Consider the following 144,179-nt stretch of genomic DNA (forward strand, 5'->3'; position numbering starts at 1 on the left):
TCCTGTGGCCACTGCTGAGTTTTCCAAGTTTGCTAGCATATTGAGTGCAGCACTTTTACAGCATCATCTTTTAGGATTTGACATAGCTCAACTGGAATTCCATCACCTCCACTAGCTTTGTTCATAGTGATGCTTCCTAAGGTCTGCCTGACTTCACATTCCAAGATGTCTGGCTCTAGGTTGGTGATCACACCATTGTGACCTGTACCTCTGCAGGAGGCCCTCAAATACAGTTCTGGCTCAAACTACCACACAGTTTCACTCATCTCACATGCTAGCAAAGTAATGCTCAAAATTCTCCAAGCCAGGCTTCAGCAGTACATGAACCATGAAATTCTACGTTCAAGCTGGATTTAGAAAAGGCAGAGGAATGAGAGATCAAATTGCCAACATCTTTTGGATCATTGAAAAAGCAAGAAAATACCAGAAAACCATTACATCTGCTTTACTGATTACGCCAAAGTCTTTGACTATGTATATCACAACAAACTGTGGAAAATTCAAGAGATGGGAATACCAGACCACCTCACCTGCCTCCTAAGAAATCTGTATGCAGGTCAAGAAGCAACACTTCAAACCAGACATGGGACAGACTTGTTCCAAATCAGGAAAGGAGTACATCAAAGCTGTATATTGTCACTCTGCTTATTTAACTTCTATGCAGAGCACATCATGCAAAATGCCAGGCTGGATGAAGTACAAGCTGGAATCAAGATTGCCTGGAGAAATATCAATAACCTCAGATATGCAGATGACACCACCCTTATGGCAAAAAGCGAAGAATAACTAAAGAGGCTGTTGATGAAAGTGAAAAAGGAGAGTAAAAAAGTTGGCTTAAAACTCAACATTCAATAAACAAAGATTATGGCATCCAGTCCCATCACTTCATGGCAAATAGATGGGGAAACAATGGAAATAGTGACAGACTTTATTTTGGGGGGACTCCAAAATCACTGCAGATGGTGACTGCAGCCATAAAATTAAAAGACGCTTGCTCCTTGGAAGGAAAGCTATGACCAACTTGGACAGCACATTAAAAAGCAGACATTAATTTGCCAACAAAGATCTGTCTAGTCAATGCTATGTGTTTTCCAGTAGTCATGTATGATGTGAGAGTTGGACTATAAAGAAAGCTGAGCACCAAAGAATTGATGCTTTGAACTGTATTGTTGGAGAAAACTTGAGAGTCCCTTGGACTGCAAGGAGATCAAACTAATCAATCCTAAATAAAATCAGTCCTGAATATTCATTGGAAGGACTGAAACTGAGGCCGAAACTCCAATACTTTGGCCACCTGATGCAAAGCGCTGACTCCTTGGAAAAGTCCCTGATGGTGGCAAAGATTGAAGGCAGGAGGAGAAGGGAATGACAGAGGATGAGATGGTTGGATGGCATCGCTGACTCGATGGACATAAGTTTGAGCAAGCTCTGGGAGTTGGTGATGGACAGGGAAGCCTAGCATGCTGCAATCCATGGGGTTGCAAAGAATCAGACACAACTGAGCAACTGAACTGAAGTGATAGTTGTCTTAATATGGTTTGGATGGGAATTTAATCTATTTTATTACTAAAATACTGAAGAACTGAAATGAATCTCTATTAGTCTCAAGGTATGACAATGAATCTAACATTGAGATGCAGAAGAAAGAAACCTTGTCTTTGGCTGGGCCAGCCAGCCTCTTTCTTATACTCTTCTTCTTCAACTCCCCCCTGTACTGAACTGGTTCTTCTATCAGATAAAGCAGGAACTTCTCCAACCCTTGTTCTTCTCATATGTAAACCACTTGTACATACCTGTAGAACTCTGTACCCCACTTTTACACCCCTTCAAAATATACAGGGAGCACCCACTTTGTACTAGGCTATTTCCTAAGCACCAGAGAGACAGCAATAAAGAGGCAGGCAAGGTTACTTTACTCACAGAATTTCCATTTTAGTGGTTTAGCTCTCTAAATTATCATTACTACGGCTTTCACCTGGAGTACTGGCCCTTGGCTTCCCACATTGATTCTCAAATGTCAGTTGATACATTTCCTCTCCATCACGGCTTCCCATTTTGATAGCAGGAATTACATGTTTGAATTCCCAATCCAAATCCCACAGTTACAAAATAATCCCCTAGCTTTCTTTTCTACTTAAGGCTCTACTCTAATAAATATGTTTTCCGGTTCTTTCTTATGGCTTGAATCACATCCAATTCTTGCCAGTTTCCTAAGTTAAAACCCAGAGACATTTCATTAACTGCAAATAGTCCGAATATTGAAGGTGAGTATCCAGCAACTTTGGCTCATCTAGTCTTTGAATATCCCATATCTAGGTCCTTGTGTGTGTGTGCTAAGTTGCTTCAATCGTGTCTGACTCTTTGTGACCCCATGGACTGTAGCCCGACTGGCTCCTCTGTCCATGGGATTCCCCAGGCAAGAATACTGGAGTGGATTGCCATGCCCTTCTCCAGGTGATCTTCCCGACCCAGGGATTGAACCCACATCTCTTATGTCTCCAGCACTGGCAGGTGGGTTCTTTACCACTAGTGCCACCTGAGAAGCCCTATCTAGGACCTATGTTTATACATAAATCACCATTTAGGACCCACTGGTACCTAGACTTGTGAATGCAAAATCCTCATGGTCTCCATGCCTTGCTTACTCGGCTAAACATTCTCTTTCATTTCCTATAGTTGAGAAAAACATCCCTCTCCTCACCTTACTGTCTCTTGTCAAACCATTCCTCAAAAATAAAACTGTGGACAAAACTATAGCCAAAGAAACTCCTGCATCTTTCCCCTCAACCCCTTCAAGGACGTAGACTACACTCTATTTGTAAATTATCATCCCAAGTTTGTCACTGTGCAATGGGATGTAAATTTATTCAATTATGACTGATGAACATCATAGGTTTCTCTGGATCTTGGTTTTGTTGTGACATCAATCCTTCTCAAAAAGCCATACTCAAAATAAATGTGCTGCTACTACATTGATTCATAAACCATTAAAAGGAACAGTTGGTCATGAGTTAATATTTTATTCAAACCCACCATGTTGGGAAAAGACAACATAGCCAAAAAATTAACCTTACAGTGAAATATCTTAATTTAAATTATATTATCCCTTGCTCTCTATTTTTCTCTGTAATGACACTGCTAACTGATGCTATAACTTATTTCAACTCCATCCTTTCTAAAGTGTAACATATCCATCTTGCTGAGACACTTAAGTTACAGGCAGTTTACTCACATTAGATCTCATTAGCAATTACACTAGTGTTCAAAATACATGACTTCATTTGTCTCATAGCCCATATACTTTTTTACATAATGAATTAGACCAATTAGTCTCACATGACAGAAGGAAATCTTAAATAACACTGTCCTTACTTTAAGACAAGCTTGACTGAAGCACAATGAAAGAAACTGTAAAATTAATTTGTTTTATAAAATGGATAGCAAAAGGAAGTAGATAACCAAACTCCAGGCTATAGGTTTGTGGTTGGGGTTAGGCATCAGAGAGAAGTAGCAAAAGAAAGGAGGAAGCCTCACTCAGTTTGTTTTCTGCAAGACATGAGTTCATTATTTGCATAGCTAAGGGCCATGTTTAAATGTCCAAACTAACTTGCTTATAGACTTTTCAATTGAGACCATAATTGTCCTTTGGGAAAAACCTTGCTGATTGTAATCAGCCAAGAAATTTACAGCTATCGCAATGATCAATAGCTAGAGATTTTTGGAAGTACAAAACCAGCTCTCTAACCATATGTCTATTTCAGCTAAACAAGTCCTTTAGTTTCTTAGTGTTCCTCATACTTCCTTCAAATAATTCTTTGCAACACTGAATCCAATTTCCTATCTGCTATTAGAATCTGTTTCTTCAAACTTCAGATAGAATCATAAAATATAGGGTTGATAGGTGTTACCCAGTGAAGGTAACCTGAAGGGGCAAGTCCTAAAGACCCTCCCAGCACTTTCTCCATGCAACTCAGTGACCCTACAAGGAGACTGTGCCCTCTTACTACTAGTATAGTAATTATCTGTCTTCTTTGCAGATCATAATTACTTTCCTCATTGTTCAATCAAGGACTGTCATGCAATAAAATGACCATGGGCTGGCTAGCTAGTTGAAAGTGCCCCCCAGTCCTCCATTTATGGACATAATAAATTGTGTCACCTAAGGAGTCAACAGAAGATACAAATCTGGTAGCAAATCGGTTCCTGAAAATATGCACAGAAACCTAGAGGCAAAATTTGACCCAATCATTCCTCTTTAATCAGGGTGACTCTTAATGTGTCTTTTTTAATGTCATAGTAGTTAAAGATAATTTAGCACTGAAAGGGGAAGAAAAATTAGGATTCTGGGTCAATAGGGAAGGAGATTTTCAAAGAACTCTCATACTATGAGAATGAATTTTCCTTTTCCTTCTAAAACAAGCATCTTTTTCAAAGGAAGTGTACTTTAGAGAAAAGAAATCACCAAGACAATAGAATTAGTCTTTTGAACGTGTCTGATTGGAAAGCTCATTTTCTTCTGCTTTTACAAAAATATTTCACATACAAAAAGTTATCTACCAGGCTTCACTAATGCATGTGACTTATGTTCAAATTACATCTTTTAAAGTGGCATAGTTTAAAAAAAAATAGGCCTTTGAAAATGCTTATCGCTGGCAGTTTGGAAAATATTGACTCCGTATTTATCATTCAGAGCTGAAATCAGAGTGTCAAGAACTTGCCAAGTTAACTTTTCTTTTCCTCACTCCCAGAGTTCCACAAAAGTTCTCATTATACCTGGTGGGCAACTCAGGGAATCGTGTACCGCTGAGTTAGGACAAAATAGAAATGTTAATTCAGAATTTGCATCCTTAAGAGACCTTCAATATTGCCTTAAAAGCTCAAAAATGACCCAATTTTACCAAATGAAAAATGCAGTATGTCCTCTACACAGGTGGTTGAAAACTCATTTCAATTAGTCTTTATTAATGAATTCCTGATATTTAGCCCTCTGCTAGTCACATTTGAAGATCTCTAGAATTACAAAAAACAGCCCCTCTCTCGAAGACTGTACAGTCTACTTAGGGAAGCATTTATATATGTAAAACAAATCAAAGTTATATCAAAAATTATAACGGAAGGTGACAACTGACACCACAAAGAGGAAAGAGATCAAATTGAAACAAAGATGATGAAAAGATGGCACTGAGTCTCCTTAACGCTAGGAAGGATTTGGCTATTTGGATATGGTTCAGGGATCCCATATGTTCTCTCAAGAGAATTTTTCACTTTGCCTAATTGATCTCCAAGCAAAACTCAGTCCTTCTCATGTTTAAGAACCTCCCTGGTACAAAGGGGCCTGTGGCTCCCATCTGCCCTCAATAAGCAACTTACACTATGTGGCCCCGTGTCACACAATGAGGCTCTTCTAAAGAAACAGTCAGGGGCTGCTTTCTGCTAGCCAGGATTCAGTGGTCATTACTAATAGTAGATCTGCAGTATCCTGAATATCTTTTTTCTAATATTTATACCAGTATTATTGTTTTTAATTGTAAAGTCCCATCAGCTTCCTTCCTTTCTTGGATAATGATGCTCGAAAGCACATCAAGGCAGACAAGTCCCTAATGATTGTTGCAGTTCACGGCCTCCCTGTGCAGTGTCTCAGCATCACTTTGTATGCTTGGACAGCAGAGGCCAGAAAATTCATTTAAAGTTCTCTGATGGACTAAGGTGCTGACTCTACAATACCCTCTCCTGTCATTTCCAAGCCCAGTGGATTTGCAGTGATAGATCTATGTCATTTGGGTTTCGTCATCATGAGTGTGGCCTCCACAAAGACCACTTCTTCAATCTTTCCTGGGATTTAATCATTCAGTTCTGCAGTCCCATGTGTAACCCATACCCAGGGAGAGCCTGTACCTCTATCTTAATCTAGGCAAAAAATAACTGCAGTAATATATATTGGACACTTATTGCATGATTATTATGTGCCAGTCACAGCACCATGAAATTTATGTGTACTAGTTCATTTAATCCATAAAATCATGCTGCAAAGTCACACTCATATCTCTGTTTTATGGATAGGAACCAAGGCTCAAAGAGTTTAAATGACTTATCCAAGGCCACTTAAAGTAGCTGCATCATATTTCTAGTTCATTTCTGATGCTGGAGCTAACATAACTGTAGGGCATTGTTTAGTGATGAAAACCAAATCTCCCTTGTTCTTTCTCTTGCAGAAGAGTGCTTGCCAATTTTCTGTCTATCAGAGAGCACCATAAGACACTTAAGGGAGAAAGTTGTTTCTGCTCCATATACTCTGAAAACTATGGAAAGCCCTTCAAAATCATAAAATCTTAAACTGAAAGAGACCTGAAGCATTAACTAGCCCCAAATCCACTGTTTTTAAAAAAATATCCTTAGCATCAAGCAGTTCCTTATCGGCAGGGCAAGGTTAGAAGGTATAATTTCAAATCTAAGTAGCTATTCTTTTCCTATTACCTCACATAGATGTCACATTACTTTAAACACTTTCTCCCTGAAATACTTAGAATAGTGAAGATGTTACAAGCTATTGTAACAAGTAAATTTCAAAATTTCATGGGCCCAACATAGTCATCGTTCATCTACCAGTCCAGTGTGGGTGTTTCTGGATAGCAAGTGGCTTTTCAGCCTTCAGATGACTACTGCCCTGGCCAACAGCTTGGCTGCAACTTTGTGAGAGATCCTGAGCCAAAACCATCCAACTAAGCCACTCCTGGACCATTAATCCTAAAAAAGCAGTGTGAAATAATACACACTTGCTTACACACTTGCTCACAGTTGCTAAACTTGGGAGTAATTTGTTTGGCAGTGTGTGCTAAGTTTCTTTAGTTGTATCCGACTCTTTGCAGCCCCAGTGGACTATAGCGCTCCAGGCTCCTGCATTGGTGGGTGGATTCTTTACCACTAACACCACCTGGGAAGCAAAGTAGATAACCAATGCACACATGTCAAAGTATTTTTGCAGTGTATGTGACACAGAGCTCAAAAAATGTTAGCTTTTTACTACTAGAATCTACTAACATTCTACTAATGGTCAATAATGACTGCGACTTCTCTCCCAATCAGGATGCTTTTTCTCCTGCACCCTCTCCCTCCTCCATCTCACATACCACACCTCAGAAATTCCTTAAAGAAGGGAAGAGTTTATCAGAGGCAACATTTGAAAAGACAATGACTCAGAATATTCTAAACTATTAAGAACAAAAGAGATCACATCATGGATCTCCAAGCATGATAAATAAAAATAGTATTCATATCTATATGGGCTTCCCTGGTGGCTCAGACAGTAGAGAATCTACCTGCAAAGCAGGAGACCCAGGTTAGATCCCTGGGTTGGAAGATCCCCTGGAGAAAGGAATGGTGACCCACTACAATATTCTTGCCTGGAGAATTCCATGGACAGAGGAGCCTGGTGGGCTGCAGTCCATGAGGTCACAAAGAGTTGGCCACAACTGAATGACTAACACACTACAAAACAATGTCTATATATATCACATGTCTATATATCTCATGTCTATATATATCACAATGAAACTACAGAGTCTATAGCCAAACAGAAATCCTTAGAAGTATTCAAAGAAGAAAATCATCTTCCAATATGTGATTACTTAATTGCTGACTTGTCCTGTAGCAACAATGGAAGCCATAAGAGAATGGATTGGTATCAGTCTTCTGTCTACCCAGAATCTATACCAATTGAAATTATCTTTTAAGAATAAAAGCAAAATAAATATGTTCAAACAAACAAAATCCTGAGAGAGCAAACTATCAATACATTCCAATAAAGGAAATTCCAATGGATGTACTTCAGGTTCAAGGAAGTTGAGCTCTGCTGCTGCTGCTAAGTTGCTTTAGTTGTGTCCGACTCTGTGCAGCCCCATAGACGGCAGCCCACCAGGCTCCCCCGTCCCTGGGATTCTCCAGGCAAGAACACTGGAGTGGGTTGCCATTTCCTTCTCTAATGCATGAAGTGAAAAGTGAAAGTGAAGACGCTCAGTCGTGTCTGACTCCTCGCAACCCCATGGACCGCAGCCCACCAAGCTCCTCCGTCCATGGGATTTTCCAGGCAAGAGCACTGGAGTGAGGTGCCATCGCCTTCTCCGTAAGAAACAAGAGAGAATGAAAAGCAAAATCAGTTGTAATATTTAGGAAACTTTTAAAAACATGAGCATCAAAAAATGTTCACTGTGTTCAAAACAGATAGAATTTAAATACACAGCAGTTATCCTTAAGTAAGGAGGAGATAATCAAAATTCAGGTAGCTAAAGTTGTTTTGTTTTATCTACAATTAAATTTAAACAATGGGAAATTAAGGAGGCATATGATAATTTCCAGAGTCATCACTAAGAGAGAAAAGGTGCATACATTTTGAAATATTATGGGAAGAAATGGAGAGATAAATCAACTTGAAAGAAAACAAAACAGAGCACTCAACAAGTATGATAAATGAAGAGTAGAAAATAAAATATTGGATTTAAATCCCTCTATATAAGCAGTTATACAAACTACAAAGGCACTAAGTGCTCTATTTGAAGGACTGATTTTCAGACTGGGAAAAGAAAAAAACTGCAATCCAACCATATGCTCTTTAAAGTAGACAAATCTAAGATGTAAAATCCAGAAACTTAGAAACGCAAAACATCATTCAAAAATAAAACTGGTATAGCTATACTAATTTCCAAAATAGACATTAATGCAAAATACATTAGAGATAGAAAGGACCAATTCATATAAATAAAAAAGTTTTATTCACCAAGAACTTTTAACAAATTTTACTTTGTGTGCACCAAATATATATTTTTTAAAACATATAAAGTAAAAGAAAGAATTTCAAAGAATTTGAAAGAAATTTCAAAGAAAAACAAATCCATATCATAATGGCAGATTTTAATATTTTTCTTTCAGTAAATAATAAAATAGAAAAAAATCTTAACCTAATGGATATATTTGGAACATTGTACTTCACAAGTGCATTGTACACATCTTTTTTAAGTGCACATGGAGCATTTACAATAGGTAAGCATAACCTGGATCTTATAGTTAAGCCCCAATAGCTTTCAAAGGATTGCAATAATACATAGTATGTTCTCTAAACAAAGTGGAATTACTCTAAAAATACAAAAACCTATATATGTGAAAATATGCTAAAAATAAACCAACCTTTGAGTGCTCTAAAGAAATAATGAAGAAACATATGATTTAAATCCAAAGTATTTTAAACTGAAAAATAATGTTACTAATATTACGGATCAAACTTGCAGTGATACAGTTAAAGCAGCACTTAGGGAAAAAACTGTTGATTACATGTGTTTATTAGTTTTGGGCAGATCACAAAAAGTCAGATGACTGAACAGTGACAACAAATTTTTAAAGTTTCAAAATTAATGAAGTAAATATACAAAGAGTTAAGAGAAACTCAACAGAAGTCAAAGATAAAGAAATAAACATAAACAATTAAAAAAATAAACAAACATATAATAAAAGTTCTAAAAGTTTGTTCTTTGAAACAATAAAGAAAGCACAAATAATCACCATGAAAAAGAAGATACCACTTTACTGCAAATTTCCCCCTGAAAGAACTACTATGAACAACTTAATGCCAATAGATCAATGACTATTTAGGAAAAATAATTTTGCAAGATGGACTTTAAAAATAGAAAATATCAGTAATTATATAAATATTAAAACATTGACTCAATACTCAAAAATCTTTCCACAAAGAAAACTCCAGGCCAAGATTACCTCTCTGGAAATCTCTACCAAATATACAAAAGCAATAATTCTAATACTACCAGAACTCATCCAGAAAGAAAAGTGGGAAGATGGGATAAAATAGTCTCCCAACTCATTTAATGAGGTCAGCATTAAAAAAATCTGCACAGACAGTACAAGAAAGAAATGTACAGGCCAAAGTCAGTTATGAACCTAAACCTTTTAAATACAACAGTAGCAAGTAAAGTCCAGCCTATATAATATACACAATGCATTGGGACTAAACCATATTTATTCAAGGAATTTGTTTGATTTAACATTCGAAAACCAAAGTAATCACAACATTAATAGATAAAGGGGGAAAAATCATAGTAAGACCATTTGAATAGAGATAGAAAAAAATTTTTGATAAAATAAAAATTTTAAATACTTACAATTAGATTTTTAAAAATTAAGTGACTAAGAATCAATCTAACACAGATAAGAGAGTCTGTCTTAAAAAAAATAGATACAACTTTATTGAAAGATATTAAAGAAGACCTAAATATTTCAGGAAATGAATCATTTTTAGGGATTAGGAAAACCAATATTATAAAAATGAACAGTGTCTCTAAATTGATCCTCAGATTGAATGCAACCCCAATTAAAAACTCAGTCCTTTTTAAAGATTTTTGCAGAAAAGGAGAAATGGTTATTAGAATTAATATTCAAAAAGGGGAAGAAGAGCCAAGACAGCAATTGAATAAGAAAAAAATAATTTTAAACTTATCCAACTAGATATCAAAATTCATTAAAAATGTAATATTGGTACAAATAGAAAAAAACAGGCAAGTGAAACAAGATAAAAAGCCCATAAAGAAACCACACATGTATGGATACTTGTTTTATAAGAGACATACTAGTGGTGAGCAATGTGGATAGAACAACTTTTAAACAAATGGCACTGGGACAATTTGATGTGCAAATGGGAAAAACTTAAATTAGACCTTGAAGTTAGACCATATACAAAAATTAATTCCAGGTGGCTTAAAGATTTAAACATTAAATAAAAGAATATTAAGCTTTTATATAATAATATAAGACAATAGCTGCATGACTTCAGGGTAAGGAAAAATTGCCTAAGCAAGTCACAAAAGCCACTAAGAAAAAGGACAAAACTGGCAAATTTACTACATTAAACTAAAACTTCTCATCAGAAGACATCACAAAGAGAATGAATTAGCTAATACAGAGAGAAGGAAGAAAACACATGAAATGGAAGACAACACAGAACACAGGAAAGAAGAATACACAAAGACAATTTTAAAATGGGCAAAGAATGAAAAAGCCATTTTTTTAAAGAGATCCAAATGGCTAATAGACATACAAAAAGGAGCTTGAGGTCACTGGTAGCTAGAAGCACATATTGAAACTCTGGTTCCTGTTCAAACATGTTCATAGTAGCATTTTCCTTAGGGACACCAAACTGAAAAAAATCTAAAATAGCAACAGAGTGGATAAATAATGATGACACATTGAAATGCAATGTTAGGAAATACTCTAAAACAGTAAAAATGAATAGACCATGGTTATATAAAACATGGATGGATCTCATAAATATAAAACTGAGTAAACAAGGAAGATACAGTAAGATTCAGATTCAATTATTTAATTCAATAAAGATATTTTGGGGGGAATACAATAAATATTTATTGAATAAGTGAATGAATAATAACAAAAATATCACAGAATGACTAGGAAGAATCGTAATATAAAATTTGTAGGGCCATTAGAAAAAAATACACCAGCAAATCTGGAAAACTCAGCAGTGGCCACAGGACTGGAAAAGGTCAGTTTTCATTCCAATCCCAAAGAAAGGCAATGCCAAACAATGCTCAAACTACCACACAATTGCACTCATCTCACACGCTAGTAAAGAAATGCTCAAAATTCTCCAAGCCAGGCTTCAGCAATATGTGAACCGTGAACTTCCTGATGTTCAAGCTGGTTTTAGAAAAGACAGAGGAACCAGAGATCAAATTGCCAACATCCGCTAGATCATCAAAAAAGCAAGACAGTTCCAGAAAAACATCTATTTCTGCTTTATTGACTATGCCAAAGCCTTTGACTGTGTGGATCACAATAAACTGTGGAAAATTCTTCAAGAGATGGGAATACCAGACCACCTGACCTGCCTCTTGAGAAACCTATATGCAGGTCAGGAAGCAACAGTTAGAACTGGACATGGAACAACAGACTGGTTCCAAATAGGGAAAGGAGTACGCCAAGGCTGTATACTGTCACCCTGCTTATTTAACTTATATGCAGAGTACATCATGAGAAACGCTGGACTGGAGGAAGCACAAGCTGGAATTAAGGTTGCTGGGAGAAATATCAGTAACCTCAGATATGCAGATGACACCACCCTTGTGGCAGAAAATGAAGAAGAACTAAAGAGCCTCTTGATGAAAGTGAAAGAGGACAGTGAAAAAGTTGGCATAAAGCTCAACATTCAGAAAACTAAGATCGTGGCATCTGGTCCCATCACTTCAAGGCAAATAGATGGGGAAACAGTGGAAACAGTGTCAGACTTTATTTTCTTGGGCTTCAAAATCACTGCAGATGGTGATTGCAGCCATGAAATTAAAAGACGCTTCCTCCTTGGAAGGAAAGTTATGACCAACCTAGACAGCATATTAAAAAACAAAGGCATTACTTTGCCAACAAAGGTCTGTCTAGTCAAGGCTATGGTTTTTCCAGTAGTTATGTATGGATGGGAGAGTTGGACTATAAAGAAAGCTGAGTGCTGAAGAACTGATGCTTTTGAACTGTGGTGTTGGAGAAGACTCTTGAGAGTCCCTTGGACTGCAAGGAGATCCAACCAGTCCATCCTAAAGCAGATCAACCTGAGTCTTCATTGGAAGGACTGATGTTGAAGGTGAAACTCCAATACTTTGGCCACATGATGCAAAGAGTGGACTCATTTGAAAAGACCCTGATGCTGGGAAATATTGAAGACAGGAGGAGAAGGGGACGACAGATGATGAGATGGTTGGATGGCATCACCGATTCAATGGACATGAGTTTGGGTAAACTCCAGGAGTTGGTGATGGACAGGGAGGCCTGGTAGGCTGAAGTCCTTGGGGTCTCCAAGAGTTGGACACGACTGAGTGACTGAACTGATCTGAACTTAGAAAAAAATATCATTAAACTACACTGAGGTACATAAAAGATGATTGTAATTCAGTAAAGTTTGAAAAATACATAAAAGTAAATTGCATTTACTTGTATGCTTGTATACATGCTTACTTAACTTATATGCAGAGTACATCATGTGAAATTCTGGGCTGGATGAAGCATGAGAGCTGGAATCAAGATTGCAGGGAAAAATATCAATAACCTCACATATGCAGATGACACCACTCTAATGGCAGAAAGTAAAGAGGAACTTCATCTTGATGAAGATGAAAAAGGAGAGTGAAAAAGCTGGCTTAAATCTCAACTAACTAACATCATGGCATCCAGTCTCATCATTTCATGACAAATGGATGGGGAAACAATAGAAACAGTGAGAGACTTTACTTTGGGGGCTCCAAAATCACTGTAGATGGTGACTGCAGCCATGAAATTAAAAGACGCTTTCTCCTTGAAAGAAATGCTATGATAAGCCTGCTGCTGCTGCTAAGTCACTTCAGTCATGTTCGACTCTGTGCGACCCCATAGACAGTAGCCCACCAGGCTCCCCTGTCCCTGGGATTCTCCAGGCAAGAACACTGGAGTGGGTTGCCATTTCCTTCTCCAATGCATGAAAGTGAAAAGGGAAAGTGAAGTCGGTCAGTCGTGTCCAACTCTTAGCGACCCCATGGACTGCAGCCTACCAGGCTCCTCCGTCCATGGGATTTTCCAGGCAAGAGTACTGGAGTGGGGTGCCATTGCTTTGTCCGATGATAAGCTTAGACAGCATATTAAAAAGCAGAGACATTACTTTGCCAACAAAGATCTGTCTAGTCAAAGCTTTGGTTTTTCCAGTAGTCATGTATGGATGTGAGAGTTAGACATAAAGAAAGCTGAGAGCCAAAGAATTTATGTTTTTGAACTGTGGTGTTGGAGAAGACTCTTGAGAGTCACTTGGACTTCAAGGAGATCAAAGGAGTCAATCCTAGAGGAAATCAACCCTGTCTATTCATTGAAAGGACTGATGCTGAAACTGAAGCTCCAATATTTTGGCCACTTGAAATGAAGAGTCAACTCATTTGAAAAGACCCTGATGCTGGGAAAGATTGAAGGCGGGGGGAAAAGGGGGTGACAACGAATGAGATGGTTTGATGGCATCACTGACTCAATAGGCATGAGTTTGAGCAAACTCCAGGAGATACTGAAGGACAAGGACGCATGGCATACTGCAGTCCATGGGTTCACAAAGAGTCAGATGGGACTGAGCAACTGAAAAACAACAACAGATATATACAAACTTTTATCTGCTTTCATGCATATGTACACACATGACCAAATATAAGAAAAGATTCAGAAGTGATTTATCACACAATTCAGAGTGAGTAGTCATTATCTTATGGGAGGGAAAGAAAGTTCTAATAATAAAGGAATGCACAGAGGATATATTTGGTCTTGGCAATGTTCTGTTCTTGACCTTGGCCATGATAATGTCCATGTTCCTTTTCTATTATTTATTAAACTATCCACAAGAAAATATTTTTAAAACTTAGATGAAAAAGACTATCCTCTGCTTATTTGTTTTTCCTTGGTGGGTCAATCCTAAAAACTATGCTATTATTCTTCAGACTGTCTACACAAGATGGCCATATATATAATATATACCATGCCAGTGGATTTCTTACAGAGACAAGAAAGGAGATTAAAGTAATGATTGTATCAACAGATTCATCCAGGCACTAAAATGTATTTGTAAAAACCCATATGCTCTTTGGATAAGTAATCATGATTCTGCAGCATTTTAAGTTTCCTCCGAGGTAGTTCGGTGATGTGGAACTGAATCATTAGCCAGCCCCTCAACATGTAACTTCCCTTACCTGTGAAGAAAGGCGGAAAATGAAGTGTTTGGAGTAGAACAGAAAATTCTAGTTAGCTGAATGCTGAGAGAATGATACAAATGGCTATTTCTGAGATTTAAATATCTCTTAAAGAAGTCCCGAGGGATGTGGCAGTCCCTACATCTCACAAGGTTGATGACTATTACCTGGAGACCTTTAATAAGCGCAGTTGGTAAGCAACAGGACATGGAAGTGCAAAGAGCCTCACATAGATCATTGTGAGAACAGATATGCTTAGGGAAGTCTCTCTCCTGTCCTTGTTTGAAACCATCTTTTCAGCACACTTCTCTCTACATTTTCCATTAATATATACTAATCTCTCACTAAATACTGACCTCTCTTTCATCTGGCTTTTGGGCACTCAAATGATGATGAGGGACTGAGGAAGAGAGGGATGCCAAATGGGCATCAAGCAAAGATTTCTGATTCTAGCAAAGATGGAGGAACAGGGACCACATATACCCACCAAATTAAATAACTACAAATGGGACAAAATGTGTGAAACAATGATTTCACATAGCAGTCAGTAGGGAATACGAGAGTGCTCCCTGGGGAAAGGAACCAAATTGAGCCCTGCCATAGTCCCAGCTTCTACCTAGAGAGCATCCAGACCATGGGGCAGAAAGGGGGACTACAAACAAAGTTCAGTTGTAAGGAGACACAGATTACAGCTTGGAAAGGCCATGGCAGCTAGAATGTGAAGGACACAGTAAGCAGGAGGAGGGAGCTGGACAGAAAGAAGGCTCTGGGAGTTTGCAGCACGGTGGCTCCAAGTCTTTGGCTGAGCCCCACTCTGCACATGCATGAGAAAACCCACCAGAGAAGAGTAGTTAAACAATAGGTAGAAATTGCACAGAGGTAGGAATTGTTTCTGTTCTCACCTGCCAGAGTGGTAAAACATGTGGAAATGGATAAAATGCTCAGAAAGTATTACCTTAGTAATGGGGCTAAATTAGTAACAGATCAAAGGCAGCTCCAGATCTGCTACATAAAAGCTTAAAAGGAAGTCAGAATGATCCTACTGAGTTCATGTAACTCACCTGCACGCCAGAACAAGCACCATAATTATTTAAAAGAATGTAATAAAATCCAATAGTGTAACATTCACAGTGTATGTTATCCGACCAATATTCACAGTATCTGGCATCCAAAGAAAAGTGATACTCTTTACATTTTCCATACATACAAAAAAGCAATATGATCCATAACCAGAAAGAAAAATCAATCACTAGAAAGAGACACAGAAATCACAGAGATGACAGAACCAACAGACATAGACGTCAAAACAACTGTTATAGATTCCAAAAGTTAAAGAACATAGAGAGAAATGTGAATATGATGAAGAGACAAACAGAAGATATTTAAGGACACAAATAAAATTCCTAAAGATGGAAAATACAGCATCTGACATTAAAAACACACTGAACAGAAATTAAAAGCAGATTAGATACTGCGGTAGAAAATATCAATGAAACTGAAAGCATAGCAATGGAAACATGTTCAAAATGATAACATGGAAAGAAAAAAATTTTAATGAACACAACATCAGAAATTTGTGAAATAAGTATCAAGCGGTCTAAAGCATAAAATTTCAGTCATCACAGGAGGCAGATAAATACTTGAAGAAATAATGGCTGGAAATTCCTGAAACGATGAAAACTCTAAAACACATTCATTTAAGAACCTTAAACCAGAAGTAGATGCAATCTAAGGTTTTAATTGGAAAAAAAATAAAGAAAGGTGAACATTTATATAATATGGGGGCTAAGAAATAAATGTTTAAAAAATATACCAAAAAATGAGTAAATGAAGGGGAAAAGTCAGATTTGCCTCTGCATTTAACCAAACAATATAGCAATGTCTCCATGATCAAATATTACAAAAAGAAAATGAGGCTAATAAACTGCAGAGCATAATTTTAGTCCTTGTGACAGAGAGAAAATATTAATAAATAAGGTGTTTGTCTTAAATTAGTTTTTAAAGAATCATATCATGAGACAAACTGTGTGTGAAAGTGATTTATTACTAAGTCTTTCCAGGAGTTAAAAATGGCAGAAGGACAGGATTGGAAAGGAAGCCAGGTGAAGTTACCTGAAGAGGGTAGCCTGGGCTCATTCACGCGGTGCACGCTGGCCACAGTGCTGGCCATACTGCAGAGCTGTCCCCCTCAGGGTTTGAAGAAGCTGCAGGATCTGAATCCCTGCCCTTGTCAGTCAGCCATGTGTTAAAGAGACTATCTTCCTCCCACTCACACACACCCATCCCTCTGAGCGAGCACATAAGCAAACTACCTCTGGAAGCCTGGATGCATCCATCTGCAAAGACATACACACTCTGGTTGTCAAGAGTAAAAGCCCAGTTAAAGCCAGTGTCCACAAAAATAGATACACACACCAAAAAGAGAAATCTAAGAGTATACTGGTACGATACCAAGGTCTTCTGCTGCAGCGCTCATTAAGATAAAGGAAAACAACAGGATGCTTTTAGATAAACAAGCAATTCACAAAAACAAATAGAAAAGTTTTGTTTTTTCTAACAAAATATGCTGACCCTCACAAGTAATCTAAGAAATACAATTAAAAAACTAAAGAAATAGCATGTTACATTGATCCAACTGGCAACATTTTTAGACTATTAATATTCTAGGGGAGAAGATATACTTTTCAAATAGGTTGAGGTAGACTTAGAACAGGTAATATAGAAACACACCTTAAATGATACATAACATCAAGCCAGGATTTCCATTTCTGTGATTCTGTCCTGAGGAAATAATTGCACATGTAGACAAAGATGCATGCAAAAGTATGCTGACAAAAATATTATTTATAATAAGAAAAAGTTGAGAAGAACCTGAATTTCTCAATTTAGAGATTTGTTTTTAAATTTTAAAATGCATCTATGTAATAGAAAATGAATGCAGCCATTAAAATGAACATAAGATTGGTATTTGTTTTAAAAAAAGAAAACCAGCATTAACCAACCTTCTCTTACGTGTGTTATGTGCTTAGTTGCTAAGTCATGTCCAACTCTTTGTGATCCCTTGGACTTGTAGCCTACCAGTTTCCTCTATCCATGGGATTTTCCAGGCAAGAATACTGGAGTGGGTTGCCATTTCCTTCTCCAGGAATCTTCCTGACCCAGGGATGGAACTGACATCTCTTGTGTCTCCTGCATTGGCAGGCAGATTGTTTACCACTGAGTCACCTGGGAAGCCCATCTTCTCTTATATAAACACACAGACACAAGCACACACACACAGAGACATTCACCCTGAATTGCTTCTAGACAGTCTAGTCTAGAACCATACTCTCAACAATTCCCAAAGTGACTCTCCACCTTTGAATCAGTTTATTCAGTTAGAAGAAAACCTGAAAACCATCTAGAATGATGTGATATTTTTAAATGTACTTATAATTAAATTAATTAAAATTATTATTTTGTTAAGAAGTTCAGAACATCCTTGAATAAATAGTGATTTGATAAAAAATATTTCTTGCTAATTCTAAGATTTCTACTGCTTCACTTGAGGTCAAGTTTCTCTAGCAATTGTTTCATTTATTTCATATTTTTATTGGTTCTTTGGACCCACAGCCACCAAGCTGAACAGACAGCACACAACAGCAGAAAGCAAACTGTTTCTGTTAGAAGACAAGTTCATTGCTTGCTCTGGGGCCTCCTTCCAGTCCCATGAACTGGGGCATTGTGAAGACAGACCAAAAGAAACACACACCACATTTGATCTTCCCTAAAATAACTATCCTTCAGATTCTCCAATAATGGCTCTTATTATGTCCTAGCAACCAGCAGATGAAATCCCTAGTTTACCAAATGCCCTTCTAAAGTAAGATTCGGGCATCCCTGGTGGTTCAGATGGTAGAGTCTGACTGCTAATGCAGGAGATGTGGGTTCAGTTCTTGGGTTGAGAAGATCCCTTGGAGAAAGGAATGGCTACCCACTTCAGTATTTTTTCCTAGAGAATCCCATGGACAGAGTGGCCTGGCAGGCTATGGTCCATAGGGTCACAAGAGTTGGACACAACTTAGCAACTAAACCCCCAAAGTGAAACCCAGGATGCACTGAGCATGGCTGGATCCAGTTTGTATCTTTCTTTGACCTACAGTCCAAAAGTTTATGAATTCTTAGATTAAGAGTATCTCTCTTGATGTTAGAATTTGTAATTATGAAAATCACTAAGTATTCTATATAAGCTACTATCAAGTCAGCCAGTCACACACTTCATGAAACCAGTTTAAGGTTTTACCCCCAATTACATTTATTTTCCCCTTAGTCAATCAATATCATTTTTACTCTTAACTCTATAGTCCAGCATATTCACTATGCAGCTATTTGTAATCATAAATTTCAGAAACAAGTACTTTTTCCTTTCCTCTTAGTATGTATCATATAGTACAGTATGGTATAGTGTAGTATAGTATAGTTTACTAAATATTAAGGTTGTAAAAAAAAAAAGGAAAGAAAAACAACCTGCAGCAAAAAATATTGATAAGAGGGAGACCAGGTTGTGAAAAAAAGGAAGACAGAAGTTTTGAAATGCTGATGGATAACATGGATTCCAAGTGTACACTTGGTCTTTGGAGTCCTTGTCATGGGCTTTTAAACGCATATACATTTTATAATGGAGCTTATTAGAGCCATGACTTTTTCTCCTCCAAAAAAAAGCAGAAATAGTTTACCTGAAATTATTCCATACCTACAACTAAAGCTAACTCTGCCTAAAGCTAAATTTTAACCAACATTTATTTTTGCAATTTCTAGTCCATTCATAAAATAATAATGGGTGGCACAACCTGCATGTTTACAGAATTAATGTATTTCAGTAAAGTATCTCCTGTGAGAAGGAATAATATGGTGCCTTATATAAGTATCAGTGGAGAGACTTCTGTTGTAGAGTCAGTTTTCCATAATTTATGTTCTAGCTCTTATATTTACTGTGTAACTTCATTATTTAACACCCTGTGCCTTAGTACATCAGAAATACATCTGTAAGCATGCTAAGCTATCTGTAAGATTATATCTTGAGAGCTATTTATTGTGTATTTATTATGTACCAGAAACTGTTCAGAGAGCTTTAAGATTTTGATTAATTTAGTGATTATAAGCCAGCTTAAAACTCAACATTTAAAAAACTAACATCATGGCATCCAGTCCCATCACTTCATGGCAAATTAGTTGGGAAAAATTGGAAATAGACTTTATTTTCTTGGGCTCCAAAATTACTGTGGATGGTAAACGCAGCCATGAAATTAAAAGGAAGAAAAGCTATGACAAGCCTAGACAGTATATTAAAAAGCAGAGACATCACTTTGCCAACAAAGTCCATATAGTCAAAGCTATGGTTTTTCCAGTAGTCATGTATGGATGTGAGAGTTGAACCATACAGAAGGCTGAGCGCTAAAGAATTGATGCTTTCAAACTGTGGTGCTGGGGAAGACTCCTGAGAGTCCCTTGGACAGCAAAGAGACCAAACCAGTCAATGCTAAAGGAAATCAACCCTGAATATTCATTGGAAGGATCAATGCTGAAGCTGAAGCTGAATCTCCAATACTTTGGCCACGTGATATGAAGCGTCAACTAATTGGAAAAGACACTGATGGTGGGAAAGATTGAATGCAGGAGGAGAAGGGGGTAACAGAGGATGAGATGGTTCAATAGTATCACCAACTCAATGGACATGAGTTTGAGCAAACTCCATGAGATTGTGAAGGACAAGGAAGCCTGGCCTGCTGCAGTCCTGGTTTCGCAAAGAGCTGTACATGACTGAGCGAATAAACAACACAAAGATAAGCACACATTTCTCAGCTAAGGAATATAAGACAGAGAAGTTAAATAATTTGCCCAAGATCACACATTTAGTAAGTAGATCCCAGATGGAGTAAGTAGATCCCAGTCTGGATCCAAGATACATACCTGCATTCATGACACCGCCTACTTCTCTCTAGAGTAAAAGTAGTGCATACCTTGAAGGGTTGTTGTAAAAACTACAAGAGACATTATAAGGGAAAAACTTGGAATAGTTAGAGTTCAAATATGTAACTATGGCTACTGTTTTAAAATGAGACATCTTTCTACTTCTAATAACACATTCCCCACACACCTTTCAAGGAGTTTTCAATGTATCTCAGAACAACTTATCATTTTAAAATACTACATTCATTTGAACTGTTTCAAAATGATAATTCATTTCAAATATGGCTTAAGCCTAGTGTCCCTTAAAACGTGTAATAGACACATGTACTAATCCATACAACACACATTAGTTGAGTATCTAAATAGAGTGTTCACAACTAGAATTAATTTGAAATGCATTTGGAGAGTTTAACATTTAAATAAATGCCCAGATAAATTCTGTCTCCTAAAAATAGCTCTTTTGAAACAAGAATGGTTTACCTTACCTACCCCCATCAATATATACTTCGTAGCCTTAGGGCAGAGCCAAACTAGGATGATGTCAAAAGACAAAGGCAGACACCTCCTAACCTATTGGCTACCAGAGGCCACGGGGACGTGATGGAAGAGTGACAATGTCACATATTCATGATCATCAAGCAAGCAGCCAGTCACCTATTCTGAGGAACTGCCTAAGAGAAAAAAAAAAAAAAAAAGTGACATCTAGCTAGCAAGACAAAGCTTTTGTTTCTTCAAAAAGTAAAACTGAAGAATGAGAGAGAAAACGTGGCAAGCCAAAGCAATGTGCTTCTGCAAAATGAACAAATGGAGAGAGTGAGAGAGGGTAGGGAGAGAAAATACAATCCCCTGGGTTTGTCATTATGTCGTCTGCTGGCAACTGTGAAGAATTCTTTGCTAAGGAGCTGTCTGAGCCTGTGAGACCCTCAAAGACACAGGAAGTATAACACTGTCTCCTTCTCAAAGGAGAGGATTGAAACACTGACCAGCATAACCAATAGGCTTAGTGAGTCCAAGTACAGCCTGGACAAGAAGCCAGAGAAAGGAAGCCAAGAAGCAGGTTTATGAGTCCCTGAACAAGACCAATAAATCCTTCAGCACGTGGGTGTCATGGCCTCAGTCTGCGCACCAGATGCAGCCTGATGGATGGGTTTATCTGTCCCAAAAGGCAAATAGAGATCATTCTGCCTTTGGCCCCACACAGAGGTGAGACAGAACTACAGTGTTCCCCCTCCCCAAGCTTTCTTCAAATGTATGGCATGGATCCCACTCAGTATTTCCATTTCTCTGCCTTCCAGTTTTAGCATTGAAAGAGCAACCTTAGATCTCCAGTATGCAAGGAGTGTATTTACTGTCCTTAGACAGCAGGACATCCTACTCTTGAACTAAATTTTAAAATATATAACATCTCCATGAATTCAATTCACTTGAAAGACAATGGTAGCCTCTTCTTGCTTCTCATAATCAGCATCAATGGAGCACACCTTGGATCTTCATCCGGTGCTCTTTGAAAACATATATAAGACAATATTCACCAGTGCAGATGCAAGCAGCATTAGAGCATGACTCAGGCTCGTCTCCTGTTCACTCATCACAGGCCCCAGGAGCAAAGTATTCACCTTTATCATGGAAGGTCAACCCACAGAAAGGTGTCATTTTGAAACACAGAGAAGACTGAGTTTAGCTCTGCCTCCAAACAGCTGAAAGAGGGTTAGAAGTATGACCTGCACAGATAGAATTAGGGTGGAAGATACAGGGATATATGGAAAGAACACACTGCCTTGAGAAGCACCAAGTTCCTAGCCTCGTGAAGTATAAGTAGAAGAGTCTAAACTTAAGGTTTTGATTGCCTAGGCATGCATTTCAAAGACATCCACCTCAAATAAGCACATTGCCAGATATAAGACATGTGCACGCAGGCGTGTGTTGCTTCAGTTGTGTCAGATTCTGTGCAACCCTATGGACTGTAGCCTTTCAGTTTCTTCCATCCATGGGATTCTCCAGGCAAGAATACAGGAATGGATTGCCATGCCCTCCTCCAGGGGATCTTCCTCACCAGGGATCTCCTGAATTGGCAGCCAGGTTCTTTACCTCTAGTGCCACCCGAGGAGCCCATATGACACAACTGCTAGAAAACCAATTACTTAAGGAACCAAGTCGCCCCCACCCATGAAGTTCTCCTTCTAGAAAGCTGTGGGTAACCCAGATAGCTGAACATTCTATGACCCTGCTTCAGCGATCCCTTCTGACTCCCTGTTTCTGCTCTTAACATTTGAAATTCACCAACAAAGAGCAGCCCTGAGAATTCCTAGATACCCCACCTTTGGACACTCCTGTATCCTTGCCTGGAGAATCCCATGGATGGAAGAAACTGAAAGGCTACAGTCCCTAGGGTTGCACAAAATCTGACAGGTTCTACCCTGCCTTTCTCTCTACCCGCACCTTACTGTGTGACTTGGACACACAGTGTGGCCTTCAGGACTTGTGAGTAATAACTTGATCTTCAAAGTCCCCCAGTGGTTGTTGCTGAAATCCGTCCTGCTATCAAGCTAAGAACCACAAGGGCTGGTCTAGCCACAACACTGGTTCCAGCACAGGAAATCTGTGTGAGGTTTGCCACAAGTATACAGGGCCAGGCAAGTGTGTAAGCATTCCTAGCCAATTGCATCATTAATGACAAGCTGGAACCAACACAACACCTGGATAATTTGTTGCCAGAGATGTCCTGATCTCCTTCATCATTCCATGCGACACAGTCACCTTTTAGAAAGACCAGACACCCTGCTAGCTTTGCCCTTGCTGGCCCCTCTTCTTGGAATGTTCTTCTTTGTTTATATGGGTTTCTCCCTCTCTTCATCCATAACCATGTCATTCTTATCCCAGGAATGCAAAGATAATGTATATAAAAAATAATCTATTAGTGAAATATGCTATGTGGACAATCTAAAGTAGAAAGAACTAAATGATTAGCTCAGCAGTTACAAAAAAAATTTTATAAAATTCAAGATTCGTTATTCAAGACAGAATTACTAGAAACATATAGTGCTGTTCTAGTAACAGAAGGAAAGTTTCCTTAACCTGATCAAAGGCATCATTCCAAAAGCTGCAGTAATCAGCAGTCTGTGACCAAATTAACACTGAGGTCAGACAAAAGACAAACAGCCATCTAATCTGGTTTCTATTCAACACTGAGCTATGTATCCTAGGTAATGCACTAAGACAAGGAAAAGAAATAAGAGTTTAAAGAAAGACCAAAAAATGTAGTTATATACATAGAAAATTCAGGCGGACCTACAAATAAACTATTAAGGCTTTTATATAGAGCATTCCCATATACCAGTATAAACAACAATAACAAAAAATTAAGTGAAAAAAAGCCCTTCCTTATTATAGCAATCAAAAATGTTAGCTATTTCATAATAAACCTAAGAAATGAGATTCAAGAACTCTATGGAAAAATTATAAAATGTCAGGAAAATATGAGTGAAGTACACAAAATATGACCTAAATAAGTAAAGCACAGTGACATGGCAATGGATTAGAAGACATCATATTATAAAGATATCAGTTTTTCACAAATTAATTTATACAATCAAAGTATTCAATTTAATAAGCCTATGGAGATTTTCATGGAATTTGATACACAAAAGTACAAAATTTTAAGAATAGTGAAAATCATTGTTTATAGGAACAAGTGGGAAAACTATTTCTAACAGATATATATCAAGATGTATTTTGAAGATATTGTGCAATATTGTATTGATGCAAAAATATAAACGTTGATGAATAAAACAAAGAAAACTTGCATATTTGGCTATTTTAATATGACAGAATTGGCATTGCAAATCTATGAAAAAGTAAAATATTATATTTTACAAAAATAAAATACTGCTCAAAAAATTTTGCTCAGACAATTGATTTTCTATATGGAAAAAAATAGAAAAAACTTTATATGATAAACAATAATGAACTCCAGCAGAACTAAAGATCCATATATAAACATCAACATTTTGACAATTTTTAAAAGAAAATGTAGACATATGATGTACCAACATGGTTCAGGTAATTTTAGGGCAGAATTTCCTAGACAAGGTGCCAATAAGCCTAAGTCATGAAAGAAACAACTGCTACATTGAAGAAATTTTAAATTGTAAAACTTGTTCAACAAAAACAGTATAATCAAAATTAAAGATAAGTCATGAGCTTGGAACAGATTTTTGCAACCCATGAAATCAACAGATAACTATTATCCAAAAATATAGATAAGGAAATAATTAAGGAAAAAAAAAGCCACAAAAACTTCAGTAGAAAACTGAGCAAAGAACAGGAACAGAAGAGGAATCAAAATGGGCAAAAAACACATGAAAAAGGCTCTCAGCCCAATTGGTAATAAAATGTAAACAATGAGATGCCATTCAGTCCCACTTCACACCCACCAGATTGGTAAAGATGTTCAAGTTGGCAAGGATGTGGAGTAGTAGAAATGCTCAGGCACTGACATTAGGAGCACAAATTGGTCCAACTGTTTGGAGAGCACTTTGGCAATATCAGGTAAATCTGCTGGCATTCATACCTTATAAACCAGAAATTCTTAATCTTGAGATATTTTTGCACATTGTACTCAAAGAAATTAGTGCAAAAGTGATCATTTTCTTATTGTTTGTGTTTCTCATTGGAAGAAGTAATTATCAGTGAACAGGAGAATGGATAAATATATGATAGCATATGTAGGCAATGGTGTATGATACAGCAATTAAAATGAGCAATGATATGGCATCTCCAATAACCTATGAAAATATATCAACTCCAAAAGCATGCTAACAATAATAAGAGCAAATACAGTGTTTACAATGTGCCTGGTGTTGGTCCAAGTGCCTTACATACATTATTTAATTTTCTTCATATTTATATTTAATACCTACCACAAGCAGAATAGATTGACACTATTACAACCCCATTTAATAGATTAGGAAACTGAGGCATAGAAGGAGGAAGTGACTCACTTTAGGTCATACAGCTTGTTAGTGTCAAAGGAGTTTTAGACCAGTCTAGATCTTAATTTCTTAATTTCATTACTATAACTCCTTCTGAACTTTTTTCAAAATTGCGTAGTATAATACCACTTCTATTTATTTAAGAATGGTAAAACCATATCATGTAATGTCCAAAAATATTCAGGTACATTATAGAATTATGGAAAACATAAATCATAAATATTTGTAATTTACCATAATACTTTATAAAAATTGAGTATATTTATTTTATATTTATTTAAAATTGAGTATCTATATCTGCTTAGTATATATACACAAATCCTATATTCTAAGTGTTTTACTGTATCCTTTACCCCTGATTCAAATCCCTCCCAGGTACAGAAACATGAGGTCATCGGCTGTGACTGAAGACCTCACAATGCACTCCCCGCTTCAGTTCAGTCCCCTCCGGCAGTGAACAGCTGTGGTCGGTACAGTCACTTTCAGCCTCAGTGTCACCGCAGCCATACTAGAGCGGGCTTTGATATGTCTGCGACTATAGCAGGAGTGTTTGAAGAGACTGAGAGTGGAGAGAGGTGGGGGTCAAGAAAGGGAAGCCAACACCACCCCTTCTCATATCCCGCTTCAATCCCCCCCTCTGCCCCGATCCCAGCTTTAAATGGGCTTGTGCAGTCGAAACCACCAGTTTGGGCTTCACCACAGGTTCAGCCTACAATGTGGACACTTCAAAGACTTCAAAGGTAGGGGACACAGTACCGTGTCTGGAGTGAAACCAAAAATGTGGGATTTAGCAAAGCTTCCAGAGGGTGGTTCAAGGGCTTGAAGTGATTTCCACTTAAATACAGTGTAAGTGAGTGAACAAAAAGAGAATCAAAAAATAATAGGCCTGAGGAAGAAAAGAAAATTTCATTTTTCTCTTTTGTTAATGCTATAGAAATATCAATCCAGAGGGCTTGGTGAGATTTTATAAAGCCTGATCCATGAATCTGAGCCTGACTTTCAGCAGCAAAATTCAGGAAGCTCTACCTTTATGCTTTTCTACTTGGTTCCATTTTTAAATAATTGATAGGTAAAAAAAGAAAAGAAAGGAAAATTTAATAGGAAACTAGTCTATGCCAAGTTGTATGCCAGGTGCTTTTATTTACGTTTCATCTCATACTCATAACAACCCTATGAAGTAGTATGATTATTTCCAATTTACAAATGGGTAAACTGAGATTTCCAGTGGCTCAGCCAACTGGTTCCATTGGCACAGAACTGAATTCAATGCAGTTTTTATGAAGCTGAAAAGCTCATGCCTTTCCACCATACCACACAGCTTTATGATAATTGAATATGAAAATGGCTAACCTAATAAGCCAAAATATTGTAATTACTCCTAATTTAAAATACTCATTTTTAAATTTATATACAAGCTAAAAATGCTTTTTGGATCTCCTGAAAAACTCACTGGGGGGTGGATATTGTTTGATTTTGGTTTCCTGCAATATGCTTAGTGGTTTCATAAGGTCTTAACTAGTGCCCATCAATAGTAATGGTGTGTATTGCAATGGGGGCCTGGGGGCCTCTGAGTCCATTCTCTGAAGGTTTTCTGACTTCTAGTGTTTGGGTTCTAAACAATTAGGAAAACTAGACATGGTTACAGTAAGAGCCTTTCTAATTGAAAAATATGGGGTTTTTAAAACCAATTTCTCTATGAACTGCCTTGGCAACATGAACATTGTTTAATTTTCATTCTGAATTAAAGACTCAGAAACCTGAGTAATACAGAGACTAATGATAAATTGAGCTGAGTGGAGGTTCCTCTGAGAGCCATAGTGATGTATTAAAACAAGAATTATTTTGTACACTGAGCTGTACTTCGACATTGGACCCTCAGCAGACTACAAAATCACTTTCTAGATAATGAAATTATAAAAGAATTTTAATTTCATGTTAGAACTTGTATTACAAATTATTAGGAAAAGAAACAGGGGAGAACATAATTTTCAAGCAAATTCCTCCCTTGGATTGCCAAGCTGGTTGGACTTTCTACTGAGAAGACTTGTGAAAAGCAGTATCAGAGGCAGCAGAAATACTTTAAACTTCAAAACATAAACTCTGTTTAAGGGCAATGAATATCTTTAAATGTCAAGGACATTTCAGGGCTGTGATTCAATAGCACTGAGAAGAATCGTTTCCAAAACTGTGCTAGATGAACGTCATACACTTTTTAATACCATGGATGCCATACTAAAAGGGCCCACTGGGCCAAGGACAAGGCATTCTTGCCTGGAATGAGCACACAGATCTAAGTAACACAAGGAGGATCACACCCATGCATCTGTGGAGACTGATACTGACAGCCACATTTCCATGGAGATAATAAATTATCCTAGTCCCCACAGAGCTGCATATCCCATGGGGTTACAAATTAGCTGGGTTAGATCATCCCTATAGATGTGGGACTTGGTCTATATGAAATAACATATATCAAAGCATCCCCAGTTTGATGAAGCAAAAGGAATATCCTCAAAAGCCTAAGGCAGTAGGAGTCATCGCTACAGTAGAAGAATGTTTAGGAGTTGCTTTTTAATGATTGGAATCTTCTCTATCCTTAGGGCTTGGAATTCTCTTTATCCCCACATCTCAATACCACTGAGGAAACTAGGCGTTCTCCTAATGAGTCACACCAAAATTAGGCATGAAAGCCCTTGCAAATAGGTAGTAGGATTTTCACTGGCCCACAGGAAGAAGTCCCTGCCAAAATCCCAAACTGATTCCAGCCTATCATAGATGTCCTTTCTTGTACTAAAACACAAGACTGCATTCAGATGTCAAGTATATTTCATCAAAATAATCTTAGCACTCATTATATTAAAACAATGTGGGTCACAAATAAGCTTAACTGCTAAATAAAATATTATTGAAACATTATAATAACCATTATGAATATATTGAAACACATCAGATGTTTCAACAGAGGAGAACATGCATATATATATAAATACATAAATATATATATATACACACCTACTGGTATATACGTATGTATATACACACATACATTCATGTCTACATATATTAAATTTGGCATAATTTGAAAGCTTTGGAAATTATTTGAGGCAGCAAAGCAGCAAGTTAATAAATGAGCTTTCATTGACATGGGTGTTTTTTCGTTCATTAGCCTAAAGAGAAACATTCTACAAAATGATACCTAGCTTATTTGTCTAGAAAACAAATTTACAGCTGGATCATCTCATTTTAAACCTGACTTTAAATGCCTTACATACATATCCTCAAAGGGCAAACCTGCTATAGACTGGGAAAACTAGAAACATGAAGACAAAAAAAAACTAAGGCAAAAGTAGATACATGTAGTTTAATGTTTGCAAATTTACCTACCTTGGAGCTCGTGTTTAATGCCAGCAATAAAATCATGCCTCTAAAATCCATTATTTTATTCTAAATTCAATTTCAGGTCCCAAGCACCTCTAACATACTGTTAATGTGATGTGAAATCCACTGGAAATTCACACCAAAGGAACTCTGGTGGTAAGGAAAAGAACCACCATGCTCTGCAAATTTCCTTCCTGTTGCTTTGTTGCTGACCAAGGGCAGTGTATCATAGGGAAAAACCTCATAACTCCCAAGTGTGAAGAGTAATTTCTATGAAAGAGGCAGAAGTTAAGCAGAGGGCTAATAGCTAGGGTCTATATCCAGAGCCATTTCAGCCCCATTACCTAGGACCTGAGGGTCCTCAGGCATGTTACTCAACCTTTCTAAGCTACAACTTTCTTACCTCTAAAATAAGGACAACACGGTGCCCATCTCATGGAGCTGTGAAGGAAAAAGACAATAGTACCTGTAAAGCTCCTATACTTTGGCCACCTGATATAAAGAACCAACTCATTGGGAAAAACATTGATTTGGGGAAAGATCAAAGGCAAAAGGAAAAGGGGGCAGCAGAGGATGATGTTTAGAAAGCATCACTGACTCAATCAACATGAATTTGAGCAAACTCTGGGAGATAGTGGAGGGTAAAGGAGCCTGGTAAGCTGCAGTCCATGGAGTCACAAAGAGTTGGACATAACTTAGTGACTGAACAACAACAACCTGTAAATCTCTCGCTTCACAGTGGCCTGGCATACAGTAACCGTGCAAATGCTGACTTCGTCTTGCTTTTGTCTTCATTATTATTATTATATTTTTAGTTAATATTAATATTAATTAATATTATCTATATTAGTATTATAAATGTGTCTTGCAACATGCATGAACTCATAGCACTCAACTGGTTGACTAGATTAAAAAAAAACAGGCACACATATGGGAGGGTAATCTTTGAGATCTTTTCTTTTATTCTCACTCTATTCTTCGTTTTCTTGGTCAGAGCAACCCTTAGGGTGTTAGCAAAAAAAAAAAACCCTTAATCACTCTCTGGCATTTGGTTTCAAAAACTTAAATTCATAAAGTGAGTGAGTGAGTGAGTGAAGTCGCTTAGTCACGTCCGACTCTTTGCGACCCCGTGGACTGTAGCCTACCAGCCTCCTTCGTCCATGGGATTCTCCAGGCAAGAATACTAGAGTGGGTTGCCATTGCCTTCTCCAGGGGATCTTCCCTACCCAGGGATCAAACCCGGGTCTCCCGCATTGGAGGCAGACACTTTAACCTCTGAGCCACCAGGGAAGCCCCAAACTCATAAAGGGCTTTCTCAAAGATTTTCCAAGATCATGCAGAAAACTGAAAACAGTAGAATCTGTATCCTCCTCCCAGGGCCCCAGGAAGGTCTCAAGACCTCAAAGAGGTATTGTTTCACAGCACCTGATGGAAGCTGGGTTGGGATTTCCGGGCTCAGCAAAGATTCCCAGAACCAAGAGTGGCCTAGAACCAAGAGAACCATTGAGAACCACGAGGATACCAGGTTGACCAAGGAGGGCTGAAAGCTAAAGGACTGTCCTTGAATATGTTGCTGTATATAAAATTCTGAGCTTTCCTAACCTACTCAGAAGAGGGGATCCAGTGATGAATGAGACTGAATTCCCCACCACCTTGGTGTGGTGGACTTTCAGGAGAAGACTTTCTCAATTGTTAAAAAATAATGTGACATTTCTCAACAATTGTGTGAATACATACACATATATACATATACATATGTGTGTGTGTGTGTGTGTGTGTGTGTGTGTAGTGTGCTCTTGCTCAGTTGCTCAGTCGTATCTGACTCTTTGCAACACCATGGACTGTAGCCCACCAGGCTCCTCTGTCCATGAGATTTCCCAGACAAGAATACTGGAGTTTCTTGCCATTTCCTCCTCCAGGGGATCTTTCCGACCCAGAGATAGAACCTGCATCTCCTGCATTGGCAGGCAGATTCTCCACTGCTGAGCCATCAGGGAAACCTTATATATGTGTATAGTGAGTGTTAGTTGCTCAGGCATGCCTTATTCTTTGTGGATCGATCCCAAGGACTATAACCTGCCAGGCTCCTCTGTCCATGGAATTCTCCAGACAAGAATACTGGAGTGGGTAGCCATTCCTTTCTCAAGGTGATCTTCCTGACCTAGGGATCAAATGCAGGTCTCCTGCATGTCAAGTAGATTCTTTACTGTCTGAGTCATAAGGGAAAATCTATATATGTGCATATACGTACACAAATACACATGTATATTTACGTGCACATTTATTAATTAATAAAAATTAATAAATTATTCTCATTTTGACAATTCTAGAAAATGGAATTCTTAGAGACTAAAGGGAAGAGATGACAGTGACAATGGCAAATCTATTCATCACAATATTCATACAAAACAGAATTAAACTGATCTAACTTCCAATAAAATTTTCCCCTTCACATTACTGCCTTTAAAAATATCATATCTCAGAGGGCTCAGCGAGTCGATTGCTTATTGACTTTCCAGTGGGTCCATATAGTGTAATGAGTGTTTATATCTGTATTTTTAAATTACTTATTGGATTTTTAAGATTAAACAAAGCATATGAGAAAAATTACAGTGTTGGAAATTGAGAGAGTTGGTCAAATGAGTACATTATTATTCTACCAAAACTATATTTAAGCTTTTTAGAATGAATATTAAAACACTACAAAGGATGCTTTTAAAAAGATTTTTACAACAAGCAGTTCTTAATAAATTGACTATCTTTTTTACAATTTTAGTTACTATAATATGAGCTCCTCTCCCCATATAAAAGTCTAATGGCCTTCTCTAGATTAGGTAATAAAGTCAGTTCCCAATTTGAATGAATTTGTGCTATTCTATAAGAGCTATAATAAGACTTTCCCAAAAAACTTAAAAATAGTAGGAAAAAATCAGAACTTTTGACTATGATATAGTGTAATCAGAATATTATTAGAGAGGCAAAACTGCGAATGGCACTCCTCTGTTTAAAGTTCTTCTAAAGTGTCCTGTTACTCTTAGGTTAGAGCAGAATATTTTGAATAGAACCTGTAAGTTCCAGCTTTGCCTGGTCCCTGCTTACCACACCAGCTTGAGCACGGGCCACTCTCCTATCCACTTGGTATTCACACACTTTGTTTCCTGAGCTGGAGCAATGATCTCTTGCCACCTGCCCCACTCACCCAGCCAACAATCTCCCATCTCTTCTTCTACCCTCTATATTCTTCTATAGGGCCCTGCAGACCTCTACAACACTCGTTCTTCATGTAATCCATTGTTGTATGTTTGACCCCCTAAGTGTTGTATTTATTCACCATTGCTTTGAGCCTTATCATTTAGCACCAGTAACTCAGAATCATATCTGCTGAAAAAGTGACTTTATCGTGAAACCTGAGCCCAGCTTCCCTGTGCCAACAGCGATGAAGTCCTCTCTTCCACCACCACACAGACATTGTAAAGAAAGCTCCCTTCTCACAGTGAGACAAAGGGAATCTCACTTCCCACCATGATGACAGTCTGTGAGTTCAAAAGGGATGTATTACCATTTTACCCATAAATATCAAATATTACATTTGTTTGGGGAAGAATTTTCCCCCACCTAACCAGCATAGATAAACAACAATTAGCAAATCTTACATCTTGTAATGGCACTCTAATGTTAGAAAGCAAAGAGGAACTAGAGCCTCTTGATGAGGGTAAAGGAGGAGAGTGAAAGACCGATTTAAAACTAAATATTAAAAAAACTAAGATCATGACATCCGGCCCCATTCAGTTCAATTCAGTTCAGCCACTCAGTCATGTCTGACTCTTTGAGACCCCATGCACTACAGCACGCCAGGCTTCCCTGTCCACCACCAACTCCCAGAGCTTCCTCAAACTCATGTCCATCAAGTCTGTGATGCCAACCATCTGGCCCCATTATGTCATGACAAATAGAGGGGGCAAAGGTGGAAGTGGTGACAGATTTCCTCTTCTTGGGCTCTAAAATCACTGGAGATGGTGACTGTAGCCATGAAATCAGAAGACAACTGCTTCTTGGCAGGAAAGCTGTGACAAACCCAAACAGTGTGTTGAAAAGCAGAGACATGACTCTGTATAGTCAAATCTATGGTCTTCCCAGTGTTCACATACTGTTGTGAGAGCTGGACCGTAAAGAAGGTGGAGCACCGAAGAATTGATGCCTTCAAACTGTGGTGCTGGAGAAGACTCCTGAGAGTTGCTTGGACAGCAAGGAGATTAAGCCAGTCACTCTTAAGGGAAATTAACTCTGAATACTCATTGGAAGGATTTGATGTTGAAGCTAAAACTCCAGTATTTTGGTCATCTGATGCAAACAGCTGACTTGTTAGAAAAGTCCCTGATGCTGGGAACAATTGAGGGCAGATGGAGAAGAGGGTGTCAAGGATGAGATGGCATCACTGATGCAATACACATGAACTTAGGCGAACTTCGGGAGATGGTGAGGCACAGGGTCCTGGTGTGCTGCAGTCCATGGTGTCGCAAAGAGCTGGACACAACTGGGCAACTGAACAACAATAATGACTTATAAAGGTCTAATATGCAGAATGCATCTAGAACACTTATAACACAACAATAAGACAAACAGCCCAATTTAAAAATAGGCAAAGGATTTGAATAGATATTTCCCCAAAGCGGATACGCAAATAATCAACAAGCATGTACATGAAAAGATTCTCAACATCATTCATTAGAAAGATGCAATTCAAAACCACAATGATATCCCATTTCTCACACCACTAGGATGGTTACAATCAAAAAACAATCCCAAGTGCTGCTGAGAATGTGGAGAAATTGGAACCCTCATATCAAAAGTGGGAATATGAAGTGGCACAGCCATTTCAGAAAACAGGTTCACAGTTTCTCAAAAAGTTAAGCATAGAATAGTGTTCGGATCAGAATTGTGTCACCTCACCTCCAAATTCCTATGCTAAAGTCCTAACCCTCTGCTGCTGCTGCTGCTAAGTCGCTTCAGTCGTGTTCGACTCTGTGCGACCCCATAGACGGAAGCCTCCTGGCTCCCCCGTCCCTGGGATTCTCCAGGCAAGAACACTGGAGTGGGTTGCCATTTCCTTCTCCAATGCATGAAAGTGAAAAGTGAAAGTGAAGTCGCTCAGTCGTGCCCGACTCTTAGCGACACCATGGACAGCAGCCCACCAGGCTCCTCTGTCCATGGGATTTTCCAGGCAAGAGTACTGGAGTAGGGTGCCATTGCCTTCTCCAAACCCTCAGTACCTGTGAATGTGATGGTATTGGAGATGGGACTTCAAAGAGGTAATTAAGGTAAGATGAGGGCCTGTGTCTGGGTCCTAAACCAACATAGCTGGTGTCCTTATAAGAAGAAGAGGTGATTAGGACACAGACATGTGCAGCCATAGAGAGACAACCAAGTGAAGACACAGCGAGAAGGTTGTCATCTGAAAGCCAAGGAAAGAGGCCTCAGAAGAAACCAAACCTGCCAATACAGTAAGTCCCCTATCTACGAATAAGTTCTGTTCTGGGAGCAAGTTCGTAAGTCCAATCTGTTTATGAGTTCAACAAAGTCAGCCTAGGAACCCAACTAACATAATCAGCTATATAGTACTATACTGTGATAGGTTTATAATACTTTTTACACAAATAATACATAAAAAACAAACACACAAAAAATGGAAAACATTTTTAATCTTATAGTAATATACCTTGAAAAGTAGAGTACCACAAGCTACATCACTACTGCTTTTATGCTTGTTTCTGGAATCCCTGGACTTGAAATAAAGACACTGTACCACTGTACTCTATACAGTAAAGTACACAAAAGCACAACCACTTCTAAAGGATGCACCCATGACAATGTACACCGGACATGTGAACTAACTTACATAATTGGACACACCGCATCTTTGAAAGTTTGCAACCTGAAGGTTTGTGTGGAAGATGCCTATTGTACCTCAACTTTGGACTTGGGGCCTCAACAATTGTGAAAAGTTAATTTCTACTGTTAACAAAAACAAAGCTAAGAAAAACCTCTATTGAGATTTAAGCATGTTCTGGGCTTCCCTGGTGGCTCAGTGGTAAAGAATCTGCCTCCCAGTTCAGGAAACACAGGTTCAATCCTGAACCCGGGAAGATCCCCCGGGTTGAGGGACAACTAAGCCTGTGCAGCACAACTACTGAGCCTACGGTCTAAAGCCACAAGTACTGAGCCCACGGGCTGCCACTACTGAAGCCCATGAGCCCTAGAGTCCGCACTCTGCAACAAGAGAAGGGACCACAGTGAGAATCCTGTGTGTCGCAACTAGAGAATAGCCCCCACTCACTCCAACTAGAGAAAGCTGGCGCACAGCAACAAAGACCCAGGACAGCCAAATAAATCAATAAAAATGTTTTAAAAAGATTAAAGAATGTTCTTCCATCCCCTACATAATTTTGATAAAAATTTCCCTTGGAAAACAATAGTACTGAAGTATGTAAAAGCCTCACATAGAAGACATAAAGCAGAACATAAAGAATACAACTAAAAGTATAAAGCTTTTTTGGGGTAAACAAATCACCTCTATAGAAATTTTGGAAACAAGGAATGCATATTCACCAGAACAAAAGGCCCAGAACTTAAATAAACTACATAAATCAGAATATAACATAATCAGTTTTCACTCTACCTATTTATTGCTTTTGATGAAATTCTCTTACCAGGTCCTACTGAATTTGCCATTATCTGCCAAACCTGAAATAAAATGATTTTTTAAATTCCCTAAATAACATTTGAAACGCATTTTAAATTTAGGGTCTATTTGGTTAGTGTTCTATATTCCTTTTTCGGCACAATGCTAGACTATCATGTATTTATTTTCATGGCTGGCTTTCTTTACTTATTTGGCACTGTTTAGTTCAAATTGTACTTGTAAAACCTAAAATAGACAAATGTTTAGGTCACATTTATTCTGGTCTTTTAAACTGCTCTGTTGTATCTATACAATAAAACTCAAAAAGACGTGGTTTGAGTAGTTGTGAGGATTTCTATTCATTTGTGCCAAGTTCCACATTATATTTATCTCCTTGCTATCACTCAAACACAGGCTTGATTCATTAAAAAGAGTGGTCTTTGTGTTACCCTGAGTCCATTCTTCCGGCTATATAAAATTAACTCAAGTTCTCTTTGCCTTTGTCTCAAAGTTTTTTTGTTTCTTTGTATTCTCTAGTTGTATTTCTTCTATTGCTCAATGAATGAGGGGAAAAAGTACGTAAGAATTCAATGTGTAAATTCTGAGTCTCAGGTCCTCAGAGAGCCTGTCTCTGCCTCAGGTTCCTTAGACCAAGCAATAAAAATGCTCCATGAGGTAGATGTTTCTAGACTGTGTGAAAAGGCCTCTTTTCTCTTAGTCTTAAATTACAGGATTATGAGTCAAGTTAATTTTCATTCAGCCTTATCTATCTGGAATGGAACATTTCAAATTTAAAACTATTTTTCTTTTCATAATCCTCAAATGAATTATTTCAATGTCTTCAAGTAAGTGGAAAAAGTAAAGTGACAATTGATTGTGTCACCTTAGCCAAGAAACAGCAGAGGTTGATGGGCTCTGGTGGAGATCCATGATTGGGTCCTGAAATAGGATGACCCAACCTGTCATGAGAACCACAAAAATTGCCAGTTTGGCAAATCAGGATAATCATGGGAACCAAGTCAGATGGAAGGACAAATATAATACCATTTATATGTGGAATCTTTAAAAAATGATACAAGCAAACTTATTCACAAAACAGAAGCAGACACACAGACTTGGAAAACAAACTTATGGTTACAGGCTGGAGGTGAGGGACTGAGGAGAGGTACAGATTGGGAGTTTAGGACTGATGTGTACACACTGCTGTATTTAAATAGATAACCAATAAGGGAACAGGGAGCTCTGCTCAATATTCTGTAATGATGTAAAGGGGGAAATCATTTGAGAAAGAATAGAAACAGGTAGATGTACAACTGAATCACTTTGCTGTACATCTGAAACTAACACAACATTGTTAATCATCTCTACTCCAATATAAAATAAATTAAAAAAAAAAAAAGCCTGATCACCCCTGAGGATAGCAGTAACCCATTCACATGGTATTCCTGAGACAGCACACAGGATCTTGAGTGAGGGGACCCCTCATTTCCAATCACTCTTGTAACCATGAGGAAGATGTATAGATGAATTTCTTAAGTAGGATGTAATTATGTTAAAAAGATATTTTAAATCATTGAAAATGAACATATTCTTTTCAAAAGTGCCTACTCAGTGTTGGGAGGACCCAGAGCCAGGGGTGGCAGGGGTTTAACCCAATGTCTCATTTCATGAAGAAGTTGGCCTTCTACAAGAGAGGAGCTTGGGCTGGTTGATCACCACCCCACCACTCAACATGAAGACATAGAGAAAGTCTGCAGACTTGAGATCTGGGAAGACCCCACAAAAAAAAAAGAGCTCAAGGAGCAGTTATTTCTTTCTCTGCTTTGAGCTCAAAAAAGCTCACACTCAAGAAGACTGAAAGAGGCCTCACCATTTTAGTAAATGCTTTCTCCTCCTCCTGTAGCTGCTTTTGTGAAAAAGCAGAACAGGTCCTCAAAGAAACTTCTGAGAGAGTTGTTCTCAGGCTTTTGACCTATATTGTTGTTGCTGTTGTTGTTTAGTAGCTCAGCCGTGTCCAAGACTTTGTGACGGACTATGGACTGTAACCCGACAGGCTCCTCTGCCCACGGGATTTCCCAGGCAAGAATACCAGGTTGCCGTTTCCTTCTCCAGGGGAACCTTCCCAACCCAGGAATCAAACCTACATCCCCTGCATTGCAGGCAGATTCTTTACAGCTGAGCCACCAGGGAAGTATCTATGTAAGCAAATGTATTCTTAAGGAGTTTGCTTTTGAACCAAACCCATGTTAATTTGTATACATTTGGCATTTCAAATGACAGCCTACAGTCTAACAAGTACTTCTGAGGAGAGTAGTTCCAGGAATCTGAGGGGCTGAACAGAAGAGATGAGTGAGAAATGGAAGTGGGCATCAAGAGGCAGACCTGCCCATGAAGCCTCAGTAGATCAAAAAGTTAATATAAAAAAGGAAGATGAGAAGGAGCTAAGGACTTTAGAGTCAGAGAATGATCAAATGAATAAAGATTTAATATATTTGGAGGTTAGGATGTCACAAACCATGCATAGGTTATTTTGGGTTTCTTCTTGATATCTGTATTATTTCCATGCTCAATGACGTTTGTTTCTTGGGTAGAGTCTGAGTCATATGCCATATTTGTTAAAACTTTAAAAATGAGAAACCAAATATAGACCTTGTCTACACTGGGGCCAGACCTCTTAAAAAGCAGCACAACATCACCATCTAGTGTCTAAAACCTAAAAGTTAAATCAGATGTCTTGTTTTCTCGCTAAGCTGTATCCACCTCTTTTGTGATCCCGTGGACTTTAGCCCACCAGGCTACTCTGTCCCTGGGATTTCCCAGACAAGAATACTGGAGTGGGTAGCCATTTCCTTCTCCAGGGGATCTTCTCAACCCAGAGATCAAACCCACATCCCCTGCATTGGCTGGTGGATTCTTTACCACTGAGCCAGTAGGGAAAACCCTATAAAATCACAAAGTCACTGACCTATAAAATCACACAGGATTCTCTAGAAGGAACCATTATTCAATAGGTAAGGAAACAAATACTGAAAACTTAAGTGATTTTTTTTTTCTTATTCTTATAGAGCTATGACAAAAGAGACTTCTTATCAACCAGCCCAATCCTGGTGATCCAAACTCAATTCAGTGATAAATGAACGAGCAGTCACTTAGTATTCATATGTTCTCAATAATTCTGGAATGTGTTGGAATAAAAAGGAACAAGAGGGGGAGATCTTCTTGTGTACCAGTCTTTACCACTAATCATCAGGATCTGTCCTCAAGTTAGACTATTTTGATGACAGCTGGAATGTTACCAAATGTAGACAGCCTGTTAAAAGAAACTCAAATAAATATAAATGTGATTAAATAAGCATCCAATCTCGTCCTGGCACATAGTAAAACAACAGAAGCATTAGGTAAGGGCAAAGTTATTTCCCTAAGGGTTTTTTAATAGTCTACAAGATGCAGTACATCAATATCAAAGGAAATGGATACCTGAACCACATTTAATATTTAGCTTAAAGTAAAAATAATTTTTACCGTTTTTTATTGGGATATAGTTGCTTTACAATGTTGTGTTAGTTTCTGTTGTACAAGGAAATGAATCAGCTATATGTATACATACATCCCTTCTCCTTTAAGCCTGCCTCCCACCCCAACATTCCACCCTCTAGATCACCAACAGAGCACCGAGCTGAGCTCCCTACACTATACAGCAGTATTTAACACATGGCACACATTCTATTTAACACATGGCAACGCACATGCATCAATCCCAATCTCCCAATTCATCCCACGCCAACTCCTTCCATTATTAAAACATTTTTTTTCTCTTCAACAGCTATTCCATTTCATCTAAACCTTCAAAATATAGATCATAACAGGAATTCCAAACAATGACTATGGTGGTTTCATCTATGAACTCACATTTAGCAGTGGATTTCTTTATGAGCCACTTCAGGACACTATAGCTGAGGCTGGAGAAAAGATGGGGAAGCATTTGGATGGGGTTCTCTTTTCCTTCTCATCATAGATCCAGCATCAAACAGCTTGACTGTAAGTCTCTGCCTCTGTTGCACCAAAGGTCTTCCTTTTGGCTTCTCCTGGGTTATCAACACCCCGTACTCAGTATAAATGGTGGTGATAGCTCACGGTGCTGGCAATGCTTTTGGCGCCTACTATAGTTTTGATTCTCCACACCTTAGCCGACCACTTATGACAAAATGCCCTGCCCTTAGAGCCCCAGCTTAGCTGGAGTCCTGGCAGGGCCTCCACTGCCCTTCCTGCCCCATTTCCACACTTGCCTGAGGGTTACAAGGTTTTAATCAAAGGCATAAAGCCAGAAATTCTTAAGAAGGGGCAGGGAGCTTATCAGAATCACCTAGGGAGATTATCCTAATTATAGCCCCCCACACACCTCATCTTTTCCTTACAGAGGGAGTGTTTCATAGCCCTCAGGTATGTTAGGGAGGGAAAAAAGAAGTTGAAACCCATTGGCTTCAAGCAAGGAGAGAGGTGAGGTTAATCTTCTTTTGATTTAGATTGAAAATACTTCAAAAGAGGGAAATGAAAACTTGTCTCCTAAGGATGAAACTATAATAAAACCTTAATTAATTTGGACCCCATTAATTCAAAACGTGTGATAATTAGAAAAATGGTTAGGTTAAAGTTTACCTTTCCTCTAGCTGGGGAAAAAGGTGGCTGAAGATTACTTTCCCACACCTAGGAAAAATGAATTTGCTAAGCAAATTAATACTTACAAAGAGAAAAACATTTAACTCCTTGAGCAAGCAGTTTTCAGAGAATTTAGCTATTTCTAATACATCAACAAGTACTATTGTAATTATATGTAATCTCTGGTCATTAGAGTAGATTCCCCCAGGGACCTTTCCTAGGCATCTCTTGAGTCATCAGAGTTATCTTTTGGAGTTAATGAAATTAAATTTCTTTTCAGAATTCCGTAAGTCTGACAGAGCTTTCCTCCAGTTCGGCTGGATTTTCTATGGTTTTACTGAATCCCACCTACAGGTAAACTCAGAAGGCAACCTTGGCATCTCTTACCGTTTGTGTCATCAAATGTATCTAAACATGTTCAGGTCTTTATTTCAGCAAAACACAAATAGACAACACATTTTAAAAACAGGAATTAAGGATGGGAGGAGCCCAGCTTGGCAATATATACCTACAACTGGTTCAGCAACAATCAACAATATTGTCTTAAAAATATAGACATATTTCCTCGAACGTTTTTGTAGTACCATAGTTTGTGAAAAGGTGTTATTTGGGATAAGGGTTAGGAGAAAGGAAGAGGGTGAAGAGCTCTATGGACAAAATATTTGGGGAAATGATAGTTTAAACAAGTTAAGCAGGTTGCTATACAGCAGGTCTTCAAGAGCCTTCCTGGAGAAGGAAATGGCAACTCACTCTAGTATTCTTGCCTAGAGAATCCCATGGACAGGGGAGGCTGGAAGGCTACAATCCCTGGGGTCGCAGAGTAGGACATGACTTAGCAACTACATAAGAGCCTTTTCTAAACAAATGGATAATGTCTACTTTCAAGCGAGTGGTGCAATACTTTCTAAAGTTACTTTAAAAGGAAGTCCTTTCTTCAAAAAGCAACCTGGGAACATATCCCAATGCTCCATGGATACTCTTTAGAAAACACTAAACCAGTTATGTGGCAATTAATGAATATCCTCAGAATACCAATAGTTAACCAAGATTTTCTGTTGCCTAATTATTTCAACATAGCAAATAGGAATAATAAAACATTATACCCTATATTATTATATTCATCTACCCTATTCCATTTGAGTTTCCTACAATTGCCGGCTGTACCCTGAGGCTTTATGAACTGAAGTTCCTGTGGTTTGATTTAAAATATTTTAATTAAGTGAAGCTTTCTGCCCCAAGGCTTTCTAAAGCAATTTTCAAAACCTCAGAAACAAACAAATGTGAGACCAATGGCATTACCATTGATAAACCATGGCCATTTTCAAGCCTTCATTTCTTGCTTTGTTTTACTATGCATAGAAATATTTTATTTGAAATGACAACAATAAATCACAGAGTTAGACAATGTAGGACCAAAGTTATGTGCCATGGGAACAACGAGAAATACAAAGTTCACCACAAAATACCTTCAGCCACTGGCGAACTCATCTAACAGGAGTGGTTTTACCTGTGTAACAGGGAAGAACAAAATCTGACTCCATGTTGGATCTGTTCTTTTACTTTAACCTTTGTTTTCCATTGCTTCAGTTACTATAATCACTAAAGAGACGCTGTATATAGATATAAACCTACAAAATGGCCGGCCTCAGGGAACCCTGACCATCTGCCTGAATGTTAAACTAAAGAGCCTTTTTTCAGCTCGCAGGGAAACACCCTGTCCCTCTCCACCTGTGAATGGCTGCAGGAAAGAAGAAATTAACAGATCCACTCCCCGAGGCTGGCCAAACCAGGAGATATTCTGCAAGACTTAGGACCTTTTTACTTTCTCACCTTCTCCCCCTCTCTGTTCTATTAAACAAACCAGCATCCAGACCCTGAGAAGATGGCACTCTAGGACTCTAGTCTGCCATCTTTCCAGATGCCCAGCTTTCTGAATAAAGTCGCTCTTTCTTGCCTCAACATCTCATCTCCCAATTATGGACCTGCGATGCATCAAGCAGGCCGAACTCAGTAACACCTGTATGTAACTGAAGACTGGGGTCATCAATGTTTTCCTGGTGAAGAGTTATTTGCAATTTCCTTTCAAAGTGTTATGTTTACATTTTAGAAGTGTGCATATGCACTTTTTGTGGGTTTTAGAGCAACTCAACTATGGTTTGAGGAGATATTACAGCAGAATTTCTCAAACTGTCCCAGGACCAGTAGTTTTAGCATCACAAAAAACAATAGAAATGCAAATTCTAAACTGTAAGCTTTGAAGTCATAAAGACCTACATTTGATGTTACTTAATCTTTCTAAGCTTTAGTGTCTTATCTATAAAATAACTTTTTAAATATTACCTTCTTCAAGGGGTTGCTTTCAAGAAAGGAAAAATAAGATGATAAATATGAAACACTTTCTTGGTGCTGGGCAGTGTTCAGCATGGAGACAGATGGCTCAGACAGTAAAGAATCTGCCTGCAACGCAGAAGACCTGGGTTTGATCCCTGGGTCAGGAAGGTCCCCTGGAGAAGGGAATGCAACACTCTACAGTATTCTTGCCTGGAGAATCTCATGGCAGAGTAGACTGATGGGCTACAGTCCATGGCTCGCAAAGAGCTGTACACGACTGAGCAACTAACTGTTCTTGTCCCACTATTTAGGGGAGAAAGGGGAGCCTTGATTTAGGAGGAAAACAAACCTTCTATCCCTTCCCTACAAAGTTCATTCTTGAGTGGCTATCTCAGGCACCCTAATATGCTATGACTGTTTCTCAGGTGTGCTCCCAAATTATGATCAGTGTATGAAACTGGTCTTTGCTAGGTTGGTACATATACTCTGACTACAAAGGCTAGTGGACAGGGAATTTTGGTGAGCAGGTCCTGTGGTTTGGTAAGAGCAGAACTACTACAACTCACTGTGAATGAGGTAAGAAACACCAGGCTTTTGCCCCGAAAAGAGTTCCTGTTGACTGAAGCAGATGAGAAGTTGGCCTCTGGAGCAGAAGAGAGTGCTGTCAGGACACGGGACTGTGCCAGGGCCTGAGGAGCAAGGGGACAGGATAGTAGTGAGCATTCATAAGAGCCAGGGGCTGTGACTTCTCCACTGCTGTTTTATTTAATCTTTCTAACACCCCATGTGGAGAAGGCAATGGCACCCCACTCCAGTACTCTTGCCTGGAAAATCCCATGGACGGAGGAGCCTGGTAGGCTGCAGTCCATGGGGTCGCTGAGAGTCGGACACGACTGAAGTGACTTCACTTTCACTTTTCACTTTTGTGCATTGGAGGAAGGAAATGGCAACCCACTCCAGTATTCTTGCCTGGAGAATCCCAGGGATGGGGGAGCCTGGTGGGCTGCTGTCTATGGGGTCACACAGAGTCGGACACAACTGAAGCAACTTAGCAGCAGCAGCAGCAACACCCCATGAGAAAGGTCCTACTCTTCTTCCCCATTTTATAGATGCAGTCCTTAAGGAATGGGCCCAAGATCATGGAGCCATGAATCCAGACCTACCTCTGGCTCATCACCTCATTACCACTCCCCAGCCTCAGCTTTCTGTCCCTGGGGAGCTATTATAGACACTGTGCCATTATCATTAAACTGCAGCAGTGATTGTGTTGAAATTATTGCTGAATTGCTTCTTTGTTTTGTTTTGAGCTTTTCAATTCCTTCATGCATACCACCAACATTTCTAATATCCCAACGTATGCCAAGAACACAGAAAGGATGATAAACACCAGCTAGGTTTTACTGATAGGTTTCTACTCAGGTATTCTGCCCCTGTGCCTTGCCTTTAGAAACCACACTGCAAAGCTTCAGCCTCCTTTGATCCTTCCTTCCACTAAAATGAGTTTCTCTCGAGCGGGTTTAAAGCTTATATTTGTATTCTACCTTGAATTCCTACAGTGACCCAAAGTCTCATTTCCCGCCTTCCCTTTTGGAATTCTCCCCATGGTTTCCGTTTCCAGCTTCCCCAGTCTGAATTCTTAATTGGCCTCATCTCCCCTTCATCACCTCTGGCCCTGCTGGTAACCAGTCCCTGGAGAAGAGCCTCAGTTGTAATAAAGCAGGGACGGTTCTCCTTCCATTTTCTGGAATAACCCAGGGACTGCAGCCTGCACACCAGGAATCAATTGAACCCGCACAGCTTAGCACTTGTGAGGCTTTTCGACCCCCCACCTGCTTTTCCAATATCATCTTATCAGTTCCCTTCTGATCCAACCCATTACATGAAACTGAAGTATACTTCATTTATTAGCTGCTCTTTTAAAATTCTGTTAAGACGCGGAGAACGGAAAAAGGCGGAATGATAAACGCTCAAAAATGGAAATTTCGGTCATTTTGGGAAAGGGGTGTTGAAGTCTGAGTACTTGAGGGGTTTCATTATATACTTCAAAGTAAAATTAACACTATTTCTGGGTTGTATTCATGCCTTTTGAAACACATATCCATGCTGGCAGCATCCGTCTCTTACTCTTAGTAAACTCGAATTTAAGACTGATTGATCCTCTTACCTCGCACTAAGACTTCTTGGCCTTTGAAGAGTATTTCCTGTATCATTAAGATTTTCATCTCCAGTTCTTGAAATAGATAACAAACACCACTTTTTGAGTTTTGTGGGACAGTTTTGCCCTTGTCATTAGCAAGCACTTCGGGTTTCTGAACTGACATTTTGTTCAACAGGCCATCAGAAGAGCTAATTAGGCTGCATCTCTCTGCTTTGGAGCTCATGGCCTTGGTAGAGCAGCTCCCGCATTCAGAACTTCGCGAGTTGGGCTGGGCTGCCCTCAGGCCAAAGCAATCCCTAACACAGGATGCCAAGACTTCAGCTGAGTTATTCAGTGCTCTTGCTGTATCTATTTTGTGTGGTCAAGCAGCCTGCAGGAGCCTTAAACTGACACCAGCCCCCTCGTGTGAGAGACCTGAATGACAGCCCACAGATTCATAAGTAAATAAGAGTTCGCAGTATGACTTCCCCAACAGCCCTTGTAACCCATGGTCTCCCCTACTTCTTAGAGCCTTCCCCTTCTCCTTAGGCGCACGCCATGGGAGTCTAGTCTACCAAAACCCTGCCCTTTTCGGTGTGAATTGACCAATCTGAGTTTAGCACAGGAACCTCAAAGCACTCCACCCACAGACCCTAATAAAGGCATGTCCCCTAGACACTGCCTGTCTCTCTGCCTACACTGTGGCCCCTCGGGTACTTCCTCCAGGACCTGTGAGTGGTAAATATATCTATTTCAGTTTCTCTGGCGGTTTTCTTTGCACCATGGCTCATCATCCAGAACCCTGTGCTCTATGTAACGAACAGTAATTTAACAGTCATAGCATTCAGTGACATGACTGGAATGGCCAAGGTTTCCAGGACACCTCTGTGTCTTTATCAAAGATGCACTCAGAATTTACCTGCATAAACAATAGGAGAGAGATCAAGACAAGGTAGGGTGGATAGGTTTTTGTAATTATCTCCCCATTAACTTAATTAAAAGTAGAAAAGACCAAATAATATCTCAAAAGAAATTTTTTCCAGTGCACCTAATTATTTGGTTTCAAAAAAAATAAAAACAGCAGGTACATTGTTAGTTCTAGGAATTCACTCTAAGGACAGGATGAAGGCACTTTGTTTTAGGAGATTATTTGTCTTAATTTTGAAATCCATCCTGCACATCATCACTGGGGATTTAGAGGATGCTAAGCTCCTCCAATTCCTGACTCAGAAGACATAAGAGATTTCTTTATGCTGTAGTTAGTCATAATTTATGTGTTGAAAAGCATTTCTAACACTTCTTCTAAAAAGTTAATCACAAAACCCTAGCTCCTCTAGCAAAGCATTAACTGAAGACCTCAAATGTTTGGCAGTTAGGCATCAGCTGCCTTTCTGATGTGCCCTCCTGCTGAACCTCCCCCATAGGTCTTAAAAAGGAAGCCTCCAGCATCTTAATCCCAGCCGCATGTCACCATTCAAAAGATTACCAGGTCCAGATTCTCTTCATAATCTTTAAACACAAAAGTGAGTCTTTCCTGCCTAAACTGGAGAGAGGGAGAGAAAGACAAAGCTCTCCCTCTATCCTCAGTTCAGGCTAATCAAGGTTTCCATCATTTTTAGCCAACTTCCCCAACAAAACCACCCAGATCTTTCATTTCTTTATCTGCCATGACCCCAAGATGGCATGAGCCAGAGTGCCGTGGATTACTTTCCCTATATTCATGGAATCTTTCTTCTTCATCTTAAGCTCACAGTAGCCCCTCGTTAACCGAATGGCAGCCCCTACAAGATACAGCATTCCTGAGAAAGAAAGAATAAGGAAAACCTATGGTATTTCAATACAAAATCAATACACATCTTCAATGTTTGATTCACGTGCTAAAAGAAACATACAAAGTTCACTGAAGTTATAATCCTTCTCCCAAGACTTCTATTTCTAATAGGATTTCTTTTAGCTGTGACTATTATTTTTACTCTCAGTAAATGTTGTCTTAGCCCGTCAAGGAAAGGTGAAACCTAGGACTTTCATATGTGAATTTGTTGTTGATTCATGTTTCATTATGCCTTTAAATTGATAGCCGGACGACATATTTATAGTGTTATCTATATCTATAAAGGCAACTGCAGTATGAGTGGCCTAAGAATGTGAAAGTAGAAAAAGTAATCTGTGATTAAACATTTCATAACCTCCCAGAAGCCACAGGCTAAGAGAAAATGTAGCTTTCATTTGTGGAGAAAAAAGGTGAGAGATGTGTGGCAGGCCATGGTCGACACTTTGATGCACTTAAATAAAGCTGCATCAGAATTTAACAATAAGCTACCTGGTAGCACATATGAATTTACGAACAAACTTTTTTCCCAACTGCTTCCATTTATACCCACAATGGGCCATTTTGCCCACATGTAGATGAAGTAATTGCCTTTACAATCTTAAAGAGCGAGTTATTTTGAAAACTTATTACAACACCACAACTCATTCAGGGGGCAACAGCTCCTCGTTTTCATTACTCTTGATTTCGCCTGACTGACCATGGAGAGCACAGTGAAGTCTCACTGATCAACTGAAGCAGGACCCTTCAATTGTGTGCCTGTGAATTCACACCTATTTATGATTCAGGTACAATCACTGTCTCCTGTTAGTATCATCTTTCTTGCTTTTGAGACGGAGAAAAAGAATGAAAGAAATGCCAGAAAAAGACGGAGCGTCTGTAATTTTTGGCATTTTAAATGTTTGTTCTCAATGACAATTCTTTCATAAATAAATGGCATTGTTTTAAAGGAGAGTGTTATTTCTTAGCACATAGTCACTTGGTTTTGCAGAATAGAATCCTGTTACCATTGAGAAACTGTTCTGGGACAGTGGTTTTTCACGAGCTCCAGGAAAAAGATAACATTGCTATCCTTTTCCCTTATTATTTCAAGATTTACATGGACTATTTTACTTGAACATTCTTTTCCTGTAAGATTCCTTTCACTGTTGTTCCTTCATTATTAAGCAATTCTCTATCTTGCACATTGCAAAGGCATTTGCCAGATTTTCATAGTTAGATTCAGACATTCTGAATGCAAAATAGCACAATTAGTAACTATTTTACATGACAGTATTTGGATTTGCATCTGGCAAGATTATTCCTACTCATCATTTTATTTCTTTAGTTTCTTGTGTATCTTTTGTATACAGTATCCATTCAAAATCATTTATGGATTAACTGATTAATAAATGCATTCAAGTCTGTGCTGTTGTGGCTGTTATTTAGTTACTAAGTTAAGCCCAATTCTTCTGCAACCCCATGGACTGTAACCCACCAGGCTCCTCTGTCCATGGGGTTTTCCAGGCAAGAACACCAGAGAGGGTTGCCATTTCATACTCCAGGGAATCTTCCCGAAACAGGGATCGAACACACATCTCCTGCATTAGCAGGCAGATTCTTTACCACTGAGCCACCAAGGAAGCCTATGGTTCATAGAAAATTATTTTCATTTGAACTTTTCTGTAGAATATGGACCTTCTATGCTGTCACAGTTTCTTTTGAAAAAGCATTTCACTTCCTCAGATGCCTATATACTAAAAGACAATTAGTGTCATCACAGAAAACATAGACTTTGAATCTATATTCTAGCTTTTCCATTGACAGTTGTATGATATTAGAAGTAAAAAATAGAAATAATAATACTTATAGAGTAAGATTGTTCTCAGAGCCAGAAATAATGTCCTTTAAATGCCTGTCACACAACAGGCATTCTCTATGTTGAGATTAGTATTGGTTTTGCACTAGAAACTGTCCAAGAAACCGTGATCACCTAGCATGCTCACCAATTCCTTCTGAAGAAAGCATCAGCAAACAATTTCCTAGGTATGATCTTTGGTTTATAAGACTGCAATCAAGGTTATCACTTGAACCAAGGTTACAGTGCATGGGTTGGCCCGCAGGGTATGGCATAACCTAGAGAGAAATTTACCCAATAGCAAGACTATAATAAATAGTGGCGACTAAGTACAATAAGTCCCCTATATACGAACAAGTTCCATTCCAAGAGCTAATTTGTTAAGTCCAATTTGTCCGTTAAGTCCAACAAAGTCAGCCTAGTACCCAACTAACACAATCAGCTTTAACAGGCTTATAATACTTTCCACACAAGTAATACATTAAAAAAAAATACACACAAAAATAAAGAAAATATTTTTAACCTTACAGTACAGTATCTTGAAACATACAGTAGTACAGTACAATAGCTGGCATATAGGGGCTGGCATCGACTAAACAGGTGAGAAGAGATACTGAGTGGAGGAGGAAGAGATGGTGGGAGATGGTAGAGCTGAAGAATCATCAACAATAGGAGATGGAGGGCAAGCTGCAATTTCACTCACACCTGACACGGAAGACACTGATAGCAGAACTTCTACTTCCTTGCTGGACTCAATTCTATCTGCCCTCTTGAAAAATGATCCAGTGATGTCTGGGTAGTAGCTTGGTTTTTTTTCCCCCTCAACATAGATGACCTGGTAGCACTCGATTGCATTCTGAATGGCTGCTGCAGGCTTCATGTACCATTCTACATTTGGTCAGCTCCTATGCCTCAAATCCTAACAGTGCCTCCTCAGATACAGCACAGCTGCCCCAATTCCTCTCTCAAGAATCTGGAAAGATCTCCAGAAAGGAGGTCCTCCTACCAGCTCGTGCCTCTTCTCTTCCTACTCAGCCAAGAAGTGAGCACACATTTTTTTTTAATCTCAGTTGATCTAATTTTCTCTTCAGAGACTTTACAACTTATGAGGAGAGACTAAGGTCAGAGGAACAATTGGCATTCCTTTATTTTACCACCTCCCTCCCCTTCGCTCACTCTGTTCTGACCACACTCCCGCCTTCTACACATTTGAGTCGGACACTGAGCGACTTCACTTTCACGTTTCACTTTCATGCATTGGAGAAGGAAATGGCAACCCACTCCAGTGTTCTTGCCTGGAGAATCCCAGGGACGGGGGCACCTGGTGGGCTGCCGTCTCTGTGGTCGCACAGAGTCAGACACGACTGAAGCGACTTAGCAGCAGCAGCAGCTGGACTCTTGCTTCAGGACATCACATGGCTCTTGTCACCCAGGTCTCTAGAACTTTCCCCGTTATTCTGTTCCTTTACTATCTTTCCTGTCATTTCTGCTTTCATTATTGTTCCCAGTTCATATCGCTACTGCAGGTGTTATTCATCTGCTTGCTAATGTAGTGTCTGTTTCCCACAATAATATATAAGCTCTGCAAGACCAGGGTCTTGGTCATTCTCTGTAGTGTCCCAGTTCCTAGCTGTTATAAATAATTAATAAACATTAATATTTAAATAAAACAAGAATTCACTCATTTTAGTGATGACCTGATTGTGGAGTGGATATGTTAACTAGATCTTTTAGAGTTGACTGGATTTTCTCTGTTCTAAACCTGGCTCATTAGACTATCTTAGCCAAATCCTGCTCTCTCAGATCCTTTCAATACATTCTCTTCTTGCATAAGTTTCCTAGGATGTTTAATTTTGCTTTGAATGAATGGACTCTGGTTTACATACTTCTTTATTAACATTGGATTTCACATAATACATTGTTCGCTCAACCCTGAGTAAACACCCAAAAAAAAAAAACCAAAAAACTGGAAACTCACCATCCCATAACTCTCCACCTTAGAAAATCCTTTCCTTCTATTACAGATGCTAGTTCTGCCTGCTGGGGCGAAAGTAAACCAACTAAATAATGCCTCTTTCACCAACGAAATTAAATAAGATTAAGGTAATCAACACAGAGATTACATGAATGGTCAATGTTATTTACCTATAAGTAGTTAGTTGTATCCCAGACAAGGCATTTATTAATCTAAATGAATTCGGAGTTTCTGAATGAAAATTGAAAAATAAGGGGACTTTTTTTTAAGCTTATGTTCTGCCTCTTGCCTGGTCCAGCTTCTCATCTTTCCCAACATTTTGTGCATCTTCCTCTCTCTATTAGGACAAGAAGAAGAAGGAAAAGAAAATTTTTTATTAAAAAAAAAAAAGGAAAAAAGAATAAAAGTACTAGAGCAATACAAACATTGTTTAGCAATTTCCAGCCCCACACCCCTCTCCACCTGTTCCTTTATCATGAGTCTGTATAGGCACTGTTGTAATGGATTATACACCACACCTTGTCTGACATAACAACTTGGCTAAATGTAACCTTATTCAACTAACACACATTTGATAGTAAAATATCCTCTACTTCCTAGAAGACATAAAACCTTGAAATTTTTAAATTAGAAGAGAATCAAATTTTTTTAGCTGGAAGAATAGGACAGGTAAATAGAAAAGTAAGATGATTTCAGAATAAGTAAAATCAGACAATAAACTAAGAAGTTTGGATCAAAATAGCACAGTCCTAGACAGATCAGTGAGAAGAGTCTCCAGAGTAAAATAAGACTAGGTTTTATAATATAGTATTTACCTATTCCTTATGTAATTTGCAGTGATTTATCTTTATGTGGTTTTGACTGTGCTAAAGAAAACCAGCGTAAGAGCATGTAGCTGTGTGATCATTTGCCAACCTAGAAAGGTAAAGAAAAACAAAGGGTTCACATTCCTGAGGCCGCAGCATGAGAGAGAACCCCAACAGAGCCTGAGCAGTCAATTGCTAGCAGAAGTGAGTCTCCTCTTTCCTTTCAGAACCAGGCTCCTCAATGGTTCACATCCTCCTAGCATCATTAGCCCAAAGCATCTCTGACTTAAACTGTGCTCCATTACCCTGCTTCCTATCAGGTATAAATCACTCCTGCTCCCACTACATCCACTCCTTTTATTTCCTTCAACAAATTTATGCTAATACGAATTCTCTTATTCAAATAATTCCTAAAACCAATTGCATGGAATTATTAGCTAGCTCACTTAGATAAAGTTGTACTCTTTTGCTAACAATAAAAGTAAAGAAGCAATTGGCAAGAAAAGCACTGGACAAACAAATAAGAAAACTAGTTTTCACGTGAATATATTTCTGATATCTTTCCTGTCTTTCTACTTCCGTAACTATGATCTGGTTCAGGCTTTTGTCACCCCTAAATTACACAACTGCCAATTCTAACTTCACCACCTAAATGCCCCTCACTTATAAACACCACCATCCTCCAATTCAGTTCTCATGGTACTAGGCAATCTTTCTCAGCAACAGGTAGAGAGTACAAATCCCAGTGCAGGTACACAGATATGAAATATTATACTTAAAAACTTCCAAAAATTGCCAAATAGGTATTTTCATACCTCAGGATTTAGCAAAAGACATATCAAAGAAGTACATTTAAAAAAAAAAAACAATAAAAAACCAATTTTGCTGTGGTTTATACTGGACATAAATAAAGCTGCATCATGCTAATGCCTTTGCAGCTATTGTCAGATACCATGGTATCTTGGATTCTACTATTTCAATCTCAGTATTTATATTTTCTACATTGTTGTAATATTAATTACAGTGTTCACATATGATGCAGTGAACTTTTAGAAATTTCAGGTCAAAAATTACTTTTTCCCCCCAAATCCAACTCAGTAGCTAGAAAATGAGAATAAAACATCAAATTCAATTTTAGGTTTTCATTTTAATTTTGGAGCTTAAATTGTTTTGGAGCAGAAGTAGCAATATTCTCTTAAAATCCACCAACATTTTAAGCAAAATGACAGTGATGATTGTAGGGGGTCATCTTTACCACCACATGATATTGATTCCATCTGAGAATGAAGCCTTCATTAAGGAAACCAGAGCCCAGAGATGGACATAAACAGATTCTTATTAGATTACAGAGGAGCTAAATCTAGCTATGCTTGAATCCAATTTATTAGCTGAATATTTCAGGTGAATCAGGCAATATGATGCCTTTTAACAATATAAGCTCAGTTTCTAGTACCTGAAGAATAATGGCTAAAACACAAAACTGTTCTTTAAAAGATGGCTTCCAAGGTGGCTCAGTGATAAAGAATCTGCCTGCCAATGCAGGAGACACAGGTTCAATCCCTGGGTTGGGAAGATACCCTGGAGAAGGAAATAGCAACCCAATCTGGTATCTTGCCTGGGAAATCCCACGGACAGAGGAACCTGGCAGGCTACAGTCCATGGGGTCACAAAGATTCAGATGTGACTTGGAAACTAAACAGCAACAGCATTCTTTACTGTTTGAGTATGGTGCCCATTCCTGGTAAAACCAGTTAGGCTTGGGAGGCTGTCCTGTAACTCACTGTCCTTTCTTCAAGGCTATGGGAGCAGGTCCTGGATTCTCAGGGGGTGTAAATAAATTCCTTTAAAAGAGGAGTTGCGGCAGGGTGCAATCTAATTATTGCACCCTCTAATCAACCTCTACCAAGTTCCACAATGAAAGCCTGACAAATCCTCAATATCAATAAAGGTGCATATTTTCCATAGGAGGAAAACCACTCTTTCCTTTCTTATATTTCCTTTCTCACCAAATGCTGTTGCTGTTTAGTTTCCAAGTCACATCTGAATCTATAAGACCCTCCAGTCTTATACCATAGCCATTGGGCAATTCCAACAGGATATACGCTTGTGGGGTATGAACCAGGACCCAAAAGATTCTAAAGAGTCACCACTATATGCCCCAGGAACTCAAGTCCTTATTAAAGTCCAGCCCACATGGAAGGGCCCTACCCTGTAATACTTTCTACCCCCACAGAAGTCAAGGTACCAAGACATGACTTCTGGATTCACTACTCACGAGTCAAGCCATGGAAGAAAACAGAAGAGGACACTCAATACACCTGTGAGCCCCTGGGCGATCTCAGATACCTATTAAAAACTACAAATGAGTGCCATTCTAATGAACACCCCCAAAATCTGGTTTCTGGGGATAACATTTCTCAGGATAACTCTAAGGAGCCAACACAGCTTGACAGAGATTGTACTCCAAGACAGACAGGAGATAGATCTTCTGATCTCTGAATAAGGAGGGACTTGAGCTATCCTGGCGATGTGAATTTAAAATTGACCAATGTCCCTACTAGTCCTTGTTATGCTATATTGATGATGATTATGATTATTCCATGTACTGTCAATTGTCTAACCTGTTTTGTCTCTGCCCAGGTCAACCAGCTACAACATGCAGTGCCAGTTCAACAAAGATATAAAACTACAGCTGACCACGGAATATATCACACACCCTTGGACACCGCTATAAGGGCTCTGAGGATTGAGACTAGCAAGAGGGGGAGGCCCAATACACCTCGCTGCCCCAGTTCAGCAGGAAGTAGCCAGAAAGACCTCGATGCCCCTATTCCCAAAGAATTGGGCCTCCCATCTCTTGAAGGGGGAATGTTAGGTAGGTAGAATAGGGAAAAGGAGTCCAAAATGGCGGTGGCTAAGACAAGGAAGGTCCGAGGACCAGAGTGAAGACTTCAGGCAAAACAAACAGAACAAACAGCACTCCTGGCTAAGCCCAATTTGCATAGGGCAGGCCCAGGTGGAGGAAAAAACATATAAAAGGAGGAGCCAAAGCACTTTCTCTCGGACTCTCTCTCCCACGTGCGTGCACTCTTTTCTTTCTCTCTCTCTCTCTCTCTCTCTCTCACACTCTCCTGCTATCTTCTAAATAAAATAGAACTGTAACACTGAAAAAAAAATAAAAATAAAAGGACATAACGGTGTGGACATTGTATATGCATGCTTATTAAAAAAAATAAAGCAAACCAAAAAGGAAAAAACATCTTGCAGAGGAAACAAAGAATTAGGCTCAATATACAACATGTATCAAAGAGACTCAGAGGGGTAAAAGTCCATTGCTCTTAGACTTGTTCTCATTCCATGCCCCAGCCATAGGCCTCCTAAGGTCTGGCTACCTTGTTCGCCCTTGTAATCATTCAATATATTCCACTCTGGCAGCTTGAGCTAGTTTGAATGGGTGTCAGCTACCTGCAACCAATCTCTCCTTGAAAAATAGCCCACCTAGTATATATGAAATTACTTGAGAACCTTTAAATAAAAAAGCTAAATCAATTCAAAATATGAATAAAGGTGGTTCCAACTTTTGGATTCAATTTGTGTTCTTGGTGACCTCATCTTTAAGAGAAAATCCACAAAGGCAAATTCTCTTGCCTATGCACGGTTTGCAGGTTGTCCATTTCAGGTCCTGAGGTTTAGCTGTTTGGACATTCATGGGAACCATGGGATGATTCAATATAGGCTGGCAAAATGAAAAACAGGTATAGGGACCATATTTTTAAAGCATGATCTCAGATGTACTTATGGGTACTTTTCATCAGAATGAGCCTTCTAAAACCCTAAACTGATTAGGCCATTTCTTCTTCAAATCCTCTTTATAAGCACTCTATTTTCTTCAAAATAAAATGCAAACTTATAGCTGCTGAATGCCTACTTACCTCTCCAGTCCATGTCCCTCTCAGTTCTTCATGCATACCCTGCTAGCACTCCTCAAAGTCTTTGAACATAGTATCCCTGACTCTAGCATAAAAATGAACATACTCTTCCAGGGTTTAGAGGAATTACCAAAAGCTGCTCTTGCAAGTGCAAAGTTTGTGTGAAATATTCATGTTCGATTGCATAAATCCATACTTCTATTCAATATTATGTACATATTAATATTTGTTTCAAGATGTATTTTCCCAGAATTGACGGTCCATGATGAGTTTTAAGATTGTCTCACTTGTTTCTCTATCCCTAGTGTCTGTTAGAGTGGCTAGCACAAATTAGGTGTTCAATAAATATTTGCCAAATGAGTAAATAAGAAACTCTGAGAGAATAAAATTATCTATTTCATGCTCTTATCTATCTCTGGCACAAAACTTGTACAACAGCTTGGAAAGCAGGGCTCTGGTCATTCTGAACTGTTAGTCATCTTGTAACTCAATCCAACACACTCTTCAAGGTACAATTAACTGTCATCTACTTGAAGGCTTTCTTCCACTGCTCAAAGGAAGAGTACATCTCCTGTACTCTGTAAGCATCTCTATTATGAAATTTAGCATATTGTATTATAATTATCTGTCTCCTTCTGTGTCCTCCCTGCAACACTGGAAACTCCTGGAGGTAGGGCTTCCCAGGTGGCTTGGTGGGTAAAGAATCTGCCTGCAATGCAGGAGATCCAGGAGACATGGGTTCAATACCTGGGTTGGGAAGATCCCTGGAGCAGGGCATGGCAACCCACTAAAGTATTCTTGCCTGGAGAATTCCATGGACAGAGGAGCCTGGCAGGTTACAGTCCATAGCGTCAAAAAGAGTCGGACATGACTGAAGTGACTAAGCACACACACATGCACCCTTCAAGAGCACCAGCACCCGGGCCATGGTAGGCTTGAATGAACATCACATGGAAAGAATAAATGAGTGAATAATTCAGATGACCTGGAATAGACACATGGTTGCCATTGTTAGGGGCCTTTGCAGGTCACGCTAAATGCAGAAAACAACATAGTGAGGAACTGTAAAGCCTGAGAGACATCTCTGACCAAAATCATCATCTGCAACCTTTCCTTTATAAAAACTGAATGGATGATGAAGTTAAGATCGGAAATACTTTAAAGGCAGAGACACCAATTTTTTTTAATTGTGTTTGCACCCAGAGCTTGGAGAAGGAAATGGCAACCCACTCCAGTATTTTTGCCTAGGATATCCCATGAATAGAGGAGCCTGGTGGGCTACCATGCCTTCACAAAGAGTAGGACATGACTGAGCGACAAGCATGCACACACCTAGAGCTATACACTTCTGCATCCCTGACCTCAGTGAGGCTTACGACTAAGTAGTCATGAACCACAAAACAAAGCACATTCCTCTCCCTGGTCCTTTCCTTCAGCTGTAGGACCTGATACTCAAAGACGCCTGGTTATCACTGCCAGAACCTACACTCAGTGGTGAAGGGATTCCAAACTTTATTCTTAGCACATCCAAGCAGTTAAATATGCTACAAAATTAAACACTAATGAATTTGTCTGACAGCCCAAATATTTATCTTTTGCTTTAGAAACACCAAACAGAGAAAATAGAAGTTTATGTAGTGTGGGTCACGGGTACGTAGAATAAACAGCTAGCGCAGTCTGTACCCTACTCAATGTTAGGAAACCCTTCCAACATTACTGTGTCCTTTATAATCTATAACACTTTAGGGAATCTGGAAATTGTTCTGCTGCCAAAGCATAGTCAGGGAAGGAAGGAAAACATGCCAGCTCCTCTTAAAGCAAGCACAAAAGTGCCATTCTCTCATCCAGCGAAACAATAAGATTAGCTCTTTTATCACTAATTTTTCACTCTCCTCGCCTACTTTGTAAACACGGCATGGATGACTTTGCTCCTTATCAGCTGCAAACTGAATCTGCCTTTGTTGAAGCACCGTCAATCAGCAGCCTTTCCGTGCATACACTCAGTGATAGACTCAGCTAAAAAAAAGACAGACTTTCATTTTCCCCAGCAATATCAGAAAAAAAAAAAAAAAAAACAGAATGAAAAACAAAAAGGACTCTTCTGTACTGTGTAACCTAGAGTTCATTTACTCTGCCAGACAGAATGAGATTAAAAACCAATGAAGGTCAAAGTTATTAACATTTGGATCAGAGGGCGTCTTGCCTGTTAGGATCTAGTTAGACTGGGCCTTTGTAATTGCCCAGTTTGTTTCCAACATGTCATGTAAACACTAACATTAGCTAAAGCCTGGGTGGTCTCAGGCTCCACATAGGCCGCACAAAGGCCAGCTTTATCTTTGATTAGCAACAAAAACACACAATTCTTATATACCAATTTGAATAGTCAATGAACCTCTTCATTTTGCTGGTGCCACTTGATTGTGGCATTTCCAAATGGACCGTAATTTGATTTCCCCTTAGAACTCTTCTGCTGTACACTTTTTAAAGTCTATGATTGACAGCTTCCTTGCACACTAGGCAATTTTGAGGGCCAACACATTAAACTTAACAAAGAATGCCCTTGATCATCAGGAGAGACTAAGGAAATTTGAGTGCTAGTCCAGAAGATAACCTTTTTGATTAAATTACTGTCAATACACCATGAAACAGCTTCTTCCTCAGGCTCTGGCAGTAACATATTTTCTTTGCTCTTATGCTTCCTAAAAAAGTTGTAGTTTTGAGAGCTACAACTCTGAGAACATTTTCTAGACTAAATTGACTTCTCTCTACTTATATTGCCCTCACCCATTCCAAGCGAAAAAGGCATGGGTAAGCTGTAAGCAACTTTGAAAGAGGGCCCAAACCCTGCAAAACTAGCTAAACAATATTTACATTTCTGTCATCATTGATACATGTAAGGGAAGCTCTTCTATTTTTCATATCTCCATTTTCTTCTCTACCCATACATACCTTCAACTTCAAATCCCAAATCCTTTTGAAGTTTTCTGTGACTACACCAAACCTCAGGAGTCTTCCAATGCTATGAGTACTCGTAACTCTTGCAGGCTTTTTGTGTGGACCAGTATGTGCTGTGTTTAGTTGCTCAGTCGTGTCTGACTATGTGAGACCTCATGGACTATAGCCCACCAGGTTCCCGTGTCCATGAGATTTCCCATGCAAGAATAATGGAGTGGGTTGCCATTTCCTTCTCCGGTTGACTAGTATAGTTTGCTATATTTATTTCTTAATTCCCACCTCTCCTGCTAGTCTCTAAGCTTATGAAGGACAGACTGGTCATCTGTTTTTATCACCAGCATCCAGTACTTGGGACTGACTCTGAATGAATGAATCTTCAGAAAAGCAGAGACTATTTCAAAAAGAGGACACTCCTTTACTCCCAATGGGGCTGAAGTTATTTAAATTAAGTATACATGGCTGCTTGTATCAATATTAGCTATATAAATGTTATAACCACCTTTAATAAAACCTTATATATACTAAGTCTTTATATATAATTTGAGAATTCCAAGAATTTATAGAGTCTTCTCACCCTCTAGGTTATTTTTTTTAATTTTATATTCTTTATTGCATTGTTCCTACTACCTTGTTTTGGTTAGACAGTTTAATTAATTGCAAGGAGACAAACCCTCAACGAAGTTAGCTTAAAACATGGGGATTCTCAAAAATCTCAGCCCAGCCTGGGGAGAAGTGCAAAGTCAGACATCTACTCCTCTGTTCTAGTTTTCACTTTTGCTTTTCAAATACCTGTTCATTTTCTTCTTCACCTCTACATAAGGTGTAAGGTAAAGCGGCGCTGCCTCAACACTGCGGCTCCAGTCCTTGAGTTTACATAGTACTGCAGCCCAGAATGGACAGCAATCTGAATTGTTCAACCCATATCCCTGTCTGAATTTGGGGGACTGAAAAACTGGTTGGCCCAGTTTAGGTTTCTGCCTCTGGTCCAATCATTTATGGCCAAAGTCACAGGATGATGCCCCCTTATTGGGGCTATGAGTGGGCTATGCTCTCTAAGAAGGGGATGGAAGAAAGTAAACAAACAAAAAGACATCTCCATTGCATACATTGCTAAAAGCTTTTACCATGCACAAAAAAATCTGAATTCATTGTTTTATTATTTATAAGTCAAACTAATATTTATTGAACATTACTTGCAAGGTTTTAAGCTTACTAGATACAAAAATGACATGCAGACTCAGTGAAGAAGAAATACACAGTTCAATGAGAAGACAGACATGGGAAGAGTTAATTAAACTATTAATATATTGTGATGTAATACAGGGTAGTGCTATCTTTTCAACAAATTGTGTCAGAATATTTATATATTCACATGCAGAAGAATAAGTTTTGACCTAAACCTCACATTTCAAATAAAAATTAACTCCAAATGGATCAGAGGCCTAAGTGGATAATGTAAGACTATAAAAAGCGTAGATAAAAACATGAGGCAAATATGACCTGGAGTTAGGCAAAGTGGTCTTATATATGAAACCAAAAGCATGATCCATAAAATAAAAAAAATTAATAAGAAGATATTCCTGAAAATGTGAATATATAAGACTGTGTGGGAAATATTTGCAAAGCACTGATGAAAACAAGAAATTAAATATATAAGAATTAAAAAGGAGGAAACAAACTATTCACAAATAATAAAATTGTCTTATGACCTACCTTTTTAAACATTTTTAAAATTCTGTTTTGATAACCTTGACATCTGTTTCATGTCTCAGTATGTTTGTTCTTGTTGTCTGTGTTTTGTCTTGGTATTCCTTAATTTGATTCTATATCCTGACAAGCCTGATCAGTTTTTCTTAAATGTTGGACATAGTGAATGAAAAATTGGAGAAAATCTGATGATGTTTCATTCCCTAGGGAAGATGCAAATTTCTTTTGTCTGACAGTTAGACTTGGGGCAGATGTCCTTGATCCAATTAGGAAGTGAGATATTTCAAGATGAGGTTTTGTGAGTTTGTTCTTGATACTCCATTGTAGCTTCCAGAAATCTTAACTGAAAGGATAAAGCATTTACTGGAACCCCTGGTAGAATTCACCTATAAAACCATCTGAACCTAATGTTTTCTTTGTAGAAAATGGCTAAAATAGTAATGTAAAAATCTCAATGACAATAAGGACTGTTTAAAGCTTACTTTTTCATCTGATGTCAGTTTATAATGTATGTTTATATTTTCCTGGGAAATTTTCCATTAACTTTGTTTTCAGATTTATTGAAAATAATAAAATCGTGTTTAGTATTCTAATATTGTCTCCTTGGGTTTCCCTGGTAGCTCAGCTGGTAAAGAATCCACCTGCAATGTGGGAGACCTGGGTTCAATCCTTGGGTTGGGAATATCCCCTGGAGGAGGGCATGGCAACCCACTCCAGTATTCTTGCCTGGAGAATCCCCATGGATAGAGGAGCCTGGCATGCTGCAGTCCACGGGGTCGCAAAGAGTCGGACATGACTGAGTGACTAAGCACAGCATTATCTCCTTATCTCTGTTATAGCTGTTTTTCTCTTTTATTCCATATATATGTGTCTTCTTTCTCACTCTCTCATTTATTTTATCTAGGTTAATCTTGCAAAAGATTTTTGTACCTTACTCATTAGTCTTTTCAAATGACCAATTTTGACTCTCTTGTTTTGCTCAATAGTACCTTTGTTTTCCAATTCATTTTTTTTTAACCTATTTCTATTATTTTTCCCATTCTACTTTGTCTAAGCTTATTCTGGAATTTATTTTTACCTTCTAACATTGGCAACTTAGCTCATTAGCTTTTAGCTGTTTTTTCTTTTTTGGTGGGGAGTTTACTAATATAGGCATTTTAAGTTATAAATATTCCTTGAAACACATTTTCAGATTATTGAACATTATAAAATAAAATGTTTAAATTAACATTCAATTAAAAATATTGTGGATTTTTTTATTTTATATCTTATTTGGATAACTTTTATTAAAGAACAGTTTATTCGTTTTTGCAAGTGTAGAGTTGTTTATGAGTATCCCTTTTTTACTGATTTTTAATTGCATTCTGATCAAATAATGTCATCTATGTGATACCTTTTTGAGATATGCTAAGATTTGCTTTATTGCCTAATTATGGTTTTTAAACAAAGGTTTCATGCTTGCTGGAAAAAAATACATACAATATAATTACAATTTCATTAGATCCTTCTTACTAATTCAGTTGTTCAAATACCTTATATTTTTATTATTTTTTACCTACTGATTCCAAAGAGATGTTTTTCAAATCCCCTTCTATAACAGTGAATTTGTCAACTTTTGCTTTTTGAGTTCAGAGACTCTTTCATCAGGTGAAATATCACTAGGTAAAATTTTAGCATCTCCTTGGTAAATCAAACCTTTTATCACTGTGTGATGATCCTGTGTATTCCCATATATTACTTTGATCTTTATATATACTTTTATCTGCTTTTTCTAGCGGTAGTTTAGATATATCAGCTTTCTTTTGGTTAGCATTTGCTTGGTTTACATTGTTTCCTTCTTTTACCTTCACCTTCTCTGTAATCTTTTATTTTATGAAGTCTCTCATACAGTATATAGTTTGATTTTTTTATATACTATCTGACACTCTTATCTGGTTGGTCAGTTTAATCCTATACACTTATATATTTGGATTTTTTTCTGCTATCATATAATTTTTCATTTGTCATGCTTTTTTTGTGGGTTCTTTCTTCATTTGGACTGTCTGCTTTTTAGGTTTTTCTTATTTCATTTTCCCCCTTTGTTAATTTGGAATTTGTATGTATCATTTATATTTTTATTAGTTGTTCTTGATATCTTATGATAATATTTAGAATAACCAAGTCTATAATTAATGTATATCTCTATCCATCTTCTAAAAATCACTAGGTTAAAGTACTGAAACTTGATTCAAACCCCACACCTGGATTAGAAGCTATTATTGTTCACTTCTTTGTATATCCTTTGCTAGTGCTATTATTTTTTTTAATTCATCACATTATTTCTGATTTTATTACTATTATTATTTATTGTTGTTTTGTTTTGCTAATCTAAAAACATCTTTACCTTTAGTCTTGAAATATATTTTCCTTTATATAAAATTCCAGGCTCACAGTTGTTTTCTCTCAGCATTTTTTTAAATTGTCTCATTTTCTTTTACCTCCACTTTTGCTATTAAGAAATTTGCATTAATTCTGTCATTGCTTTGTGGGAGAGTTCTTTTTTCTCCACTTGTTTTTAATATCTTCTGTTTGTCCTCATTTTTCTGAAGTTACACTGTAGTAGATGTAGTAGATGAAATTTCTTTTTATTTATTCTGCTTGGTATACAATGTGCTTCTTATATAAATAGACTTACCTCTCTTACTAGGCATTATCTCTTCATTTGTACCCATTCACTCTATTTTCTTGTTCAGGAAGTCCAATTAGTTATAAGTTAAACCATAAATCCTCCCTTTTGAAAACTCTTCTTTCACATTTTCCACTTTCTTATTTCTCTATGTTAGATTCTGTTTACTTCTTCCCCCATCTATCTGATTTCTAATTCTTTCCTCAGCTTCCTCTAATCTATTGATAAACATCCATTTTATTTCAATTTTGATGATTATAAATTCACCTGATCATGTTAGATAATAATTTACCTCTGGCTTTGTATTTCAAAATCACCCTTTATCTCTTTAAAATATTTTATATATAACTATTTTATTATCTGTTTCTAAATATTCAAATAGTCATAGTCTTTGTAAAGCCACATCTGTTTTTTCTTTTTCTATTGAATCTGTTAGTAAATTGTTTTCCTATGCAGTTGATAATTTTTTATTGCAAATTTATATTTGGCTAAATTTAATCTACATGATTCCTGAGAGGTGTGAAGGATATATTTCTCCCAGGAATTTCACGTTTGCTTCTTTTTGGTGTCTGGGATGCTATCACACTTAGCCTATCTTTTTTAATTGCTCTCAGCATGGTCTCTTCTGTCTATGAGGTAGGATAAATTCAAATCCCTAACTTGCACAAACAGGAATATAGACAAACAGGTTTCTTAATCGGTTATCTTCATAGGCTGGCACACATTTTGCTGCCCATACTTTCATAGAATTATACATACTTTATGTGTCCAAACTCGATAAATGTGCCTTAGGTAAACTCATCTCCCCGACCCTACCACCTTGACTGACCACCCTAGCTTTAGTCCTCTTTCACTCTAAGCAGCTACTAATCTCCTAAATTCTGGTTTTCACCCAGGGGGTTTTAAAATTTAACCCAGGAGTGAACACCTGTACCAGCTTCTGCATCAGTATTTATCTAAATGTAGAGTTTCAGATTTTCTTCAATATTTCTGGTTTTCAAAGATTTTTCACAATTTCCATGTGAGTTTAGCAATACATTTTAAATTACATTTGTTATAATTTATTCACTATCTGAGTGTTTTGTATTAGTGCCAGGCTTATGGAATGTCTTGTCTTTGATAATGCCAGAATTAGTTAGGTAAATGACTACTACTTTTCAAAATTTATTGAATCCACCAACATTTCAATTTTTATTGACATTCTATGGACACTTTAAAAATGTATGTTTTTTTCCTAAGATTTAGTGTTTACTATCTGTTCATTGGACCAATCTTATTCACTTTACTATTGTCTCCCATATCCACAAATAATGTTTTAAACTTGTATTTTACTAATGTTGATACTAGGTTATTGGTACATAGATCTTCATTGTGGATTCACTCCTATAAAATACCCTTCATGTTATTTAAAGCTTTTTCCCCTAAATTCAATGTAATCTAATATTAAGATTTTAATCATTCTTTTTTTTTCAGTACTTACTTATGAAGCTTTTGTTATTCTTCAATATGCAGTCTTTCTTTCTTACTTGGTATTCCTTGTATGCAGACAGAGTTGGATTTTAGCCAACTACTCTTAAATCTTTTTTCCTCTGCTGAAAGAAAGAAATCTCTAAGATGATTATTTTTCCTTTTAGGATTAAATATGAGAGAAAGAACATACCCTGAATCTGGAAATAAATGAGTTTTAGTATTGATCTTCCTCAAATTAACGTTCTGATTTTTGAAACTTCCATGAAACATCTGGTTACCTCTTCCCAACTGTTATATTAGAAAAATAATACTTTCCCCATTTACCATCCAGGTTTTTTGAAAGATAAATACAGAGAGGTTACCAAGTTTCAAAATTGCACAGAAAAGATATCATAACTTTTAAAATGCACTTTATCTTTTCTTGTTAACTTAATTGGGAAGAGCTCAATTTAATCTTTGGTAAATTCACAGCCATCAATGAAACAGTCCAGTAACTTGCCAAGTCCAGTATGATTTACTACATCATAAATCATGGTGGAAAGCTGAGACCACTGCTCTGAACTGCTAGAAAGTAAGATTCCTTTGAGGACAAGAGATACAATCATGCAATGTACTCATTAAAAAATAATTTGTGAGTTAATTCTATGTTACTGATTAAACTGGGCCAAAAATAGCTTGATGCTAATTCTGATTTCTGCTTTTGGAAGACTGTATTTGTATTATCTGAGGATCTTTCATTTAAAAATGTTGCCTTGCCTTCTGATTCCTATAATTTCTCTTTTGTGCCTCTGATTTCTTTTACAATGTTCTCAAGATTCATGGTCTCCATCTTAAGTCTCTATTATTCTTTGCCTCACAAATACACTGAGCTTATTTTATGCTTCTGCCTAGAGAATAGTATATGACTGAGTGTGGCTTCTGGTATACTTCCCAGGTCATTTACCCCAAATTTATTTTAGCCTTTATTTCAATTCTATAGCCCACTGCCATTGTTTTACTCAATAAAGAAGATGGAACTCATGTAATTTATTGACCAAGAAGTAAATTTGAAAATACTGACCCATGGGAAGACTATATTATTTTCTCATTATCCCTTACCCAAGAATGTCTGTGGCCAAGAATTTCAGGAAAAAAATTCAGGATGTAAATTACAATCTGGCCAACCAGAGTTATCAGATCTAACATAGAAACATTGGAAAGATAATGGCATCTTTGAAAACCTCTAAGGCTGTCAGGAATTATGGTTTCCTGAATTAGACAGAAGGGCACTGTCTAATTTTAATCTACCTTTCGTATGCTGGGCAAAAGAAGACAAGGTAAGAACTCAGAAATAAGTCTGGGATGTTTCTAGTCAATGCTTTTTCCCCATGAAATATAGAAATTTTTTCCTTTCGAACTGGAAACATTTCCAAACAGATTTTCGGTCAAAGTTTAAACAAAGTTGCAGGTTAACAATTGAGGAAATTTTGTGTGATCATAGAGTACTCAAGTCAGAAATACTAGACCTGAAAGGATCCTGGGAGTCATTTAGTCTAACCTTCTACACAGTAAGGGCTTCCCTGGTGGCTCAGACGGTAAAGAATCTGCCTACAATCCAGGACACCTGGGTTTGATCCCTAAGTTGTACAGATCCCCTAGGGAAGGGAATGGCTACCCACTCCAGTATTCTTGCCTGGAGAATTCCATGGACAGAGGATCCTGGTGGGCTAACAGCCCATGGGGTTGCAAAGAGTCAGACAAAACCGAGCAACTAACACTTTCACTTTTACTTTTTCTACACAGTAAATGAGGAATATTATTAATAATAAAGACATACACTTGAGGTTACATTTCTAAAAATAGTTACAGAGAATACACATTATAGGTATGTGAGTCACGGTTTAGACATCTAGGTCTTTGTCATCTGTACCATACCTAGTTTAACTTTCCTATTACACAAAAAAGCCAAAGTCAACAGAAATTGTGAGAGTAAAGAAAGAACCCATCATCCAAAGAATCTGATCACAATTTTAATCCCCTAAACTACTATAGACTTGGATCACAGATGTTTTCAGAACCTCCAGGGAGGCTGTGCCTAACACATTTCTCTAAAGCTGATAATGGGCATGAGCCCATAGTTTAAAGGAAAAAATTCTCAAATAAATCATGCTATGGGCATTAATGGCAAACAACATTCTTTTAAAATGAGGCAAATTTTAATTGGATTTCTGAATCTCTTTTCAAGAGGGACCCTCAGCACCATTAGTAAGGCATCATTCTTTCAGATGACAGAAAAATGTTCGTGAGGGTCGACTCTTGGCACCTTAGTTCCCATGTTTCTGTTAGAGGTTGAAGTTGCTTGATGAATTCCAGAAGCTATATATGGCAGTCTATATCTACAATATGATAGAAGAAACATACAATGCTTGCTATTCATGGTAATGCTGCCAGAGACTGTTTCTGCCTTTTCTGCTATTAACTTACAAAGTGGTTCTCTGCACTTTGTAGATTCCCATGAGTCAACCACTTCTGCCTTAAACCTTTTCCTTAGAATCATTTTGAAACAAGTTTTTAAAAGAAGACAGGAGCAAGGAATTTTTCTATTAATTTTGGAGGCTTAAACAACATTATGAAAGAGGTGACTAATACCTTAAGCATCTGTGGACTGGTTTCTTTTGTTTTTATTCTTTGTCTTATTTTCCCCTATTCTTCCCTTGTTACTTTCATTATTTAGTACAGTCTTATCTAGTATTCTCCCAAGAAATACGCCCCTCTCCCCCATCCATTAAACATGCTCTTTGAAAAGGATTCGGTATAGCAAATATTTGGAAGTATAAAAGACTAAGGTTTAGTTTGTCAACTTCCCTAAGGTCATTGGTTATTTTTAAAAAGGAAAAGCAACCCTGTTAAGTGTAATATAAATGACTTAAGTTCTCATTATGGAATGCCAGGTATAAGACAATAGCTGTATATTTCTTGGAAAAGGTAAAGTGATATTTCGGTATCCAAGAATAAAACTGCTTATTACAAAATCAACAATACTACTAAGAGATGAGAGTTGTGTATTAGTATGTAAAAGGGATCCAATAAGCAAAAAATATTCTCTTCAGTTCTGAAACTGAAAAAGCAGTAACAACAACAAAAGCAACTTAGGGAATATTATCATTCTATGGAATCAAAGTTCAGTCTCACCCTTTGTATTTCTAGAAGGAACAGTCTCAAGAAATGTCTCTAATGGGCTTTGAGATGAGGTCAAGAATGAGGCCACATGCACTGTTCCCCATTTCTGGTTGTGAATTGTACTATATATTCACATGCACCTCTCCCCACAGAGGTCTGAGGTGAAGCAGGCTATATTTTGAAATGGTACTCTGGGACATAAAACAAGTATGGAAAATACAACCAAAGATATTTAGCTCAGTAAATTAGTTATTCTCTGAACATTCCCTTAAGAAGTAAATAATATATTAAATATGCTTTATGTTCTCAAAAACCTTTAGTTTGCTGACTCTAAATAATAACTATATGCATTGTTCTTCATGGTACTTTTATGCAAGGATGTATAAATAAGTTCCCAACAGTAATTCATTAATCCTTGAACACCCCACGGCAGTGCTAGGGGGGAGAAGAGTGAGGGTTGTGAGAAACACATGATAAATGTGCTCTCCTGGGGTGGTTAAATTTCCCAGCACTGATTTCGCTTCTTGCCTAGAATCTTAAAATAGTGTGTGAGTCCTACTTGAACTGAGAGTAGGAACAAGAACAGCTAGCTTGTTCCCTTATTGCCAGCTTTGAATAAGTCACTTTGATTCCTATGTCTGAGCTACATACATCTCTGAAATAGCAGGGTTTTGTAAAATATGTCCAAACTTCATTAGCCTTTGATGTGCTCAGATGAACTAAATTACTGCAAAGGCACTTGGCCCCTGGAGGTGTTCTCAAATGACTACCAAAAGTTCATCTGAAAATGTGTGTGGAAATCACACATACCCATTATAACATAAACTTATGAGTGGGAAGAGATAGTAAGTACCATGAAAGAATCAATATACACAAAATTCTAGCATTCCCAAACCCCAGGCCAGCGCAGCTACATAATATGCCAGGCAGGTACTAAATGAACATGTAGATTCCCTTCCTCAAGTTGCAGGGAAAAAAATTTTTTTTTTCTCTTGACCTATCATCAGGCTTCCCTGGTGGCTCAGACACTAAAGAATTGCCTACAATGAGGGAGACCCAGGTTCCATCCCTGGGTCAGAAAGATCCCCTGGAGATTGGCTCTAAAGTTGTATTACCTTGGCTTGGAGATACTGTTGTGGAGAGTGCAGACCCTCAGAAATGTTCCAGGTTCACATCCAGCAACTTGGTGCTCATGGCACAAGTACAGACCCTCCCAGGTCCAAGCACCACCTGGAGAGGAGGGCGGCAGCAGGAGCTGGCAGGATGAGGATGCAGCAGGGCCGTAACTTGTTCTGGGGAGGCAGAAAGTCAAGACAGGCACACACATTGTGAGCCACTGACGCTCCAGGCGCATGCTGCATTTTCTTATCAGGTTTCACTTATTAAAACACAGCGTCAGAGATAAATGATTAGGAAGTTCAAGAGGGCCACCACTGAGCATTAAACCCTATGCCTACTGAGCGACTGCAAGAGTTGCTTGCCCATGAAGCCAGCAGTGTACTAGAAGTAATCAAGCCGGAAACCAAAAGGAAAAGGATAATATTCACAACAAAAATACAACTATGAGTTACCTGCAAGTAACTCTCTAACCAAAGATGTACAGAGAAAATTGTGAAATGCTATGTTGTTGTTGCTGTTGTCATTTGTTGCTAAGTTGTGTCTTAACTCTTGTGACCCCATGGACTATACCCCACCAGGCTCCTTTGTCCTTGGAATTTCCCAGGCACGAATACTTCTCTAGGGAAACATCCTGACCTAGAGATCAAACCTGCGTCTCCTGCACTGGCAAGCAGATTCTTTACCACTGAGCCACTAGGTCATGCTACAGAGAGACATAAGAATACACAGAGAGATGTATTATATTAATGAATGAAGATGAAGATGATCATTAAGACATGCAGTCTTCTCCCAAACCAGTCTACAAATTCAAGGCACTGCCAATAGGATTTTTAGGTATAATTAGGCAAATCAATTTTTAAAATTTATATGGAAGAGAAAAGCCTGATAATATCAAAGTTAATTCAGGTAAAGAACAAAAGGAGAGATTTCCAGATCAGATTTTAAGACAAGGTTTTATTCACTCAGAGAAATAGTGATAGATCAATGAAACCAAAGATATACAGAAAATTATCATATAACAAAATGGCATTACAATTCAGTGGGAATTAGGCAACAAATAGTAATGACATGATTGAATTTTTGTCTATCTAAGTGTCAATTTAGATCCTTACTTCATACCATTCATTAGAGTACATTCCAGCTATTCAACAGCCTATGTCTCTTAAAACTGAGTTCAGGTGATGTTGTCTGTACCACTGTCTCAATACTCAGTTTTGATGAACATATGGGATAAGGGAATAGAAGTAGCAAGGGAGTACTGAACCAAGAGCCAGTCATCAAAACAAGAAAAATAAAATTTCCCAATGGCCATAAAAATATTACAGGAGAGTAAAGTTATAAATCAGTGTATTAAATGATTTTTAAATAAACACACAAAATACTAATTCATCAGGGAAAAATTAACAGTGGAAAGTTCAATATTTGAGATCAGAGAATTAAGACTCAGACTGGGGTAGATATTTGCAATGTTTCTAATTAATAAAGGATCAGAATTCAGAATATATAAAGAACTCCTATGCATAGATTCAAATATGAAAAACAACCAACAGAAAAATGGGTCAAATGATAGAAAAAGGCAATACACAGAAGAGGAAGCCCATATTGACAATTATTATTGAATATATATATATGTATATATGTATATATACATGAACTCACTTCTAGTCAAGGGGTGCAAATTAAAACAGTAATGAGACATCATTTCACACCAAAAAGAAACAGAAAAAAAAAGTTGGTAAAAACATGGGTAGACAGGAATTCTATACCTATGGGGTAAGATTGTAAATTGGCATAAGTACTTTGGGCAACAATGGAAACAGTGACAGACTTTATTTTCTTGGGCTCCAAAATCACTGCAGATAGTGACTGCAGCCATGAAATCAAAAGACACTTGCTCCTTGGAAGAAAAGTTATGACCAACCTAGACAGCATATTAAAAAGCAGAGACATTACTTTGCCAACAAAGGTCTGTCTAGTCAAAGCTATGGTTTTTCCAGTAGTCATGTATGGATGTGAGAGTTGGACTCTAAAAAAAGCTGAGCACTGAAGAATTGATGCTTTTGAACTGTGGTGTTGGAGAAGACTCTTGAGAGTCCCTTGGACTGCAAGAAGATCCAACCAGTCAATCCTAAATCCTAATCAGTCCTGACTATTCACTGGAAGGACTGATGTTGAAGCTGAAACTCCAATACTTTGGCCACCTGATGTGAAGAACTGACTTACTGGAAAAGACCCTGATGATGAGAAAGATTGAAGGTGGGAGGAGAAGGGGACGACAGAGGATGAGATGGTTGGATGGCATCACCAATGTGATGGACATGAGTTTGAGTAGGCTCTGGGAGTTGGTGATGGACAGGGAGGCCTGCCGTGCTGCAGTCCATGGGGTCATGAAGAGTCGGACAAGACTGAGCGACTGAATTGACTGAATAAAGACAAAAATTCATATGTCCTATAACTTATCAATTCTAAATATATTTTGGTTACAATCATTGCATATGTGATCTAGGACTCATGTGCAGGATATGTATTGCAGCTCTAATTCTAATGGCAGAATGTGGAACCTACTCATATAGCTCCTTCTACCCATTGGATGAAGTTTTATTTCATTTTGTCTCAACCTCAAAAGTTACACTTTCTGCTTCTACTACTTTAATAGCTGGTCTCAAATTTTTTTGCAAATATATTCTATTTTTATTTTTTTATTGAAGTATAGTTGATTTACAATGCTGTGCCAATCTCTGCTATTAGAGCAAAGTGGCTCAGTTATACACACACATACATTATTTTTTATATTATTTTCCATTATGGTTTATCCCAGGATATTAAATATAGTTCCCTGTGCTATACATTAAGACCTTGCTGTTTATCCATTCCAAATGTAATAGACATAGAGAACAGGCTTGTGCTTGCCAAGGGGGATGGTGGGGAACGAGAGGGATAGACTAGGTTTAGGGTTGGTAGATGCAAATTATTACATGTGGAATGGATTCAAATTTCTAATGTGCTTTTTAATGTGCTTACTCAAATTAAAAGAGTCCTTTTCTTTTTCCATATTGCTTTTATTATGTTTTCCAATTTCTTTGTTCATCTTTGCTTACTGAAATATCACTTATCCCTTCCTTGTCTCTAACTTTTCTGACACTTATGGTTGCTTATCAGAATTCCACTACCAGTCTAACAGTCATCCTCTTAAAAAAAAAATCTTTGGTCTCATTTTCTTTTCATTCTGTTTTTTTTTGCTTTAACGGTCTACTGCTTATCTGTGACATGGCTAAAAGAATATTTGTTTTTTATGTATGTTCCTCAGGACTTGATATGCTCCATTAGCTTTAGTGAGAACTCATGTCTTCATTCAAGCTGAGAAAATCCTCAGCCATTATGTCATCAACCCCTTCTTGTCCCTCGTTTTCTCTAGTTCTTCTTTTGGGAAGCAGTACAAAGTCTCCAACCCACGAGAAAGGATGCCACAACCAGTTGGAATCGTTGCCATCCAAAAACAATCAGCACATCCAAACTGATGTGAGGAGCAGAATGTCATTGCTGTGTGGAAGTGGGGCTCAGAGTCCCAGCTGCCAGAGCCCTAGCTCTGGTCTTTGCAGATTCTATATGGTGTAAACTGTTTGAGCTTCAGCTGCTGCCCACTGTTCTCACTTTATATTTCTCTCTCTGTGTCTATCATCTGTGAATATTCCACTGTATGTTCCAAAATTAATTATGAAATCAAAACTATTTTAGTATACTTTAAAAGCACATGTATATGTTGGATGAGCAGAAGAATTTGTCCTTCTACTCACTCACTCTATCAGAAAGACTTATACCCAAGGTTCTAAAATGCACAGATATTAAAAACCAGATGCAAAAGCTAATTAGAATTGTGTGCTCTAAGGTACGAATGAATATATTTTGTAGCTGAGAGGTCTTAACAATCTGAATGATCCCTGAGGAATTTTTTCTGCTGTGTTCAATGCCATGTTAATAGGAGAATGAGCCAAGAATCCTCATATCACCCTTGGGATGGTGACTTACAGGTAAAGCATGGAAAGTATTTTCTCCAACTCTGCGTAAACAACTTACGGCCCTTGGTAATTTCCAAGATCCAGCCTCCCACTCCTGCAGCTCATCAGCCTGTCAGGCATGCCCCAGGTCTGGCCTGAAGGAGGAGGAGTTATTAGATTTGCACTCCTTTGAAAGGCCAGGTGGTCCTCAGCCAGGAGCAGGCTTCACAGTGGACACTACGCAGTGTGTGTAGGAGTACAAGCAGGGGGCCACAGAGGGCATTGAGGTGTCCGTGTGGGTAGGGGTTACAGGGGATAGAGGAGTATCAAGCCAGTTACTATTAAATTTGATACATTAACCTGAATATTCATATCTGTTTTATTAAGGTAGCTCTTCCCATTTGACCTAGACACTTACTATCTGAACTCAAAAACTGGAAAGATTCAGATAGGGAGGAAGAAGTACAGATCCATAGAAATCAAGTGCCTTGCTCATGTCACAAGACAAGGAAATGGCAAAGCTATCCCAGAAAACCTGGAGTTTATCATTTTTAGCCTCTTTATACACATAGTAGATAAAACTCCCTGACTTATCTCTGAGTAAACACTATACCCCGGGAGCTCAATACTGCTGCAGTAACCTCCATTGCTGAATCGCTGTATCTTCTTTTACAAATGAGGGATAAGCCTCACCCATCCATTTATTCATTCATTTGTCATACCTCTCTGCTTTCTTCCTGGATGTATGCAATATTATAATAAAGTTGAAATATAATTATAAATAATTGTATTTTAAGCTTATCTCTTGCATACACAAAATAGATATAAAAATTTACAGTTCATTATCATAAAGTTTATTGTCCAATAATAATCCTAGCTATCTAGTGTTTTGCTTTTTTTTTAACCTCAAAGTGCAGAAATCACATGTTAAAAGAGCCACATTTGAGTGGAGAATAGCTGACTCTTTGTACAGTGTGAGCTAAGAAACAAAATACCCCACTTTTGGCTAAGCAAGGAGGGACCACACACCAAATAAAAAAGGTAAGCAAGATATACCAGGTCTCTATTAAGAAAGGCAGAGGAAAGTGGAGAGAAGCAGCGTATTAGCATTCTCCACTGAAACAGAACAAACAGGATATAGATATAGCGTGCTCACGCTCGTGCTTAGTTCCTCAGTCATGTCCGACTCTTGGCAACCCATGAACTGTAGCCCGCCAGGTCCCTCTGGAAAATTCCATTTTTCCAGGCAAGAATACTGGAGTGGGTTGTTATTTCCTTCCCAGGGGACCTTCCTGACTCAGGGATCAAACCTATGTCTCTTGCCTGCATTGTCAGGAGGATTCTTTACCACTGAGCCACCTGAAAAGCCCATAGATATAAGCATAAGAGGAAATTTAATACAGGAATGAATCCTTGTGATTATAGAGGCCAAAAGCTCCACCATCTGTTGTGGGTGAGCTGGAGAACCAGGAGACCCAATAGTGTAATTCAGTCCCAGTGCAAAGGTCCATGAATTAGGTGGCTGATGATGTGAGCCCCTGTCTGAAGGTTCCAGAACCTGGAGTCCTGACTCCAAGGGCAGAAGATGAGTGTCCCAGCTCAAGCAAAAAGAGCGAATTTATCCTTCCTCTGTCTTTTTGTTCTTTCAAGCCCTCAATGGAATGAAAGATACCCACTGGCATTGGGGAGGATGAATCTTCTCTACTCAGTCTGCTGATTCAAATGCTAATCTCCTCCAGAGATGCCCTCACAGACTCATCAGGAAATAATGTTTTACCAGCTATCTGGGCATCCCTTAGCCCAGGTCAAGTTGACACATAGAATTAACCATCAAAAGTAGTGTTCCACAGGCTCTACTTTTTAGGGCCGATACGTACTCATCTGTACTCGGCCCTTTCCTACCAGCTCATTTAATCCATTTCCCAGTCTTCCAGATAGGGCAAGGGGCAACAGGTGTTCTAAGAGAATGAATATGCCCAGCACTGTACCTAAGCTACATAGCAGAATATGAGCATAAACTAATGGATGAATAAGTCCAAAGCCTCTGGTCTTTCCATCCAATCTTGCTACTGCCTTAACAGCATCATTACACACACACACACACACACACACACACTCTCTCACTGATTTGCCCAAAAACCAAAGAAGAGTATTTGGGTTTCAACTTTTTCACAATATCCAATTATCCTACTTTGGTTTATCAGGTAAGAAATAGTCCTGTCCTGGAGGACAAAAAGAATCTGACTCCTGGGGGGCTAGATGGAGAATAAGTCAGTTTAAACAGAGGGGGATGGTGCCAAGGGAGCTTACAGGGTAGAGGTGCTGAGCACTTGGAGGCAGTTCAGTTCAGTTCAGTCGCTCAGTCGTGTCCGACTCTTTGCGACCCCATGAATCGCAGCACCAACTCCCGGAGTTCACTCAGACTCACGTCCATCAAGTCAGTGATGCCATCCAGCCATCTCATGCTCTGTTGTCCCCTTCTCCTCTTGCCCCCAATCCCTCCAAGCATCAGAGTCTTTTCCAATGAGGCAAGAGGATCCTAAATGCAGACTTTGCCTTTTTTCAGGCTTCACCTCCAGTCTTCTGTACTTGCTACTTCCACCCACTGTTCTCTCCAGCTCCTCCAACACTTCCAAAGCCATCCTGTGTCCCATAGCTTAAAGATCCAGACATAGAAATCTTCGACGCTCATACTCACCACTCTTTGAAAAAGTTCAACAACAAACTCTCAAAATGAATCTGAGCTTTTAGTTTCTTCTTACATGCACTCTTTCTGTTTGGATCATCCAAAGAAATGAAAGAAAAAAAAAATCAATCCTATTTCATGTTTGGATTTCAGCAAAGTGTGAGAATTATTTGAGCCATTTCCTTGTCCTATATAGGGAAATATGTTTTCCATGATATGGTTGGCTAGAAACACATAGGTAAAATAAAATCTTCAAACTACTTCCCCTCAGATCCAGAAATGATGAGCAATTTGACATCCCGTATCCCCCTGACTGTAAACCAGAAACCTCTCTGTCAGAAAAATATTCTTGCAATATTATACCTCTAATGTTATGGGAAGTTGTTTGAGGCAAAAGGCAGCCATAATAATGGGATTGTGTTTCAAAAAAGAGCCAGCTATAAGGCCATGCTGTAAATGAAAAGCATCATAAAAGGAACATTACCACTCTTAAAAAACAGTGAGACTGCTCAAATAACTCATTGCAGGCTATTTTTATAGTCCCCTAATTCTGTTTTTAAAATCAAATACAACTCTAAAAAATAGCTCACTCCAAGTTGGGGAGAAAGCCAAACCACTTCAGTTTATGAAGAATCTCAAATCTTACCAGCTAAAATTCATTCATTCATTCATCACTCATTCCAAGGATCATGAATTAAGCACCAATTATATGTAAAGTATTGAATTAGATGTCTTAATATTGAGTGTATTAGTATTGAATCATACTTCCCATCCAGTATTTTATAATCAAACAGAGGCAATAAGATACATATTTTTTTTTCTTATAGTACATTTAGCTTATTATACTGGAGAAGGCAATGGCACCCCACTTCAGTACTCCTGCCTGGAAAATCCCATGGACGGAGGGCCTGGTGGGCTGTAGTCCATGGTGTCGCTAAGAGTCGGACATGACTGAGCAACTTCACTTTCACTTTTCACTTTCATGCATTGGAGAAGGAAATGGCAGCCCACTCCAGTGTTCTTGCCTGGAGAATTCCAGGGACGGGGGAGCCTCGTGGGCTGCCATCTATGGGGTCGCACAGAGTCAGACATGACTGAAGCGACTTAGCAGCAGCTTATTATACTCTCTACTAGCTATATATATAGAGAGAGAAAGTATAATAAGAAGGTGTAGAAAGTATAATAAGCTAAATGTACTAAGCTGCTTATATAGAAAGTATAGCAAGCTAAATGTACTAGGGGAAAAATAAGCAAGAATGAGAAGTTGGGAAAAGTCAGTTCTGGTTATGGGCATTCTGGAAGACTTCATGGAAGAAGTGGCATTTGGGCTCAGCTTTGGAGGATGGAAATAGAGAGCAGGCTTGGTAGGAGAGACAGTGTATCAAAAGGAAGAGTCAGAGAATGTACTCAAGGAGAAGTGAACTATTACACTCAACTGGTCTGAAAGAAATGTGGGAGCAAAGCCCAAAAGACAAACTAGGGAGTAATCACAGAAAGCCCAACATGCTAGGGCTTGTCATTTGTCCTGTTGTCCAATGGACCTGCTGAGAAGAAAGTAGACCAGGAAGTTCAAGTTGGCTACTTTGAGTCAACTGCTTCTTAGAGGAAGACTAGAAAAGGACTCCCAAATATATATATAGCCAAAGAATAGCTAGGAAGACATTCTCTCTTTTTCTTAGTTATTATGATGTTCAAAGTCAAGATTCTAGCAAACAGCAAAGTCCCCTGGCATTTATATTGTGTACCTTCCTCATTTCTGGCTTCATCTTAGTTTTCTTAGTCTCCTTTTTTTTTTGTTCCTAGTGCCTCACATAAAAAACACATTTCATGTTAACACATTTTTATTAGAAAGCAGTGATCAAATAAACAGATACAACATAAAGATCCAAATGAAGGACAAAGTGGAGAAGGGAAGGGTATACCTCCAAATGAACCCATTTTCCAGAAGTCAAATGACTAATGATTTCCCAAAACACCATTCTATAAATTATTCTCTGACAATCATTGACTAAGAGCTATGATTTCTACAGCTAGAAATGTTTTTCATAGGTAATTTTGTATGACCCATGCTCTATAAGGGCAAATGGCACTACTTTACATAGTAAAATGTCTTTTAAATAAGAAGAAGAAATGAGATCTCTTAACATGGAATTGGTAAACAGGTAGGGAAAAACATTTTTACCCAATGTCATAGCAACAGCCAGATCTGCTTCTGCCATGCACCCAGATTAATGGTTATAATGGCGCTATGATGCACTGTCTCAGAGCAAAACATGCCAAGCCAGAGTAACCTGGGATGTACAAATGTGGCATGACCATGACAGTAGTAGTGATGATGGGTAAAGAAGCATGCGTCCTGGTGCATCAACAGCTTATGCATCTCCAGATGACGAGTCATTCATGCCCCAAGCGGGTGAGTATTTCATTTTCATTAAGGTATAAATAAATCTGAAGACTAAACTTGCAGTCCATTAATGTATGACCCCAACACTTTCTACTTACCTCAGCATTGTTCTAGTTTTAAACCAACAAACATCAAGGACCATATCTGTATGCTTGCATGCATGCCGAAGCACGTTAAAAGTAAATAGCAAGCCAGTGATCAGGTAGGTCGAGTTAAAATATTTGTAACCATCTGAAGCAGTAACTACAAACTATGAAAATCAGGAGGAATCAGAGCTGAAATTCCTCTGGTCCTGTAAAAATATGTGCTATGTGCTTTGAGAAGAGATAGTGGATTACACACGTGGTGGGTTAGTTGTTTTACCAATTGTACAGTATCTCAGCAGCTGTTGAAATTGACACTTAATTGTAAAATACATGCCTGCACACCATGTGGGGGACAGCATGGGAGAAGAGGGGTGTGACTTCTATACCAGCATGGACAGGGAGCCAAAGGAAATCCTTACTTTAAATATGAATACATTTCATTGAGGGATCTTCTAGCAGTTACCTTGACCCATACATATTCTCCAGCCACTATCTCCCTCCCAAAAAAAAAGTTAGAGAAAAAAATAATAAAGGCAGGAAGCTTTCAAATTTCCACCTGCATTAACATACCAGAGCATAATAGCTTTGAAACCATTTCTGCTTAATGAACACCCACATTTGCATTTCAAGAGCACCCCAGGGTGCAATAAAGTCAATACAGCATAGATAATTTTGAAGTCAACCCCTTTCCCCCTCTAAAAGGTCCTTTAACTATAAAAACCAATTTTAATAAAAAAGCATCTGTACTCAAGATTCTCCATTATACAACACACTTCATCATAACATAAAAGTTTTGGCCCAAAGATCAACTTTAAGGAATTTACAGTAGATTAATATCATTATTAGTCATGACTGTGTACAGAAAATTGTGTTCTCACAGGTCTTCTAACACGAGTTCAAAACAGGAAACTAAATTAAATTCTGAAGGTTAATTCCTTAGCTGTCCACCTATCCTGGTGACTGCATGAAGGATGGACTCGAAAATAAAGGCTTTCTCACTAATGAGACTGCCAAATGTATTGAAGAGAAAGCCACGTAAGGAACACTTTGGATCAGAAGCAACAAGTTTAGGTTACAATACTCTAAATCAAACTCTGGAAATGTCTCTGGTTGTAGCAGGAGATATGAAAAACTAGAGTCACCCATACCCACATGCCCAAGACCTAGACTGTCATCTCATCTAAAGAGATGACACTCACAAGGATTAGAAACTCATAAAACACATATTTATATGTGTTATATATATATTATATTAGAAACTCACAAAACAGATATTTAACTTATAATTTATATTAAATATCATTTGTAACATACATGATAAAGTTAACTTATGCTCAGAACTAGCAATTTGCATTTTTAAAATATCACTTTTTTGGAGAGGTCTTCCTTGACCACCCAAGCTCAGAGGGTAAAGAATCTGCCTGCAATACAGGAGACCTGGGTTCAATCCCTGGGTCAGGAAGATCCCCTGGAAAAGGGAATGGCAACCCACTCTAGTATTCTTGCCTGAAGAATTCCATGGTCAGAGGAGCCTGGTGTGGGCTACAGTCCACGGGGTCACAAAGAGTCGGACACAACTGAGCTACTAACACACGTTTCCTTGACCACCCTATTGACAGACTTAGTTTCCCCTTAATGTATAGAATTTTTGGTGGCTGTTTTTCTGGTGGATGGATGGGTAAGGAGTACACTCATAAGCTGGTGAGAGGACTACTCTGAGCAGTACAGTGGTTGGGCAGGTTCTATAAAGATAACAAGGTTTTCTAAAATGGCTATTTTAGAAAGATGTTTTTACTGGAAGAGAAGGCGCATGGGCAATCCCTGGATCCACTTTTGATTAAAAGAATGAAATAATGAGAGTTGAGTTTATGGCAAAGTAATTAGGAAACAGAGTATCAGATGCTTCAGAAAAAAGAGAGTCTGGAGGCAGCAAAACCACCAAGGACGTAAATGTGAAGAGATTAGAGTGTTAGGGATAAGTGTCTAAATTAAAGAGAGGAAGAGGTGAGTGAAAAAGACCCTTCAGAAAATGATGGAAGGATACTGAGGAAGAAAAAAGAGATGAGTCCAAAATATCTACCAGATTCTGCCCCTAAGAGATTAATCAAGAAACCAAGAACTAGAAAGTGCAGTCAGCATTCACATAGGAAAAGCACAAGTTTCGGAGAAGGCAATGGCACCCCACTCCAGTACTTTTGCTGGAAAATCCTGTGGACGGAGAAGCCTGGTAGGCTGCAGTCCATGGGGTCGCTAAGAGTCAGATACGACTGAGCGACTTGACTTTCACTTTTCACTTTCATGCATTGGAGAAGGAAATGGCCACCTACTCCAGTGTTCTTGCCTGGAGAATCCCAGGGACGGGGGAGCCTGGTGGGCTGCCGTCTATGGGGTCGCACAGAGTCGGACACGACTGAAGTGATGTAGCAGTAGCAGCAGCAAGGTGACAAGATCTCTAGGTGAAACATTTAGTTTCTATCCAACCAGAGTCTAGATCAGAAGACAGAACAGGTAATAATCACTTTAGAGTAGGAAATAACAACTCCTAGAGATTACGTGGCAACAAAGGAGATTCCTAGAATAATTGCAGCCACAATTCCCAATTTTGGGTTTGTTTGTTTGTTTGTTTCAACCCAGAATAAATCTAACCTGCATTCAAAATTCCATGGTCCATTACTTTGTTCCCTTCTGCTACTCAGACTGGCACTCACAGACACCTAAGGCCAGTCCTTAATGAACGCCCCCCTATGTTCTAATTTCTCGTGGTATTTCCCTGGACTCCAGCCAAACTCAGCTGAGAGTTTGGGTTACTAATTTCTGTTCCTGATATCTGACAGCTGTCACAGATGTTCCTGGGCCCACAATAAAACTCCTGGTGTCCGATCTTGCTGTTTCTCCCATCTGTAGAGTGCCCTCTCTTTGACTTCTCCTTAAACTTTCTGGACATTTTCCCCATTCCTATTTCTGGTACTTCATCACTGGGAATCCAGGCTTTCCCACTATTTTCCTGTACCTTAACTCTATTAACCTCTATCTACTGTCCTGTGGAGGTGAATAACACGACTTTCTGAATGTATGTAACAAAACTCCCAATTGATACGCAGAATCATGCTGATGTGCCCAACTGGGTTACAAGTAAGCCAAGAGATTAATGTCCTCAGCCCACTCTCTAGTCACCTTCAAACTTCAGCAGTCTCATATGATAACCCCATGGGCCGCACAGTTGTTATCATCTTCTGCAAGGATCGACAATATGAAACAAAAAAACTGGAAAGCACTGATCTAGCATAAAGATTGTGGAGGGGATGAAAAGCAGAAAGAGCAGTCAGAGAGGAAAGAAAGAACCAAGAAAACTGAGGGTCAGGGAAGTCAAAGGGGAAGGACGTTTCAAGAAAGAGGGGGAGGCAACAGAGTCAATTGCAGAAGAGTGGCCAAGAAGAATGAGGATAAGAAAAGGCCACTAGGTCTATAATTGTATAAGTTCATTTTTCATGTCAACCAAATAGTAGATTCAAAAAGGAAGTACAGGGCTAAAGGGAGCTAGAAAAAAGGTCAACTTGATGCCTGAAGAAGCAAAAGAATGTTAAAAGGTATCAGGAAAGCTTTACTTGTAAGGCCTAAAAATGTGCCTGAAAATGTAAGGCTATCTTCAACTAGCAATAATGTAAGTGACAGAAATCATTTACATAACTGAGGCAGCTTATTAAGCCAACCATAACTGTCAACATTTGCTTAAGTATCTCAAAACAAAAAGGAATGAGAGGCAAGAGCTTAAGATAAATGAAAATTAATCCAATTCACAATCAAATGGAAATGCCATGAGCCCAAAGAACATTTGTGTGGGGGATTTGTTTCAAGACTCTAAATTTAACACACTGCAATTAAGTACCGTAGCATTCAACAGTTTGAAATGAAATTTTTCCTTCTAATGGAATATTTTAATTTCATTCAAAAAAAAAAAAAGTAACAAAGCTTCTTTAACTTGCTTAGTCTCCAGAGAAGCAAGTATTTCTTGCGCTATTAAGATAAGCTTTGTAATGGGGTGGGAGGGAAATGGAGTCGTCCTGCCCGCCTACTTCACCTTCCCATCCAGCCTTTCAAACACAGACTGGGTTTCTTGCTTGTAAATGGATGTTTGTAACTGCAACTTGTGCAGGAAGCCAGGAAAGCATCAGTGAGACCTAGTGTCTTCGAACTAGTGTACAGCTTATATATACAACCTCCACCTCAGTACACAGGAGTGTTTTGCCACTCCTTAACACCCAGCTGTCTGTCTCTTTAATGGGAAGCGGAAGGATAGAGTTGTGTTGAATAAGGGCTTTGCATTCAGAAAGAACTAAGTTCAAATATTGGCTCCAGTCCTTACTACTTGACCTCAGGCAGATTGTTTAACCTCCCAGACCTAGAATCACAGACCTAGCACTTTTATTATCTACCTTAGTTGCTTAGAGGACTAACATAAGGAAAAAGCTCGACACACAGTTATAAGCCAGTTCCCGTCCCTCTCTTTCACCCTAGTGTAATCTCAGCTCCCCAGAATCACTGCCCTGCCTCAGTCAGGTCCCTGCTATGGTGACCCCTGTCTTCCTGAGACCCACCCCCAGGTGGTGGGGAGCTCTCCAGGCAGCCACTCATGCTTGGGCCCCAGTTTACATTTCAACCTGAAGCTGTATGGATATCTGGCTCCCTGGGGAAGCTAAGCATCAGGGCAGACAAAACACCAAGAAAAGGAAACAACTATACGACATAAATGGCAATGTCCATTTAACCAGATTTGCTTGATGAAGCCAACGACACCCAGTGATGAACAGATTTCAGCTACCTAGGTAATAGCCAGAAAACTAGGAAATGTAGTCTTTTATTATTTGGAAAGCTAATCTGGCTAGCATCAATCTCCAAAGTCACTGCAGTAAGCCAACTGCACAAACAAATTGAAACTTAAAAAGTCCCCAATAAACTTGAAGGGAAAAAAACTGTCTGATATACACAGCCATCTTACCCATTCAGCTTTACTTACCTTAATTCAACTCTCAAAGAATTGATACCACTTGATTACCTAGAAGCAAAGAAAAAGCAAAAAAAGTATTAACTCATTTTTGTCATCTTCTTCCATATAAAATTTATTACTGAAAGTCTCAAAACCCAAATCATGAAAATATAACAGGTATAATGGTTTAAGGAAACTGTGATTGGGTCAATTCCAATATGGGACAGAGCAAAGCTGTTTTGTTAGGCACAGTCAACAATGAAACCAAGCTTTCTATAACATTAGGTTCTTGCTTGCTTTAAGGAAATTTGACAACATATCTGAAAAATCTTAAATAATAAGGAGCTCAAACTGTTAAAAAAAAATTGATGAAATAGAATGTATTTTTAATTCCATTTCCAAAACATAAACTCTTTTGAACTATTTCATAATTTAATTAAGAAAACTATTGGCCCAGGTTTGATGCATGATACAGGATGCTCGGGGCTGGTGCACTGGGATGACCCAGAGGGATGGCATGGGGAGGGAAGTGGGAGGGGGATTCAGGATGGGGAACACATGTACACCCGTGGTGGATTCATGTCGATGTATGGCAAAACCAATACAGTATTGTAAAGTAATTAGCCTCCAATTAAAATAAATAAATTTATATTTAAAACAAAACAACAACAACAACAACAAAAGAAACCTATTGGTGATAAACTAACACATTCTTGAGTCCGATTAACACTGTTCGGGACATAACTATGATTGATAACTGTTGGGTGACGTACAAAGATCTTTCCTAGAGAGAGCAGGTGACTCTAAAATAACTTCTTAGATCATCTGGCTAAGGTCGCGATGCCAGCTTCAAAAGATTCATGACTTTGCACATCTTGCAAATAAAAACAAAACAGAATTATAGAAAAACAGAAAGTCTAAGTTAGGAAGGAGTCCCCACTTTTTTCTCACATCTTTTGGCCACATCTCTCAGCATGTAGAATTTTAGTTCTCCAACCAGGGATCAAATTCATGCCCCCTACATTGGAAGTGCAGTGTCTAAATCACTGGACCACCAGAGAAATGCCCTGAACCCCCACGTTTTGTAGATGAAGAGACTGAGACCTCATACTTGCCCAAGTATCAGAGCCAGTTAGCGGTGAAATCACAACAAATACATGATCTGCTGGCATGTGGTCCAGGCTGTAGCTGTGTCATCTTGTTGCTGCACGTGGCTCAAGCCAGCGTCTCATGGCCCAGGGCTTTGCTGGCTTAGTACAGCCACAACTCATTCGTCTATTCAAAGTCTGGCCTGCCAGCCACTACGACTTTCACACAGATACCCCAACCAATGTAGGACAGAAATTCCATGGCAAAGTCCTTGCTGATTAAAAAATTTTTAAGTATTACCTGTGCGTTATTTAAAAATCAAATTGTACAGAATTATGGGGAAAAAGGGAAAGTTTTCAGCTGCACTCCCCACTTTTAGTTCCACTACCCTTTGGAATCACAATTAAGTCATTGGCAGTCATAAATATGTTAAACATCTCCTTCATGATTCCTTAGCCATTAACTTTTTAAAATTTTTGGCCACATCCCGCAGCATGTGGGATCTTAGTTCCCTCACCAGGGATTAAACCCCAGTCCCCTGCACTGGAAGGTGGAGTCTTAACCACTGGACCACCAGGCAAGTCTGTAGACATTAACTCTTGATTCAGTAATATTAAAGCTGAGAAAAGCAGCTCAGTGATACTGTCTCTTCTTTCTGTCCCTAACAGGTTTTATTAGATTACTTGTAGTCCTTCTGCTGCTTAACTTTATAACTTTATGTCTAGCATTCTATATATTGCTCCATCAACTTCAAATCATATATCTTGACCTTCCATTATGTTAAGTGAAGAAATGAGAACCCTCTCCTCCCTCCACATCTTCCCACCACCTATCTTCCTTCTGTCATCTCTGCCAGGGTTGATAACAGTCACCTTTTGCTCTCCAACTATGATTTAACATTCAATATTTCATCTAATAGGCTGATCCTAAAGAGTACAATCCAATAAAAACAGCATTTATGATATGATGATGATGATGATTTTTCACTATGGTATCAAGTCGTGTCACTAGACCTGAAGAGAAGGAAAAGGATCCTGTGCGTCATTAAATGTAAAGGCAGAAAGATGCAAGTGTGAGCATCACGAGTACCAACCACTCCAATCTACGAAGAGTACTAGCATTACAGCTCAATAAAGAAACACTTCTTTTTAATAATCATCTGCTCCTGATCAAAACAAAAAACCTGCTTTTTATCACCTCAGTACTTTCTCATGTGAGCACACATGTTAAGTTCACCTAACTGTAGCCAAACAAGCCGCAGATCCTTAAGTCAATATCTTGGAATTTGCATTAATGAATTAATGTTTCTAACAAAAGGGCTTGTCCAACAAGGATGGGCAGTTCTGTATTATATAAAAGGCTTGGCGTTTCAAGTCCAAATTCTGCTTTTTCAAAATAAATTGCCATGAAAACATCGGTTTCCTGATCTAATAAATGAGAGTAACGCCCTCTATGACACAGTGTGAGCACTGAGCTGGAGAGAATGCATGAAAAAGTACTGCACATCCTAACCTGCTATGCAAATACAAGTATTGTTGTTATTAATCAGGAGCACCGGCTGCTGCTTCCTATGAAATTGAAATGCAGTGCAGACGCCTAACATCAAATTAAGGCCATTTGGAGATAAAAGAATCAAAATAGTATTTGCACAAATTGGTGTTATATCCCAGGAAGGAATTTAAAACTCCTCAACCAGACATTAAGAAACCCGCTGCTTTAGATAACTTATTCAATACATCAATAACTTTATGCAAGACACAGACTCAGCAAGGCACCTTGCTCCTCCCTGCCAGTCGTCAAGGACAGTTGTTGTAAGAACAACCAGATGGAGCATTTCATTGGTTAAATGAGGATAAAATAAAAATGGGTTTTAAGTTTTTCTGTCAGGGACCTACACCTGAATGTGAGTCAACAATAAGAAATTAACTCAGATATCATTTCAAGTCTCTTCAAAGGGAATTTTAAAACATCCAGGAACCTAGATTGGTTTAAATATCTTTCAGTGCTGCTCCTTGGACAGTCTTCCCAAATGTTAATAACAACTCCTTTCATCAGTGTCAGCACATTCTACACATAGTCCTCTAGAGTTATGAGGCTATCATTCCAATTCAAAGGCAACCAAGAAGTCAAATCAAAGCTCCCTAGGGATGTAAAAGCAAGTCTGGACCTGGCATAGGAACTATCTATGTCACAGGGCACCTCACCATATTCCACTAAGAACCCCAAGTTCCAAGCAGAGAAAATATCAAGGATAAAAAAAGAAGTTTTAACCTAAGGGCTCCAGGTCAGTGTTCAGAACTGCTCCTTCCATGTTTGCCTTTTTCTTAAGGTTAATACAGACAACCATGGAGAGAAAAATCGTTGAGCTGTTTCTGGGATCTGCTGAGACCGAAATATGCCTGAGAAACATCTGCATACTAATAAGCCAATTGCAATCCAGTGCAGGACAGTGGGACTCCTTAGGGTTGCAGACCTGCTGCACCCTGGTCATCTCCACGCACACGAAGAGGCTGTCTCTTTCACCCTGTATGGGCATCTGGATTTTCCTCTGCTCTTGATGAGAAGAACCTCTGTCTTTATTGAGCAGATATTTCCCTCAAGTGTTGCTCTCCTTAATGGCAATTTTACCCTATTATGTGTATTTCCCAGGGAGCCAGGGAATGTTAATGAGTGTCAAGCCCACATTTCTCTCTGTGGCTGGGTTTCCGAACGTGGTTAGAGCAGTGGACTGCTGCAAGCACGCATGCTAATCAGACTCCATCTGCACAGGAGGCTGCTTGCAGAAACAGACAATTATTTTGCTCCATGCAGTGCTGCTTGGGGAGGGGGAGCAGCTGCAGAGAAGTAAATTCCCAGGGCTTATGATGATTAGGGGCCCCCCAAAGTACACTTAAGTCTTTGAAATAAACACCAGAAAAAAAGGTTTCCAAAAAGCATGAAAAGAAAAATCTTATTCTTCAGGTCGCTTCACCATTGATTTCAAAGCATTTTCCATCACAGGAAATATTTCTCTCCAACTGATTCAGGGACAAGGGCCCAGGCATGGGGAGCTCTCCCACTGGGTCCTCAGTAGTAGGTGAGTAGGTTTCCCTTTCAACTAAATGAAGAAGTTCCGGAACAGGAAGTCACAGACAATACAATGCCATTGACAGTCAAGAGCAGAGAATATTAAATATCTCTCCCGTTGAGTAATCATTTCTCTACTGCGGTGTGCCCAAGGGGAGAAGTCATAAATGAATTACTGATCATCATAGGAATGTTGAATTTACAAACTACCAGACATAGTCTCCGGTGGCCTCAGTTCCGCAAATGGACAAATTTATGGCTCTTTAGGCACTGAGAAACTCTATCCCAAGTAATCATTCGACATCATTATTTTGAAGTTGAGAAAATATTAGATGACTGTGTTTCTCATGTTTCACCCCAAGCCTTGAAATATGTTTTGGGGAATGGGACATGGGCAGATCACAGCAAAGCAGGGGTCATGGAGGCAATCCAATCCCTCAACTGGTTGGATTACCTACAGAGCTGTGCATTGCACCACATCGATAGACCACAGGACAGAGCACGTGTCACATCACCCTTTAACCCTTAGAAATCCGGAATAGAGTACTTTAGGTATCTGAAGAGGAAACCAAACCGAGAGGCAAAGTTTTGGCTTCAGTTTGGACACAGCTATAAACCTGTGTGCATGTTAAGTCACTTTAGTCACATTCAACTCTGTACAATCATATGGACTGTAGTCCACCACGTTCCTCTGTCCATAGGATTCTCCAGGCAAGAATACTGGAGTGGGTTGCCATGCCCTCCTCCAGGGGATCTTCCCAACCCAGGTATCGAACCTGTGTCTCTTACATCTCTTGCATTGGCAGGCAGGTTCTTTACCACCAGCACCACCTGGAAGCCTCTATAAGCCTGGGGGGCCAACATAACAGTTGAGTTCCTGGACACATCTGCTCTGGATAAGCCAGGGGATAGCAAGAGCAGAGGCTGTTCTGGGTTTCAGGGCTCTCAGGGAACCCGAGGCACTCATGTAACACGACAAAATCCCCACAGGAACTGGCCCAGGCTGCCATGGCTACTCCAGAAAGGAAGAGCATCCTCCATCTGCTCCACTGTGAACTGCATAGCTGAGGGGCCCAGGGCTAGAGTCACAGCTCCCTGGTTAGGGCAGAAAGGAAGAGAACAGAAGGGTCTCCTCAAACAGCTGAGTGCTTGGCACTACCAAAAAGAGATTTGATTCTGAAATCTGTTCAGCATCAGGGAAGGCACCTCTGCTAAGGAGCCTGCCAAGCCTTCTCCTGGATGACGTGGAGTAAATTGATGGAACTGGCTTCCCCTGAAAGAACAGGCCCCCTGGCTGCTCTCTCACACACACACACACACACACACACACACACACACACATACACACACACACACCAGATAAGATCTGCCCGCTACCAGACAGGAGGAAAGGCTGGAAAAATGACCAATGACTGTAACCCACCACGCCCCATATGCCTTCAATAAGAATAGAAAGAAATTAAGGTGTGAATTCATCCTCCAAAGAAAACCAACAAACGGGGAAAGGATCTCAATTTGCATGTCCAGATAGAAATGTATTCCTCAGATGTTTAGTCTGGAGCTGGGTCAAATGTTCTGATATGCAGAGAGGGATGTGATTGCTTAGAGCAGCGTTCCTTGCATGCCACACAGATAACCAACTACAGGGAACCCTGGCCGTCTGACAGCACAGAGGCTTATCTTTATCTTGATCCCAAAGACTCACCTGGCTGTATGCTAACTCCACTTCCATGCTCTAACCTTAATCCTGAGTGATCCCCAGTCATGGAAAACATTTTTTTGTGAAGCTAGAATAGAGAAGAGATAAAACTTTTGTGCTCCCAATGCAAAATTTTCCGAATCCTTTGATTTGAATTCCACTCTGTCAAAGTTTAAAAATACTTTTCTGGGACCTTTTTGGTCCAGTGGCTAAGACCCTGTGCTCCCAATGCAGGGGGCTTGCATTTGATCCCAGGTCAGGAAACTAGATCCTGCATGCACAACTAAGACCTAATGCAGCCAAATAAATAAAATAATGAAAAATTTTTTAAGTCTTCCTATTTGTTATCCCATTTAATCCCCATCAGTGGCTCAGATGATAAAGAATCTGCCTGCAATGCAGGAGACCTGGGTTTGATCCCTGAGTTGGGAAGATCCCCTGGAAAAGGGAATGGCTACCCACTCCAGTATTCTTGCCTGGAGAATTCCATGGACAGAGGAGGCTGGACAGCTCCAAAGAGTCCAACAAAGAGTTGGACACAACTGGGCGGCTAACACTTTGGGCTTCCCAGGTGGAGCTGGTGGCAAAGAACCCACCTGCCAATGCAAGAAACATAAGAAATGTGGGTTCGATCCTTGGGTCTGGAAAATCCCCTGGAGAAGGGCATGGCAACCCACTCCAGGATTCCATGCCTGGAGAATTCCATGGACAGAGGAGTTTGGTGTCCTATAGTACATGGGGTTGCAAAGAGTCAGGCACAAATGAAGTGACTTAGCACACACACACACATAACACTCAAAGGCAGGTCTCATATCTCTGAGGCATAGATTAAAAGTGTCACTTCTCAGGCATGAAAGATGCGGCATGGAAAACATAAGTGAGTTGCCTAAGGTGACAGAGGTGACATCACAACCCAGAGCACAATTCTTGTGCCCAGCTTTTCTCTCCTAGTACATTATCAGCCCAACATCCCCAATGTGTAATTGTTCCTACAGACAATCAGTGGAAGGAAGGAAGTTAAATATTTGACTCCTTATGTTTCTGGTTTTTACATTATTTTGCTTTACGTTATTTTAGCCACAGCTTCCCTGGTGACTCAGACAGTAAAGAATCCACCTGCAATGTGGGAGAGCTGGGTTTGATTCCTGGGTTGGAAAGATCTTCTGGAAGAGGGCATGGAAACCCACTCTAGTATTCTTGCCTGGAGAATCCCCATGGACAGCAGAATCTGGTAGGCTACAGTCCATGGGGTTGCAAAGAGTCAGACACAACTGAGCAACTAAGCACAGCACATCTTAGCCACAAACAAAAGTAATAATAAAGAGGAAACAGGCTGGAGGCTAGAGCCACGTCCTCTGTGTCAGCATTACAAATGTCACTTGGAATGGGCCTTTTCTGCATGTAGATTTGGAAGTGAAAACTGACCATGGGACATGAGGCAGAAGTGAGGTGGCACAGGAAAAGCCCAAACAGGAGAGTGATGGTCTGGGGTGAGGCACTTTTGATTATTAACTGGTATACTGATCTGGATTATTCATCTGTCCAGCAGTTCTTCTCCTGTCCTGTCCTGCCTCACACATTGACAATTTTCTTCCCTTCATCCCTTGAGGAGCAAGGCCATTCTTCTCTGCTTGCACAGCAGAGGAGTGCAGCCGCCCCATACAGACCTCTGGCCTTACTCTCTCCTTCACAAATATCACTAGGTCTTGCTGGAAGGATATGTCAGTCTGGAAAGTAAGTAGCTTCCGAGTCTCCACCTGGCCACAATGTTCAAAGTTCCAGTTCCACAAAAAGATGGAGTCTTCCTTATTACTCTTGGTCCAGCAAAGTCTCTTACCCATGAGGTGAGAGAAGAACCTACAAAAACTCGGCTTCAATAAGCCCTAGTATTGGCTAGTCGTCTCCTCCAAAACTCACACATCAGAGTCCTGAACCCCAGTACATTAAAATGTGACTGCATTTGGAGATCATGTCTTAAAAGAGGTGATTAAAGTCAAATGAGTTCACTGGGGTAGGCCCTAACCCAACCTGAGTGGTGTCCTTATAAAAGAGGAGATTCAAAGCACAAACACATACAGAAGAAGGATAATGTGAAGAGAGAGGGAAAAGAGAGATACAAGCCAGGCAGAGAGACCTCAGGAGAAACCAGTCCTGCTGACTCTTTGTTCTTGGACTGCCAGCCTCCAGAGCTGTGAGAAAATTAATTTCTGTTGTTTAAGGCAACTGGCCTTTGGCAGCTTCGTTAAGTGAAAGAAAGTGAAAGTGTTAGTTGCTCAGTCGTGTCTGACTCTTTGTACTCCCATGGACTGTAGCTCTCCAGGCTTCTCTGTCCATGGAGTTCTCCGGACAAGAATACTGGAGTGGGTTGTCATTCCCTTCTCCAGGAGATCTTCCCAACCCAGGGATCGAACCTAGGTCTCTTGCATTGCAGGCAGATTCTTTACCAGATGAGCCACCAGGGAAGCCCCCAGTGGCTTTGTTATGGCAACCCTTAAAAAAAAAATACAAGCCCCCAAAGAGAGGAACTTTGGGATTTCAAGCACAGAGTCAACCCAGGCCCTAGGGTAAGAGAGACCCTTCAACAAGTAGCTTTGTCCTTCTGTGTCTCCAGTTCTTCATCCATAAAATATGGATAATAACAATTAATACTTAACTTCAAATGTTGTTATAAGAATTAATTAAGATAATGAATATAAAGAACCACCTACACAGCAAGCACTTAAGGATTGTTTGCTATAATTATGACTCAGAATGAAGACCAGACCTTCAACCTTCTTTTGACTCCTCAAGGCATCCATATTCAGTAAATTCCCAATAAATAAAGGAATAGATATTCCTGGGATGAATAGTTTCAACAGAAGAGAAATTAAATGTAATATTCATGAAAAATAATGGGTTCATAGAGCTTCCTGAAAAGTTGATGTTTTGAATCACTGACCATCTAGCTGTTAAAACAAGCATAAATAAAATACAAGTCATGGTCTAAGACAAATAGGAGTCACCCATTTAAAATAAATGGAAATGGGGCTCTAACAGTGTTCACAGACCATTATTTAGCTGCTGATACATACACAAAATATTATATAAAATAAAGCATAGTTAGATCCAGAAACTATACCCACACATGGACACACACACACACACACACACATATAAAATCATCTAAAAAATGCTACAACCTCAGAGAGAAAAATAAGAAGCAAGGGACTGTGCTTGATTTTGCATTAATATGTGACATTTTCTACCTCGGGAAAGTTCAGAGCTGTGGTGCTGTTTTATTGTTTAGGGTTCATGCTTGCATGTGTGTGTATGTGTGTGTGTGTGTGTGTGTTTTACCTTTTTTCTCCATATGCGTTACAGTTGGATGTAATGATTGTGAGTAAAGTTAATTCTTAGAAAGGAGCAGTCTTGCCTTATACATATTAATAAGTGCTTTCTTTGAGAAGCAGTGACAGCCCTTGATACATTTTGACGAAAATGAAAGGGGAAAAAAAAGCCGGCACCACTATTAAGAACACCCCTGAGGTGATGGAGAGCCACATCTTTGATACATCAGCTCTTGGTCTCAATGCACACACTTATTAACTCACCTGTGCACCAAGAATTAGAATGAGCTCCTTCTCTAGACACATATTCTTAACAGCGGTCCCAACAGACATCCTGGAACCAAAAGCAGGGCTTCCATGTGGGCTGTGGTGTAATTTTCTCACAGTCTCACAGTACAGTTTGTACCGACAGCATCTCTCAGCAGATTAGAGACAGGCAGCGTGGAAGTGATCGTTAAAAAGCTTGGCAAGGCCAAAAGGGTGGAAAAAAATATCTCGGCTCCCAGCAAAACACTCTCCTTTACTAAGAGAAGGGCACAAGGTTGTACCTTCCAAATTATTGCCTCAAAGATACCAAACTATCTGAAATAGATACACAGAGACAAATGAGTGCCGGCTCCAGATATCCACATTTATATGACTGCTGTGCCTTTTCCTCCCAGAGACTCCAAGTGCTTTGCAAACACTGTCTCATTAATCCCCTCCAACTCCCTGAGAGGAAGCTGGGTGATGGCAAGTATTATTAGGCCACTGTAGTTAGAGAAGCAGGAGCACAAAGAAACCCAACGATGTGCTGAAAGGATTCAGGAAAGAAGTGCTTCGACTTTCAGGACAAAAGCGTCTGCTGCAACAGGATGGTAATTTAGAAGAAATACTGAAAAAAGAAAGGGGATGCAAAGTAACCGATACATATTTTATCTTTCCTTTGCTGTCTTGCAGGAGTGTATTAGTCAAGATGCTTGGAAGGCACAGCCTTGAGCCATTCTAACTGCAAGGGGTCACACCCTGCTTTGACCCCGACCTGGGGTCAATGCATAGCCCACTCTTTGAATTTAGGCTTGACCACATGATTCACTCTGGCTAATGGCTTATGGGTGAAATTGTGTCCGTTCTGAACTTTGGCTTTAGAAGTTTTGTGTGTTTCTGCCTTCCTTTTTGACCCTTTTTGACCACCACCATGGAAAGAACATGTGCCAGCTCACCTCCTTTTCCAAGGATGATGAGAGACACAAAGAGCTGAGCTACCCAGACTCATGAGGAGAAGTAAGGCCATCTCAGATCTTGCAGCCTGAAGCAGAACTGCCCAGAAAACCCAACCCAGATCAGCTGAACTTCAGTCAATGCACAGATGTATAAATATAAGTGATACAGTCACACACAAAAGATTGTGCAGCTTGTTATGCAGCAATAGTAAACCAATGGAGTTAGCTATTATTGTTACTGTTTATTTTTGGAAAACAGGAGCGCTTTTAAGTGGACAAAGAGCAAACAGACTCTTTAAGCCAGGTGATATGAATCTTACTGCACCTCCATCCCCAGGTCCCCTGCAGTCACAAGCCCTGGGACCCCGAAGCCTCCTGCAGAAGACAAGATAGGTTCTCAGTCTGGCCCCTTTTCCAGTGTTCCTGCAATCAACCTTCATCATGGTGTGTCCCTTTCTTGTGAATCCAAGAACACTGATAATACACTCCTGAACAACAGCAAAGAGAAGAGGTAGATCCAGTATTCACACCCTGAGGTGTATGTTTCAGAGCACATGTTCTAATAGATTGTGTAATACTGGTTATTGGAGTTAAGCCATGTTTTCCATTTAACACCCTTCATTAAAAGTCTCTTCAAACACCAGCTTTGTATTATTCTGCCTTGAGGAATGAGAAAAGGTTGAGATCACCCTTAAGTGGAGCTGGGTGCAACAGAAAATAGGAGATGAAGGCGGGTCATGATTTGAAGTTGGAGATGGAGTGTGGGATACAAAGCAACTGCCACAGGAACATCCACCCTCGCCTGCCTCACCAGAAGTCCTCAGGTTTTTTTTAAATAGTCTTATACATCCTGCATCTGTATGTGCAACAGGGACTCCAATTATTTTAACTGGATGTTTAGTAAAATATTTCCACCCTAAGATACTAGAGACTTAAATACTGTTGGGCGCCCTTGGAAGTAACTTGAAATTCTTCAAGCCCATGAGACTCTATAATCATCTGAAAGGTCTGAGGAGATAAGACTATAGTATCTAACCACATTGAGGAACAAGACTACGCCATCTCAAACTCACATGTGTTTCTACTCCTCTACTATCCTAGAAGTTCAAGTGTATACCACTATAAAAATTAGGATTCCATTCTGCTAATAATGGAAAACCTAAAACAATTAGATCCTATTTCTCAGAGATATTTAAATACTTTTAATTAGCCAGACTTTTGAGCATTACTTTACTAGCATGTGAGATGAGTGCAATTGTGCAGTAGTTTAAGCAGTCTTTTGCATTGCCTTTCTTTGGTAGTGGAATGAAAACTGACCTTTTCCAGTCCTGTGGCTACTGCTGAGTTTTCCAAATTTGCTGACATTCTCCAAGCCAGGTTTCAGCAATACATGAACCGTGAAATTCCAGATGTTCAAGCTGGTTTTAGAAAAGGCAGAGGAACCAGAGAGTAAATTGCTAATATTCGCTGGATCATCGAAAAAGCAAGAGAGTTCCAAAAAAACATCTATTTCTGCTTTATTAACTATGCCAAAGCCTTTGACTGTGTGGATCACAATAAAATGTGGAAAATTCTTCAAGAGATGGGAATACCAGACCACCTGACCTGCCTCTTGTGAAACCTGTATGCAGGTCAGGAAGCAACTGTTAGAACTGGACATGGAACAACAGACTGGTTCCAAATAGGAAAAGGAGTACGTCAAGGCTGTATATTGTCACCCTGCTTATTTAACTTATATGCAGAGTACATCATGAGAAACGCTGGGCTGGAGGAAGCACAAGCTGGAATCAAGGTTGCTGGGAGAAATATCAATAACCTCAGATATGCAGATGACACCACCCTTGTGGCAGAAAATGAAGAAGAACTAAAGAGCCTCTTGATGAAAGTGAAAGAGGACAGTGAAAAAGTTGGCATAAAGCTCAACATTCAGAAAACAAAGATCTTGGCATCAGGCCCCATCACTTCATGGCAAATAGATGGGGAAACAGTGGAAGCAGTGGCTGACTTTATTTTGGTGGGGCTCCAAAATCACTGCAGAATGGTGATTGCAGCCATGAAATTAAAAGACGCTTACTCCTTGGAAGGAAAGTTATGACCAACCTCAGTTCAGTTCAGTTCAGTCGCTCAGTTGTGTCCGACTCTTTGTGACCCCATGAATTGCAGCATGCCAGGCCTCCCTGTCCATCACCAACTCCCAGAGTTCACTCAGACTCACGTCCATCGAGTCAGTGATGCCATCCAGCCATCTCATCCCCTGTCATCCCCTTCTCCTCCTGCCCCCAATCCCTACCAGCATCAGAGTCTTTTCCAATGAGTCAACACTTCGCATGCGGTGGCCAAAGTACTGGAGTTTCAGCTTTAGCATCATTCCTTCCAAAGAAATCCCAGGGCTGATCTCCTTCACAATGGACTGGTTGGATCTCCTTGCAGTCCAAAGGACTCTCAAGAGTCTTCTCCAACACCACAGTTCAAAAGCATCAATTCTTCGGTGCTCAGCCTTCTTCACAGTCCAACTCTCACATCCATACATGACCACAGGAAAAACCATAGCCTTGACTAGACAAACCTTTGTTGGCAAAGTAATGTCTCTGCTTTTGAATATGCTATCTAGGTTGGTCATAACTTTTCTTCCAAGGAGTAAGCATCTTTTAATTTCATGGCTGCAGTCACCATCTGCAGTGATTTTGGAGCCCAAAAAAATGAAGCCTGACACTGTTTCCACTGTTTCCCCTAGACAGCATATTAAAAAGCAGAGACATTACTTTGTCAACAAAGGTCCATCTAGTCAAGGCTATGGTTTTTCCAGTAGTCATGTATGGATGTGAGAGTTGGACTGTGAAGAAGGCTGAGCACCGAAGAATTGATGCTTTTGAACTGTGGTGTTGAAGAAGACTCTTGAGAGTCCCTTGGACTGCAAGGAGATCCAACCAGTCCATTCTAAAGGAAATCAGTCCTGGGTGTTCATTGGAAGGAAGGACTGATGTTGAAGCTGAAACTCCAATACTCTGGCCACCTGATGCAAAGAGCTGACTCATTTGAAAAGACCCTGATGTTGGGAAAGATTGAAGGCAGGAGGAGAAGGGGATGACAGAGGATGAGATGGTTGGATGGCATCACCGACTCAATGGACATGAGCTTGTGTAAGCCCCAGGAATTGGTAATGGACCGGGAGACCTGGTGTGCTGCGGTTCATGGGGTCACAAAGAGTCTGACACGACTGAGTGACTGAACTGAACTGAATTAGCCAGAAAATACTGGGTTTCAAAAATGTTATTTTCAGTCATTGGCTCATTAATGACCCTCTTGAGGAGAGAAAACAGCAAAAAGAAATGCTCTAGGCAAGAACCAACCCTTCATTCTGCACCACCACCATGGTATCACAACAAAGTTAACTTATAGAACATCTCTCTTCAGAGCAAGGAGTGATCCTTGCTGCGAAGAAGTTTAAAATTAAGTAACTTCACATCATAGCACAGGCTAGTTCATTCTCAAAATGGCAAATTCGTTGGCAGTTTCTGGGGGCAATGGCTTGAACTTTCAAAAGCTAGGCTGAGAGCTCTGTGTGTCTCTAAGAATAAGTCTCCCATGAGTCTTCACACAGATGATCACCTTCCAGAATCTATAATAAATTATGGAAAAGGCATTAAAACTTGAAACCCTTCGAAACAGTGAAAACTGCTGGGTAAGATGAACAGGGAGGAAAAAACCGAAACAGAGAAGAGCAGTACCTGCATTTGCAATTCGTAAAACTAAAAAGTCTCCTTTACTATGAGAAGCCTGTGGCAGATACGAACTTTCAACCTTTAGTTTTCTACTTCATTTTAAAAGGTTGATTGGAAGTTCTAACACGTCTTAAGTGTAAAGTAGTCATAAGAAGTGTTATTAAAATTCATGGGTCTTTTTAAAGAGTACTGCTCACTTGTGGCGGTATGACCACCATGAAATGCGATTTGTCAGGCCAGATGCCCCAGCCTTGGTAGAGGCCATATCTCCCTTCATACAAGCTCACCTAACACTGCTCATATTTTACTTCACTGCTGTTCACTTCATTTAATTAAAGCCCGAGGCACCAAATAATCTATTTTAAAACTAATTCTATAACTAATTTACTTTAAGTAGGTATTATTGAGGAATTCAATCCTTACATGTAGTGGTTCTTAACTTTTTTATTGTAGCGAACTTTAACACAAATGGTATGGTACCTAGAACCCATGACTTGACACTCGTAAGCAGGTGCCCAGATGCACCAGCCTGCTAAAACGAAAAACATTCCTAGGCACTCTCTCCCAAGGAATTAAGCAAATGAAGCAAGTCAGGGTACACGGACCCATTTTCAAACTTGCTAAATCCACCCAAAGCCATGAATTGTTATAAAATCATTGGCAATTATCATCATTTATCAAGTTCATCTTACAGTAGCAGAAATGGTATTGGATGATTAATTATATAGATCTTATGAACTTAAGGGGAACTGGAAAGAAGAAAAGAGAACTTCAAAAGGCCCAGAAACTTCTGAGAGAAAACACTCCTGGAGGATTCTGGGATTGGAAAAGTTATAGTCCTTGGGGCCATATATTTGAATATATATTTTATCTAACATTTAATGTTTGATACAGTTGTGGATCAGACTAATAGCAAGATGCTTAGAACTAATAATATCATACTCACTGAGTGAGCTATAGCATAGAAATATATTTGGTTCCTCAATTTTAAAATGACAGCAGATGCTTTTTAATTTTTAAAGTCCCTACTGGCTCAAGATATAACTCTTATTTCATAGTTATTTTACTTTTTCTCCATCTGCTCTTAAAATTGTTAAGAACAGAGAAGCCCCATCACATTTTGAAGAGAGACACAGTCTCAAGGTCTAAACCTTTCTAGCACAGATATCCTGATGCATTTACTTACTAAATTAGAGCGAGAGCCCTGGGAGTGGTACATGCTGCAGCCACTTCCCTAAGTGAGTCTCACTGAGAACTCAGGCAGAATTCTCGGACAGAGTCAGAGGCTAAGAACACACCTATTAAGTGGCTAGGCTCAAAGACAGATTTCATGGAATGATCAAAGATAGAGCAGAGCCCAAGATGTAGGTGCTACATACTCGTGACTTTTCCTTTAAAGGAGAATTGAGAAGACTAATTCTGTGTTTCACAGAAATACAAACCAAGATGGCTGTAGGAAGGCCTGAAGCTGGCAAGGAACACAGCAGTCTCCCAACTAGTCTAGAAGAAACTAAAATGATGAGCTCAACAAAATATTTCAAAGTGACAGGAATGGATCTGATCTAAACAAGAGAGCAAAGGCCACTGCAGAGACGGGGAGAAGGGTGTTTTCATGCTGACGGAGGACTAAATAATTGCATCTTTTCTATCTCAAAAAAAAAAAAAAACCACTACACAGTTATGCATGGGATCTTTAAAAAATCAATACTATAGTACTGCAACATTCCACATTCTCTGCAGGATCAGCAGAATGCTTTTGATGCTATTCTACTTTCCAGGTATGGGATGATATACGGCTAGGAAATAGTGAATCTTAATCATTAAAAGGGGTTTCATCAAAAATAATAAAAATAATCTTCCTCTCCTTTCCTTAGCAGTTGTGTGCAGCAATTAATAATGTGTTTGGATTTCTCAATATGTTATAATGGTAAATATTTTGACTCTCTTTGAGTCATTTTAACTCTCAACTCACACGATCATTCTACTTTTATCAACCATCAGGATAATCTATTTTAAAGAGAAACATTTTTCTTTTTCAATTTATAGATCAAAACAAAGGAATTTTTATGTATTTGTTTTAAATAGAAAAACGTTTTTGTGGTGAGGGCTTTATTATGTTACTAAAGACAACTACCTTTTAAAAAGCAACTAAAGTGTAAACAGTATAGTTAAAAATCTACCACTTGGCCTCCTAAAAATATATATATATATATATATATATATGACTTCAAAATCATAGTATATTTAAGTCTCCTAAGGGAGAGCATCTTGAAGACTCATTTGGGACAAATTCTAGAATGCAGTTGTTAAGGGTATTATGGTTTTCATGTTTCCACTAGACATGAGATATAACTCTCCATCAGAGCAACCAGGACAGTTCAAGTGAAGCTCGACTGCTGGGTCTAAAGAGTTGAAATAAAGAGGAAAGGAAATCCGTGTGCTACTTGACCCTGTCAGGCAAAATAAGATTCATAAGCCTATTATTTTATAAATGCAAGAAAGTGCATAAGAGCATAACTCATCTTCCAAGTCTCATTTATTAAAGTTAAGTGAAATCTTTTCTTTACAGAGCTCTTGCTCAAAATATTTTCCCTTCAATTTTTATGAATCGGCATTAGTTTTCATCTTTTAGTATATTGAGATGTATTTGGCAGTAGTTTACTAAATAGCATGATTTATTTCACAGGTGGGGAAGGCACATTTGTTAAATGTATTCATGGATTTTTCTCTTCTAAGGAACTCTATATTTTCCCTCTGTAGAAAATACACAGAAAATCTCATCACACAGAAAATCTCTGTTTCATACTCTACACACATCTTCACAGTGACTAAAGGATGCTAGACTTTCTCAGACAGATAAATCTCTGGGATTCAAATACTCTTCTTCTTCAAAAGTAGGTCTGTTTAGGTCTACCAATTAAAATTGCCTTAGAAACTGTATGAGAAATTTTCTGCATACAGAATGTAATGTTAGAGACCACAAGCACATCTCAGTCCTGCATAGCCTACCCACTAAATTAAAACAGAAACATGGGAGAACAATATAAAGAATGAAAATCAGATTCTTTTCTTCTGTTTAAGGAAACACATAGCTTTCTCTCAATGAATAAATACTTCAGTGCAATCATTGAAAACAAAATTTAAGCCCAAACTATCCTAGACTCTGTAATATTATATATATATATATATATATATATATACTTATATATTTTGATGTACATTTATGTCAAAACTAAATTCATAATTTTGTAAGGTGGGATAATACTATGGAATATTAATAAATTATTTTCTCCCCTACCAACCTGCTTATTAAAACAGCTTTTTAATTCTGTGCCCCCTATCTCAGGGGAAGGGTAAAATCAAAAACATAATTTGGTTTCCAGAAGCCTAAACCCAATTAAGAGCTTATATTAGGTGCATTGAAGAGTATTTCAACTGGATTGGAGACAAGGAGGAAAGGTTCTTTCTCTTTTTATTTCTTGGGGGTTCTTGGGAAGGGGCAAGTTCTGAGGAGCTATGCAGGCAAGAACAAGACACATTTAGCAAAAGACTTCCAGTGCCCAGGAGCCAAGTGAGTGCAGACAGTCATCCACAGATGCTCACTCTTCACTGGAGGGAGCACCATCCTTCACAGAGGCCCCAAAGTTAGTGACTGGGCAGAGTCCCTCCTGCACCAAGGGCTAAAGATGATGTCTCATGAACAGCCACTCCTGGTTTGGCACTTCCCAGCAGGAGTGATGTCTCCATGTGCCTTGGACATGGCTCATTCCTTGTCTCACTCGCTCCGAACAAAGAACTACCAGATCTTAACATCCCATAGCTCCAAGAGAAGGGCATGGAGCCCAAATGCCTAACAGGATGGGATAGTGCACCTATTTTGGGACACCATGAAGAGAGATGGTAGTCATCCACACCCTTCACATGCATTTTATTTGGGCCTGTTAAAATTCATTTCTAGCAAATATTCTCAATTCTAGAGACTACAACTTGTCCCCACTCCCACCTAGGAAGCCTGCTGTGTTAAGGAAGAATATTGATGGAAGATTTAACTTTCTACATGCATGCTTAGTCACTCAGTCATGTCCAACCCTTTGCGACCCAGTGGACTGTAGCCCGCCAGACTCCTCTGTCCATGGAATTCTCCAGGCACGAATACTGGAGTGGTAGCCATTCCCTTCTCCAGGGGATCTTCGTGATCCAGGGATCACCAGGTCTCCTGCAGATAACCTCAAATGCACAAAATGCCATGTGAAGAATGAAGATCATAATTTGACCTTGTAGAAGATCCCTGTAAACAAACATGGCTACTTGTCCTGGGGACTTCACACTGAAGTATGGGCTGAGAGGAAGAAGACAAAGATGCGGCCTCAGCTGCACACCACACACTCCAGGTCTTAAAACATGTTTTCCCCTCCCTCCCTGCACCATATTTCTTCAGTGTATCTGGCGCTTTGCGGCTCTGTGACACATGCACCTCAGCAGCTACAAGCTTAAAGTTCCAATAACTGAATATCTTTCAAGGAAGAAAAAAAGAAATGATTAAGTGATATATTCTTCACATAGGAAGTAAAAAACTGTGTCTCTGACTTTACGTTTGAAGCCCTGGTCTTCAGAGATGTTAGAGTCTATTCATGAACACAAATACTAAATTTCTGAGATAGATGACAGCCACACAACCACATATATTGCACACAATCCATTTGTCTTCTGGGGAGCTCGCCACGCTGAATTATTTAGTTTTCATTATTTTTGATTTTGTAAAGGTTAGATGTTAGATGCTGATAGTGATATTAGAGAGGATGAAGAAATCAATCTTAAAGTCATTCTCAAGCGGAATGAGAAAAGCAGTTTGTCAAAGTTGGTCCAGTAAGTGCCACGTTCTCTCCAACCCTGAAAGCATTTGACTCAAAAATTACAAATGTATCAAAATGTCTCCCCGGGCAACACTGTCTTTGGGAATACTATGGGCTCTTTCAGCAACAGCCAGCTCACTCACTCACTAATTCACTCATTTTTTTACATTCATATGTTGAGCAAGTGCATATGTCTAGAAGGTCTGCGGAAAGACAAATGCCTGAGCTGCAGCTTTAAGATCAAGTAAGCACCTACCAGGTGGCCAGTGGGAAAGAGGAACGATTCCAGGCAGAGAAGGGAGCATCTGCAAAGGGACAAGGCACAGCAGGGCATGCTGGGAAAACGTCCCAGGATGGATGCACCAGAGAGTGCCAGGGTTAGAGACCTGAGGGAGATGTGGCTGGAAGTGGCAGAGGAGCCTGATCACAAAAAGCCTTTTAGGCCATGCAACGAAATTAGTGAGATCTCTGAGGCCGCAATGGGGCAAGGCTAAGACAGGCAGAACTATCAGAAGGTTGTTGCTGACAGTGACAGAAAGAATATATATTTAGAATTTGACTCTCTGAAAAATTCCAGTGACAAAGTAAGTGCTGATTCTTCACATCACATGATCACAATTTCAGGCTTTGTTCTGCCTCCCATCCAAATGAAATATGACTTACCTGGTCCACCCTGCAGATTTTTAACTTGAATGTCAGTGTGGGTCCAACAGGTACAGACACTTCACAACTAAATTGGTAACTTGGAAACTTATAAAGGTAGCCAAGAAAATTGATTGAGAAAACTCTGAAATGAACTATACAGAGTTTACCAAAGAATTAACCAGTACAAAAACAAACCAGAAGTATCTTGTAAATGTCTAAGGTAATTCTGGGGCCATTTGCATGCCTTCCTTGGGGAGCCATTGGTGAATTCTCTAACCAATTAAAATATTGTAGGAGGGGAAGTATTCCCGTCCCTTTCCAGCAGGCTTCCGGTTCTCAAAGGAGAGCTGCCTGCAGTCCCTTCTGTGTCGGGTACTGCATCATGGCCTCAGAGCCCAAAGATATCCCATACCATCCAGGTGGCAGGTCCCTTCCTTGTGTTGGTGCTGGTGGTAGCACCAAACTCTTGGTGTCTTTCTGAACAATTGTTCCAAGATCCAATACCAGGACAAAAAGTTTAGATCAACTGCATTTCTAAAACATTAGCGATCTGTGCTATGCTAATGAAAGGATTCATGTACATGACAGGAAGTCAGGGCACAGCACTCTTGCCCTGAAAATTGATTATGAAATGCATCTAGAAATGCCAACTCCTCTCTCGCCTCTAAGCAAGAGAGGAGGGGATCTTAAGTGAGCCTTTCTGGCTTTGGCAAGGAAGAGAGCAGATTCTGCTCTGAGCTTCAACTAGAGTTTTCCTTCTATTACCTGAAAGTCTCCATCATGTTTTCTTCCAGTGACACCCTAACACCCACCACCAACCACAACTACTGAGCCATTATATGTCCTGTAACACACCCTCCAGGCTCCCCATCTCTAAACTGGAGAAAGCAGAGCTTACCTCTAACCCCTAGCACTAAAATGACCATTTTGTGGAAAGTAAAACAGGAAGCCAAGAATTTCCTTACCCATGGTCAACAAAACCAGATGTTTTGCTACCAGTGGTCACCATAAGTCTTTTCTATGAAGCTCCAAATTCTAAGTCTGTCCTGTAATTACAGAAAAGCAGCATTAAAGGATGAGTGAAGTTAGGACACTGACCCAAGCCACAGATATGTTATAAACTGCTAAATGACAAGCACCTAGCTGCCCACTATCTGAGCAAAACAGGCACAACTTTTGGCAGTTTCTTTAAACCTCCTGTGGGAGGGATGCAGGGCAAGCAGAAAGCCTTAATCGCAGATGCCAATTCTGGCGATGCATTTGATAGCAAAGTCTCTCCCCTTCATGCATGCATTAATGTGGCAGCCAGAAGAGAAGCAGATTTTTCCTGTGGGCGGAAACCATATGCTTCTGGGTAATAGCAGAGATAAAATTCATCTCTATCGCAGCCTGCTTTGCTCAACTCCCTTTCCAGCCTCCTCATTTCAGATGAGTTCCCAGGTACGAACTGACTGCAGACCTTTCTTTGCCCTAAGAGCTGGGTTTTGAAACAGAGAGGTTGCTGAGGCATGTCTCCGCTCAGTTTGATGGATCCATAGAGTGGTTATTTAAATGGGCTGTTGTTCCAGGCTTGTCTGGAATGTCTGTAAAGCATATGACAGAATTCTCCATCTCTCCTGAATTCCCCATTTTTTTTTTCGGTCAGTTAAGAAGAGACGAGCCTTTTTTAATAAATAAATAAATAAATCACCCAGCAAAAGCTTTTGTGAGACCTGTCTCCAAACTCCAAGTCTGTGTGAAAGTCAGGTAGAGAAGGCTGTCTCTCTGACAAGCAGTCATTATGTGGAGGAGCATTTATGTCACCGGACATGAGCTACAAGTTGATTGAGGAGCAATGTTCTTGATACAGTTTACTTTTCCTAGAATAAGTGTTCTAATTAACTCAAGGAAAAATTATTTCAGATTTCTGACTCAAAATTCAATCCCCCATCAGTTCATTTGGCTGCAGAGGACAAGCACTTCAACCAACTACCCTCACAGATCTGAAACAAGTGAAGAGGAACTGGGGTTGGCAGGCAGCCCTTCTCTGTTAAAAGTCGGACCTGACTACCCTCCTTTTCTTGAGGCAATAGTGATCCCTTCCATGGGCTTCACAAAGATCTCAGAGAGAATTCTTCTTCACATGCTTTGGGATGGGATCAAGGTAGGCTTTAAAAAAAAAAAATTCTTTTCAGGCAAAGCAATCTGTCTCAGATGTTGCCATGCAAGAGCCGGTTTGAATTGCACCTCATTACGAAATCTCCCCAAGCCTGTGTCAATACAGCTCCATCAGTTGCCCTGGCCTCTGGTTCTTAAATCGTATCCATCCCTTACATCAAACTAAGAGCTAAGTTTTAGAAAGTTTTTCTTAGTCATTTGTATCAACTTACTGCCTCAAAAACTTGCAAAATATAAACATAGCAAATTTTTCTTTATCTTTGCTTATTTGAAGGGTAAATATTGATTTTTTTTCAGCCATTTGGGTCATTCAAGCAAATTTCCTTTTCTCCAAATTAACAGACAAATGAAATAAAAATTGACTCATGCCTCTCCCAACCCTCCACCTCCTAAATAATCTGAAGTTTGAACAGCAGTGTCCACAGACCCACAGTGCAAACCACTGAGCCCATGAGGGACAGACTCAGCACCCAGGAGCTACGCACATGTCACAGGGCGTGTGCCAAACGAAATTGCTCACAAAGTAAAGAGCTTTTAAAACAGAGCAAGTTGATGCTTTTAAAGAGCAATGTATATACAGAATTATGATACAGTTACTAGGAAGACTGGAGGTCTGCCCCCAGGCCCTCACACCATCTTCCTTAAACTTCCTGAAATGCCACCATTAAACATGCATGGCTTTAAGTTGACAAATCCTTATAGTGAAAATATTTTATCAGTGATTTCAAACACTTGGGGATCCTGGAATGTTTTGAGAATCAAATGAAAGTGGTGGATCCTTTCTACAGAATAAGGGACATAGATCCCCAAATACAGAATCTTGCATATAATTTTAGGGGTTCATAAACCCCAGGTTAAGAGACCCAACTCCAGTGGCAGCTGATGTAATCAGAGATTTTCTCTCCGTATGTAACTGAGATAAGCCATTGACAGAGAAAGTGGATGGGGGGATGATGGAGGAACAAGGTCCATGAGCACAAAGGGAGCAAAGAACAGATTTTCAGGAAGAAGGATGGGTAAAGAAGAAACTCCACCTCATACATGTCTTAGAGCCAACTTGGCACATATGTAATGTGCTTTTTAAAAAGTTCTGTTCGTGGGACAAATTGAGAGAGTAGCATTGAAACATATACATTACCATATGTACAATAGATAGCCAGTGGGAATTTGCTATATGATGCAGGGAGCTCAAACCCTGTGCTCCGTGACAACCTAGAGGGGTGGGAGGTGAAAGGGAGGTTCAACGGGGAGACATACATATAACCTATGGCTAATTCATGTTGATGTATCGCAGAAACCAACACAATACTGTAATTATCCTCCAATTAGAAATAATGTTTTAAGTTCTGTTGTCATGATTACTATGACATTATTCTTTTCATTGAAGTATAGTTGATTTACAATGTTTCTGGTATACAACAAAGTAATTCAGTTGCATATAACATAATATAAATGTTCTTTTTCAGATTCTTTTCCATTACAGTTTATTACAAGGCATTGAATAGGGTTCCCTGTGCTTTACAGCAGGTCTTTGTTGTCTATCTATTTTATACATAGTAGTGTGTTTCTGTTAAACCCAAATCCCTATGACATTATTTTTATACTTATTTTTCAGATGATGACATTAAGCCAAAGAGGCGGCTGCTGCCCAGGCGCACTGTGAATCTTTGGCAGGGAAGCTTTTATAGTCCCTGGTTGTTGAGCTAAATCACAAGCAGTCAGGAGGTGATCCTGAAATCAGAGCTGGATGAGGAATCTGTGCGATGCCCTCGCTGCCTGCTCTAACAGGCATCGTGCATCTTACCAGGGACAGCGTAATTGAGAGGGAAGAGAGTGGACACCTTCCTGGCACTTCTTTTTTCTAAGGAGGTTGTCAAGAGTGGAAGGGCAGTAGTAATAGCATTAGTGTGTGATGCTGAATTTTTTATCTGTAAAGAGAGGCTTCTAAGAGTACAACAAAATATCATGTTTGTATGCTTTGGGATAAATTACTGAAGAGTCATAAATCCTGTTCTATTTTCTTATTTTTTTCAGACACAAAAAGATTACCTTGAAAGATATTTAAAATCAGAGAGCTTGGACGAAGCTAAAGGTTCCGTGGAAGTTATGCCCAAGAACTGACATTACAGCATTAACCCTTATCTTTAGACTCGGGTCATCCCTGTTATCTCATTGTCTAAATGCACCAGAAGCTTCTTTTCTTTCCTTTAAAGATTTAGACTTTTACAAAGAATTTTACAAGTTCAAAGCACAGAGCACTGTAACTCGGCCGACTTGTGATATGTTCCACCTTCCCCTGGCCAGTGGAGACTGAGAACCTTTTAAGACAGAATGAGTTCGCTATGTGAAGAGAGAATGAAAGAAAATTCTACAGCAGCTGCTCTCCCCGAGAGCTGTGGCTGGGAATTCAGCAGAGAAGGAGATGCGTGTGCTGCAAATAGAAACTCTACTGAGAAGAAAAACCAAGACTCCGTCTGCCTTGTGAGATCCCGGCCCATGTCGGTTGGAAGTGAGGCCTATGGTGAATCCTTGGCCCAGAGATAAACACAGAAGGATGCAAAATTAAGAGCAACCTAAGCAAAATGGGGAGTAATTTTCATGAGATGACAGGCCCTGTTTGACTTAGATAGCTACTGAGAAATGGAGAGAGTCAAAAGGAATGGCTATGCTGGGAGAAAGCGATCAAGACACACGTGTCAGAGAGGTGTCACATTGATTCAGACAGACTGTAATCTTTTTCCCTTTTTTAAAAAAACATTGATAGAGTGGATAGTTTGATATCCACTCTGAAACTATCAATTTAACAGCCACTGAAGCACAGAGTAACGAGATGTCAGAGTTTTCCAGTCAGCCTTCAGGCTTGTTGAAAGTTCTACCCATGAAAGAACTGGAAATTGGAGGGAGGAAGGAACAGCTAGATGGTTTTTTTAAAAAAAGAAACACAAAGAAGACATGTGAGATTCATCTTTTGCAAGCAAGAAAAGTCTAAAACAAGGAATAGAAAGTCTAGCATGTTGTAAATCGTAATTGAAGGAGCTGCTAATCGAGACTCCATTTAGAGGAGCAAAAACTTATATTTATTCCCCTCCTAGCTGAAACTGTTTTGTCTATGTATAACTGTACTTCTTGGATTTTATTTGGGATTTAGAATGCTAAAACGGAATTGAATTGCTCTTCAGACCAGAGAGCCGTGGACAGTTGGTACAAAGTAGGTTAAATGGCCCCTGAAAATTCTAGAAAAGGCTCTGCCGCAAACCTTGTTATTTCTGCAGACAGGCCACCCCTCATCATCATGAGGCATCTCAAGTAGGGCTGATGCTGCCATCTGGCCCTGCAGACACTGCCCAGGAAAGGAGCCCAACGAGGAGCCCTCATTGCTTAATAATAATCACAGGCAAACGCTCACCAAGAGAAAGTAAGTGAGAGGGAAAGGTTTCAATTCCCCCAGAGAAATACACTTCACACACTGACCATGTGCAGGAGGAAACTGTTTCTTCACTGCCTGGAGAGAACAACACTCAGTCTCACCAGGCTAAGGTGTAGCTGGGGCACCAAACAGCACGTGCCTCTGTCATTCTCTTTAGTGGGCAAATAGAGCTGCTCTCACGTAGTTCAACAAGTGCTGTTTTCCTCTTTCTTTCTTTCAGGAACTAGAAATTATGAGAAAGAAATCAGAGAACTAGACTTGTGCTCTGGGCTCTGGTTATCAGCAACTGCCAGTAGAATTCAGAGTCGGGGGGGACAGAATGCTTCAGCTCCCCCATGGACTCTCCGAGGAACATGCCACCAATCAGTGATCCCACTCCCACTAGCTCTGCTTGGACTTCGGGGCCAAGACATCACATTAACACCCTCATCTCTGCAAAATCTCTTCATATCTGTATTGGACGAAAGCAAATCTTCTGGACAAATCGAAGGCTCCATAAGGTCTTTATGTTTTCAGATATCCATAGGCTAATCCAAAACACAGAACAAGCAAAAACTGAAAGAATATTCTATTCATTGCATGAGCCTTCTCTTAGGTTCCCTTACTCAGCTTGCCCTGCAACTGAGGTCTATGCCTAGATATTCACCCATCTGATTATTTCCTCCTTGGGACTGAGATAGAACAACAGTGTGTAGGATGAAGAGGCAGAGAGGACAGGGCCTAGTTATGTCCTAAACTAAAAGTGAAAGGATAGATATTTCCAATCTCTTCATCTTTCTCTTCCAGTGATGTGCACAGAGCCCAACCCCTTCTTTTGCTGCCCAACATAACATATAATTTTTTAAAAAACCAAAAATATCTCATCCTGAATCTTTTTCTTTACCCTCATTATCATCACCTTGGAACAGTAATATCATATAGAAGGAAGTAGACCCAAGATACCTAGGAATTTTAATATGATTTTTGGACTAACTGGATGTAGGAGGTGGAGGAATAGCCTGGAATCTAGGCTGAGTTCTAGATTTCCAGCCAGAAAATTGTTTGAATGATGGTACTACTACAGCGACTAAGATTACAGAAAGAATATCAGGTTGGAAAAACATAATGTGGCCAATTCTAGATACTTTGAGTCTGAGGAATCAGTGAGCAGTCTGATAGGCTAATAAATACAGGCTCCAGAATTCACAGCCATTGTCTAGTAGACAGAATTAGACTTAAGGGTCTTTGACATAAAGGCGGGAGAATGAATGGGATCACCCAGTGGGAATATATAGAGTGGAACCCGATTGGAGTCATAAGTCTTGAGAATACCAAAAGTATGCGGCAAACAGAATAGGAAGAAACCACAAACAAAGTATTTTCATTAGAATAATGCCAGCTATACCAAATCTCAGAGTTCTAAATGATAAAAACTTGTTTCTCATGCGTGTATGTCCAGTATAGATACTCGTGGTTAGTAAACAACCTCCATGCGGACATTTAAGAACCTCACATCCTTCCTTCTCGGCCAGCTGGGAAAAGATCAAGAGTAGAGGGTCAGATGGGAGGTTTGGCGGGGGGAGCAGACTTGGAAGAGGCATATATCACTTCTACCCACAGTCTGTTGTCCAGAACTCCATTTCATGACCACACCTAATTCCAAGAAATCTCAGAAATGTCATCTAGCTGTGTGCCCAGGAGGAAAGTAGATTGGACTTGGTGGGTAGCCAGCCATTCCCTTCTTCAGAAAATTAAGAAGAAACAAAGAGGTAAGCAGAGATTATAAAGAAGTGTTATCTCAAGAGTCCAGGAAAAAAAAAACTTCCAGAAAAAAATGTATTTTTACACTTTTACTACTGTATAACATTTCGGGGAATATCCTCTTATTCACCTCACTTTTTTGTAATCTGCTCAATTACTTCCTTTGTAAAGGAATTGGATTATAGGATCTCATAAGATGAACATTTGGACTTATAAATTCAGTTTGGGCACGTTTTTCAGCAACTGCCCAATGTTTACCATCCTGTAGACCCAAAACGTGATCTGGCTAATAACTTTGGAGGTAATTGAAGGTAATCTATAGAATTTCTCTTCAGAACCTAACCCACCAGCTCAATTTATTTTTCCACCAATGCTGCAATCATAACCTGCTCTGGCCACCTGTTCTTACCATCATCCCTCAGGTATCTATCTATATATCCTTAACACCAGTTCCACCTTGGCCCCTTGCCTCTCCACCATTGCACATCAGTCCACCATGCCCCCTAGAACCGCTGCTTCAGAACCAGTAAATCCTCTGCATCTTCAGCTCTCCTCTAGCATTTCCTTGATCTGTTTTAATTAAAACCTGAACACTCTCTAAGTACACTGCTTCCTTTATGGTCTCCAAAACAGTCAGTGTTTATAATCTCGTACTGTATCTACCCCAAGATTAGAGAGTTCTTTTTAACCCACAGAGCCCTCTGACTGGCCATTGTGTGTTAACCCTCTTTAAAAAAAAAAAAAAAAAAAGGGTAGGAGAAAATAAGGGAAGGAAGAAGGAAGGAAGGGAGAAAGGGAGGTAGGAAAGAAGGGAGGGAAACATTCTCTAGCTCCTTGAGGCCTCGACCTTTAGCTATATCATCTTGTCCTTCTGTGTCAAGTCAATTTCACCAAGAGTGAGGTGACAAGTGGGATCTTTCCTTTTTTCCCAGGATTGACAAGTAAAGCCAACAGCTGAGATCAAAAAGTACCAAGTAACCCAACCAGCACCCCTGGGAGCTTCTTCCCTCCTTACCCCAATCCCCACCCCATTTAGAGTTCAGAATAGCCCCTCTCCCCTTCAAGGCTGGTAGACAGGAGCCTCATGCCACCAGATCTGGCACTATAACAACAGATGCCAGCAGTGATATAAAGAAGGGCTGAAAGGGGTACACAAGGGCTTTTGTGTGGTTACTTGGAGGAGTAGAGTTGAGAAGGAACAATCCTCTTGTCTTCCTCCCCATTATCAAGCAGTAGGAGAATATTCTAAAAGTGCTCTTTCCCTTTAAGTTCAAGAAAACGTAATCTGTCCTCACATCCACTAAGCCAGGGACTGATGATTTTCTACGCCCTAAATAAGAAGGTCTAATAATGCAGGATTCTGGTTGGAATTTGGAAACAGAAGCAGAATAGAAATGACAGAGTTGCGAGAGGAACTGGGAGGCAGGATAAGAAGGTGGGCAGACTATATTCTCACCATTTTAGATGTCAAGGAAAAGTGAATTTCCATGGCTAGAGTGTGGTATAGATACTGCAGAAGATATTAGCAGTTCCACAGTCCACCCCCAGGAGAGCAGGCTAGTTCAAAGCTATCTCTACAATAACTTTCAAAGGTATACCCCAAACCTGACCTCTTCTCTAAGCTGCAGATGTGTATATTTATTTCTTTATTTAATTTCTCCACTCAAATGGCCCAACAGCAGCTCTACTAGTTTGCTAGACTTGCTGTAACAAACAACAACAACAACAACAAATTGTTGTCTCACCATTCTGGAGGCTTGAAGTCCAAGATCAAGGTGATGGAAGGATTAATTCTTCCCAAGGGCTGTGAAAAGTGAAAGTCACTCAGTTGTATCCGACTCTTTGCAACTGCATGGACTGTAACTTGCCAGGCTTCCCTGCCCATGGAATTCTCTACGCAAGAATACTGGAATGAGCGGCCATTCCCCTCTCCAGGGGATCTTCCCGACTCAAGGACTGAACCTGGGTCTCCTCCATTGCAGGCAATCCTTTACCATCTAAGCCACCAAGGAAGTTCACGTGCTGTGAGGGAAGGATCTATTCCAGGCCTCTCTCTTTGGCTTATGGATAATGCTCTTTTCCCTGCCTCTTTTCACATCATCTTCCTTCTGTGCATGAAGTCTGTGCATGACTTCCTCTGTTGCCAAATTTCCCCTTTTTATAAAGACATCAGTCATGTTGGATAGGAGACCCCACCCTACTCTAGTATGATGTCATCTTAACTAATTATGCCTGCAAAGACCCTATTTCCAAGTAAGGTCCCTGAGGGTTGGGACTTCAACATATGAATCTGACGGGACACAATTCAACTCACAACGTCTCACATTTGCCATGTCCCCAGTTAATCTCAGGACCTCTTCTCCCAAACCTGATCCTTTCCCAGTGTTCCTCATCATGATGGATGACACCACCAGCCAGCCAGCCAGCCTGTGAGCCAGGCCAGCCATCTCCTGCTTTGTTTCATCATCTGCCACAAATTTTGTCCACAAATTTTGTTATATCCTTATATGTCCAAATATTTCTAGAATCCATCCACTACTTTCTTCTATATCAGCATCTTCCCTCCAAGCCACCATCATCTCTTGCTCCACCTCCTGCAATAACAACTTGATTGTCCCCTTCAGCTTCCAATATTTTTTTTTTAAAAGTACAAGTCTAACTGTGCCACCATTACCATCACTTAGTTTAAAAATAAAATAAAATTTAAAAAAAGAGAGTATTAAAGTGGAATGGACACACAATAAATAGTATCTTAAGAGAATAATTTTCACATTCTTCCCTGTTAATATATATTTTAAAAATTGCTTTTGAATCCAAAAAAAAATAAAATAAAATAAAATAATTAAATGGCTTTTCATTGTCCCTGAACCAAAATTCTTAACACAACTTATGAGGTCCACAAGTCAGGACTTTTACCTACCTTTCTAGTCATATCCCTTCCACATCACTTTCTACTTCTGGCACCATACTTCACTTTTTATTTATTGTCCTTTATCATACTTAAGTTTTTCAAGCTTGAGTATGCCAAGCTTCCTCCTCCACACTCGTATACACACTCCTCTGAATAATCTTCCCTCTGTGGTCTTTCTCCACTATCCATATTTAGTTAATTCTTACTTTTCATTCACTCAAAGAGTCAAAAAATTCTAAATATTTACTATGTGACAAGGTTCTGATCTAGTCACTCAAGGCATATCTGTGAGCGATCCATTAATTAATCCATTAATCCAGTGTGTGCATGCTAAGTCACTTCAGTTGTGTCTGACTCTATGCGACCCTATAGACTGCAGCCCACCAGGCTCCTCTGTCCATGGGATTTTCCAGGCAAGAATACTGGAGTGGGTTGCCATTTTCTTTTCAAGGGGACCTTCTCAACCAAAGTATTGAACCCGCATCTCTTATGTCTCCTGCATTGGCAGGCAGGTTCTTTACCACTAGTACCACCTGGGAAGCCCAAGTAGTACCAACAGTGCATGTGGACAGACTGTAAACAACACATCTGACAACTGGATTAATAGCATATTAGAGAATGACAGGGCTTCCCTTGTGGCTCAGCTGGTAAAGAATTCGCCTGCAATGCAGGAGACCTGGGTTCAATTCCTGGGTTGGAAAGATCCCCTGGGAAAAGGAAAGGCTACCCACTCAGGTTTCTGGCCTAGAGAATTCCATGGACTATATCCATGGGGTGGCAAAGAGTCAGACACAACTGAGCAAATGATAAGGAGAATGATAAGGGCTATGGAAATACAGGAAAAGTAGAGCAACATAGGAATGAAAGGAGGAAGGAGGAGTATGGGGGTTACAATTTTAAATATGGTGGTTAATACGGGCCTTCCTGAGAAGAGGAGATTTGAGCAAGGATCCCAGGGAAGTGACAGAGTTTTCCAGGTGGGTATCTGGAGGTAAGAACATTCCAGGAAGTGGAAGCAGCCAGAGCAAAGACCCTCAGAAAGTAGCATACCTGGCATATTTGAGGGCTAGCAAGGAGGACACTGAACTGGAGCAGCGTGAATAAGACAAAGAGCTGGAGAAGTGGAGTCACGGTAGGACTAGAGTTGGCGGGGGGGGGGGGGGGGGGGGGGGGGGGTGGGAGCAGATCATGTAAGGCCTTGTAATTGTAAATCTTTGTAGGAACTTTGGCTTCTACTCTGGATAAAATGGGAAGTTTTCATAGGGGTTTTATTTGCAAATGAGAACTAAGATCTGATTTAGTTTCAAACACATTAATTTAGTTTGCTCTTTGAAAACAGACTTTGAAGGGTAAAGATAGAAGCTGGAAGACCAATTAAGAAACTGGTAAGTAATCCAGGCAGGGGACAATGCTGGTTCAGAGCAGAAGTGGTGGATGGTGGTCCCGGGTCTTGGGGTGCCACTTGGCAAAGGGACAAAATCAGTGTGCACTGGGGAAGATTAGCATGTAAGAATTACCATATACATTACCAGTATCCTTCCACCGAAGACCCTTCCAGCTCAAAACACTGTGCTCTTCTGTGCCTCTTTGGGGGTCATGTAAGTGTTTGAAGTCCTTTGTCCCCAGTTCTCACATGCCTGGCTTTCTGGACTCAGCAGAGGACCAGGGGTGCTCACTCTGCATCTCTCCTCACCACTGCTTACTTACCCAGCCTGCTAAGCCGCACAGTTGATTTAAAATGATTCTTCCACCTTCTGACTTCCTAACTTTTCCTCTCTCACCAGAACATTGCTCACAGTTTCCTGTTGACTCACTTTTCACTTTCTCTTCACCTTCCCAGGTCTGGGTTGAGCAGGAACTGCATCTTACTCACTCTGCCCTTCTCTCCACGGACGTTCCTGGAGCTGCACCTTCTCCGCTGTGTCCCTGCTCAGCGATCGGTCTCAGTCAGGGAACGCCTGCTGCTCCAGCGGCAGCCCAAGGTCACCATGTCAGCATTCATTCATTCTTTCTCTGCTTCCTCCCCCATAGGATCCTTTGTCTGCTTTCTCTCTCCTCTCTTGTGTGAAAATGACCCTGAATTCCTTGTTTTTCTCCTTTCTTTTCCCTTTCAACCTTTGACAGTTTCTGCTTATTTGTGTCTTCAACCTCAAAAATACATTTGTTAACCTTCCTCCTGCCCTTTCTTTGCGAGGACTTGACTTGCTTATTCATCCACAAGCAATCACCAAGGAAGCTAGATAAGTTAGTGTGGGCACCGAGCTCTCTGAATGCCTCTTATCAACCCTGGCAGCCCTGAAAAGCGAGGCACCACAGAATGTTGCTTCTCGACACTTAAAGGCGGGTGCCAGCTAAGAGAATTTTGTCCCTGTACTCCCAGAAGAGGATTAAGGACAACACAATAATATTTCATCTAGAACTCTAGAATAAGCAATGTTATCTTTCCAGAAAACAGCTATGAACTGGAGAGAACATAAAGAGGTCTCTCACTGTCAAAACATGGTGTGAATTCCAGGCACTAAAGCTGGGGCATGTGACCCACGGTAAAGTCACCTGAGATTTCATCGTCACCCATTTATGCTTATTTTTGTGTATTCTCCACAGTGGGGAATCAGATGTCCAACCTCACAGTCAATTAGAAATAGCAAATTTGAAGAAGAGAGATATTCTACCTTAGGCAAGAAAACTTAGAGCAGTGAGAAGAAATAGTATACAGTCTGGCAGGAGGAAAACAGCTATAATAAATTAGCACTTGAACCACATGGAAGAGTGGGGAGTGTAGGTTGACAACTCTGTCACAGAAAAGCTGCTCAGATACAAGGTGTAGCTTTTTGGCAAGTATGACCTAAGAGAAAGAAAAGAAAGGTATGGAGATGCTGGAGTGTGGGAGGGAGACAACAGCAGCAGATCTGAGATGTTACACGAGGGGCTTTCATGTGTGGGAAATGATTCGGTGACTCACACGCTCCCCATGTTTCGTTTTCTCCGAGCCCACATCCCCACATCTACCATCCCTGCTCCTCATTCTGGGCCCAGTGGTTTTCTCACCAAATCACAGACTTCAGAGGTAAGAAAGAGAGTATTAAAGTGACCTCCTCTCATGGTGGGCACCATCTGTCCCTCATCCCTTTAGTCCAGCCAGAGACCTGGGTACCACCATGCAGCCCACTAGGATGTCCCACCTAGACTCTACTGTGCCTTCCAACACAGCCAGCAGTGATGAGAATCTACCAGGAGCTTTCATGAAGATAATAGCATCTTATCTTCACTGTGACCTATGGGGGAGATACCACGATCCCCAAGTTATAGAAGAAACTGAGATCTGGTAGAAGAAGAGGTCAGACTGAATTCAGTTCTATTGAGGCAAAGCCTGTGGCTGTTATGCTATTTCATGCTACCCCAATGTACAGACAGCCATAATCTATGTCCTATCCATACCCCAAATTACTTGATCATTGCAATTCAAAATACATTTTCTCTATCCCTTTTAGAGAGCCAAAACTTATATTTTTAAAGTTTCTTGGTATTGTCTTTCTTATAAAAATGATCCAAGTCTAAGATCTGTAATATAGGTGTTCACGACTCAATTACAAAGACTTAGGAAATTTTTCAGTACTGCTGCACTACAACTTACGTACCTCTAAGCTATTTATCTATGTATTCAGCAAAGCATTTTTGGAAAGGCCTTACATTTTTGGTGATGAATTATTTTCAGATGATTCCCAAATGAATTAGCCTAGGGTCATGGGGTCATGGAGTATATATTATCCCCCTTTACTGGTTTAATGAAACTTCACTTGTCCACTGGAGTGTTGACTTTGTTTGTATGTGAACGATGATCAAAATCAGTAAAAGACTCAGTGAAAACAGTCACACTACAACCATTGCAATAACTACCCATTTTGCACCTATACTTGAGGAGTTGTCTCAAAGGCACTTTAATGAGCTCAGTTGTTTAGGTTGATTTAAACATAAAGAAGTGAGAAGGGAGGACTCACTTTAATAGATTCCGCAGTGTGCACCTCATGCCAGACTTGAGCATTTCTCATATTGGGGGTCTAGAAATCACATCCTTGGTGATTATCCAGTTGGTCAGTTTCTGCATTCCCCCCAGCCTCTTTTGATCTTCTTCTACTGTAACTGATAATGCCTCAGTCTCCTGCAAGATTCATGTGTGTGTATATGTGTGTGCTCAGTCACTCAGCTGCTCAGTTGTATCCAACTCTGCAACACCATGGACTTTAGCCCACCAGGCTCCTCTGTCCATGGGATTTTCCTGGTGAGAATACTGAAATGGGTTGCCATTTCCTCCTCCAGGGGATCTTCCCAAGCCAGGAATTGAAGCCATGTCGCCATTGTCTCCCGCGCTGACAGGTGGAATTCTTTCCACTGGGTGAAAGCCCTCTGCAAGTTTTACTCTGGTTCAAGTGACAATTATTCACATGATTGTGAATAGGTGTTTTCTCCACAATCTGACCTTCATTCATATTCTCAAACACATCCTTCCCAAGTTTCAGAAGGGAGCAAAAGAGTGGCTAGGGGATTCCCTTTCTTGATGTTCATGTCATAAATCATTTCTGTGTTGGTTACCTATACCCAAGAAAAAAGCTGTATTTTTCTCAGTGTGGACAGCTCTCCAGAGTCTGTAGTAGATGGATGGCCAACACAGAGGGGCACTGCACAAGACTGATGCTGTTTTCCACTGCTTATAAAGCATGGTGGCAAGTCAGGCATTTTAAGTCATCCTGTAAACCCCAAGGAAATGTTTCCTGACCCACCAAAATTGCCTGTGACCATTAACAGAAACTCCTATTCGAACATAGTAGTCATGAAATGGAGGTGAAAAGGCAGAATAATGAAGTGCAGCAGGTTCTTTTAATAAATTTTCGCTCATCCATTCAACAAATATTTCCTAAGCAATTACTGTATGCAAACCATACTCTTAGGAATTGGGTTGGGTGACTGGTCCAAGGAGAAAAGCAACAGATTCGTCAGTGTGTCAGGGTCCAGTCAAGAGCACAGAAACCACATGGGGTATTTCAGCAGCGTATCTATCACAGGAAATCGGTGACACCAGTGTTGGAGGACTGAAAAGACCTTTCAGAGGGAAGAATGAGGTAACACAGGCTTATTAATTACAGGAAGTAATATGCATCTCAGGCTGGGGAAACACAGGAAAAACTTAGAAGTTGGAGGAGGCACCCCTCAAGCTGGGCTTGGTTATCTGCCCCTCAAAGAGCTGGGGTTGCGATGCCTGAGATGACAGCTGGCACAGTTGCTGCCAGTGCCTCTGAGAGATGCCAGGAGGTGGGCTCCAGAGGCTGGAACCAAGTACTGCTGATGAGGTGGTGGGCCATCCTTGAGACATGGCTTTCAGAAACATCAGGCAAACAGGAAGGAGAAGGTCCCTTCTCCCTCCACCACCTTCCGGTCTCTCTCCTGGTGTCCTTAATGACAGAGCCTAACAGGAGGAGGTATGTCATTGGAGCAGAGTGAGGAGGGTGCATCTTGAGCTGAGTGTGTCCATCACTTAATAACTGGCATACGTGGCTTCTATTGTCAAAATCTAACAGGGAAGATGAAGCATGTGTGCAAATGCAAAGTTAAAATTAATAAGTAAACTCACAGTTGTATCATGTAAGTATTCTGGGGAGAACATACTTATTTCCAAGTTGGGAAATGAGGAAAAACTTTAAGGAGGGAATGAAATCTCACATCAGACTTGAAACACAATAAAGTCTGAATAAATTGAAAGAAGATAAAGAGAACTTCAGGCAGAAGGTACAGGGTGGCAGGAAACCACAGAGACCAACAGATTGGGAAGTAGGCTGGGAAAATATCATAGAGGGCTTTGAATGGCACACTAAAGAATGCTCTGGATTTTTAAACACTTGAACACTAAATTCTGCCAGATTGTTTGAGTCCCTGGTGATAATATTCAAATTTAGTGCAGGAAGTTGGGACATCTTTCTAGGGTGACAAGAGCCCTTACAATAAAGTAGATTGCAAGGCCTCTCAAAAATCAAATTTGTAGCACTGTAATTCTACAGTACCAGGCTCTCCAGGAGTAGCCAGTAAATTGAAGAAGTGCTAGACATTTCACTAAACTCGGTGTGGTGCTTAGATCATTTGCAGTTCATTTTTGGCATGGTCTAGAGGTGGAGACGCTTTCCATATAAATCTCTGCCCAGCGCTGCCTGCACAATGGTTAGAGTGACACACCAGCTGTGTGACACAGTCATCTGTCATTCCTGAACAGACAAGAATGTCATCCGCTCTGTAAATAAGTCTATTTATTTCCCTGTTGATGGAAGTTACCGCATTCAAACAATGTGCCTTCAGCAACAAATTCCGGTGGCTGGGGGTGGGAAGACAGAATCAACTTGGGGTTGGCGTTATTTGTTTGAATCCATGGTGTGATGTGCAGGTAAACTGGCTCAGGGGGGAGAGGAGGAAAGCCTTGATCGTTTGTAGTGTTTGCTGATTTCTGTGGTGTACATATATTAATACCGTGGCCAATTCCAGGCTAGCAATCTGACATCACTAACCTTGAGATTGGGCAAAAATGTGCAAAATCAACTCTCGCAGACTGAGTGAGTTAGCTCCAGCACAGTGCTGGTAGGTGTTAGATAGAGGAGGAAATGATATGAGGCAGCCAAGTAGAAATGGCCTAGAAATTAGGATGATAATTAGGCTAAGGGAGAGGAGAGACATAGTGCAGGAATCAATAGCTCTTCCCAGAAGTATTGAAAACCCTTGGAAAGGTAATCTTAAGGGAAGAGAAGACGAAAGAGGTGACCAAAGATGTGTAATCATGGTCACCTGTCTCCCAGGTGATGCAGTTTCTTAAATTCCCTGACCACTTTGGGGAGAAAAAACATTTTACCCTCCCAAAGTCCACCTTAATATTTTCTAAAGAACTTAGGAAGGACTTCCCTGGTGGTCCAGTTCAGAATCTGCCTTGCAATGCAGGGGATGTGAGTTCAATCCCTGGTCCAGGAAATAAGATCCCACATGCTGCAGGGCAGCAAAGAGGCTGTGTGCTGAAACTAAGACCCAACACAGACAAATAAATAAATATTTTTTATAAAGAACTTGGACAAATAAATTGTATCTGTTAAAATTTCTAAGGCTAAGATGTAATTTCATACAAGAAATGAGGTATATGCATAGCTTCCATTTTTTATTCTAGCCATCAAATGTTTACCCCATGACTCGGAGAGATGTTCCATTTCTTTGTACTGAATAGGTCAGTAGCACAAATAAATTTGTTCTGGAGTATTTCTGATGCATGGTGTGACAGTCTTATGTAGTCGTTTGCTAATTGCCTTGTTCACAAGCCTGAGTGTAGTAAAATATTTTATTCAGCCATAAAAATAATGACATTAAAAATTAAATTAATAATGATTAAAATTAAGTATTAACCATTCAATTAAATTTAAAAATAAATCCAGGGACTTTTAATTCTCCTTGTGGAGAAAAACAAACTGAGTTAATAAGCTTGACAAATATTTAATAAATATTTAACGTCATGGCCACATCCTACATGGAGAAGAAAAAAGTTAAAATTTGATATCAAAGGTTATAAAACTGTCTTACGGCTGAGCTTTTACAACACCCTTGAGTTAAACTAGGATGCTGACGAAGAGTAAGCTTGTGTTTTCAATCAAAAAGAAGGCATATAAACGGGAGCCAGTATTCGGTGCTGATTTTCAAGAAACCGATGAGGTCTAATCAGTTTCTCACAGAAAACAAGGAATTTGAGTGCTGGCAAGTTCTTAAGCTCTGTGCCATGCTCTCCTTTAACACAAACGTGTGAGCACACACAGACACAAGGAGCAGCTGCAGCTGAGCCTACAAAGGTAGGGGCTGGAGACGGGATGCTGCTTTGCAACCAATGCAGCTTCCCGCCTTGAGCTGGAAGATCGCCGCATGCTTATTCTGCCACCTTGTGTGATGCACACATATTACAAGACAAAACATCTTCAGACACTTGTTCTATCAGCCCTTATGATGTTGGCTTTCTTCCTTGGAAAAAAAAAAAAAAAAGAAAGGTCCTATTTCAAGGGTTACCACCAACAAATCATTTGTGCAACTGAAGAGCAGTGATTTGACTCCCCAGATGTCCTTATCTTAGGAGTATTAATCGGTGAAGCTAGGGCAGAGAGGCTGGCCCACGTAAAAATACAAAAAGATAGGTTTATAAAGATGTGGGAATGGAGGACTTTTCTGGTGGCTAAGATTCTGAGCTCCCAATGCAGTGGCTCCAGGTTCGAACCCTGGTAAGGGAACAAGATCCCACATGCCACAATTAAAGATCCTGCATGCTGCAAGGAAGATCAAAAATCCCTTATGCCACAACTGTGACTCAGCACTGCCAAATAAATTAATTGGAAAAAAAAAAAAAAGATGTGGACATGCTGTTTCTGGGCTCAGCTGACTCTTGGTCCTGGGAACCCCCTGGTGGAAATAAGGTGGAGCACAGGGGACCATGATGCTTATTTGGAGTCCCCAGGAGAGTCATGGGTGGGTAACCATCCCACTCACCACATCCACCATCATGCAGGCATTGAGGCCAGCTCCCACACTGCAACTTCACCGTACCTGCATCTATGCTTAGTAACAGCAGCAGGGACTTTGAACAAGATATTCCAAATGACTTCCTTACCCCTCTGCCTCAACATAGGAGGATCTACCCACCAAAACTGAGCTGCACTTGGAATTGAGAGACATTATGAACTGTGGAGCCTGCCTAACAGGGGCAAGGTTACATCTTCCAGACCATGCATCCTGGACAAACCTTTACTGAGAGTAGGCCAGCGATCTTCAGGCTGGACATGAAATCTTGTCATTCTTGTCTGTTTGGGCAAGGCAGCTGAATCATATATACTTTGGTTCCAAAACGAGTGTCAAATTTGATTCCTGGCACTACTGAAATGCTAGTCCTATCTTAAATACAGCCACACAGGAGTAATGTTATTTATATCTTAAATGCATGTGTGCTAAGTCAGTTCAGTCATGTCTGACTCTTTGTGACCCTCCAGACTGTAGCCCTCCAGACTCCTCTGTCAATGGGATTCTCCAGGCAAGAATACTGGAGTGGGTTGCCATGCCCTCCTCCAGGGGAATCTTCCTGACCTAGGAATCAAACCTGAATCTCTTATGTCTTCTGCACTGGCAGGCGGGTTCTTTACCACTAGTACCACCTGGGAAGCCTATCTCAATACTTGGAAAATATTATCACTTTGAATAATATTGTTCTCCCTTCCAAGCGATTTATTTTGTGATACAATTACTCTTTTGATTCTCACAACCATCTCTGAAATCCCATAAGTTGTCAAAAATGGTTTGCAATGACTTAATTAGAAGTGTTGTAAACATGCACAGATAGCATTTCTCCAGAGGAACTGTGCATCCAGGGGAGCCAGCTCTGGCACCTGTCAGTCCTGGGTCTGAATCCCACCTCTGACTCTTCAACAGACTTCTCTGATTTCAGTGTAAAAAAGACATAATAATAGCTATGTTGACAAAGTTTCCTGGAATATTGGCAGTACTATATTAGAGCACATGGAAGAAGCACACCGCTCAGTCATGTCCAACTCTTTGCGACCCCATGGACTGTAGCCCCCAGGCTCCTCTGTCCATGGAATTCTTCAGGCAAGAGTACTAGAATGGGTTTCCATTCCCTTCTCCAGGGGATCTTGCCAACCCAGGGATCAAACCTGGGTTTCCTGCATTGCAGGCAGGTTCTTTACTGACTGAGCCACACACATAGTAGGTGGCTGCTCCTAATTCTATAATAGCATTCAAGTGTGGTCAAAAGAGAATTGCAGGAAGAGAGAGGGAGACCTGAAATATATTATGCCTGACACTTAACAATGCTAATATGCTTAAATCTTATACATTGATATTACTGAGAAAATAAAGGGTGTTTTCCTTCTAATCTTTTCATTTATTGACAAGGATTTAACAGGGATGGTATGCTGTGTTATGTTGTGCTATATAGTACAATGAAGTTCATCAATGGAATGTCTACTCAAAATTTAACTGTGACATCACTGAAAGTACTATGGTGATTTACTGGATATTTACATGATCATATTGCCAGAGCTGTCTGCAGCAGAAGACCTCAAGTTGCTTTACGTGAGGAAAAGATTAGGCTGCTGCCCAACCTGATAAATTCTATCCTTCAGAGTAATCCTACCAAACACAGGAGCAAAAGGCTGTGGAAAGAGATTTTATTAAGAGAAAGCAGCAATGAGCCCTCAACCTTATTTGCATAGGATCACATTCTGCCTCTACCCTTAGGACTGGGTCACTCAAGCTCTCAAACCAGGACCCACTTCAGACTGGGGGAGAGAGGGACCTTTTCTGACTCTTCTAAGGAACTGACATAACTTCTGGGTTACACAACAGTCATTAATCCTCACCCCCAAGTAAAAATGCCCTTCTCCAGGTTTTTTTTTAATTGGAGGATAATTGCTTTACAATATTGTGTTGGTTTCTGCCATATAACAGCATGAATCAGCCACAAGTATACGGAGAGTCTGCCATTCGTCTCTGAGCAGGAAATCCAGAGGTGAGGTGAGAGTTGTCTACTCCCTCTGCCCTTTGGGACCTTCTCCCTCAAGGACAAGAACCAAGATGTGTTCTCTGTAGCCCAAACTCAGCACAGAGCCACATGCATAGTAAAGGACTGTTCACATTTATTGCTTGAATGATCGAATGAGCAAACTCTTAAGTTAGACACAAAGATTTCCAATCATTATCAAGGGTTAAACTTTTCTGTTCAGGAGAGTATTATTTTGCTTAATCTTCCAGAATGACATCTAGCAATCTTTTCAAACAGTTTCTGCCACCTGCTTCTATATTTGTTATCATCCATCTCTTTTCTGTCAGAAATCTTTGTGTTATATTTAACTGAGATCCTAAAAGAAATTTAACATCCCCTGATCAGCATCTTTTAATTAGCATATTGAGCTTCCCTGAATATAAGAGTAAATTTCAGTATTCATCAAAGCTACTAATACTGACAGTTGAAAAACACTAGAACATTAAAACAATTGACGCAAACAGAAATAAATTTTTAGAGAATCCTTACAAGATAGGAAAACAATAAATAATGACCAGGAAAAACTATTCCCATTTGTTTCAGAAATGTCTGTATCTTCATGCAAAATAATTTTTTAGAAACCCATGATCTTTCAATAATATACATCTACTAATTTGGTAAAGCATACAATGACATGTGGAAGGCTGAGAACACTGCCTAACACGCAGCAAGTAAGAGAATGTGTTATTATTTACAAAAGATTTTTCCAACTGAAAAATATTTAAGGAGATGATGAGATTTTTAAAATAGCATTAGCAGGATTAAGAGCTAGATTCATTTGAAAATTGAAGAATCCTAATTTGTTTTGCCTTAAAAAGTGTAATTTAATTGGTATTTCTGTTACGACAAGCAGACAACTAACCTGATCGCCATCCCTATGGAAAAGTGAAACCAGAAGAAAAAAATAGGTTTATATTTTAAGGATTTGTACAAAATAAGGAAAAGAACATCATCAATATAAAGATAAATGAACACTAAAGCAGGCTACCTACAATGACTGGAAGATCTGTTTCTAAGGATGTTTAATGAGGGTCTCAATGAGATAAACTGAAAGTCTCTCGTCTTGAGGACATAGAATTGATGACTATGGAGAACCCTTCCTAACTCTTGAAGTTTAAGAAATGTTGTGATTGGCATGTAATGAAGCAAAAGACCCCCAAAAGAATCTTAATTCTCTACAAGAGAGAAAAAAATATATAATCTGAGCATTAAAAAAAAAAAATCACACCCAGAGGCAATAGAGATTCAGAGGAATCCCACAAACACCTGGACAGCCCTAAATGTACTTGTTCTGTCTGGCTTCTAGGAGCACCATCTTTACTGCACCATTTCCGCCTTTCTTTTGTCTATCTCACTATTGTAAGCAAGAAAACAGATCAAAGTATAGAAAAGTTCTTTCCAGGTGCTTGACAGAGCAAGAGTCTGTGTATTTCAAATGACACCTGTCACAGGAATAAAGCATGCCAAAACACTGGCTATACATGATCGTGCTTCCAAGCCTGAGAATAATAACCCCCAGATTAGGACTAAGCCAGCCAGAAAGCCAAGAAGATGGATTCTGAGCAGCTCTTGTTATTGGAAAAGAAGAGACTTTTTTTTCAGATTTACAATCAAGACCAGTGGTTTGAGACCATTCAGGACTTGTCAAGCTGAACAATATCCCTTCATGTTATATTGGAGCAAAGGTTCTGCGTGTTGTTTACGCAGTTCTAGAATGGTGCTTTCAAAATGCAGACTGGGAACAACAGGATCAAAATTGCTTGGGAATTTGTTAGAAATACAAATTCTTGGGACTAACCCTCATCTGCCAGTCCAGAAATTCTGGAAATGGAGGCTAACAGTAACTGTTTTAACAAGTCTTCTCAGTGATCTTAATGGCAGCTAAAGTTTGAGAGGGCGTCCTTGGTGGTTAAGACAGTAAAGAATCTGCCTGCAATGTAGGACACCTGGGTTTGATCCCTGGGTCGGGAAGATCCTCTGGAGAAGGGAATGGCAATCCACTCCAGAATTCTTGCCTGGAGAATTCCACAGACAGAGGAACCTTCTAGGGTAATGGCACTGAAGTGTTTCTGAAATCATGTTAGTCCTCATCCTGAGCCAGAAGAATCATAGGATGAAAATTTACTCATCCGAACTCATTATAATAGAACACTCGTTCAGAAATTAGATGTCATGAGGAACCAAAGGAAGCAATTGAAATGGTTGAAAGGCTGAATTGGATAATGGTCCTCTGTGACTGAATTATAGTTCCAAAAAAAGACACAAAGAATTGTGACATAATTTGCAATTAATATGTGATGCTTTTCTTACGAATTACGAGCTTCCACATGTTACAGCTGATGTATAACTAGGTGACATCATTGTGAAGTAAACCCTGAGATTAAACAAATGACCTGCTGAAAACTGAAACAGTTTCTGGAACAGAAAAGACACTGTGGTCTAAATCTGAGCTGTGTGCTCATATTAGTTCCACAATGGATGCAGAAGTTCACTAGCTGAATAGGAAACTGAATATATGTTGTGTCAAATATGGCCATTGAGTCTGGGTGATATCCTGATCACTGCCCCATTCATAAAAAAACTGTCTGTTTGTTAAATCAAATACTGACACTAAAAACAAAAGATATGTTATGGAAACACACAGAGGAAAATAGAACATACTCTCTGAGCACAACATACTAAAAACTAAATAATGATATGCTTAAATGAAAACTTCATTCACCAGAGGAAAAAATAGAACCATCTTCTGGAAAACAATTGGGTCAAGGAGGAAATCAATCTGTATAAATAAATGTAATGTTCTATATGTTTACTACTATAGAATTAAAAGGCTATATTTGGCATGGTCTGAAATAAAATACACTAGAAGATATACATAAAATTTACTTGGGAGCGTTGCTAGGAAACAACTTTTTGAAATAAACTATTTCCTTCAGAGTAGCTGAATCTGAAGAACAATGAAAAGACAGGAGAGATATTCTTCTCTTGGTCAGAGAAAACAAACAGCTTGTAAACATAAATCTCAAAAACAGTACATGAGGATGACTGAACCGTAGGCGCTGATTCGCCAGGTGTGACTGCTCATAGTCGCACCCTGTGCAAAGTGATCCAGGACGGAAGAGGTGTTTCCAGTGTTTATTCTGAGTGCCTTCAGCTTTCCCAATCCAGTCTCCAAACTTGGGGCCACTTGTTCTCCTGGACTGCAACTTGCTTTGATTCTTTTCATAGATTTGAGACAAACTACAGAATACTGTACCCAGAATTACAGACCAGTCCGTGTTTCCTCACCTTTAATCTCCCGGCCGTAACACCAAGGTCTTTCCCATTATTGTCTATCATGCTTTCAATCCTCTGTCAGCGGTAGGATACTCGGATGATCTGAACATTCTGGACTCAGAAGCCATTCAGACTGACTTGACTGTGGGCACCAATACAGAGAGGTTTTTGCCTGTAGCTTCAGCTAAGGCTCGGAGGGACATGCTGCTGCTGCTAAGTCGCTTCAGTTGTGTCCAACTCTGTGCGACCCCATAGACGGCAGCCCATCAGGCTCCCCCGTTCATGGGCTTCTCCGGGCAAGCACACTGCGGGGGACATGATCTGGAGGCAATTCCAGTGAGGAGTAGAATAAGACAGGTGTGTTCTGACTCCTCTGAGGAGAGAAAACTTTTTCCCTCAGTCCTCTGACTGTACCTACAAGCTAACAGATATTGTAGTCCATAGTGACATGGAGTTATAACCTTTTTAAAAATCTTAAATTGAATATAGAGGGAGACATTTTTCTCTAACTTACTTACAGAGGTATTTGTATGGCAGGAATAAGCAGGCAGAATTTCAAGAGAAGAATAGTTTAACCTAGCGGTTCAGACTGCAGCCTCGGGAGCCAGACCTACTGGGTTCAAGTCCTGGCTCTCTGTGCCTTAGTTTCCCCATCTGTGAAGGGGATGATTAATACCTATTGCACAAGGTTCTTTTGAGATTAATTGGACTAATATTCACAAAATGCTTAAAATGATGCTTGTCATGCAGGTGCTAAGGCATATCAGTCATGTCTGACTCTTTACAACCCCATGGACTATAGACTGCCAGGATTCTTTGTCCATGGGATTCTCCAGGCAAGAATACTGGAATGGGTTGCCATTCCCTCCTCCAGAGGATCATCCCTACCCAGGGATCAAACTAGTGTCTCTTAGGTATACTGCCTTGGCAGGCAGGTTCTTTACACTAGCGCCAACTGGGAAGCCCAAAATGATCCTTGTGAGCTGTGCTTAGTCACTTAGTTTTGTTCGACTCTTTTCAACCCATGGACTGTAACCTGCCAGGCTCCTCTGTCCATGGAATTCCCCAGGCAAGAATACTGGAATGGGTTGTCATTCCCTTCTCCAAGGGATCTTCCCAACTCAGGAATTGAACCCAGGTCTTCTGCATTGCAGGCAGATTCTTTACTATCTGAGCCACCAGGGAAGCCCCCCAAAATGATGCTTGGTTTAGTCACTAAGTCATGTCCTACTCTTGTGACCCCATGGACAGTAGCCCGCCAGGTTCCTCTGTCCTTGGGATTTTCCAAGCAGGAATACTGGAGTGGGAAATGATGTTGGTATACAGTAATTTGGGCTTCCCAGGTGGCATTAGTGGTAAAGAACCTAACTGCCAGTGCAGGAGACTTAAGAGACTTAGATTCACTCCCTGGGTCAGGAAGATCCCCTTACAGGAGGGTGTGGCAACCCACCCCAGTATTTTTGCCTGGAGAATCCCATGGACAGAGGAGCCTGGTGGGTTACAAAGAGTCAGACATAACGGAAATGACTTAGCACACACATAATAATTTACTTATTAATGGCTATTAAATAAATTTAAGGTGGTTTCAAGCAGACACTCTGAAGGCAGGAGCATGTCTCCTCTCACTGAGCAGATAAGAGATCAAACTTGTGGATGAGGCACAGTGACTTTAGTAGACCTTGCTTCTGAGCGGTTGTCTTAGCCTATGAGACCTAGCAATTGAAATGAAAAAGAATGCACGACAGAGCCACAAACCTCAGGCCCATTTAGAGCATTTTTCCTGAGATCTTCAATAGGCCAGCTAGTAGTACAATTAAAGCTTATTTAGCTATAACAAAATGGTAATAAAACATATTAAGCTTTATGGATCTACTCATAGGCAAATTTATAGTCAAGGGTTCTTATTATTTATGAAGTTAAAGAGAAAGGGAAAATATAATCAAGCTATCAATTTAGGGAAAAGAAAACACAAGGAGCTTCGGAAAACAGAAAGACATAATCCTTTTTTTCTTTCAAATAGATAAAAATGCCTTTATTTCTAAAATGTGGCTTAACTACACCCATGGTGTGCTAAGCTTGTTTTGGAATCATCTTGCAGCTCCAAGTAAAACCAGGCCAGTGGAGGAACAGTCGGGGCTATTGGTTCCCGGCACCAAAGTGTCACTGCTTCAGCAATTCAATCCACACAGTTATTCTCCAGATGTTTTTTGTGACGTATAGAGAGTTGTTTTGGATTCCTCTGTACGACAGAGGTCCGGCCCTGAGGAAGACCAGCAGCCCACATCCTCTGCATTGATAGGCTTAATGATATGGCCTGGCTTGGTGACAACCTTGGGCATGGTCAGCTTTTGGAAGGCCCTCTGGGTGTTCCATGTAGATCCTATGGGGGTCTGGATGGTCCTTTCAAATTGTTGATGGTGTGTGAATGGATGTGGAAGCACCTGCCCCTGATGAGCTGCTGCATGGCTGTTCCGCTTCTCATTGATAATCACGTTTGGCAGATTCTTGTCTTTCCTCAGAGGACCCTCAGGGGCTTTAATGAGAAACCGGCATCTCTTCTTGGCACTGGGCTTCAGGCCCATACCACCCCACTTGCCCCAGCCAGGCAGAGTCAGGTCCAGGTCTTTTGGCTTACTCGCCTCCACGGCTTCCCTCTTTTCTTTCAAGAAGTCTCTGATGACATCATCCCCAGAAAAAGCTTCCTTTAGCTCTCTCTTCCTTCCTTGAGCTCTCTCTTCTTCATCTTCCAACTCCTGTACAGTCATGGGAACTACCTAGGACTTCACAGAAGGCGATTTTGTGGTTAGGAGGTTCTCGAGATCAATCATTTGCTCCTTCCTTTTCTTCTCCTTGCGGGTGCCAATATGATTACTTAGATTCTTCTCCAACTGCAGCCCTTCCACTGCAGTTCTGGGAAGCTCCTTGTTTTCAACACACCCTTCTCTGCCCAGCTCCTCCAGCTCGTCCAGAGTCCAAGCTCTCTTTGGCCTCTGCAGCAACATGGGCTTCTCTTCCTCCCTGGCAGGTTCCTCTCTCTGAGCTGTCCTCGCTGAACTCAGTCCTTGCTTCCCTGACTGATGGTTCTCCGTGATGAGTTTCTGAGACAGTGCCCTCAATTCGGACAGTACCTCCTGGCTGCTAGGATCCTTTGTTACACGTCTGTGCACTGGCTCTGCCGTGTGGTTGAGCTCAGACTTCTAAGTGATCGCCTTTCCTCAAATTCTTTCAAGAGACTTTCTTCCTCCACCACTGCTCTTTCTTCCTCACTTTCAGAAGTCTCCTGGGCTTCAAGCTCAGCAGGATCCTCCAGGTCTTTCTGGACCTCAGCCTCTTTGGCATCAATGAAGTGATTCTGGAACATGCAGGGATTCAGTCCATTTGCCTTTATCTGCACCCCATTCACCATGTCAGGGACAAGAGGTTCTTACTCTTCCTCCTGGCCTTCCTCCTCTTCCTCACTCTCAGAGGCCGCCTGGACCTTATGCGTCGGCTCTTTGTTCCTGGCCAGCTGTTCCTGTATAGCCTGGTGAGACTCCAGGTCATATTTGGCCATAATTGCCTTTGATTTTGCCCATTTCCCACTGTTCTGGTGCTTAAGGCTCATTCGCTCCATCATTCTGGCCTTGCCAAGTTTTTCTAGTTCTTCTAGTGCTGCACCAGAACTGACCTTCTGCAGCTTCTCAAAATCTTTTAAGGCTTGCTTGGCCTTTCCTTTCTTCAGAATTCTGTGATACTTTTTGCTTTTGATTCTCTTCTTTCTTCGAGCCCTGGCCTCATAGTAGGATTGCAGGGCCCGGGCCCTTTGAAGCTCTGCTCGGTGCATCTTTACCTCTTCCAGGCTCATAGCTTTGAGAGAGGCCTTTTCCATGGGAGTCAGTAAAGGGTCTGTCACGAGCTGCTTGTTCTTATGGAGAAGATTTAAAATCTCCTGCTCCAAGGTAGTTCCTGCCTTCGAGCCACTGACCACGTGTTCGATGGAAGCAAAGGCTGATTGGGGCTTGCTCAGGGGAAAAACCAGCTGCTCTGCTTGCCAGTTCTTCAGAACGACAGGATCCCATTTGGAGAGGATTTGGGAGCTTTTATTGAATGCCACTTCTCCGTGGATCCGCTCAGTCTCTTCTCTGTGAAGTGGTAACTCCAGTCTTCTTCAATTTCACTCGATTCAGCTGCTTTTTCACAGCCGCCAATGAGGATGAAGTTTTAACAGGCTCAAGCAGATCTGAAAGGACCAGGTTTTCTCCTGATCCTTCAGAACTTACACTGAACTCTGACACCTTCAGACTAGCCTCAGACCTCTCAGCCAATTTCTGCCTATCCTTTCCATTAAGTGAATTGATTGATTCCAGAAGTTTCTGATACTTTCTTTCTCCATCTTTGTCCCCTTCATCTTCACTGGTGCTCAAGGGGTAGTCTTTTGGCAAATCCTCTAGTTCTTTCTGTTGGTTCGAAGTCAGAAGGTTGTTCTCCGCAGCCTGGTTCACGCTCATCTCAGCAGCCTGTCTCACATGGACCAGGAGCAGAAGTTGAAAGGCAAGACATAATCCGAATAAAATCAGAAATTAAAAAAAGAAACATAGTAGAGTTAATAAATTCAAGCTTAGTTCTAAAAAAATGAAAGGCAAAAATGGCACAATTAGAGAAAATAAATATTAAAAAGTGACAGAAAATATTTGAAAATTATAAAGTACACCATGGATAATTATAAGCAAATAAATTAAGCAATCTCAGCAAAACAGACAATTTTCTGGAAGAAAAACATAAATTACCAAAACTGACTTAACAATAGAAAGAGAACCTGACAAGAGCAATGCTGGTGAAATTATTGATCGAGTTATTAAAGAACATCCCCTATAAAAGGCTTCAGCCCATTAACCAGGGAATTACTTCAAACGTTCAAGGAGCAAAGAATTCCCATGCTGAATATAAACAGTTACTGTATTGAGGAAAAGAAAAACACTCACATTATTCAATGGAGTGAATATATATCCCTGATACCAAAGTCTAATAAAGTTAATATGAAAATTAAAATCATAGACCAATTTTACCTATGAATATAGAAATAAAAATACTAAGTATTGTAAAATATTAGCAAAGACAATCCAGGGGGTATTAAAAAAAAATACCAATTCCAAGTAGTTATTATCCTAGGATTTTAGAGGGTTCAGTATCAAGGAACTTTTTATTTTATCACAGTAGTATGCTAAATAACAAAAACTAATTTGTTCAACAGGGAACACATGTATACCTGTGGCGGAATCGTTTTGATATTTGGCAAAACTAATACAGTTATGTAAAGTTTAAAAATAAAATAAAATTAAAAAAAAAAAGACACGTGATATTCATTCCTATTAATGATACTTTTAAAAAGGGATAAATGGCTACTTCATTGACATTATTAACAAAATCTTTTCCAAATTAATCCCAACATTATATTTCATATATATATTTTATATTATAGTATCTTTTCCCAAATGGAAATCCCTCAGAAATATTGTTATCTAAAATGAAAACACATGCAGTTCTAAAAGAAAGAGGGGGAAAAGTCAGAGTAAGTATGAGGATTCTTTGTCCAAATAAGTTGAACAATAGTTAAACATATTTCTAACTATAGGATGTCTTGGAAACATTTGTATGGTAATGTGAATTGTAAATCTCAGTGAACTGCAAACATTTTTTGTACAAAGCACTAGTCCCCTCAGAATACAGTTTGACAGTTTGGGAAATGTTGTCCTTTTATATCCAAACCAAATCAGTAGGGTTATCTCTATCACTGCTTATATTGATTTAGAAATTCTGATCAGAGTTTAAATTCTGATTTAAACTTCTGACCCAAAAAAGGATGATGAAGAGTTAGAAAGAGACAAATATATGATATCACGTATGTGGAATCTGAAAAATAAGGCAAATGAACGTATATACAAAACAAACAGACTCATGGGCATAAAAAACAAGTTTATGATTACCAAAAGGAGTGGGGAGGGACAAATTAGGGGTATGGGATTAATAAATACAAACTACTATGTATAAAAAGAAAAACAACAAGGATATAGTGTATACACAGGGAATTATAGCCATTATCTTGAAATGACCTATAATGAAGTATAATCGAGAAATGGAATCACTATACTATACACCTGAAATTAACACAGGACTGTAAATCAACTATAATTCAGTGTGAAAAAAAAATGACATATAAACCGAACAAAATAGAGTTATGACTATTAAAGGAACATAAAAAATAGATCATATGATATAATCATATCACAATATAATGATAATTATAATTATTACAATACATGTACACTCTCAATGGCAATAAAACATATGAACCTTTATGCATGTTCTGGATGAGAAAAGTGGGCTATATGAAAAAATACAAAGGTATATGAAAATATAAGATGTTTTAGTAAATGAGCAGGCATATGATATTCCCAAATGAAAATTTGAATATTTTATTCAAACTCCCACTTGGATTTGCAGGGACTTAAAAAGATGATTTTATTGTTCATCTGAAAAATAGAAAGTAAAACCAGATTTTGTTATACCTTGACAGTGTGATTTCAATTAGTAAACTGGAAAACAATATGCTAAAACAAGTCAAGAATCTTTAAATGGATCAACCCAGAAATTCTGTTTTGAAGTTACAGCCAAATAAAATAATACAAAATCTAGAAGTGTTATATTATGTATGTAAATATGCTCCATATTTTATTATTTATAATGACAAAAATTGAGGCAAGCCTAAGTGATAATAGCTACCATTTCCAGATCACATACTCACTGAATACAAGGCGGAGTTTATAGATATGAAAACTGAGGTTCAGAGAGGAGAAATTACTTCTCTCTAATCACAGAGAAAAAAGTAATTGAGCATGCATTCAAGCACAGTTTCTAGGGAAGCACATGTTCTTTACACATCTCGTGCTGCCACTAAAGCAGTAAAAACAAGGAACTATTTAAATAAATATCTCTCATCTGTTTTTCTGGAGAAGGCAATGGCAACCCATTCCAGTACTCTTGCTTGGAAAATCCCATGGATGGAGGAGCCTGGTGGGCTGCAGTCCATGGGATCGCTACGAGTCGGACACGACTGAGCGACTTTACTTTCACTTTTCACTTTCAAGCACTGGAGAAGGGAATGGCAACCCACTCCAGTGAACTTGCCTGGAGAATCCCAGGGACGGGGGAGCCTGGTGAGTGGCCGTCTCTGGGGTCGCACAGAGACGGACACGACTGAAGCAACTTAGCAGCAGCAACAGCATCTGTTTTTCAGTGTTAAGACCCTTCACAAATAAGATGTAAAGATTTTGTAGTAAAATGGTCAATGTTCATAATATTGTGAACTGAAAGGAGATAAAAAGCATATATGTACACTGTGGCAACTGAAAGGAAAACCCAGATGCCCAGAAAAAAACACTGGAAGAAAACACCAAAATGCTAGTAGTTTTTCATTAGGGGGATGACTTTGTAGACATTTTTTCCTCTTGTTTCCAATTTGTTGATAAGGTATTATAGCTATATTAATTTTATCATTAAAAAAGATAAGCTTATAAAACAAAAAAGAACTAAAAATAATATACAGGAGCAAACTCCAAAAGGGCGTCCCTGATTGCTCAGTTGGTAAAGAATCCGCTTGTGATACAGGAGACGCTAGTTTGATTCCTGGGTCGGGAAGATCCGCCAGAGAAGGGATAGGCTACCCACTCCAGTATTCTTGGGCTTCCCTTGTGGCTCAACAGGTAAAGAATCTGCTAACAATCCGGGAGACGTGGGTTCGATCCCTGGGTTGGGAAGAGCCCCTGGAGAAAGAAAAGGCTACCCATTTCCAGTATTCTGGTCTGGAGAATTCCAGGGTCCCAAAGGGTTGGACATGACTGAATGACTTTCACTTAAACTCCAAAAGAGAAGGAAAGTCCTTTGTCTAAAACAAAATTTGTTTCTTTCATAGGACTTTGTAGGTACTTTGCATATATTATGAACTAAACAAATGTGCTGTGATTAGACTGAAGCATATTCATGTACAACATTTAGCTTTTTGCAAGAAACTGAATGCTCACCAAACAGTGTTGGACAGGGAACAAAAAAAAAAAACAAAAAACCTTATCTGATTGAAATTACAAGGGAGATAGGATAAATACAGTATCTATTTGAAATTTGGCTTCAGCATCATAGTATATTGATTTTATAATGTCCAGAGCAACTAAACAGCAAAAACACATAATATGCCACACAGTACAGTCTGAAGTTACTTTGGTCATCACCTAAATTTCAGAGAAGAGGTAAGGGGCATAGAGACACTATCAAAGAAAATTGATTTTTTACAGCTAATAACCTGTGCTTGGTGGCAGAACACAGCATCAGAATCACCATTCTGTGTTCAGTTAATTTCACTGGCCTTCCCTGCTGTTCGTCCAACACCCCCACAGTTCTCCATCTGCCGCCAGCCACCTCCTGTCCCAGACTTTCTGATGACCACACAAGCAGGTTTCAAAACGTGACCCAGTAATTTGTATGGCATCTTTGATCCTCAGCACTTTTTCTATGGCAATACAGAGATTAAAGCCTCAGGAAGGGAAAAATGGTGACATATCTTTCAGAGAAATTGATTTTTCCTACCAGAGGTGAGAACACTTACGGGGCACTTTATCCCCAGTACAACATTTCCCCTACTTTAGGAAAGCAGTTTGGCCTGGAATGGAAGCAACGTCCTCTGGACTCAACTTTCAGCCCTCCTCTCTAGCAAGGTTATTTATTATGATGTGAGCACTCTTCCCAGGTTTAGATGCAGTTAAGATGAGCACCTTTAGAGAACAGACTTAACATCTGGATTAAACCTACATAAAGTCCCCCAGGCAGAGCCACAGGCAGCTGAGCCTCAGGCAGCTGCTAGCAGTACCCTTGAGTAAAAGGATCCCCGGGTACCCATCTCCTGGTATTCATCTCCTGGTACCTATCCCCTGGGACTCATCCCCTGGGACTCATCCCCTGGTACTCATGGGCTTCACAGGTGGTGCTGGTGGTAAAGAATCCCCCTGCCAATGCAGGAGATGTAAGTGATGCAGGTTTGATCTCTGGGTTGGGAAGATCTTCTGGAGAAGGAAATGGCAACCCACCCCAGTATCCTTGCCTGGGAGATTCCAAGGACAGAGGAACCTGGTGGGGTACAGTCCATGAGGTCACAAAGAGTCAAACACGACTGCACATGTTGCATCCTCCTTCTTCCTCTGCTTCCTTCCTCTTCTGGTTCACACATCTTTCTCTCAACCTACTCCCTATGCCCCTAGACCAAGACTCCCACTCCCTGAAGCTGACATCACTCAAGTATTGATCTGATTTAAGCAGCGCACCAAGCATGAGTTTGTGACAGACAGACTTAGTCCTCCTAGTGGTGTTGACATCCCAAATTTCCACCAACTCACTATTGACCCCCGGGGAAGTAGTCTTTAGAAGTCACCATCCTAAAGCATAGGAAATTCAGGGAATCACTGCCATTTAACCATATTCTCTGAGCATCAACTTCCATGAGGCCCACACCCAACTCATGAGCTTTGTGAGTGATTTTGCACCCTGGTTGACTTCTGGTAAAAATCTACAACACCAGGATTAGCTCAGTGAAAAATTGACACCAAAATCAGAATTCCTCTACTGTTCTGGGTCTCTTCCACTGTTTTAATTTCATTTTTTCATTGATGTTACCTTTGTTTCTAAATTAATTTTAAAAGTCATACTAGCCACAAATCATAACCTCAAAGTCAGATAGAATGGAAAGACCCCAATATCCCCAGCTTCCCTGGGTTGTTTTTTCTTTCTTTTCAAAATAGATGACTCTGGAAATTAAATTGACTTTTTTTTTTTTTTTTTTTTACTTAAAATCCCAGTGCACCTCAAACTGAAGAAAAGAAACTATTAGTACTCAGGTAACCTAGAAGCCACTTTTGCAATCAACAGAAAACAACAACAACAACAACAAATTGCTATTGTTTGCCCTGTCAAGGCTGGTTTAATAGGATTTTCCAATACATAAATTAGAGATCTTGAAGAGTGAAGGCTGCATGTGAAAGAGATAAATGTGCTTCAGGATCTGTGGTTTGGGCAACTTTTCTCTAGAAATTAAGAGATTTTAAAGGAGCACCAGAAATGGGGTTAAGACTATATATAATATAGATATAAATGTAGATACAAATATATAGATAACATTCTGTCAATGACTTATGTTCTGGAATTTATAAATCAGGAACACTTCACAGTGATCCCTAAAATGAATTATAACTTTCAAAAATATTTGTATAACAGTAAAGAGAGTGAAATCTTTGCTAAACCAAGCAAGGATTGTCCCAGCAAAGAAGAAGGACCTCTCTTTGCCTCTTAGGGGTCTTTTGTGATTACATATGATTATATACATGAAGGTAAAGAGTAATATATAATGCTCTCCCTCAAAAACCTTGTAATCAGAGCTGCTCAATTAGAAGATTCTGGGTAATTAATGCAAGGGCGGAGATATTTAATCTGGGGAAGAAATAATGTCAGCACAAGAGATAAATAAAGGTGTCCATAAGTCTAGTTAAAATCTTTGTTCAAAACTCTGCAATTACGCTGATGAAAGGGTGTAGCTTCATTCATTTTCTCAAAAGGGAAACATGGATATTAGCTTTTCCCTATTTGGGACAAAAAGGTAATGGAGTCCACAGACTTTCTGAATAGAGATTTTCACATTTGTCTTCTTTCTTTTCCCAGCTGACAGTGTTGAGAGTCGGGACACAGAAGGAAGTACATGTCCTCAAGTCTACATACATAAAGGGCTAAGTCAGGCAAAGAAGGTGCTTTTAATTAAAAACCAAATGGTACCTTTAATTATCTCCAGTGTTTCAAATAGGATGAGCATACTGCCTGTGATTTAAATCAGAAATCATGGATCAGAAAGTTGGTTATCACAAAGTTCATATGAATTCCCAGAGCCATCTAGAGGATAAAGAAGGAGAAGAGGAGGAACAAAAAGCAGGACTCATTTTCTGAGCATCATTGTATGACAAGCACTCTGTTTGGTGTGTACGCCTTACACTTACTATATGTTATGATGGTGTCTCTACAATGAGTTCCAAGAAAGATAAAAAGACCATTCAAATTTAAAAAAAAAATCAATCTAAATGGAAGACTGAGGTTACATTAAACTATTAATAACTATAAAGTATAAATAAAATGTTATAATAAACTATAATTAAAGCATTAGTTGCTCAGTCATTTCTGACTCTTTGCAACCCCATGGACTATAGCCCTCGAGGCTACTTTGTCCATGGAATTCTCCAGACAAGAATACTGGAGTGGGTAGACATTTCCTTCTCCAGGGAACCTTCCCGACTTAGGGATCGAACCCAGGTATCCTGCACTGCAGGCAGATTCTTTACAGTCTGAGCCACCAGAGAAGCCAAAACTATAAATAGCAATAGCTAAGAACAGAATAGTTAAGCAATAGCTAAGAGAAGACATTTCTTCTTTTATGAATTGTTCAAGGTGTTTGTTTAACCTACTGATATATATTTGAGAGGCCTAGTATTTGGAAGGACATAGGATTATTATTTTTAAATATGACATTTATTACTCCAGTCTGAATTCCTGGGAAAACACAAGCTCTCTAGTTTGAGCCTCTCCAGAAGCCATGTGAATTAAGAATCATTTCTACTATGTGTTTTCACTTCAGTTTAATTGGCTTGAAGGAATGTAGGGGGAAAAAAAACTGCCTCTACAAATATTGCCCACCTACATTTTACAACTGATAAATATCAACAAAAACAATGATTCTCGGATGTTAGTATTTATAAGAGTTGCCCAAATGGTGCATACATGTGTGCACCACATTTTAATATGGCAGATCTGGAGAAAGGCCAAGGAATGTGTGTTCTTGAAAACATCCCTGATGATTCTGATGTAGACAGCTGAGATCACACCATAAAAATGCCCATCTAATGTTTGGAGGTTAACATGACACTGCCATAGTTACTCTTACATAGACTTTGTTCCAGCTACAGAAAAGTCAGCTAGCTCAGTCAACATTGGTTGAATTCATTAATTAACTGACCCAATGAAATCAAGACTGAAGCAAAAGTTGAGTCTGGGACATAGACTTAGGGCTGCCAACTAAGCTAGAATGCAGCCCAAGTCACAGCAACCTAAAACTTAGCTACAGAGCGTACCTACTCATCCCCACTTCAACCTTTCTAACTTTTTCAAAAGAACAGCATCTATAGCAACAGCTTTTATTATAGCATCCAACTGTGACAAATTATTACTTAGCAACAAATCTGGAATTCCCCAGCTTGGCAAGGCTGGGGGGAGTTGGTGCTACGTGAAGAAGGTCAGAAGCTGTCTGCTGCAGCAAGCCACACCTGTGCTCACAGCACATCTTATCTTTCTCTCTCCTTTGCTTGGCTGAAACTAGATATTCAAAAATATCTTCCCTAATCTGGTTCTTTGCATTATGCTTTGCTGGCAGTTTGAAAATCTCTTTAACAAGTTGATACCTATGGGCCAGCTAAAAACTTTCTTGCTACACTTTTGGCTTCCTAGAGTCCTAAAAGTCTTGCAGGGACTTCCCTGGCAGTGCAAGGGCTAAGGCTTTGCCCTCCAATGCAGAGGGTGAGGGTTCGATCCCGGGTCAGGGAACTAAGACCCCACTTGCCTCATGTCCAAAAAAAAAAAAAAAACAGAACATAAAACAACAGAAGCAATATTGTAACAAGTGCAGTAAAGACTTTTTTTTTTAATTCATCTTATTTTTTTTTATTTTATTTTATTTTTAAACTTTACATAATTGTATTAGTTTTGCCAAATATCAAAATGAATCCACCACAGGTATACATGTGTTCCCCATCCTGAACCCTCCTCCCTCCTCCCTCCCCACACCATCCCTCTGGGTCATCCCAGTGCACCAGCCCCAAGCATCCAGTATCGTGCATCGAACCGGGACTGGCAACTCGTTTCATACATGATATTTTACATGTTTCAATGCCATTCTCCCAAATCTTCCCACCCTCTCCCTCTCCCACAGAGTCCATAAGACTGTTCTATACATCAGTGTCTCTTTTGCTGTCTCGTACACAGGGTTATTGTTACCATCTTTCTAAATTCCATATATATGCGTTAGTGTACTGTATTGGTGTTTCTCTTTCTGGCTTTCTTCACTCTGTATAATAGGCTCCAGTTTCATCCACCTCATTAGAACTGATTCAAATGTATTCTTTTTAATGGCTGAGTAATACTCCATTGTGTATATGTACCACAGCTTTCTTATCCATTCATCTGCTGATGGACATCTAGGTTGCTTCCATGTCCTGGCTATTATAAACAGTGCTGCGATGAACATTGGGGTTTCCCTGGTGGCTCAGATGGTAAAGAATCTGCCCACAATGCAGAAGACCAGGTTCAATCCTTGGGTTAGGAAGATCCCCTGGAGAAAGGAATGGTACCCCACTCTAGTATTCTTGCCTGGAGAATTCCATGGACAGAGGAGCTTGGTGGGCTACAGTTCACAGGGTCGCAAAGAGTCAGACATGACTGAATGACTAAGCACACACAGTCACTCTAGTTATTAATACTGACTTGTATGACTCATTGGAAAAGACCCTGATGCTGGGAGGGATTGGGGGCAGGAGGAGAAGGGGACGACAGAGGATGAGATGGCTGGATGGCATCACCAACTCGATGCACATGAATTTGGGTGAACTCTGGGAGTTGGTGATGGACAGGGAGGCCTGGCATGCTGCAATTCATGGGGTCACAAAGAGTCGGACACGACTGAGCAACTGAACTGAACCGAACTGAACTGTATACTAGAAATGTGCTGGGAACAGATCTTAGTTGTTCCCTCACGTTCCTGCACCCCAAAAGCAACTCTGTGAAGTGATGGATACATTTAGTTTGACTGTGAAGTTCACATCAAAAAAAAAAATCTTTAAAAAAATAAAAATAAAGTCTCCCTCCCAATTCCACTTCCAAAGACAGGAATAAAAATGTCAAGAAATGCATACTTCCTGGCAAGAATATGCCTGCCACTGTTCCAAAAGAACCACCCCCTGCCCTGCTGACTCCTCTGGACAGCCCCGGTCCTGCCTTTCACCCACGTGTGTTCGCTCACGATTCAGTGAGCACGCCCTTCACATTAGCACTAATGGAAAGTAGGCTTGTGCCCTGAGGAGATAATGGGCCAGCCCACCTAAAGAAATAAGCCCTCTAAATGCCTGAGGCAAATTGGTACCTGCCCAAGAAACATCTCAGCAGGTAACACTGGGGCAGGCCCACCCAGTTAAGTCAGACAGGGTACTTACCTTCCTACCCATTTTCCTTCTCCATCCTTTAACCTCAGAGAAGTGGGATGCACTCCAGCTAAGCTTATCTGGAAACTTTTAACTTTCATCCTCATGGAAGGAAAAGGATTTTGAAAGGAAAATTTAATGAAACTTCAAACCTCATTAACCGTCCCCACAGGGGCAGGCTACTGGCAATGAATCACAGGCTACCCTGCCTAATGGGAAAGGTAAGCTGACACCAGACTTGAAATCTTAGAGCCAACCTGGGTCAACAGCTCCTGCCTGGGAGCGGGTAAGTAGGTTCCTCTGTTATACCCAAAATGCAGCTTTAACAGGCATGAGAACTTGTTCTGTCACTCTGCCAACTCTCCCTCCAAGATTTATTTGTATTTATCAAGCATTTGCATCAAGCATTTCCATTTCATGTAAGCAAATGCATTAACGAGGAAATAAAGTATTTTTTCATTTTACTTTCTGCATCAGATGAACTTCTCTGACCTCCGAACTTCCAGTAAATCTTCATAATATTCAGGACAGCCAAAAACTCAGGAAAACTAAGTCTTGATTGGAATGCAATGTGTGTATATATATATGCATTTCTTGACATTTTTATTCCTGTCTTTGGAATATATATATATATATATATATACACACACACATATATATGTATGTATATTCAGAATCAATATATATACACAATAATATATATACAATGTATATTGTGTATATGTACTATATATACATAATATATATACATAAAAACAACATATATGTGTACACAGATATATATACACACTGAGGTGATAGAAAGGACAGTAATCATATTCTTGCACAGTATTTCTTAATTTTTCCAGTGAAACTTCACATCTCCTATCCTTCTCAGTGCAAGCATCACCATTTCTGACCTGAAATATTTTCCAGATATTAAAATGTAATTGCAATTATTTCTATAGGAGAATGTCAGGCTGAAACGAGCAAATTTCAATGGGCTTTCTGACAATGTTACTCTTTTAAACTAGATTTAACAAGCAGTCTTCATGAGTTCAGTGGAGAAAACCACAGTGATAAGTTTCCCTTTCTTCCCACAATAACCAACATGGAATTTCTATGACCAGTTTTCTAACTCCCGTTTTCACCAACCAGTCCTACAGACAGCCTGTCTTTCCCCAGTCTAATTTCCCAGCTGCACCCTAAGTCCACGTTGTCATCAAAGTTCACATCAACTTTTCCAACATGTGTTTCCTAACAGTAAATGGCATTGCTAGATTTTGACAGTCATGGTAGACGCATAAATTTGTGACTAATAAAATAACTAGACTAATAATTACTATTTACTGAACATTTTGAGTACACAAACTATGTGCCAGGTACTGATAACTACATGCTAAAGTAACTACAATGCAAAGTAGGTATTAGACCCATTTCATAAAGGACCAAACTGCAGAGATGTTCCATTATATGCATAGTTTTATATTGCCAGTAGCCAAAAAAATTAGAGATTCAAACTAAGGTCTGTTTCGTAAAAAATACCCACACTCTTTCTAATGAATAGACAGAAGTCTACCTCTTTGTAGTATCAACAAATTCTTTCTTAGACTTGACATTACTAGCCAGGAAGAAAGCCTACCCAGGCTGATATTTAACAGCTTTTTGTTTTAACCATGGCCATGATTACCACTGCCGCTGTTGCTGCTACTAACACATCTCTTAATTACTCAAATGCTGTTAATGTTTTTATTAATTTCATGTTTGGTAAGCAATAATATTCAATAAGAAACTCTTAGCATACAATTAAGTGTGCCTTCACAAACACTCTGAAGATCCATTTCAGAAATTCTTAGAAGAATGATCTTGATATCATTTTGGCCAACCTTCATGGAAAGAATCCATGACAGATGCTCACCGTGTTATTTACGACATTTTTGTTGCGTGCATTTTGTTGCTGTTGTTGTTGTACGGTTTTAAACTTGCTTCCCACCTCCTCCCTATCCCACTGACTAGGTACTAGACAGTGTTTTGCCCTAGCGGAAGTTCAGCAAATGTTTGTTTGATTTGACGCAAACCATTAGATACACAGTCATTCTCTGAAATGCATAGATGAGTGAAATAATCCATCCAGCGAGCTGTTAATCTGCTAAACTATCAATTAAGGGCACAACCATCCATAACAGCAATCATTAAAGACTACTAAATCATTTATCTTGAAGTCTGTAAAACAGATTTCTGTTGGCAGACTTGAACAGCTCAAAGCATCTGCGATGTGAATGAATAGGTCAATAATCCATACATTAAATGGTCACTGAGTACCAAAACTCTTTGAAATGATAGGCCATTAGGGCTAAGTCAGTTTCTTTTATAGATTTAAAACTCACTTTCCAAATAGTCTCTACATATGAATTTATATGGATGAATTGAGAAAGTATGTGTTCATTCTTTTACTCAGAAAGTATGTATTGAATACCTGCCAATTCAATGCAACACAATTTATGAATTGTATAAGAAAAAGAATGTTGTCCTTAAAGAGCTTACAATCTAGTTGAAGTATCATCTAAGTAGATATTATAGCAATTTTTTTATTATTTGTGAAATTTTCAAAATATTTTTATAATCTTTTGACCCCTTTAACTCATTTCTCCACCAATACCTCCCACCTCTGGTAAATACCAATTTGTTTTCTGCATCTATGTACTTGGTTTCTTGTCTGTTTGTTTTAGATTCCACATGTAAGAAAGATCATATGGTGTTTGTCTTTGATTTATTTCACTTAGCATAACCATACTGTTGCAAGTGGCAAAATTTCATTCTTTACATTGTTAGAAGACTATTGCTTCTTCGCAGGAAAGCTATGACAAACCCAGACAGCATGTTAAAAAGCAAAGATGTCACTCTGCCAACAAAGGTCTGTATAGTCAAAGATATGGTTTTCCAGTAGTCATGTACAGATGTGAGAGTAGGACCATAAAGAAAGCCTGAGTGCCTAAGAATTTATACTTTCAAACTGTGGTACTGGAGAGGATTTTGAGAGTCCCTTGGACAGCAAGGAGATCAAACCAGTCAATCTTAAAGGAAAACATCCCTGAATACTCATTGGAAGGACTGATGCTGATGCTGAAGCTCCAATACTTTGGCCATTGGATATGAGCAGCCAACTCATTGGAAAAGATCCTGATGCTGGGAAAGACTAAAGGCAGAAGAAGAGGATGACAGAGGATGAGACGTTTGGATGGCATCACTGATTCAATGGACATGAACTTGGGCAAATTTAAGGAGGTGGTGAGGGACAGGGAAGCCTGTCATGCTACAGTCCATGTGATCGCCAAGAGTCAGACATGACTTGGTAACTGAACAACAACAATGGCTGAATAACATTCATTTATATATACATAGGCTTCCCAGGTGGTGCTAATGGTAAAGAACCTCCCTGCCAATGCAGGAGATGAAAGAGACACAGGTTTCATCCCGGGTCAGGAAGATCCAATGGAGGAGGGCATGGCAATCCACTCCAGGATTCTTGCCTAGAGAATCCCATGGACAGAGGAGCCTGGTGGGCTATCGTCCATAGGGCTGCAAAGAGTCGGACACAACTGAAGCAACTTAGAGCACGCACACACACACACACATACAATTATGCCACAATTTGTTCTCCATTCATCTATTAACAGACACTTAGGT

General features: G+C 39.7%; 3 long non-coding RNA genes and 1 pseudogene across 4 annotated transcripts; 1 reads left to right on the forward strand and 3 right to left on the reverse strand.

Annotated features, from left to right (window-relative positions):
* Positions 1-35,746: 35,746 nt before the first annotated feature.
* Positions 35,747-111,522, reverse strand: LOC129619947 (uncharacterized). 2 transcript variants are annotated; one of them, XR_008698311.1, is made up of 6 exons: positions 111,154-111,522; positions 103,050-103,130; positions 82,513-82,551; positions 64,060-64,171; positions 43,307-43,429; positions 35,747-35,815 (listed from the first exon to the last, which is right to left on the reverse strand). It is a non-coding gene; the product is annotated as an uncharacterized LOC129619947 (long non-coding RNA). The 2 variants fall into 2 exon arrangements; XR_008698310.1 differs by lacking the exon at positions 103,050-103,130.
* LOC129619948 (uncharacterized) lies at positions 40,128-42,339 on the forward strand. Its single transcript, XR_008698312.1, has 3 exons — positions 40,128-40,250; positions 40,690-40,763; positions 42,108-42,339. It is a non-coding gene; the product is annotated as an uncharacterized LOC129619948 (long non-coding RNA).
* Positions 50,463-58,307, reverse strand: LOC129619949 (uncharacterized). The gene is made up of 3 exons (XR_008698313.1): positions 58,202-58,307; positions 51,333-51,432; positions 50,463-50,854 (listed from the first exon to the last, which is right to left on the reverse strand). It is a non-coding gene; the product is annotated as an uncharacterized LOC129619949 (long non-coding RNA).
* Positions 111,523-128,209: 16,687 nt separating the features above from the next.
* Positions 128,210-130,738, reverse strand: LOC129619944 (U3 small nucleolar RNA-associated protein 14 homolog A-like; annotated as a pseudogene).
* Between the last annotated feature and the right edge of the window lie 13,441 nt (positions 130,739-144,179).

Source organism: Bubalus kerabau, chromosome 9 (assembly GCF_029407905.1).
Source record: "Bubalus kerabau isolate K-KA32 ecotype Philippines breed swamp buffalo chromosome 9, PCC_UOA_SB_1v2, whole genome shotgun sequence".
NCBI classification, from domain to species: domain Eukaryota; kingdom Metazoa; phylum Chordata; class Mammalia; order Artiodactyla; family Bovidae; genus Bubalus; species Bubalus kerabau.